The following is a 122179-nucleotide window of genomic DNA, read 5'->3' as shown; positions in this document are numbered from 1 at the left end:
CGGCGGGAGGGCGGGGCGGGAGCCAGGGAGCGAGCGAGCGAGCGAGGCCAGCTCCGCCCGTGACTCACCCGCGCTCTCTGCCTTCATCCTCAGCCCTGCACTCCTTTTTCCCCGAGTCCGCGGCCCCGCCCACCTCACCTGCCGCCGCCTTTAACCCTTGCGGGCTCGGCCGGACGGGAGGCCCGCGCGGCGGGGCCGGCGGAGAGGGGGCGGGCTTGCTAACTAGGTCGCCTCCCGCCCCTCCCTCGCTCCTCCCCGGCCCCTCCGCTCCTCGGGCGGGGGTCCTGGGCGGAGCGTTTCCCAGGCTCCGCGACCCGCCCCTCGGGTGCAAAATTGCCCCGGAGCCGGCTGGGTCTGGCGGGGGACGCAGGACTCAGACCCTGGGGGCCTGGAGAAGGGGGCGGGTCCTCGGGGCGATTAGGAGCGTCCCTTGGGCGCCGCTGGCTTCCTCCCGGCTCGACCCACAAGCCCGGCCGGGCGGCGCTGCCCCGGGTACCGAGAGGAAAGGGAAACAGGACTGAGCGCCAAGGATGTGTCCGGTCTACCCCAGGCCTAGGCCGTGAGAACTTTGGGCTGCAGCCCTCCTTCACCATTCCCCCCGCCTCTTCTCTCCACCACCACCACCACCCTCCCCCGGCTTTTTCGCCCGGGCTTTCCGCCTCTCCCTCTGCGGCAACTCGCCTTTTTCGGGTGACCTCTTCTCCTCTGCCCGCTCCCCTGCTCTCCCACTTGCCCTTGTCTGCCTGCCCCTGTTCCTCTCCCGGGCCTCCTCAACTCTCACCCCCCATCTCCCCTTGGGTAGCAACCCCCGAGCATCTTAAGTCCGTCTCTCAAATGCGCGCCCCCCTCGGTCCGGGAGCTGCTCGGCCTCGGACGCCCTGCCACCTTTGCCCCCCTGCACACCCGGCTCTGAAAGCTGGGGCAGGCGCCTGAATGGCCCTGGGAAGGGACACTTCTGGAAAGAATTGCTCGACCCTTTGCCACGATTCTCACCTGAATGTCTAAACCCAAGGTTCTTATGTTTGGGAAAGAGTCTGGGATTCCTTTAAGGAAAACAAATGCACATACACAATGCAACATTCTGGCAAATTTTCAGGGCGCTCACGGCGCCCACAGAAAAACCTCTCTCAAGGTCCCACTTGGTCGAGATATCGAGCGCGGGTGGCTAGAGGAGTTCCTCCTCCTCCTCCTCCCCGGAGGCCTGTGCACCCCGTAGTCCGATGCTCCCTTCCCGATCCGTGCCTCCTCCACCCGCCGCCTTGACTTCCCGAAGTGACTTCTTTCTAGCAGGGGAATTCTGATCGATTTCCATATTTTTTTTTCTTTGCGCCGTTTGGCTTTCCCGTCGCGCTTTGCCATCGGCTTTTTAAATTTCGTTTTTTTTGTCTTGACAGTCTATTACGCACAGCAGGACCAGAGTTTAGGATGATTCAATCTCACCTCTACAGCCTCGATTCCACCACTCTTGCTTTACCTGGCTCGAATTTCCGTTGGGGACATACTCGAAGTGCCACTACAAAACGACTAAACTCAAACCACAAGCCCCTTGAAAATCAGCCTCTTTGCCTGCGTGGTTTTCCCCCCAAACACACATGGTCTTATATCCAGAGTCAATGTCTGATTCGTCAGTTCATCTCCCTCTTTTCTAAGACTCAATTTCCTCATCCCGGCCACCTGAGTTCAAGTTGGGAGACTTTCCTGGGGCTTAAAGGAATTGATGTACCTAAAATACTTAGCCCCTGGGTCTCCTGGTAAGCTCACAGTAAAGGGAAGATGTTGTTATAGTTATTAAATAAGTGGGGTTCCCAGCAAATGTTTGTTGGATTAAGGTATAGTCACAAGATCTTTGGAAAGAAGTTGGTGGACCTAAATTCTCGCCCCGGCCCTGGACTTGCTAAGCTGATCTCGTGGGTCAGTTTGCTCTGAGCCTCAGTTTCCCTCTGGGTTAAAATGCAATTAGAGCAGTTGCCCTGCAGGATAAAAGACAGGTGCTTGGGAAGCCTGGAGGAGCTTCCAGAATGTCAGGGATTGTGCTTTCTGATCAGTAGAATTTCCTTCTTCCAGACGCTCCCACCCCGGTGATGCCGCTCGGGATCTTTGTGGCCACTGCCACATCGACAGCTCTCTAGCGACATGGTTTTATCTCTGTTCACTCTGTTCACAGCCACGTCCAGAACGGAGCCTGTGACTCAGGCTCCTGTGTTAAGTCTGATGGGACCCGTAGGCGTTCTCTGCCTCCTTCTCCCCTGCAGCCCACTGGCCTTCTGGCTATTCCTGAAGCTACTGCTCTTACGGGATCTGAGCAAGGGTCTGAGTCCCCCCTCCCATTTTTTTTCTAGGCACCAGGTTATCTTATCTTCTTGGCTCCTTCCGTCTTTCCCTGAAAAGCAACAGGGAAAGGGGTCCAGCCCCTGGATGGTAGGCTTCCCACCCTACTTTCATCCCAGGCCCCCTTTAACCTCATCCCACCCTGACTGGCAGCCACCTAGGTTCCCAGGAGCAAAGACCCTCCATCTGCCTGTGGTTCCTAATATGGTTGTCTCAAAAAATTCAGCCATCCTCCTCTCCTGCCCTGCCTAGCTTTCTGCCTCTGACTCGGGGTACTATCTTCTTTCCAGGCCCCCCTCTACTTGCCTTCTTCTGATTCCAGTCCCTTCCAATTTCCACTTGCCAGATGGTTTCCTACTAAACAGTGCCCCTGGTCTGATGTTGACTAGACTGCCAACATCACCCCTGCCCAGTACTCTTAATGTCTTCTCGGAATTGAACAATGCTGCCCACCACATCTCCCACACAAGCAGATTTTGCTCAGGACTTGGGCCATTTCTGGTCTTTCTCCCTCATTCCCCCAACGGGGTAAATAGACAGATTTTGCCACAAGTGTCCAACCCTGCCACCCCTCTTCTCACACTTCATGTATACTCAGCAGTCATTCTGCACCTGGAGCAGGTTAGGCTCCATGGTCATCATGACCACCATTTATTTATTGAGCACCTACTATGTTCCAGGCGCTTTACACAAATATCTCTCAAATTCTATGGGCATGCAGCAAAGTTGTTATTTTTATTATTCCCATCATAACAGAGGAGGAATTCTGCCAAGGATCAAAGAAGTTCAATGACCTGCCCAAGATTACAGAGCTATTAAATGAGACAGAGAAGGAAACTGAGTCCAGATCTGTCAGGCTCCAAAGCCCTGTTCCGCCTGCCACTGCATCTGGTCTTGCTAGGGCAGCAGTGCTGGCCCCGGCTTTCCTAGTTGCTGAAGGTGAAGGGGATCGCATCCTTAACTGATCTCCAGATCAAAGCTATCCATGATCCTGCCTTTAATAGGACAAACTGGTCCCATCTTGGATTGCTGGGACAAGTCACAGCTCTATCTGTGGTCCCTTATAAAACTCATTGTCCTCTGGAGACTGCACTAGGAAAATATCAAAGCTGGTTTGCCTATAAAAATGGTCTAGTGCAAGTCCTCATTTTACTGGTAGGGAAACTGAACCCCAGAACAGAGAGGCAAGTAGCTCAAAGTCATCGGAAAGTTGGAAGCAGATCAGGGACCAGAACCCCAGTCCCCTAACTCCTGGTTGTTTACGATTCTTCTTCACTTCCCACCCCCACCTTCAGGCCACACTTGGAAACCTGCAAACTAATGATCCTGGACCCCAACACATTCCTCCTTTCCTTCCCCCTTCTCATTCTCCTCTCCCATGTTCCTAGGAAACTGGACAGAATCCAGAGCTGGGGCCAACATGGTTCTCTTTCATTCATCTGTATTCATTTAGCCGACACTCACTGAGGGTTTATCTAGGGCTGGGCACTACACTGGACATTCATCTATTATAAATCCAAATATCACTAGCTTCCACATCTGTTTTCAGTCCAAAAGATGAAGCCGGCTGAGGCTAGTGCATTTGTGTGCTGGGCTATGGGTGTGTGTGTCTACACTTGCGTGTGTGTACCCATCGTGCCTCTGTGTACCAGGGACTTGGAGGTGGGCTGTCTGTCCCCTCTCCTCCATCACAAAGGGAGTTCCCCACGGGATATGCACGGAGGCTTCTCCCTTATCACTTCTGCAGGTGTACTATCATGCACGAACGTCCCTGTGGCGAGTGTGTGCCCTGTATGTCTGTTAATACCTGCCCATCTTTTCTCTCAGAATGAAACCCCTGGTCATCGATTAATGACCACTGCACTTCTGCCCCAGATCTCAGCCCAGCCCAGTCCAAAGACTTCCAAAGGAATCCTCTTTGGTTCTCCATACAGAGCCCCCCAACCTCTCCCTCTTATCTCCTCCTCCCAGATTCAGAGAGCATTGAGTCTTCCAAACCCTTCTCGATGACCCCTCTAGAGTGGAGACTTGAGCCTCTTGCCCCCTGAACTGGACAGGGAATAGCCCCTCTTACCAGTCCATGGAGCCCAGAGCTGGCAGCGGCAGTGAGGGGCAAGTGGGGGTGATGGGAGAGCCAGGCTTTATAAAGGAGGCGACAGCCAGAGCCAGAGGGGGAGGTGAGAGTCTCGGGCAGGGCTGCTGCCAAGTCCTCACGGCCTCTCGGAAGCTTTTAGGATAATCCAGGAAACAGTGGCCCCCGGCTCTCCTGGGGGAGTGGTAGGGGGTGAGATCTGAGTCTCTGAGGTCTGCCAGGAAAGGAGGATTTTAGCTAGAGGAGGCAGCTGGGGATGGGGGGTGGAGGAACAGGACTTCCTTCCCTCCTTCACTCCTCAGAGGTCAGACAGGCAGTGGGAGAGGGACAAGGTGGTTCTCACAGGATCCAGCGACGGCTGGAACTCTCCACATTCCATCTCCCTCTTTCGGAGGTTTTCTCTGTGGATTTGGTGGGAAAGAAAGAAGTACCACTTTTAAGACTTGAAACACACACACCCCCTTCTAGCCGGTCCCTCCCTGCAGAGCTCCCCTTCAGAGAAGGCTGTTCAGACTGGTCTCTCCTGCCTTTGCTGGAGCCTCTCTTCTCCTTTCCCTCATCCCCTTTTCAGATACTTTCCAACTCGGGACCCCCAGGATCCAAGGTAATCCACTCTTTGGATCTGGGATCTCTCATTGTGAAATGGGGTGGAAAGACCATCTCCCCAACTTCAGATGGGGTGGGACAGCTTGGGTTGGACAAAAAGAGGTCACCTAAGACCAGAGGCGGAGCCCAGCCAAGAACTTTTACAGACCGTTCAGGAATCCTGGGACTCCAGGAGAGGGAAGAGGCTGGGAATACGGCCTGGAAAGGGAGATGGGGCCTGGCGAGGAATTTAGGGGGTGGCCCCACGTCCCCAACATTTAAATGAACTTAATTTTAGGGTGGTTGTAAGGTTAGGCATGTTGGCTAACAGGAGCATGTCCTGGAGCAGAGGGGACAACAGACCAGGAAGGAGAAAGGAGATGAAACAATAAGACCGGTTTCCTAGAGCTCTCTGAAGCTCGCAATTCTGACCCACATCGGAGAGTGGCCTGGAGACTTTTCAAGGGGTCACCTCTCACACTCAGCCCTAGCCCAGCACCTTTGGTGCTAGGACAGCCGCTGCTGTGCACCCCTCTGTGTGCACACAGAACCCAGTGACCCAAGCCTTGCATGCCACCTCCCCCACCCAATCTAGTGCAGGGTGAGTCAGGGAGCCTTCATCCTGAACTTTTGTCCTGCCCCTCCCCCTACACCCCCAGAAAACTCTAGACTGGGGATTCCCAGTCCCTTCATTAGCTTTTCAGTAATTACCCTGTAAAGGCCCTGACAGGTCCTTCCTCTCCCCATTTCAGAGATGAGAATGCTGAAGCCTGTAAGAGCACTAAAAAGCTCAGCAGAGAGCTACCCATGAGGCAGGAGAGAGTAGAGTGGCAGGGGACTTCGGAGGCAGAGCTGCACCCCTTCCTTCAATCCTAGGCCAAGTTGGGAGGCCAGGGCCAGCACAGCTCCCTGGGAGAACCCAGGCGTCAGGACTGTGGCAGGCTCCAGGGATGGGCTTCCCTGTTCCTCCCCACCTTCCAGCCCAGAAAATCAGAGTGAGGGGGGGAAACAAGCTGGGGAGACCACACAGGTGGAGTAAATAATGTTAATACGGGAGCATTATCACTAGGGCATTTCCTCATGGATAAATGTCTCAAATACCAAAGGATGCCTCCAAATTATAGTTAATTACAGAGTTGATTTGCATAAATTATAAGGTGAGCATACAAATTCTTTCAATCGGTTCCATATGCTTAGGTAGCAGGTCCAGTCCAAAAGATGGGAGAATCTTGGGGTGGGGGGAAGTTGGGGGGAAAGAAAAAGACTCAGTCCTTGACCTGAACCTGCTGGCCTGCACCCCTTCCCCCAGCCTCTGGATCAGTAAAGGGTGTATGGAGACCCTGACTGGTTTGCGGAGACAGGAGCTAGCAACAAGACCCAGACCCTCTTTGGCAGGGGACCCCCTTTCCTCTTCTGTTCGCACCTCCGGAACAACCAAACAACGTGCTTTCCCACCACCGATGAGGGGTGGGAGGGAGAGATGAGGTAGGCCTGCCAGTGGTGGGCACAGCGGGGCCCAGAGCTCTGTGCCCGGGGGTGGGGCTCCGAAGTCGCTTTTGGGCTGCGGAGGGAAGGGGAGGAGTGCTGGAGGACGCGGAAGGCCAGCGGGCTTAATGGAGCATCCAGGCCCCTCTCTTGCTCTCAGCTCTCCCCCCCACCGGAGCCACCCCCTCCCCCAACTGCAGTTGTTCCCAGAGCCAACCTTGGATCCCAAGTTTGATGTTGCCGCTGCCTGCACCTTCCAGGTGGCTCCTCAGAGGCTCAGACTCCCAGACTTTTGTCTCCAGCGCCTGGGCCCATTTCCTCTGCCCTCGCCTCCCAGCCCCCACCTCCTCCCTCACCCACCTCTAGTGACTAAGACTCTACTTCCTCCTCCAACTCTCCAGTTTGTCCCTTCCTCCTTCCCTCCCTCCCTCCCGGGCCCCCATCCTCTCCCAGAGGCCTGCCTCCTTCTGGTCCGCGTCTTTCTCCTCCTTGCCCAGCCTCCCTCCCCCAGGCACCCCGTCTCCATCTCCACCACACTCCGTGGTCAACTTTGCTCTTCCCGATCGCCAACAAGCTTTCTGCCGCCCCAGCTGCTCACCCCCCTGCCCTCCAACTTTCCTACCTCACGCCACCCCACAAACCCTCCCTGGATGCGCTTCCCTCCTTTTCCCCCCATATACTGCTCCAAAGACCTAAGCGACTGGATTAGTTTGAGCAGAGATGAGGAGGCCGGGCTGAAGTCCCCCAGGGGCCGTGGGTGAAAGTTTACCTTTGACTTCTCATCCAAAAGTCAGCAAGATGGAGGAAGGAATGAAGAAAGGGCCTAAAATGGCTCCTGGGACTTAGTAAATGCTTAATAAGTATGTGTCGAGTGGAGGAAGGGCAGCATTGGAAGTGGGCGCTGGTCTGTGAAAATTCTAGGGACGTGTCCGCTTGGTGACAGGAATGCCTTCTCTTCTGGAATAGTTTTCAGGTCTCTTCTGGGGTTTCTGCCACTTTTTACCCAACCAGCTAAGTTGTCCTTTAAACCAGTAACATGAATCATGCTGAAATGCCACTCCGGCCTGGCCCTCTCCATCTCAAACACCTCCAGTAGCTCCCCAGTGCTACCTGGGACCTTCAACATGCCCCCCCATTGGGCCTCCATCCCCTTTGCCATCTCCACTTGCACTGATCCTTGGACAAACCCAGCCCAGCATGTCCAGCCACCAAATAAGTCCGGCCTTCCTACTTTTGCTTACTCTTTTCACCCCTGCTGCCCTATCTCTGCCCCAGGAAAGCGTGTCAGCCTTCCCGATCCTGGCTCCAAGCCTGCTTTCTCTAGTGAGGTCTTCCCTTATTAGCACATCACGGGCTCTGCTCCTCAGAACTTCCCAAGTACTAATTGCCACATGCCCCGTTTCCATGGAGTTGTGTTCTTATCTTTCCCACCGGTCAGTAGGCTCCTGGAGGGCAGGGGCAGTCTTTTTCATGCCATGGCACTCCACCTGGCACCTTTTTCTGACAAAGGTGGATAAGCCACGGCTGAGTGAATTAGAAAAATGTTTCCCTGGAATCAAGGCTTCCGGAAGCTCCTCAGTTAGAGAGGGTAGCAGTGAGGGTGGAAGCCTAGGTCAGGTGGGAAGACACAACAGAGGCCGGGAAACCCAAAGATTCATGGAGGAAGTGAGCCCGGCTTTCCAGCTAGTCACACACGCGCACGCTTGCACACACACACACACACACACACACACACACCCTGCCGTCCTCCCTGACCCTGGCCCCTGCTTGTGTGATGGACGTGGGAGGACCCAGCAGGATGTCTGGGACCTGCAGAGCTTGGGTGAGAGCTGAGGGATGGTGAAGGCCTCTGCCCTGTCCTGTCAGCCTGCTTGGAGCAATGAGTTGGAGGTTTGGAGCAAAGAGAGCGGCAGCCAGGAGAAAGAACTGGCAGGCCGGCAGCCATGGAGAAGAGCAGAGGCAAAAGCAGCAGCGTCCCCTTTGTCCCTCTGTGGGCACTTAAAATCCTCACCAGGGTGAGGATTATGTCATGCCTCAGCTCAAAAACATTCAATAGCTTCCCATGACCTACAGGAGAAAGTCCATACCCTTCCGCCTGGAAGGCAAGCCCCATTCCCCACCTGATCTCAGCCCCCTTCCGCCTCACCCCTCTCCCTCCCCAGGTCCCCGCCACAGGGGGCTTCTACTCTATCCTTGTTGTCCACAGGTTTTTCTTTTTTTTGAGATTTATTTATTTACTTTAGACGGGGAGGAAGGGCAGGGGGGAGAGAGAATCCCAGCAGACTCCCCACTGAGTGCGGAGCCTGACTCAGGGCTTAATCTCAGGATCATGACCAAGATCATGACCTGAGCTGAAATCAAGAGTTGGTCACTTAACCGACTGAGTCACCCAGGTGCCCCTGTCCACACATTCTTATGACACATTCTGCTCCTTGTCTGAAATGCTCTTCCTCATTTCTCTGCCTGGGAGCTGCTATTGATCCTTTGAAGCTCCCTCATATGTCCCCCTCCTCCAGGAAGTCTTCTGCTGCTCTCCAAGTTACCCTTTTCTGTGTCCCAGAGTCCTAAAATACAGAGGGCTTAACACTGGTGGGTGATAGAATTAGTTGTGTGTGTGTCAGATTGTGGGCCCCTTGGGAGGTTGGAATTTTTTCTGGTCATTCTCTGGTCACCTTTGTACGTCCCCCGCCCAGCATCTCATACAGTGACTAGTACGGAGGGTACAGTAAATATATGGATTTATTTGCATCCTTTGCGGAGGATAAGGGTTGCCAGGCAGGAGGTTGGTGGGTTCTCTATCATTTGCCTTATGGACATCCAGTCGCTGCCCGAAAAGCATGCCTTGACCTTTCCTCTTTCACCCCCCCCCACTGTGCCCAGTGTCCTTTCAGGAATCCAAGATCAGGCTTGCAGACAAGGCACTGAGAGGCCCCGAATCCCATGCCCTGGCCAGTTGGGCACTGCCACCAACCCAAAACCAGGGTCTCCCAGGGAACCTCCAGCAGGATCCCTTGAGAAGGGGAATTAGAGGGGAGGGCTTGGTATCAGGACCTGGCAGGCAAAATCAGGCGGGTAGTGGGGAGGGCGGGCAGTGCCCTGGAAAGGGGGCCGGTCTCATTGTTGTGGTCTGTCTGGGAGATTCCTCCCCTTTTTAATTTGCTTCCTGATTGAGGGGTTGGCTCTGCCTGCCCAGCTCCCCCATCATTATCTGCTGCCGGTGGCTCAGGTGCTGGCGAGCCTGGCGTGGCCCCTGGGTTATTACCTGGAGCTCTGGGGGTGGCAGAGGCTGCCCCTCTGGCCGGGGTGGGGGCCTGTCTGGAATTTGCCCCGATCCTACCACCCACAGGACAGCCATCCCGATGCCTGGCATAGTGGACATACTCAGGGTGAGGGGCTGTTTCTAGGAGAGACAGCTCGTTCCAGGGAGACTCCGAAATCTGGAAAAAGGTTCATCTGTAAAGCGCCTACAATATTGATTCACCCCGAATCAGAGCTATTCCCCAAAGGCTAGTGAAAGTTACTTAGGTTAGACATCAAGAAGAACTTCCCAGGCATGTTGGCAATGAGGTAGAGAGGGCAGGGAAGCTTGGTGATTTCCACCACGAATTCTCCCTCTACGGCAGGGTTCAGGAAGTCAAGAGTCCTAGGGGAACAGGGGTGTCATTGACCCAAGAACCCAGGATGACTAGAACCCAGGATCTAGGAACTTGCTGTAGTGTGGGCGCTCCTCCTGGAATGCCCAGGAGCATTAGTTAGACCTCAGACCTCTGGCCGGTTGCCCTCAGGCACAGCCTAGAAACCTCCAGGGGAGAAGCCTTGCCTCTCCCCCCCCCCCAAACCTCCTGCCCTTTGCCCTGTCTCTGATTGGGCCTGTGGGCTTCAAGGCCCTGAGATAATATCAAGCAAACAGGAAGTGCCAAATTAGAGACATGAAGTGTGTTGTTTTAGAGGGCGCCCAGCGCCAAGCAGCGGTGCCAGGTTGGCAGCCCCAGAACCCGGCGCCCGCCTGCTCCCCGCGCAGGCAGCTGCCCCTTCACACCCTCACTTGGGACCCTGGCAGGAGGGCTCCCAGGAGAGGCAGGGAGCGGGGAGGCAGGGCATGGCAGCGGAGGGGTTAACCAAGGGATTCTGCTTTCTCCTCACCAGCTGAACTGTTGTGTGTCGCCTCTGATTCACCCCGGGCATTTAGTCACTCATTCAGCAAATATCTGTGAGCGCTTACTCTGTTCCAGGCACGTGCTGGCCGCAGTCCCTTCCCTCTGTCTCTGACACACTCCTGACTCAAATGGAAGCTGCAGGGAGACACGGGCTTCTGTCCGTTCCATCCCCGGGGCTCGGAATGGGGCCCGGCACTCCATAAGGGCGTTGGGAGTTGAGTGGATGAGTGGAAGTAAGGATGGATGGTGGAAGGAGGGGCAGGCAGGCAGGAAGGAACCCTTAGCATGGGTCTAGCAGGGTCCCGGGAGGTTTCGGTCCATCGATGGTCCACAGACGCTCTTCTCCCCATCCTGGCTGCCCCCACACAGACCAGAAGGGAGCCATGGTCTGTTCTCTTGCTCTGATGCCACGGGGAGTTCTGCCTCCAGACGGCAGTCAGAGGATGAGGAAGGCAGAAGGCAGGCAGGTGGGGCAACAGGGGTGTAGGAAAGCCCACCAGGCCCCTCCCTGGGGAATCGAGGTGCCCGAGGTCACCCAAGGCCTGAGAGCTGACTGCTCTCCCAGGTCCTGGCGAGCCGCCCTCTGCCCCAGCCTCCCCCGCCCTCAGTGATGGTGCCAGGCGAGGCTTGGGGCATGGCAGAGGCTGAACTGAGAGCCACCCCACCTTGTTCCTGCGGCTCCATCCCCCCCATCCACACCCAAGAGGTGAGATCCTGGGGCAGTTGGCATCTGACAGCCTGGCTTCGACTCATGCCAACAGCTTGGAAGCTGCAGTAATTAGAAGGGAAGAGGGAGAGAGGGGGAGCGGAGAGCGAAGACAAGCTCGAAGAGAAACCTTCCCCTGCCTGCCGCAGGGCAAACTACTTCAAACGAATTCGTTTCGCTCTTGTGAAACTGAAGACAATTTCCTTTTCTGTCATAAAACAAATTATTGCTCATCAGGAGAGCTGGGCTAGTGTCTCTCCCCAGGGTTTGCTCCTGCTCCCATGTGAGGCCCCCAGGTGGGCAGGAAGATGGGGAGTGTCAGCGGAGGGGGCCCGAGTACAGGACAGGATTCAGTGGGGGGCACTCTGGGGGGGGTAGAGAAGAAGGTGTGGAGAGATGAATGTTCCTGGCAGGAGTGAAACAGCCCCGTATCCCCCTCATCAGCCTCCTCCGCTGACCAGGGAAGGAGCCCAGGACCATCCCGCTGGCCCTAACCCCCAAGGCTGGAAGGGACCCCGGAGGTCATCCCATCCATCCCCCCTGCCTTGGCACCAGCCTGGAGGAGGCTCACCTCCTCCCTCAGGCACCTGTTCGTGGGGTAGAGGGGCGGGGACAGGAAAGGGAAGCCCAGAGAAGCTGAGGAACTTGCCAGAGATCACTCAGCAAATTAATTAATGGCAGATCCAGGATTAGAACCCAGTGGGTTTTCTTCCAGGCCAAGATTGGAGGATGCCTGGGGACTTTTGTGAGCACTTTTGATGATTCTGGACTGCTCCGGTCAGTCCACGGCATCTGAATCCTGCTGCTAGGGGAGTGGGAAGAGGGGACGGGCGGATGGAGCAGGTTTCCTCCACCCTCCACAATGGGCTCCCACAGCGAGCCTTTGCTTTGGAAAACTCTTCCAGCGAAAATCTGGTCAGACCCCCCCAGAGGAGCCATCGGACTTTCTCTCTTCCTGCCCCACCCCTCCCCACTAGGCTTTCATAACCCTCCCTTTCTCTTCACTGCCCTGCAACCTGGGCCTGGGCTCAGGGGAGACACTCTTCTTATTCCTGCGTGTCAGTTCTTCCCCTGATAATCGCCCTCATTCAAGCCCCCTCCCTTCAAGCCCCACTGTCATGGACTTTTCTGGGGTGTTTCTAATCGGGGTGGGGCGAGATCCAAGCCCTATCCTCTGAGAACTGCTGGCTTATCTCAGCAAGAGCCACCACACATGCCAGGAGAGACCCTGGCAGACTCTGGCTGAAAGAGTGGGGGGTGGGCATCAGGACTGGGGAGATGGGCCAAGGCAGAAAGGGGGAAGCAAGGCCCCGGGACGGCTTCCTGGAGAAAGACAGAAGGAAGATGTAAGGAGGCTTTTGGAGTAGAAAATCCAAGCTGCAGAATTCTTGGAGATGAGGAGGAAGATGCGCCCAGGTTGGGGAGGCATCATGGTGCCTGGGAAGGGACGGGGAGCCAGGACGGGCAGGCACCTGGGAGGGTCCGACAACAGCAGCCATTTCCAGTGATGTGGAAACCGAGTTTTAAGCCAGGGTCGATGGAGAAATGTTGGGGACTGGCTGCCAGACCGGAGCAGCCAGACGTCTGTGGGTAGCAAAGCGTTGAGGACGGCGTCTGAGGGCGGAAGGGAGACTGGAGAAGTCACCCGGCCCACCTCTCTGCCCCCGGGCACACTGTTCCTTTCCCTCCCAACCCTCTGGCCAGCACTCTGTTGCTTCCAGGGAAAGTGGGGCCTACCACCTGCCCCAGCTCTCCGCTTGATAACACCCCTAGAAGTTTCTCCTTGGGTCCAACCACAATTCCCCTGGTGGCCAGTGGGGGCTTGGCAAGGAGAGGGGTAGGAGGGAGACTGCAAGCAACTGCTCCCCCACCCCCGCCACTCCCCCAGTGGTTTCCCCTTGGCCGGGAGAGAGACAGGGAGGAGGTGAGCAGAGGGCAGGGCTGGGAGAGGATCGTGTCAGGGCGAAGACTTTGGCTCATCGGACACGCCACGCTGGGAATCCGAGAATCCGCGGTGGGAATGGGCCGGGCTGGCAGGAACAAAGGATGAAAGGGAGGTTGTGCGGCCAGCTGGGACAGCCACACCCACTGCTGACGTACATCAGCGCCGGTGACCTCAGCCAGCCGTCAGACCCCATCTCATTGCACTGTTCCAGTGGGGTCCCCCTGCACCCAGCCCCTTAACGGGGCCTGAGAACATCAGGGAAGTCGGTCAGACTCCCAGAAGGACCTGCTGTCAGGATGAACTTGGGGAATGACTCTCCTGAGATGGACAGGGTCAGAGGAGGGGGTGCAGGAGGTGAAGAGAAATGAAAAACCTTAGAAGGAAGAGGGGGGAAGCGTGATGGCAGGGCCCCTTGGCCTGAGGATCAGAGTACCCATGATCAAAGATTCATGTCTAGGTAAGGATTCTGATGATGGGAGGGCAGGGCCCAGGTTGGCCTGGAATATGGAGGATTTGGGGTAGACACTAAGAAGAACTTCCTTGCTTTTGGGTAATAGGACCACCAAAAGCCTGAGTGCAGAACTCCACAGACAACACGGGAAGTGTGCAATCATGGGCCCCATGCAAGAGCAGATGGCCACGTGCCCATCAAGCCAGTCAGGGAGCTCTGACTCTCCCACCCTGGCTCCCTGGACCCACCCAGCTTCCTGGGCTTCCCAGAGAACCCCATCACGAGCACCTCAGCTGGTCGCTTGGACCAGGAGGGATGTGGACGACTGTGATGTTACAGGGGTGGCTGCCTCCCGCTTACCCCACTCTGGGGAAGGGATGGGCTCTTACCCTTTTTCTCTCCCAGCCTTGATGCCAGGGGCCTGGGAGGGGAGAAGCCCTCCGATGGGGGACCTCATCTGCTTCTAAAAAGCTCAGCACCCCTGGAAGCCCTAATCAGACCCTCAGGTACAACCACACCTGATGTTCCTCCCCCAGCCCCTCACACCTGCAGACCCAGATGGACATGGCTCCTCCCATCCAGAGTTCTGCATGGAATCACACAGGTGGTCCCCTGCTGTCACACACACGCACACACACACACATGCACGTGAGCGCACACCTCACACACCCACACACCCTCCTAGGTCATCACTCCCTGAAAGGCTCATTCAGACCCCAGGGCAGGCAGGTGCTGCCGAATCCCTCCACTCACACACCCGCGGCAACCACTAGTGCACGCGCTTGTGCCCGCGCCCATACCCCCCCTCACTGTGTTGCTGGGACACACGGTGGTCACACACACTCTCATGCTGACATGAGACCTTCCCCCATTCCAGAGGAGCCCTTCACTCACATGTTTCTATCACACTCTCTACTCCCACACTGCAGCCCCCTCAGTGAGCACCTGCTACCTTCCAGGCCCAGGGCTGAGGACACATGCAATACGGTGCTTCAAGGGATTTGCTCCAATGGTGAAGGGAGACTGGGACTAATTTATTTTTAAAGATTTATTAATTTTTTAAAGATTTTATTTATTTGGGAGAGAGAGAGAGAGCACAAGCAGGAGGAGTGGTAGGCAGAGACCGAGGGAGAAGCAGGCTCCCCACTGAGCAGGGAGCCTGATGCGGGACTCGATCCCAGGACTCTGGGATCATGACCAAAGCTGAAGGCAGATGCTTAACCGACTGAGCCACCCAGGCACCCCAAGATTTATTTATTTTAGGAAGAGGGAGAGATAGTAGCAGCGGGTTTGGTGTAGAGAGAGAGGGAGAGAGAGTCCCAAGCAGCCCATCTAGGGGCTGGATCTCACGACCCCAAGATCATGACCCTCATATCACGACCTGAGCTGAAACCAAGAGTCAGATGCTGAACTGACTGCGCCCCCCAGCACCCCGAGAGACCCGGACTAATTAAACAGACTGTTGCAAAGCAGAGCATGAGGTGCTGGAAGAGGCAGGAGCATAGAGCACTGGGGAGACCAGCTCAGTCTTGGGGGTCCAAAGAGCCTATCCTCACAAAGTAACAACTGTCCCACGCTCAAATAACCCCCCGCAAGAGGCTAAGTGTTTTACGTGCATCATCTTATCAATTCTTCACAACCGCCCCATGAAGTAGGCATGCATACCCCATTTTACAGGGGAGAAAACTGAGGCTTCACTAAGTGAGAAGCAAAGTCACGCAGCTAATGAAGCCGTGTGACACGGATTCCAACCCAGAGCTGCCTTGTTAGGGCCATGTGCTCACGGCCACCATTAAATCACCGCCGTCATAGATTCAAACTTTCACACTTGTGAGGCCCTCACCTGCTCCCTGGTGCTTCTCAGCAACCCTGCCTGCCGATGCTACCCAGACCCTCCAACTCCCAGCCCTCAGGGGCACACCCAGGCCCAGCTTCCAGCCTCAGCTCTCAGGTACCCTCCCTCCCAGAAGACAGGGCCACTTGTCCCTAGAGGAGCCATAATTGGCAGGTGCCGAGGCTGCCGCCAGAGCTTTCCAACAGGCAGAAGGGAGGGAGGAGAAGGGTTCCTGAGGCAGGGGGCTTGGGAGCTGGGATGGGGGAAGGGGGGGGCTGGCTCCAGTGCCCTCTCCTCTGCTCTGCAGGTGTAATTAGCCCTGGCAGATGAAAGGGCGTCTTTGAAAGCGGGTGAGATCCTTGTCTGTCAGCAGGGCGCTCTGGGTGGCATCGGCAGCTTATCCTGAAACCACACACGGCACCAGAGCCGGGCTGTCTGGGTGCTGCCCGGGAGGCGGAGAGGCGGACCCCAGGGGTGTGGGCCCTGGACTCCCCACTCCCCAATATCTCAGCCCTGAGCACCCCGTCTCTTGGGGCAGGAGCTTCTCAGGACAGAGAATCCTTCAGAGCCTGGCAATGCCAGCCTCATAGGCTGCGGCCCCATCTCTGGGGCCTGAGGGGACAGGGTAGTCCCTCCCCTCCCCCACCAAGGTGGACAAGAGGCCAAGGACAATGGCTCTAGGCAGTCCTTTCATCCTGAGATCTCAAAGCGCCATCTAATTAACCCCGCCTTGGTCGGGGACTTCCTCTGGAGTCCCTTTGGAGGGGTGTGGTCTGGGACCAACAGTTCCCAGATCCCAGCTTGGATAGGAGACCCAGGAGGACAAGGTCTCCCAGAATGTTCATCCTGTTTGGGACCTGGGAGTCTAGAGGACCGGCAAAGTGGGGGTGCTCACACCAAATTCTGAAAGGGGGTTGGCTACAGAGGATCTCAAGGGAGCCTAAGTTTGAGACCCAAAGGGGACGGTCTCTGATACTTCCCATCTCTCCCCCCACAGACGGGTTCAAACTCAAGCAAAGGGTGAATCTCACACCATGTGGAGTGAAAGAGGCCGGACACAAGAGTGCACAGTACACGTCTCCATTCATAGGAAGGCCAAAAACAGGCAAAAAACCCCCAATCTATGTTCTTTGAAGTCAGAGATTCCATTACCTTTGAGGGGTTTAGTTCAGAAGGGGGCACAGTAAAGGCTTTGGGACAGTGGTAATCTTCTGTCCTTGAGCTGAGTGCTCGTCACCCAGGTGTGTTCATCTGGTGGAAGTTCACCCCCTATCTTACTTATTATTTATTTAGATCGTATGCTCATGACACTTGTCTATTTGCATGTCATAGTTCAATAAAGGTTCACATTAAAAAAAGTTTTTTTTACACATCAAACCAAAACTTTGCTTTATGATTCCTTGAAGGGGTTCTCACAGCTGCCTCCTTCCTCAGCTGGAAGATCACAGGGTCACTCCAGAATAGAGACCTGCTGAGGCCGGATTCCTGGCGAATTTCTTGACTATGCGTGTGCGGGTAAGAAGGGGGGGATGCAGGGGCGCCTGGGTAGCGCAGTCGTCTGCCTTCAGCTCAGGGCGTGATCCCGGCGTTATGGGATCGAGCCCTGCATCAGGCTCCTCCGCTGGGAGCCTGCTTCTTCCTCTCCCACTCCCCCTGCTTGTTCCCTCTCTCGCTGGCTGTCTCTATCTCTGTCAAATAAATAAATAAAATCTTAAAAAAAAAAAAAGAAGGAGGGGATGTGGAGCTGTGGAGAGTCAACACATTGCTATGGGATCCTGCACCCCTTTCCCTACCACCCCTCCCCAACATCCAGGCAAACACACTAATCAGTTCTACTTTGCTGAAAGCCAATGGATGCTTTGATGCCAAGGGAGCCAATGAGATGACCAGAATCCCTGCTTGCCTCTGCCCCACCCCCTCTATCTGCTCCTGAAATCCGTTCCCAGTCCCCAGTCGGGTCCCACCCCCACCCCCCCACATGGTCAGCTCTGTCCCTTTCATCTCCCTCCTCTGCTTCAGGGCCTAAAAGAGGCAGCTGGGGAGAGGTGGAGGGGTGTTTGTGAAGGAGCCTTTGGTCCCCACCTCATCAAATGACATCCTTGCTTTGCTTTGTCCTTCTACCCTGGAAAAGGGCAGGAAGCATCGCATTCTGCCACTGCCATTGAGGGAGAGGGCTTTGAGCTGGACCTTCAGGGACAGTTTCCTGATAACAGGGACATTAAGAAATCCTTGGAGAGACGGAGGATAGAAGCAGGAGAAAGATGAAGGTTGCTTGGAATACTGACCTGCCTAGAGACGAGATCTCCTGACAGCGTCCTAGGCTTGCTGGCATTCTACTGCAACGGACGCCCCAACCAAGCATGAACGCAGCGAAGGGGCTTCCTCCTGGCATCACATCTCTGGCTGGAAGGGACCCTATATGTCAGGGTTTCCTAGCTGGTACCCCGGAACCCACAGCCATACCAGATACTGAAACTCTGCCTGTGGGTTATGTGACCTTAGGAGGGGCCCACCCTTTCCTGTTCTGAGCTCAGTGGGTGTTCCACGGGTGACCTGGTCTCCATTGGTTTGCCTGGCTCCCTGATGGAGCCTAGAGCTTACCTTCTCTAATTTGCTGGCAGATCCCAGCACTCCCAGAACTCACCTTCTCTATGTAGCTCCCCTCCAACCTGCTGAGAAGAGGGATTTGTTCTCTTCTGACCTTCCTTCCAGGGGGCAGAAACCATAACTCCTCAACTATTCCCAAGGATCTGTGTTTGTTTTGTTCACTAACTGTATCAGAAGCACCCACAACAGTTTCCGGCACACAGCAGGAGCTCTAAGAACATGTATTGTTTGATGAATGGTTCTTATGCTCGGAAAGTCCCTCTGCCAGAAGTCCATCCTACATACATCCCTATTGCTGCCACTTATTTATTTATTTATTTATTTATTTTACTTTATTTATTTAAGTTATCTCCACCAACGTGGAGCTTGAAGTCACCACCACTGGGAGATCAAGGGTTGCATGCCCTTCCAACTGAGCCAGCCAGGCGGCCCCCCCACCATTGCTGCCTTTAAATTTTCAATTGTCCTGGCCTCAGGAGAGAGGGGTCCCCTGTCATCAGTGATGATTGAGCGCCTACTGTGTACAAACCTTTGTGATATGTGACTCTCTTCATAATTTGTCTTGGCTCATCCCGATGCTTCCTACTGTCTGTCCTCCCGCCTCCCCTCCAAGCCCAGCCTTTATGCAACGTCAGTGGTCTATTCTCCAAGAGTTACCCAAGATTTAATGAAATACAACAAGAAACCAGAGGTTTGCTATATTTGTTTGTCCATTCTATTTCTTTTTTGTCTCCATTTAAGAGAAATGGAAACCTCTCCATTCCTCCGTCCTTCTGTGCGCCTCCGGCTCCCTGCGCAGGCTTCTCTGTGGCCCAGGTCTCTGCTTCTTCGCTGGAGTTTCCCCCTTTATCTTGGGGAGTGTCTCACTGTTTCTTCCTTGGTGCGTGGGTGCATCTCGGGCTCCCGTACAGGCTCGCAGGCTCGCTCTCTCTTCTCCGGTTCCCTTACAACACATAGGTAAACAGGTGACTGCGGAGTAGGCATAGGGAAAAAAAAAAAAAAGAAGAAGAAGCAGCAGCAGCTAGCGCGGAGTGTTTTCTCCCAGGTATCAGGGTCGCAGGTAGCTCCAACCCTAACTGGGAACAAGTCCCGACAGGTGCAACTCCTGTCCAGATGTTGCGCAACGCGAGGCGCGTGCCCGGAGCCCAATCCTGGGTCTGGTTCCGGGCTGAGGACGGGGGTGTGTGGGGGGGCATATTCAGACCAGAAAGATTCTTTCAGGTCCCCGTCCAGGAGCCAGACGCCCGCCGGCTCCGCTCCTGCCCACCCCGGCTTGCTCGCGGGGCCGCAGGGGGAGGCCGAGCGGTGGCTTGCCGGAAGAGGACAGTTTGGGACCCGGGAGGGGAGTTCCCTGCGTCTGGGCCGTGGGGGGAGCTGCGGGCCGGCGGGGTGAGTAAGGCCCAGCGGACGCAGGAGGCTCAGTGGCGGCGGCGGCGGCGATGGGGAGGAGGGTAATTACGCAGGGAGGCTCTCGCCACAGCACGTCCCCACAAATGAGAGGCCCCGGGCCCCAGACACCACACAACAAAGCAGGAGGCAATTATTTGGCTCCAGTGGGAGGGGACAGCCCTTCGCCGGCCCACTGCCGCTGAGCACCCGGCCTCCGCTGAGGGCGCAGGGGTGGGGGTGAAGGGGCCGCTCTCGCCAGCCCCCTGTGAGCAGGGGAGGGCCCGAGGGACTCCCGCTGGGTCGCCCTCAGAGGGGGTCCACGTTTAGGAAGGCAGAGCGGCAGGAGGCCCTGGGCACGATTAGAGCCAGCCCTCAGCCAGCCAGGAGCCTCCCACAAGGCCTCAGGGGAGGCCTCCCAGGCACCCCACACGAGTGAGGCCAGGAGGGCTCGGGGCACCGGGTGGAGCGCGGAAGGTGCTCTGTGGGTCCGCGGGAAGCCAGTGGCCAACATTTGAACCCCCCCTTCCCCAGCTGTGGCCACACAACTGGCAACCCGGAGGCTCTCAGGCAGGTGGGGAAACCACAGAGGAGGGAGCGGGAGCCAGGGAGATTCCAGAGCACGTGGCCAGTCCTGGAATTCACACAACTGATATGCAAATAAAATGCAAATTGGTCCTCCCCCGCCCCCAATCAACAGATCAGGCCCCTGTGGCAGCAGAGCATGACTGATCAGCTGGGGGTACCCCAGCCTCTGCTGGCCTCCCTCTCCCTCCCCAGTCACCCATGTTTGCTTCAGGAAAACTGTTAGCAAGTCCTACCAATACCTTGGATTCCTGTGGAAACTTCCTGCAAAGGACTTCCCCCTCCTTGAGGAGAGAGCCCAAAGTACAGATGGAGAAAAAGAGGCCTTAAGAGATTCAGGTATTTCCCCTGTTCTAACAAAACACCTGGCAGATGGCAGGGCTCCTGGAACCTTCTGACAACAGCCCTAGATTATCAGCATGCCAGCTGGGGGAGGAGAAAGAGCCCGAGTCCTGGACTCTCTGGTCTCAGCTCTGCCCCTACCTTGCTGGGTCACCGCAATCCTGTCCTTCTCTTCTCTGAACCTCAGTTTCCTTGAATGTCAAATGACCATCTCTGGAAAAAAAGGCTCTTCCAGACATGGAGTCCTCTTTTTGGACCACTGCCATCCAGGGCTGCTGCCCTGAGCCAACTGTCCCCCTTTGTCCTCACCAGCTCTACCCTCGCTGCCTCAGGCCAACCAAGGATGAATCCCTAACCCCTGTCTTTCTCCATCTTCAGAATCGCACTCAAAATCCACTTGTGGGAGCCTCCTCTGATTAATTCTGCTAAACTAATAGCTCCTTTATGTTGGGGTCCCCTCCATCTATGAAAGGCTCAGCATTCACAACTGTCCCGTTTGCCCTGGCTGCTGTGTTGCAGAAAGAGCTTTTAAGTCATTTTGAAAATATGTATAGTGTCCCATTGTGCCCCCCCCACCCCAGGACGGAGGCAAGGACTGTTTCTCCTCCATGAGACTAAAGGCTTCCCAAGGACCTGGGTTGTGTCATTGGGACAGAGAGCCCCCATCGGGGTGGGACTGTGTCTCTGCCATCAGATCAGGGCTTTTCTCTAGGGCGGAGCGCTCTGTCTCCTCTATCTACCCCAGCCTGGATTTGGCGGGAGCCATTCGATAGGGGGGACGGACCCAGACAGCCTGCCTTTCTCAGGTCTCCACTGACCGATTCCTCATTTCTTAGCTTCTGGCTCAACCCCGGACTACAGCCGGGGTGGCCACTGCTGCCCTCACCCTCTGCTGCCCAGGAGTGATTCTGCCTCTTCCTTCCTCAGGAGACTCAGCTCCCGGGCTCTGCCTCATCCCCTTCCTCCTCCTTCTTCCTCTCGCAGCCTCCTGCCTCCCTCGGCCCTCTCTAGGGCCTCAGGGCAAGTATTTGCCATCTCCCTCCCAGGCTGGTGCATTCCTGGGGCTGGCTCCGGGCTCCCTGGGAGGCCCAAGAGCCCTGCTCAGCTGCCCTTCACCCTCAGGGCTGCCTCACTACCCCCCCCCCCAATGCCTGGGTCCCTTGCTCGCTCCCCTCCCAGACGTCCTGGCGTCTGTGACGCTGGGGCTCCTGAAGTCCTGGACCGCCCTGGACCGCCCTCTCCAGTCGAGCTGGGAAGGCTATCAGATCAGCCTGATGGGCCCATGCTAGCTGCAGGTGGCCTCCGGTGCTTCCCTCCTCCACATCTCTGTCACCACCCCAGGGAGCCTCCTCGCCTACAACCTTACCGCCTTATATTCATCTGTGGACCACATTTTTTTTTTTTGATCCGGCCCAAGCAAATGACAGCAAATGCAGTGCAAGCCAGTTGCAAAGAGGCGGGAGCACGGAGTGGCCCTGACCCAAGGGAGAGGACTCCGCATCTGGAAAAGCCTCGCCTTTTTTCCCCAGAGATGGTCATTTGACGCTCAGGGAAACTGAGGCTCAGAGAGGAGAAGTGACTTATTCAGGCATTCCAGGCTGGGATGCCTTGGCCTTTGGAAAATTCCAGGAGCCACTGGCCTGAGTTGGGCAACAGGGGTGCTCTCCTCTTCCCCCAGACCTCATTTAGCTGTGGCCCTTCTTTCACACAGTTTCGGTACTTTCCCTTCTCTACGATTTTCCTCTTCCCGGACTCCTGCCACTTTTTGCTCCCCGAGGACAGGAGATGCTGGAGGTCGTGGCTCCTGTGGACTCCGAGGTGAGCTGAGAGGCCTCACCTGCCCTACTGAGAGCTCCCCACTGGCCTCAGATCCCTACGACCAGAGTGCTTGTGTGTGTGCCAGTGATGTATACAGACTTGTTGGGCTGAAGACTGGTGACACGGGGTTGGGGGCGGGTCTGGCTGACATATTCCGGCATCACCACCTCCTCCGAGAGCAGGAACTTGGGGCCCCACTCCCACTCCAGCAGAGAGATTTGGGGTTGTTGGAGAGGCCAGGGAAGAAGGCCCCGCGGGAAAGGTGGGGGTAGTCACCACCTAGAAATGCATTCCATCGGTGGATGTTTATTGAACACTTGCTATGTTCCAGGCACCGAGCTGGGTACTGGGGATGTGGTGGAGGACAGGACAGCCTGCCCTCAGGCAGCACGAGGGGGCAGTGCTCAAGTTGGGCTGTACCAGCATTACCTGGATGCTCATTAAAATGAAAGGCCCGGGGCGCCTGGGTGGCTTGTTGGTTGGTCGGTTGGTGAAGCGTCTGCCTTTGGCTCAGGGCATGATCTTGGGGGTCCTGGGATGGAGCCCTGCAGGCATCAGGCTCTCTGCTCAGTGGGGAGCCTCCTTCTCCCTCTCCCTCTGCCTGCTGCTCCCCCTGCTTGTGCGCCCACACTCCCTGTGTGTGTCAAATAAATAAATAAATAAAATCTTTAAACTAAATAAAAGGAAAGGTCCCTCTTCATTCAGCAAGTCTATGGGGCCCAGGAACGTGCATTTAGACAAGCATCTCCCCTTCTCTTTCCCTGTGACGTTGATGCAGGTGGTCTGGGGACCCACACCGAAAAGCCCTGGTGGCATGTCCTGGGTTGTAAGAACAGCCTGGAGCTCTCACAGAGCCCCGGGGAGGCAGGGTCTCCCCTCATCGCTAAGCAGCAGGCCTGCCTCCCTCTTCAGATGCCGCCCCATCCCGGACTAAGAGTTCACACACTCAGCGCCCCCCCACCCCACCCCGCACCCTGTTGATTCCTACCCCTCACCTCCCTGGGGGCCCCAGGGCACCTTCTACACAGTCCATAAAGGGTGAGCACCAGCGGGGAGGGATGGCAGGTCTCTGACTGAGACCCCTCCGACCTCCCCCTTCCTGCCCAGTCTCAGAGGGACTCCTGGACTCAGGGTCCGGGCTGCAGAGAGAGGAGCCAAGAGGAAGACATTTGAGAAAGAGAAAGAGGGGGTGAGAGCAAGGCGAAGGGAAAGAGGCTGCCCCTCCCCCCCCAGCGCCTGGCGTTTGATGCTGGGGGTGCTGAGCCATCTCCTCTCCCGGAAACCCGAGGCCAGACAGATAAACACAGATGGAGGGAGAGACTCAGCTGCTTTATTTATGGGCCTGGTGACAGGCCCTCTCCTGTCTCAGAGTCCCTAATCTACCGGGCGGAAGAGGCATCCCACCCCCTCACTACCCTCTTCCCTCCCTCCTGAGACTGGGGCTCAGCCAGGCTCCAAGCCTTCCCCAGCCAGTCAGGCACAGGCCTGTGTGCCAGCTCCCGTGGGCTGGGAGAGAGTGTCCGGGTGCTCTCCCCCAACAAGATGGGGAACCCACGGACGGGGAAACCCACCCTATCTTCATGGGCCATCAGGGGCCATTGGTTCTGCAGGGAGACCCACCCCCACGAAGGTGCCCAGGGACTGGAGGATGGGCTAGGTGCCACCTCAGAGGGGCCTTCCCACCAAGAGTTTGGACGGTTCAAGTGTCTTGACTTGGGAAGTGCCTGAGGAGACCGTCTGGGCCGGCCCCACCTGGGTCTATCCGGAGCAGGGGCTGATGGGGGATTCCCTGAGGCCCCTAGAGGCTCAGACCCAGAGCGGAAGCCTCCAGGGCCCCTGCAGTGCTTCCCTCTAATGGCAATTAGCACCCACACAGAGGGGGCTCTGGGGACCCACAACAGTTCCTCCTTCTCCCCACCCCCCGCCCCCCCGCACACACGCTGGCATCCTCTTATGAAGGGTTCATTCCACTGTGGCTTTCAGAGTGGGGTCCAGCTGTGGCCAGGCCTCCCATCAGCTGAGAAACACGGATTTCTCCAGCAGGCCCTGTGCCCGGCTACACAGCCCCTTCGTTCTGTCCCTTTTATCCAGGTCTACCCCAAATCTGGGTAGGGGGAGAAGTAACTCAGCCTTCCAGGGAGGCCCCAAGGTCGGAGGTCAGAGAGCAGTAAAAGGGCAGGAAAAGAGGGAGGTCAGGGAGGGGGCAGATCCCTACCTGGCGGTGGCTTTGACGCTGGACCCAAGGAGCCTTGAAAGCCCCAGAGATCCGAGGATTTGGCTCAGAGGATCAGAGGGCCGGCTCCCCTGACTCACAGTGGCCAGACAGGGACCTGTTCAACACGCCTCTTTTTCATTTAAGTGACTTTGGTTCATCCATAGGGTCAGGGAGGAACTTCACCAAAATGACACGCTTCCCCTCCCCCTCCCATTTCAGCTGGTCCCCAGCCTGTCTTCCAGCCCTCCCCACCTCCCACCTTCTCCTAGCGCCCTCCTCCCCCCTGGGGAAAAGGGGCAATTGGGAATCCTGGCTCAGATGTACTGATTTACTGTGAAGTCCCAGGCAGTTTCTTTTTTGGATAAATGGGCCTGGCTTAAGGATAAATGGCATTCGCTGGCCTCTCCCCCTAAATCTACTTCACGTTCTCTTCTAGGAGCCTCTCCCCACTGATGCACTCAGCCCACTCCCTAGGGCGTCTTCCCAGTCTCTGAGCACCACCTCAAGAATTCCATCCGTTTGCTGTCTGTCCTTGTTTCTGGACTCTTGTTGAGTCAGGGACAGGCTCTATCTCCCCCGTCAGTCTGGGGAACCTTTGTGGTCAAGAACCATGTCTCCCCTATCTGACCAACAGCTCCCTGAAGGGGTAGCCTTCTGGACATCCTTCTAGCACTGGGCACAGGCCCCCCTGCCTACTGGCGGGGGAAGAGGGAGGAAGGGAGGCATATTCAGTTCTCCACCCAGTGAACAGGTCACTGCAAAGGTAAGCCCAGGGAGCAAAGGGGAAAAGCTTCCCACTTTGACAACTTTTAAGTTGAAACTGAAAAGAAGAAAGGAAGAAGAGAGAGCGTTTTCCCCCCAAGATTCTCCCAAGAGCCTCAGAGCCTTCTTCCAGCCCCGCCTACCTACTCTATTTGTTTCCCCCTCGAGGCCCAAGACCAAAGACAGTAGGGTCTGTCCCATCTCTTCTGTAGTGGCATGTGCTCCCTCCTCCTCCCACTTGCCTGCCCTGCCTGCCTGAGGGCCCTGGCTCCTTGCCAGCGGGTCACCCTGCTCAGCCCCACCCCGGGTCCTTCCTCAGGGCAGAACCAGCTGCCAAACCCGAGACCCCCTTCTCCCCAAGGACAGGCAGTCTGGATATGTAAAGCAGCTTGTGGACCACTCTGAACTCAGGGGTCTATCTCTACTGGTGACAGGGAAGATGAATGTGTGCTCAGCTTGGGTATGTTTTCACCTCCTTCTGTCTCCTCCCCTCCTTCAGGTGATTTTGGGACCTATGGTCTGGGAGAGGTCACTGTGTCCATCCATGCCCAACGCTCCACCACGCTGGATAAGCATCTTGTTGGCTTTGAGACCCCTAGGTCTTCTGAAGCAACGAAGCACACGGACCCTTCTCTCCACTTGACAGGAGGGCCCTAACATGACATCCCCCTTCATCGCTGCCCTCTCTGTGCCAGGTCCCTAAGGAGGCCCATGCTGATCACAGCTCTCCCTGCTCTCTCCTGGAGAGAACGGACCTGACCCGTCCACCTGGGTCTCAGCCAGAGAGCCCCACAGAGCTGCTGGGCTGGCTGGCTTCCGGCCTTCCTGTTCTAAGCCTGGGCTGCTGGACTTCCATCCCAATTTCTGATGGACGGAAAGTGGCTGTCTTCCTTGTGCCAGCTGCCCCCAAAGCTAACAAGAGCTCTCATTTACTGAGCCCCTAGTATGGGCCAAGCACACAAATGGTCTTCGTAATCTTCACAACGACCGCTGAAGTGGGTCCTATGATTACCCCCATTTTACAGATGGGGAAATGAAGGCTGTGACAGACAATGGTTGCACTTCCTGCCCAGAAGGCAGCCCACGTTGGGCCAGAGCCACGGTCATTGTTGCATGGACAGCAGGAGTGGCCTACTGTGGACAGAGCTCTGCTCTGGGCAGCTGAGGGAAAGGGCGGCACGCCCACGAGACTTTCTCTTGCCAAGACGGCTTCTGGAGCAGTGTTCAATCTGATGGGAGAGAGGAGCTCCTCTGGGAACTGCCAGGCTGAGAGAGGAGTCTGATGGTACTAAGGAAAAATCAGCATCCCCTGCCCGCCCCCCTCCCCCAATGCCCACATCCCGGGGGGGGCACCCACCAGAGGCCTCCACGACCGCATCTCTGTCCTACATAGGAGCCTAGCTCCTGCTGCCCCTGTCCTGGGAACACACAGGGATGGGATTCCTCTTCCCCGAGTTGCTGGAGCCAAGGACAAGAGTACACCCCTCTTTGAGGCTGAAAGAGACTCTTGCTGGACCCAAAGGCCTGCTGACTTCCTGGGCTGAGGGCCTCATGTGGAGGGAAATTCCCCGACGGCGTGGGGGCCCCCCTACCTAGAAGCAAGGGGATGGCTGGCATGAACTCTGCAGGCATCTTGGAATTCCTTACCATCCCATTTCCTCTTCACCCTGGCCAAGCCCAGAGGATTATGACAGTGCGGGCAATAAAAAGTGCCTAACCGGTTGTTGACCAGCCGAGGCTGCTCCCCGTTTCCCTCCGCGGGGGCGGAACTGGCCAAGTCAGTTTCACTTTTGCTAGTGCCCACTTTCCTGATGGTGGCGGGTGCTAGCGGAAGCGGGGCACCCGGGGGTTGCCAGTCACTGGTCCCCGATGCTGCTTCCAAGGTGGGTGTGCCCCAGGAGGCAGATGGCCCCCAGAGAGGGGCAGAACTGCTCTTTCCCTGAGCAGAGAGGACAACACGCCTGCTGGCCTGTGTGGGAGTTGGGAGGCGGTGCAGAGGATACCCTCTGCCCTGGGTGACAGGGCCTTCCGTCTGCTTCTGCATTGGAGGCAGAAACGGAGAGCGCCGGCTCTGGAGCCAGACTGCCTGGGTTGGCATCCTGACCGCGCCATTAGCCAGCCGGATGATCCAGGGCACATTCCTTAAACTTGCTATGCCTCAGCTTTCTCATCTGTAAAGTGGGGCTAAGTGTGCATGAAGTACTTAGAGGAGGGCGGCTCTTCCCTTCCCTTCCCCAGCTCTGATTCCAGCAAAGGCAGAGCCAGGTGTGGGCTCCTCACCTTCCCGGCAAAACTGCTCTGTCCCTGGTATCGTCTCCCCCGGGGAACCTTCCAACAGACTGTCCCCTCCACTGGAACTGGCCGCCCTGCTTCCTCTGCAGCTCTCCCCTCGTCCTCTTCCCCCAGCCACCAATTCCCAGGCCCAGGCCCCTCCCTTCCCAGCCTGCCCCAGCCCTGAGATACCCCAGGCCCTGCCACCCGAGGCCCTCCGCTCTGCCCCGTCCAGCTGAGTGTCCAGTGTCCCCCATCAGAGTGGTGTTTTACTACCGAATCTACTGGACCGTGCAAGTCATGTGTGGCCTTCCACGTCTCGGGCAGTACTACCCCCTTGCCCATGCCTCAAGCTCCCCATTTTGATCCAGAAAAGTGGCACAGTCACTGGGCTGCCTGCCACCTCCGACGGCACCCGGGGGCTTGGCAGACAGACAGCCACCTGTCTCAGGAGGCTCAGGTGGATGCCAAAAGGCGGTGGAGGCCAAGAGGCCTCCCCACCAGAGCCCCGTGGAAGCCCCTCCGGCCCTGATGCTGTCAAAACAGACATTCGGTTACAAGGTCCAAACCGGCCAGGTAGTGGCTAATGCCGAGGAGCCAAGCAGGACTCCCCAGAAAAACCCCTCACGCAACTGCTGCCCTCAGAACTCCTTCAGCCTCTTTTTCCTGCCCCTGCTCTGCCGTCTGCCATCTCGGGGTGGGGGGGGTGCTTACGGGTGGGGGGTGGAGTGGGAGGCTGCTTGGCCCCCAGGGGGGCAGCTGAGATTTATGGGACTGGATTTTTACAGGCTGGGGAGAGGCCCCGGGCAGGAGCTGAGGAGCCCAACCGAGGAGCAAACGCATACAAACCTCCCGACTTGAAAGCTGAGCAACGGGCAGCCCCAGGCCTGTGGGTGGTGAGAGATTTACGGCTCTTGCACAAGGCCTGGAGGGGGCCTGGGGAGCTGCAAGGACACTTCAGAGCCAGAATAACTCCCCACCAAGGCCTTCACCTTTCTCCTCTAGGAAAAAAAAAATTACTCACCAATAGAACAGGTTGGAGCTGCCAGAAAGATGGTTATCGCTGTAGGGACCCCGCCCCACCTGGAGACTAGGTGACTCCCAACTTCCTCCCCCACCCCGGACTCTCCCCTCCGCCCCCAGGTCAGGCAGAGGTGCCTGGGGCCAGGTGGGGGAAGGGGGGTGACTTCCAGAAGGGGCCTCCTTCTGGAGGTAGGGACGCTCATGTTCCCATGAAGCCTTTTCCCAGGAAGTGGGGGCAGGAGGGGAGGGTGGGTTCTGGCCAATTCTGGATGAGTCTCAAGGTTTAAGGAACTTTGAGAGTATGTTCGTGGGGTAGGAGTCTTCCCTGAAGGGAGACAGGAATGGCTCAATAAGGACACAAAAACACAGAGAGCCCGGTGACTCTGTGCTTGGTGGCCACCTTTCCTTTAAGCCGATGAGCCAGAGGCTGAGCTGGAAACCTCGAGAGCAGATGGTGCCCGGCCCAGCCCCTACCCTCAGCTCTTGCCCACCAAACTCTGCTGTCAAGCTTCCCTTGGGCCTGACTCCAGGCTCTTCTCCCCGTCCATGAAAGAATTATCTAGTAGTCAATGGCCCTGTGTCTAGGGCTTGACATCACTGGGGGCAGCTCAACTAGTTTAAGGGTGTGTTTCTGCTTCCTTCCAGACTCTGGACTCTGCACCCCATCACCCTGAGTCCCCTCCTGCACCTTCATGGAGCAGCCCTGAACCTCAGCTGGGTGAAGGAGGGGTGCACTGCTAACCACTTAAAAGGGCCCCAGGGAAGCATCCTGGGACAGGTGAGGAGCTAGAGCCTTTGAACTGGGCGGGAGGGTGGGGGTTGCCGGAAGATGGAAATCCTGGGCCAGCACTTGCAGGACTCCAGGCAGAGGGATGGGGATGAAGCTCCATAAAAGGCTGACCCACCCTCTCTCCAGTCTGGCCTTCCCCTCCCCACTCCTTAGTCCAGCCTCCAAAGACCAGAGCTGGTGCTGAGACAGCCAACTGAGTCATGTCTCGGGTGCCCAGCCAGGTGGGCACAGACTTGCCCATGGCCAGGCCCCACCCTGAGTGGTCGGTCAGCACTCCCCGGGAAGAGGCCAGGGGCACAAGCAGGGAGAGGACAGAGGCACTGCCCTTCTAAGCAGGGCACTGTTCTAATCCAGCCCAACGGGGAAGAGGCTGGGGTGGGGAGGGAGCCCAGTGCTGGGCAGAAGGTGGGTAGGAGAGCAACTATGCTCTCCTTTCGTCCTTTCTTCTGCTGATTGGCAAGCAGGGAAGGAAAGGAAGACTCACTTGAGGTCAGTGTTCTAGCAGGGAGGGAGCGGAAGTCAGAGAGGAAAATGGCTTTGCTCCCTTGGTCCCCAACCCCACCCCACCCCCTCCTGCCACCAGCTTCAGACTACAGGCTCAAGGCTCGAGGAGGAGTGGGCCGGGCTGGTCAGGACCTGCCTGCAGCCTGCCTTCCTCCCCGGCAGGCCGGGGGAAAATTACTCTCCTGGTACTGCTTTTTATTTTTTGAAGCCAGATCAAAGGTGGGACCCAGCTGAGAGCCCTAGTAAACTCTCAGCCATGTAGAGCCTTCAAGTTTCAGCCGGGGAAGCAGGAGCTGTGGGAGGGAGCAGCCCAGGCCCTGGTGGCCAGGGTCAGGGGCAGACAGGAGACAGGAGTGGAGCTGGGAGGTGGGGACCAGTCAAGGATCAGGGACTTGAAGAATCCAGGCAAGGCCGTGGCTGTGGTCAGCTTGGTTTCCACGGCTGCTCTCTCCGAGCAGGGACCCACCCACAGAGGCATGACTTCCTATCCCAGCGTCCAAGCCAACTGGAACGGTGTTGAGATTAGTCAAATGTCATCCCACTTTTACTTCACTGCCCTCTTCCGCCACCTGCTCGGGGGCACTATTTTGTGTAGCCAGGAAGTGTTTAGATTAGATAGCTGTGCTCCCTCCTGCTGCTGCTGCTGCTGCTGCGAAAAAAGCACATTCCCCCTTTCCATGCCTGCGTTCAAACTAGAAAGAAAGCATCTCCTTATTTCTTTTATACTTTCTCGGTGAGAACTTGAAACTGAGAGCCAGTCCCGAGCCCAGCACCATCTCTCCCCGCCTCTCCTTTGTCCTGTCCACGGTGTCCTCTTGCATAGGCCAAAAGACTGCCATTCCTGTCTGGGGGGGGCCTCCCTCTTCTCTACGGCAACCGCGTCTCTCCTCCTTTCTGGAACCGCACTGCCATCCCCAATATCGTGGCTGAAAGGGGCGAATGGGGTTCCTCATCCACACTGGTTCGTTCCCAGGGTGAACGCGAGTCTGGCACTATCCCTGGGGACATGTGTGGGCATCCAGACACCCCCCATTTCTTCCCTCATGTGTTCTGAAGTCTGGAGAGGCTGGATCCTGACTGGCACCTTGGCAGAGCCGAGGTGTAACCAATAGAACAGAGACAGAGCTCCCCGGAGCCTCGGCGGGCCCCACGAAGCCCTCTTTCATGGCTCCCTGGATTCCCTCCTTGTCACCCCAGGAAGCAATCCTTTGCCCCAGTTCCAGCTTCTCCTGAGGCGGAGGGATGGACAGCGAGCGTGTGCACACGCGTGTGTGAGTGTGTACACGGACACACACACCTAGGCAGGTTTGGATATAGAGGGAAAGCAAGGAGAGAGTGGCACTTAACAAATTCTGTTCCCACTGACGCACTATGTGACCTCAGCCAACTCCACCACCTTCTTAGAGCCTCGGTTTCCCCTGGCCATAAAATAGGGGGTTAATTGTCCCTCCCAAGGAAGCTAGGAGGGTCATTGGGCAATGGCTCTGAAGTGTCTAGGAAGGGAAGGAGATCTATAAATACAAGTGATCATTAGAGGGTACTTTGCAGCCATTTTGTGGGCCCCAATGTATTATTACTATTATCATTGTTACTGTCATCGCCACCATCACCCACTTCCCGAGTCTCTGCTGGCTGGGTCGGCGCTTCCCGGTGAAGCACCGATGCTCCCCAGCCGGCATCCCAGCCGATGGCCTGACTGAACCCACAGCCTCCGTACTCAGGGTGTCTGCGGGACTCTCAGGGGGCCAGTGATGGCCACCAAGACGGGGCTTTGACAGGAGGGGGTCAGGGACCCAGAAGAGAGACGGAGACAGCGCCCACCTGGGGAACTCACTTTGTCCCTAGGAGCGTCTCCAGTCGGCCACGGGAAGCCTGGACTCAGAGATGCAGACACGGAGCTGTGGTCATCGGATCAGGAGGGGTGGAGAGAGCGAGAGGCTGAGGCAGAGATAGGAGAGTGTTACCAGACATGGTAAGTTGAGCTGGTGGTAGGAACTGATTCCTTGAAGAGGCAAATGGCTCTTCAAGGAGTCTTTGTAGCGGCTAGAACATACCCTCTTTCCAGGTGAAGCAGGGCATGGGCCTGGCAAACAGTAGGCACTCAATGCATGCTTGCTAAACTCCATTTCTATGCACGCCTTTCCCTTCCAGTAAGGTTAAAAAAACACAAACAGCATCTGCTTTTAAAAATGCCTTGGGTGCCCTCTAGTGGCGACAAATGAAGGCTGAGGGCACAGGTGCCTTCTACCCAAAAGGGCTGCTCCCTGGGAAGGGAGCCGGAAGGGCGGGGGGAAGAGGGAGGAAGGAGGGTCTGCCCTTTCTTCCTGAGGCTCCACAGACCTCATCCCAAAGGGACTAGGGGGTAGAAAGAACCAGGAAAGGAGGAAGAACTCTGTGGGGAAGGATGGGTGGAATGTTCTTGCTGGAACATTCTGCAGTTGGTGGACAGCCATCGGGTCTGGCAGGGGAACCAGGGGACAGAGGGAGTAGACAAGTCAGGGCATGGGTCAGGAGTGGCATCCCTGGGCAGTGGAGAAAGGGGTGGCTGTATGTGTGCCCCTGGGGTGCGGGGTCAATGTTTCGTGCTCAAAGAAGAGTAAGGAGGGGCGCCTGGGTGGCACAGCGGTTAAGCATCTGCCTTCGGCTCAGGGCGTGATCCCGGCGTTATGGGATCGAGCCCCACATCAGGCTCTTCAGCTATGAGCCTGCTTCTTCCTCTCCCACTCTCCCTGCTTGTGTTCCCTCTCTCAGTGGCTGTCTCTCTCTGTCAAATAAATAAATAAAATATTTAAAAAAAAAAGAAGAAGAGTAAGGAAACTTAGATCATTGAAATCCTGGATGGGCCAGGGAGAAAAAAAGTAATGAGATTCACTTAAACTAGTTGTTTGTCCCACATTTCTCTGGGCACGTAGGAGTGGCAGGGATGGTTCGACAAGTCTGCAACCTTGATTTCTCTGTAGGTGGAAAGAGAAGGGATGAGAATGTGGAAAACCAGCAACAGGGATATGGGAGAAGCAGACGCTACTGGCAAAATCCTTAAGGGAGCATGAGCCAGCTTTCAAGGCTGAATTGGCTGTAACTCTTCAAAAATAAACAATAAAGCTTGGGTTGTAGCAATGAGTAAGGACCAACAAATAGTCAAGGCTGGGACGCTGACATTCTTCTGGCTTCTGAACATCCAGGACCTGCTGCACCATTCTTTTCACAGAAGGCCCCGGAAGAATCTGGAGCTTCCTAAGGGCAGAAACTGCACTTCTGCCTCCGCCCTCCTTCTGGTGCTCTTGCCCATCCTTGGGGATGGATGGAGGCAACTACATGCAAAAGACAAGGCCAAGGAGGGTGTCAGGAAGCAGGAGAAGCACGGGAGAATCAAGAGGGAAGGAGGTGAAGAGGGAGACAGGGAAGGAGAAGTGAAATGGAGGTGGAGGGAGCTGGGCCTGGCAGAGAAGGGAAGTCCACAAAAAAGTATTAAAAGGATGCAGTCATTTAGTCAGTCAACAAACATTTACTGTGCACCTACCCTATAGCAAGCAGTGTGCTGCAGGGGGTGCGGGGGGAGGAGGTGCAGGGGTGAACAAGACAAAAGTGGGGCTTTAAGGGGTGGCAAAAATGAGAAAGGGAGAGAAATCGACCACATAAAACAAAAAGAGGCTGAGAGTAGTTGGAAACAAGAATGGAAATATCACCGAGAGAGAAAGAGAGAGAGAGAGAGAGAGAGAGGGAACCTGCCCCCAGGCCCATCGTGAATGAGACACAGCCGGAACCACCTGTCAGCCCTGGCTCCCTGAAGACCAAGGCAAGTAGAGAGGGGCAGGGGAGAAACTCAGGAAGGGGAGGGACAGAGGTGGGGGAGGACAGAGGGTGAGACTGTTCATAGTTTGTCACTTGGGCACCCACAGTGGAAAGTTGTGCAGGCTACCGAGACATTTGGTTGCCTACTGGAGTCACACGAGGAATTACTCAATACCATCGCCAGGGTCCCCCCCACCGGAGATTCCGATTTTCTCCACCTGGGATGGGACCTGGACTTCAGAATTTATGAATAGCTCTCCAGTGAATGTGAAGTGTGGCCAGGGAGAAAGTGGACATTAGAGGCTGCCCGCCTGGCCTCCTTCCTCTTATGAGGATGGGGGCCATCTTGAAAGCAGCGACCTGTGGGAAGAGAAGTTGTATGGTGGTTTTAGGGGGTTGTAAACGAGGCTCAAAGACTCCAACTGTCCTGACAAAGTATAAGGCACTTCTGTCCTTAGAAAGTGCAGCCTTCTCTGGCTGTGCCTTTGGTAAGAAAGGAGCAAGAGAGCCTAGAAAGAAGGAACAAAACAAGGCAATGGCGGTCTTTAAAAGGGAAGAACAATTCAAGTAACTCAAAACGGCTGCCAAGTTCTCTGTTTTTGCACCCTGTTCGCTACCCACACACATGCATCCCCCCCCCCACTTCTGCTGTCTTCATGATGGGGCCTCCGGAGTGAGAGAAGCACAGCTGTCCCAGCTTTCGTCCCACAACAGGTTTGGCAGTGGCCCAGCAGGCTATTCAACCTCACCTCCCCCCCAAAAAAACTCCCTGCACCCTAATATAGCTGAGTCACTGAACTGGGGTGGAGTCCTTGGCCTGACAGTGAAGCAATCTTAACTTGAAAAATGGCATGGGAACAGAATGTATGGTCTACATAAACAAGTCCTATGTAGATGTAATTGTATGCAAATATTCATTCTTTAACTCCGCATACATTTCCTGCCAGTCCTCCTGGACAGGCCTCAAACCTTCCACTGCAGCTCACAGCTCAGCGCAGGAGTCAGAAGCGAAAATAAAAAGTGTGTTAGCGAGTGAAGCCCTCTGCTATGGCTCAGCGAGAGTTAGCTGTTCAGACTTTGAGCAGGGTCTTGAAGGATGTACAGGAGTTTACCAGGAGAAAGGAAGGATAAAGTAGGAAGGGAAAGAGAAGAGGAAGTGCTTAGGAAATGTGGAATCTTTCCTTGAGGCAAAAGGGTAGGGTTTGTAGAAAGGGAATAGGGTGGGGGAGGAAAGATCCACAAATACCTGTAAAGGATATGGTCTGCCTCCTAGCCCGGAGTTTGGGCTTTTTATCCAGGAAGGCATAGGGAGCCAATAAAGCATCTTAGGTAGAGAAGTGATAGCTCCTAGAGTCTGGTTTTTCAAAGGCTAAGTCTGGGAGGGGTAGACTGGAAGAGAATATTTACATTTATTCATCAATTCCTATGTACTGGGCATTGGCTCTGTGTTTTATTTTATCACTCCAACCCTTTATGATAGCGTTTTTCAAACTGCCAGTCATGATCAAGAAAAGGCAGGCAGGCAGAAAGGAAGGGAGGGAGGAAGGAAGAATAACAGGATAGAAAATATCAGCATATCACGGGTAGGAAGGTTTAGTATTGCTTGCGGAAACTTTGTTGTACATTCTCGCAGGAGTGTAAGTGTACGGTATCAGGATTCAAATGTATTTCTCACTGTGGTTTACGTTTAAAAAAAGAGAAAGAGAAGCCGCTGCTCTGAGGTGTAGGTGTGAAGAGCCTCATTGTACAGATGAGTACAGAAGGCGGGGGGAGTTTCAGTACCCTGCCCTCGGTAAGTGGGATGTGTAAATTTCGAACCCAGGCTGGTCTGAAGCCAGAGTAGATTCCTTGTCGATAATGCCAAGGCAGCGCCCTCCAATCCAAGCGCTGTGTGTACTCACACAGCACCTCATTCAAGGAGGTAAGTGGGGCAGGACCAATTCTGTCCACCGGAGGCGCTGGTCAGAGCGCATAGTCCAGGGTGCCCCAGGCGCACAGAACCCGATTATCAGAGGCAGCCCCGGGAATCTCCCTTTAGAGAGCTTCAGGTGATTTGGGCGGACCTCCCGTTGCGGGGGGGGGGCGTTCGCTGCAATAACCAGGTGAGGATGAACAGGGACCTGAACCGAGACGGCGAAATAATCTCTTTTCTCAGAAGTGTCACGTAGCCCCAACTCCCGCTATTGTTGGACTCCGATGCCCGGCAGCACAAAGTCGCCTGGGGGTTCATTTCCCTCCCCCGAGGCGCTGAAAGGCGAGGGACTAAATAAAAGGCTGGTGGTTTTCCACTCACCAGGCACGGAACTTGAGTGGCCGAAGAGCAGGAGGCCCGTGCCACACCAAGGCGACACTGGATTGAAGTGTAATGTATGTACTATTTTTAGGGCATTTCTGGGCATCACCCTAAGGACTTCTGATTGGCTTTAGGGGAGATCTATCACTCATCTTTTGGGTTCGAGGTGGGTGGAAGGTCAACCACGACCAATACAAAACCACTCCTCGGCTAAGCCCCTCCTCATCTAGCTTCCTGTTGCTGTCCATCAACCACCTCGTGGGCGGGACTTTGCCTCCCGCCAATTGGCTGGCGAACATGTCGTTCACTCTTCAGTAGGTTTCCGGTTGGTGCCCTCTACCGTCCATCAGTGACATTTCACAGGTCTATTGGCTAAACCAACGTCGCTCTAGACGCCTCTCTTTGATTGGTTATTAGTGCTGTCGGTCCCCAATGTACTGAACTCTTATTGGTGAAAGCTGCCGTCGCTCGGGCGGTGGCGGGCTCCGGGATTGGCGGGTGCTGGGCGGGCGGTGTCAGGCTCTCGGTGGCGGCGGAGGCGGCGGAGGCCAGGGAGGAAGATGTCGTAATGAGCGGTGGGTCCTGGCCGCTGCCGGCGGGGTCTTCCCGGCCCCCAAGGGCCGGGAAGATGGGCAGAGGCCGCAGGGACGGGGAGCCGGGGCTGGGGTTTCCCCCCTGGGGCCGGGCCTGGCGCCGGGGCCCGGCTCCGGGAGGGGCGGGGGAGGGAGGATTCCCGCCCGGAGGAGGAGCGGGGCTGGCCAGCCGGGCGGAGGCACCCGGAAGGGGGCGTTCGACTCCCCGCCCCCTCGGAGCCCTCTGGGCGGGAGGGTGGCGCTTCCGGGGGCTGGCGAGAGGTGCGGGCACCCGGGCGGGCCTGGCACCCCCTCCGCCCGGTTGCCGACCCGCCTTAGTGCTGCCCGGCCCGTGGCCATATCCTGGGTCCGCTCCGAGGAGGCGGCCGACGCTCCTCGCGCTTGCCCTGTGTTCAGGGGACCCTCTGCACTCTGACTCTAGGTGCCCGCCAGCGATTCAGGGCCCACCCGAGTGCAGAGAGGGGCAAGGGAATGCTTGAAATGCAGACCGCGCGAACCACATGGCACTGCTGGGCGTAGAACCCGACCTGGTTCCCGATATATCCCAACGGAGAGATGGTGTCAGGACACTAGGGCACCCCCTAGGACAGATGACTTCTCGCTTTAGACTGCGGAATGGGCAGAAACCCTCCGTTTAATGTTTTTACTTGGGTCTTTGAGCACCAGCTAGATACATGCAAGCTCTTAGCACAATTGTGAGCCGTTTAAGAGCTTGTTGACAGGAGTTCCCAGCGTGTTAGCTGATGCTCTGTCGGGGGGACTGTTGATTCCCAAAAGCCAGGTGCAAACCTAAGGAATGACCGGAGAAATAAAACAAAATGGATACTTACTTTCTTCCTCCACCCCACCTCAACCCCATTGCTGACTTGAGGTTTTCAACCTCCTACCTGTGCTTCTTGGCTTATGTTCCCAGTGGCTTTCTAATTTTAGTTGAAAAGAAACTGTGTCTTCTCCTCTGGGCAATCGAGAAACCTGTCTTCACTGCGTTCCTTGGTTTCAATTCCAACATACCCTCATGTTTGTTTCTTAATTAACTTGATCCAGAGGGACTCCCTCTGGCTTTTTTCAGTGCACATTCTCCCAAAGTTTGTTTTTCTTGAGGTTACTTCTTGCTCACTTACTAGTTGATTCCTAGAGAAAGGGAGGGAGGAGCTAGGGATCTGCTTTAAGCAATGAATTGGCTCATGGTCCCCCATTACACTGTTTTTAGGAGATGATTTACAGGTGATGACTGTTTCAGGGTGCACTAGCATGCACTATCTAAAACTTGCATGTTCTAACCCAGAAGGCATTAAGTATCATAATGAAGGGCTAGGTGTTGAGTTGGTGTTTTGGGTAAGATTTTTAGAGGTAGAAAGTTTAGGGTGTTAGCCAGTTCACAGAGAGGCTGTTAAAGGAACAGTGGTGGAATCCATACCATAGAAGTCATTTTGATTAATAACAGAAACATGTTGTCTGCAATAAGGAATGTAACTGCAGTGTCTTGTTTTAAATTCTTGTGTGCGATGAAGGGGGCGAATCTGTCAGACAACCTAGCAGTTGGGCTGATGATGTCAATGTTCCAGTGGCTTCTAACAGGCATTAATACCTGTTGGAAATGGATTCTCATTGGCTAGGGTGATTGGTAAGTTTTCAAATTCTGGTTCTTCCACTTGGTTGTAGAGAGGTTTAACGTCTTCATTTGAAAGCAGCAGCAACAAGAACAAAAAAAAAAGCTGGTCTGACATAATTATGAACCCCCTGACCTAAAGACACAGTGTCTTTGCCAAGGAGACCCAAGTGGAGTTAGCTTATAATCAGATCGTCACCTGACTGCCCCGTAGGGAGAACTGGCTCCAGGAAGAAGAGTTTGGCATCAGTGTTGACAGCACATAGACTGGCCAGTTTTGTTTTTGTTTTTTGTTTTGTTTTCCCTCAGATCCTATTAGTTTGGGCCTCTGGAGCCCTGTCAGAGGAGAGAAGAAGCTGTAAGAAGATTTTAGCAAATTATCTAGGTAAAGGGCTGCAGGGCATAACCGCAGATAGGGTAGTTCATTTGGGTATCTTGGCCTGGAACTTCCTCCTTCTGCTGATTAATAGTAGCCCTTGGAGAAGCTGCAAGATCCGTGCAGCCTGAACTGTCCTTTGCCATAGGCATGTGATAATTCGAGTCTGCTTTAAGCAGGTATTGCCCATCCAGGGCCCTTATGAAGACTTTCTAAACTTGCTGCCAACCAGTAGACCCCTGGTATTGGCTTGAGTCCAGCAGTCTTCTAGACCTTTGTCACCCCATTTCTATGATGGAAATGTAGTATGTTCTTTTATGACTTCTCTATGCCCCCTCCGTTCTCTGTTTACACAGAAATTGGAAGCCTTGCTTCCAGAGATTGAAAAATGTAATTATTTTGGAGGGGGTGGGCAATGGCCGCAGAGTGAAAGATGCGGAGAGACACTGCTTTAAAGTGTGTGTAGAGTATGAGAAAGTGTAGAGATGTGAACACTTCTGAGTTTAAATGATTACGTGCCACAGTTGAAACCTTGTGGGCTGAAGACTTGAAGTAAAATCTATTTGGAGAAACTCCAATACTTTCTTATGAGTTTACTGGGTGATACATCTGGTTCCTTTGGGTAGCTTAACTGGATTAGGGAACTTCTTCTAGTAAGTTCTAAACTGAGAAAACTTGGCCTACGTGCTGGACCAAATCAATACAAGCTGGACTGAGAAATGGACGTCAGGATGGAATGCATTTGTTGATGTTTTTGCTTATTTGGTTTTTTGCTGTGAATTGAGAGGGTAAAAGCATGGGACATTACCAACTCAAGGGCATTGTCAGCCTAAGTAGGGAAGGGATTAAAGATCGCCCTAGAAGAGATGCTCCTAGGTGGTACTGGTAGATTTGTTCTAGTTGACAGGATTCCAGAATGGAAAACTGATGTCTCTGCTGCCTCACGGGATGCTGGGAAGACAACCCAGGAGCAAGCTCGGTCAGCACTCGCTGCCTGGGGGAAGCCACGGCCTCTACCACATGTCTAGGAAGTGCTCTTTCTGAGTGCTCCACGGCCGCCCCTGACATGGGGGATTCCCGCGCTTCTCATCAGGGCGGGCTCCCGGCTGGCGGGCTCTTGGGAGATGAGCTCTGCTCAGGGGCCATGGACAGTGAAAGGGCTGAGTGCCTAGTTTAGATGCTGCTCAGTCTGTCCCCGTGAGCGGCTCCGAGCAGCATGGAGCTGTCAAGGCTGTTTGTGTCACAGGAAGAGCATGTGTGTAGGCCCAGCTGTTTGAATGCTTCCTCTGGACATCTCATTCCCTTAGCTGCAGTTTCAGCGTCAGAATCGCATGCTGTACCTGGCCAGAAGCCTCACCACGTCGCAGTGCCAAGGTTTAGCTTGGGTGACTGTTGTGTTGGTTCTAAGGGCTCTGAGATGCCAGTTTGTCCTTACGCCATGATTTAGGCCGTTAGGTGGCCTCTTTGATTTCAGCCGTGGGGTTGAAGCGGCCCAGGAGCCAGCAGCAGGCACTGGCCTGCACCCTGCCACATGTCCCCTTTCTAGAGCTTCCTCTTTGGGGTGTTTGTTACATCTCCTCTGGGGCTCAGTGGAATCACAAAGCGGTTTCTCAGAGAGTGTGACTAGGGAATAAGAGACAGCAGGGTGGTGTGATTGGAGGTGGACTATTTCTGCCCCTGGTCAGTGTCTAACGAAGTCTTCTCAGATTGGCCTCAACACAGACGGAAACATTTCCCAGCCTTCAGAACACTAAATGGTAAGGCAGCCCTCTCTTCCCCCGGGGGAAATGAAGTCAGCAGTCATCTCAGAACCAGTCCGCGCCCGGGATGAATGCGGGAGTGACTCAAATAAATGTGCCAAAGCAGAGAAAACGTGTTTGTACAGAATGCTCTTCCAGGGGGGAAATGTATATCTTGCTTTCTTTTTTTCTCCCGATCTCCAAGACAGTTCTGAGGTCAGTATTCTTTGTACCATTTCCTGGGGCTACTCTGTCAGAGTGCAGAGTTTCCACCGCCCCCTGCTGCCCTGGGTCCCCACTCACTTCTCCAGAGTCCCTTCTAGGACCACTGGGTGTGACCCAGGCAGGATACAATCTAGCCAGTGATGGTCACATTTTGAGGAGAGGTATTCATATACCCTCCAGGTGCTCTCATTATCTGAACTCATTCAGAAAAGAATTTCCCCCACCCAATGTATGTTAATCAAAAGCAGCATTGAAATGGGGTGCCTGCTGTGTGGTGATGAGGTGTGGGCTTGGAGCTCTTTGTCCAGGAGCAGGATTGGACCGTGCTGGTGTGCACACAGGCACTTGTGCCCTCATGAGGTGACTGGCAGGCTTGAGAGCTCCATCTGGGCCTTCATCAGCTGAGCAACCTGGCAAGTGGATCCCAGCCTCGGGCCAGGACACGCTCATCTGCGGGTTTTCTCCTGTGGTTCTTAAAACTCCATTTAGGCTCTCCCGCTCTGCAGCCTCCAGGATTCATTCATTCATCCATTCAGAAAGAATATACTAAGCACCTACTGTGTGCCAGATAGGAGGGCTACGTCAGTGGATAAAGCAAGGGGATATCCCTGGCTTTAGCAAGCCTACATCTTTTTTTTTTTTTTTAAAGATTTTATTTATTTATTTGACAGAGATAGAGACAGCCAGCGAGAGAGGGTACACAAGCAGGGGGAGTGGGAGAGGAAGAAGCAGGCTCACAGCAGAGGAGCCCGATGTGGGGCTCGATCCTGTAACGCCGGGATCACGCCCTGAGCCGAAGGCAGAAGCTTAACCGCTTTGCCACCCAGGCGCCCCTAGCAAGCCTACATCTTAGTGGGTGACGATAAATAAGTAACTACTCGGTATGAGATGATGGATGAGAAGTGCTAAGGAGGAACACAGAACAGAGGACAGAAGAGTGTGAAAGGGTGCAATTTATATAGGGTGGTTAGGAAAGTTTCAGTGAGAAGGTGACGTGTATGTGAAACCAGACAGAAGGGAGAGAGTTAGGCAGGCTCAGTCTGGGGTCAGGGGTGGAGGGTGAAGGAGAACAGCAAATGCAAAGGCCCTGAGAAGGAGCCAAACCCGGCATGTTGGGAAACCGAAGGGAGGCCAGTGTGGCTGAAGCATAAAGGGGAGTGAAGGGATAGGTCAGAGGGGTCACAAGAGACAGGTCACATAGGGTCCTTATGTGTTGTGGTGGGGACTTTGGTTCTTACTTTAAATGGGAGAGGGGATGCGGTTGGGGGCACTCTGAGCAGAGGAGTACCATGAAGTGTGATGCGGCTCATTCTGGATGCATGTGAAGAATAGGCTGATGGGAGCAAGGTCAGAAGCCCAGCCAGGAGGTTTTTGTACTTAACGAGGGGAGAGGTAATGCAGAACAATGTGGGTGATGACGAGAGGTGGTGGTGAAAGCAGTCAGATTCTGATGTATTCTGACGGTAGAACCAAAAGTGTCTGCTGTCTGTCAGGTGTAGAGTGTGGGGGAAAAGAAGGGGCAAGGATGACTTGCAGGGTTTTTAGGACCAAGCTGCTGGAAGGACGGAATTCCAGCCACTGCGTGGGGAAATTTGAAGGAGACACAGAATGAGGACGACATCAGGGCCTAGTCAGATTTGAGTTGCTTGTTAACATACCCACGTGGAGACGTCAGTAGGCAGTTGGATATACAAGTCTGCAGATACAAATTTGGAAGTCATCATTATATAGAACCTGTGTATTGTTGGTTTTTAAAGCTGTGAGGCTGGATGAAATCACTCAGGAAGCAGGTGTAGACAGAAGAAAGGTAAATGCTGAGACAGCACCCTGGGGCCGCCCAACCAATTAGGATTTGAGGAGAGGAGGACCCAGCAAAGGAATCTTTGAAGAAGTAGCTAGAGAGGTGGGTCAGCCTGGCAAGTGTGTCCTAGAAGCCAAGTGAAGAAAGTTGCAAGAAGAAAGGGATCCGCTGTCAGATCAACACATAGAATGAAGCCTAAGAATTAATTAACTGTTAGACTTAGCAACACGAGGTCACTGGTGACACGAGCAGTTTCTGTGTCATGGGCAAAACCTGGAGCAGTTCCAGGAGTGGCAGGAGAGGAATTAGGGGCAGCAATTATGGGTAACTTGCAAGGGGTTTTGCTTGAAAAGGAGAAAAATAATGGAACTTAGCCGTTGTAGGGAATTTTAACTTCTTAAAATGAAATAGTGGGCCCACATAAGGGTCCTGGGCTGAGGCTGGGGTCAGAGTTGGGCACAGGGAAGACAGGATGGCTCCTTAGGTGTCTGGGTAGAGACAAGGTCTTCATTTCCACCCTCCTCCTCTGGCCTGAGGCATGAGCAAGCCGCCACCCACAGCTGTCCTCCTGAATTGGAAGTCCGTGAAGTTCCTTTTACCCTATTGAGCTCTTCTGTATGGTTATTACGGTGCCGGAGACGTGCTTCTCAGCGGTTTGGAGTCTTTAACTACCAGTGTTGCTGCTTCCTCCGTGCAGGCCAGTTCTCTTAGCTCATTTATGAACGCCCTTTGAGGTCCAACTTTGTTCTCTTAAACCAGCCATGGCTTGCTTTTCCCTTACCAGCTCTGAATTCTTCCAGGCCAGGCAACTGGGAGAGACTGGGCTTAGAAACTGTTTTGTTGGCTTCTGGCCCAGCCGAGCTGACCAAAATAGCCCGCAGAAGGACTGTTTGTGCAGAGTGAAATTCCTCCAGGGGAAATACCGTAGCGCCTGGCCAAGAAAGCCATGGTAGGAACCCATGAGGCAAAGAAAAAAAAGCCAAGTACCCCAAGGTCTGGCTATGGAGTTTGACCCAAGTTCTCTCCAGAGGGAAAAGAGCTTCCTAAAGCCTATTGTGTTATTTCTTAGGACCCCTTCTCTGCTTCCTTGTGTCTCAGGAGTCGTGTTCTCAAGTGAAAGACCATTGGAATGGCCCCCAGTCTGATGGCCAGGGCTTCAGGGTCCTGTCTGAGGCCTCTTCCTGGTGCTCCCAGAGCCAGCCCATGGAAAGACTTCTAGGACAGATACCACTCCCTGCTTTGTGATGGGTGTGAGTGCTATGAAGGGGGCAGTGGGGCATTATACACTGGCATATAGCAGGGGCACTTGATCCATGGGAGGGAAGAGGTCAGGAAAGGTTTTTACCTGAGTGAGTTATAAACCAAGCTCTGAGGACCGCAGTTGGCCAGATAAAAGAGAGAGAGCACGCACGTGTGTGCAAACTGGCTCCAAGTGAGAGAGTAGTTCCAGAAATGGAAGACACTGTCATGCCTGTGGGGAGAGTTGGAAGAGCAAGAGAGGAAGATAAAGGAGTGGTAGAGGGGGAAGGGCAGATGGTTTTGGCTTTTACAAGCTTATCATAAGATCATCTGGAAGGTATTGAAGGGTATAATCCGGGGAGTGGCTGGATGGGATTTGCATTTTAAAGATTCTTCTCTCACTGATTGGAGGCTGGATTAGAGCAGGCAAGGCCAGAGGCTGGGGATCCATTTTGAAGGCCTTGGGCGGTAGTCCAGGTTGAGCAGAAGGTGCTTAGTGCCAGGGTCGTGGTGAAGGGGATAGAGAGCAGTGCGTGGATTGGAAAGAGGTTTATATTTAGGAGGTAGAATCATGAGGACTTAATGAGTCACTGGCGATGAGGATGACGTTCAGGTTTCCTTGTGATTAGAAATACCAGAGAGAGGCTGGTTGAACCAAAGCCTCATCCAGCCTGCAGGCGCCGAAGGGCCTCTGGGTTGTGTGCTGGGCGTGGTGTGGCAGTGCGGTGAGAGCTGGCCTGGCCTACCCTGGAACCCTCCTGTGAAGATCGACAGAGGCATTAAGCCCATGATTATTTGAAGGGTGGCGAGGGTTACCAGAGGGGTTCACCTCCTCTCAGGGGTCTAAGTAAATGACATACTAGATCCGGAGTGGGCTCTCAGTACATTTTTGCTGGAAAAAAACAGGCTGAGACCTGAAGGGTGAGTAGGAATTAGCTAGTGAAGTGAGAAGAAAGAGCTCCGAGCAAGGAAAGGGCAGCAGCAGAAACGAAGACTGCAAGGGGGCCTGTGGAGGCTGGGGATGAGAAAGCTGGGGAGAGAATGGCCAAAGGTGGCAGCTCAGTGTGGCCAGTCCTGTGGCCCGCCCAAGCAGAAGGCCCACGAAGGGCTGGTGGGTGTACCTGTCTGCCACTCAGGAGACCGGGGCCACACGCAGACCTGGGAGTCGTCAGTCTGTGGACCGTACCTGCAGCCTTGTCTGTGGGCGTGGTCACTTGTGGACCGGGTATTGGGTGAGAAGGAGGGGTGCTGAGGGGCAGTAGTACTGAAGGGTGGCAAAAGGAAGAGGAGCCCACAAGGGGAAGAGGAGGCCAGAGAGGTAGGAGAAGATCCGTGGGAATTTTGAGGAGGAGGAGATAGGCAAAGGGTCAAGAATTGCTAAAGACGGAGGTCCTCGGTGACCTGGGCAGGAGCAGTGTCAGCAGAGAGCTGCTGCTCAAGGAAAGTGAGAAAGGAGGGAAACAGGAAAGTGCTGGCGGTTTTTCCACCAAGTTTGGCCAGGGAGGGAGGAGGAAAAGGCTGTAGTTGGAGGGGATAGTGGTAGAGACCGACGATCTGTCCGTAAAACGGAGGCTCGGGATGCCTTTTCTGCAGGTGTTGGAACTAAACTGGCTTCCAGTATGAGGAAGGGAAAGTCAGAGGTGGTGCCGTCAGGCCCTAGACCCCAACCCCCAACCCCCCAGTCTGGAAGCCTTGCTTGATGCCATCGGAAGTTTTCCTTGGAGCCTAAGAGAGCTACTGTTGCTTGTGTAATAAATCATGGTACATCTTCACCAGCCAAGGGACTGTTGGGAAAGTTTTAGCCAACCTGAATTAATGAAAAGTCTGAATGACTGAACTCCGAAAGGAATGCTGCTTTTCTTTCAAGAATACTCAGTAAATCCCACTTACCGTGCTGCTAAATGTAGGTTTCAGTGACCGGATGTAAACTGTTAAAAGCAAATGGTACGATTAAAATGGTAGAAGTGAGATTATCCCTAAGAGTCCCTTTGCAGTCTTCATACACTAGCCAGCCTCACTCTGAATAGTATGAAGACAAATTTTAGGCACAATTTATGTCCAAATTACATGTTTAAATAGAAGGTTCCAAATTAATGAGGTTCAGAGTACCTTTGATCATAGTCCTGCAGTTACGTATCTACGCTACTTCTGAACCACTTTTCATTTTCTTTTTTTCTTTTTCAAGATTTTATTTATTTATTTGACAGAGATAGAGACAGCCAGCGAGAGAGGGAACACAAACAGAGGGAGTGGGAGAGGAAGAAGCAGGCTCATAGCGGAGGAGCCTCATATGGGGCTCGATCCCATAACGCCGGGATCATGCCCTGAGCCGAAGGCAGACGCTTAACCGCTGTGCCACCCAGTCGCCCCCACACTTTTCATTTTCAAACACCCAACTGGAAATACTTCTCTTTTCCCTTTCATGGTTAATCCCAGGATACCATTCTGCAATGGCAGGAAAATCAATCTCTGTTTTGGCTGCCCAAGCCTGCAGCCCAGGGGCCGCAAAGCTCAGAGCGACTCTAGGAGAGATACACAAACATTGGTTTGAAACCTAGAGGGTTATTTCAGGAGCCAGCTGGGGAGGAAAATGAAACCAAACTGAAATGGTACATCGGGCCCAGCAGTTCTGCAGCTTGCTTCAGTAAATGCTGCTGCTATAACTTCCCAACTGAAGAATCGCTCTGAGCCCAGCCCAAGCTCCAAACAGTTCTAGTCCACGGTAACGACGACCGCAGAGGGAGAGAGAAAGACAGGAAAGGGAGAGGAGTAAGAAGCATGAGGCCCGTTTTCATATCATTTGCACCCTGTCCTGTTCTAGTTCCGTTTCCTTAGCAGAAGATGTCTGCAGGAGAGTCATTCACCAATTTTAGTTAAGGGAACAGAGTCCAGGGGAGCCTCCTGGGAGGGCCCCTGCCTTCCCTTCCCAGCCTTGGCCGCCAGTAACTCAGCTTGTACTTTTAACAGCAACATGGTCTGAGAATTTAGAAAATCTTCAAGATCATTTAGTCCAGCTTTCCACCCCATCTAGACATCCCATCTCCAACAGAGACACACATCCTGCCTCTAAACGATTCCAGGAAAGGGAGAACATCACCTCAAAAGGCAGCTAATTCCATTTTTTGAAAAGTTCTCCCTTCTATTAAGCTGAAATCTGCCCTTTTAAAGTAAACTCTACATCTAACATGGGGCTCAAACTCACAGCCCTGAGATCAGAAGTCACACGCTCTAGCTACTGAGCCAGCCAGGCACCTTAAAATCTGCCTTCTTGATGTTTCCAGCCTGAAGTCTTTGAACCACGTATGGGATAAAAGCATTGATGGATATCAGTGGCCACACCATTGCTGCTGTGCTCTGAGCAAGCTCCAATGGAAAATGCCCCTTTCAAAATATCCCTCAGAACGAAACCTGACACTCCAGATACGGCCCAAATGTGCCGAACACACCAGGACGACTTTTATTCCTCTATGATTGAACTTCTGGAAATGCAGCCAAGATTGCAATAGAGTTTTGGCCACCATATCTAGATTCTATTGCCTCCTGTTTAGCTTTGAGTCAAACCCACTGGGGCTTTTTCACAGAAGAACCACTATTAAGCTCTGTTGTTCCATCCTATATGCATGTGCATTTTTTTTTTAACCCAAGTGCAGGATGTACTCAACGTCAAAGTTTAAACCACTGTTTATTGATTACCCACTGTGTGCTTGCTGCTCTCCACAGTAATTACTGACGCCTCCCAGGATCCCAGGAGGGTGCTGTTCTCTGTCCTGTAGGTGGCACAGTGAGCCTGAGAGGGATGCCCCAGCCACCCCACTGATGACGGCGCAACCCCAACTCTCATTTAGGTCTGGAGCCTCGTGCTCTAAAGCACTGCACATACTAGTTTTTAGAGATCTCTTTGAACCCTAATACCAACACCCAGTGTATTTATAATCCTCGGTTTGGGACATCTGCAAGTTGAACTTGTCTGCTTGGCCTTTGCATGGTTTTCCAAACTTGGGTGGTGGATCAACCACTCTAAAGCCGCCTTTTCCATTCTCTGGGGCACAGAACCAATTTACTGAGTCACAGCCAGCATGTAAAAAGATGAAATAGAGTAGAATACCCAAGTCCATCACACATAGGAAGGGCAGACTCTGTTTCAGGAAACGCACTGGATGAGCACAGGACAGGGAAGCGTGTGGGTACGCACATACTGGGTCTTGACGTAAACTGTTTTTAACTGTGGTTCATGGTCTAAATAGTTTGAACACCACTGCTCTAAAGGAAAAATGTTTTTGAGTCAACTTAGAGTGTTTTCATTATAATGCTGCAACTTTACTTAATTAGGCACAGAAATCTGTTTATAGCTCATTGATCTGGCTCCTGTAAAATTAATTAAATAATTACCAAAAAGCCAGTAAAAGTCACATCAAGAGCCTCATTCTGGGAGGATGACATTTGATTGAACCCAGATCACTGCTGTCAGCATAAGCACGGCCAACTTGACACTTTGGGCTCCTTGAGTTTCACACGCCTACCCTGCAGTGTCTCGTGCCAAGCAACACACTCCTCCCACGCTTCTGAGGAGCCGTCATACCTCACTTTGCACAAATGTAGCATGAATTAAATGTGCAGAATTAAGTTGTCTTAATTAGCCCACGCAGTCAGAGTGGTGCCACCTGGCACCAGTACAGTTAGAAACGCACACACACATACACACCAGCCCTGAAGCAGGCAGCTTGGTAAAGCAGCAGTCACCCAGTGGATGCTCATTTTTAAAAGATGACTGTCACAGTGATAACACAAGAAGAAAACATTCTGGCAGAAAAAGCATGTGCCTCCAAGGGGACGCTGCAGACCCTCGTCCTGGGACCCACCCATAGTTTGAGACACCCTGGTTGCCCTTGCAGCAGCAAACCCCTCAGGATGGGAGGATCTCAGCACTTAAGGGGGAGGCACATCTGGCTTAGTCCCCAAACTAGGCTGTCCTGCCTGCAGTATCTTCCCTTCTTGTTCATAAGAATATTATGAAGATGTCAGATACCTTGTTGAAATAAAAAGCACAGTATATACCCTTCTCTTGATGTATCCATGCAAAACCCCATGAGACAGCATGGCTCTGTTTTTGCAACCCTGTGCTTACTCCTTACAATCATTGTTTCCTTCAGTAATTGTACTGTGCTGTTTGGTCATGTGTTCATGGATTTTGCCAAGGATCAGTGTCTGCAGTATTTCAGGATCTCCCCGTACAATTTTGTCCAGAGCTGCCCTTTGACTTCTCACACGGTTTATTTCTCCGAAATAATAACCTTGTTTCTGTATTTCCCGAAAGCCAGTTTTCAGAAGCTCAGGATGCAAGTCTCACTGCCTGGGGTCCTTTTCCTTAGTGATTTCTGAACTACAAGATGGCATAGATTCTCCCCCCCCAGTTCTTATGATTTCCACTTTACTTCTATTTCTCTTATATCAGATTTAAGTTCAGAGTAGAGATTCCCTTCATTACTTCCTCAACATTCTTTATTTTTCTTTATATATATATAAAAAAAAAAGCAGAATAGAGTATACTGACTGAGGAAAAATGAAAAAAAATCCACAAAAACCAGGAGAAAAATTCTTTAAGTCAAGCAAAATTCTACCACCAAGAGATCATGAGTTTTAACATTTCATCATTTTCAAAGACTTTTCCTGCTGTATTCACATACAGAAATACGTACACGTTCAACAAAAACAGAATTTACTCTATTTTCATTCTTCTCATTATATTCAGTCATTAGTTCTAGTCTTGGTGAAGCCTTTGGGGCCATACCTGTTATCCTACGTAAATTCACTTAAAGCGGTGACCCATATGCTGCAGATCGTTACCTGGGCCGTGGCGCTTTTGCAGTGAAGGCTGAGCGTAAAGCACTTCTGACTTCCTCATGGGGCAGGTGTGTCTTTGTCAGGGATCCCGGCTGAGAGACGCTTCTCTCCCAGGCTGGCTTGGCATCTGGCTATAGCAAGAGTGAGCGAGAAGCTTGGGTTAGCACTAGAGGATTAACCGGAGTTGCGGGGGACCCCCCTGCTCACCAGATGGGGATTCCGACCTAGGTAGAGGGAGTCGGCAGTGCCCTGTGGAGACAGTTCCATTAGGTCACTGAAGCCGGTCTTGACAAAAGCTCGTATCTTGGTGTTGTCCCAGGCTTTATGATGCCCGGAGACAGGACCAGCTGCCCTCACAGCCCCGGATGGAGAAGGCAGAGGAGATACGGGGTGGCTAACCTTGAGTGGGGAGGTGTGAGGTGTTTCCTCTCAGAAACAGCAAAAAAGAGAGGCAAGAAGAGTATCTGAGGCCAGTGGGCCTGGGTTCCGTTTGGAACTATCTTGTGCATTATTCCATCTCTTTCCCCCAACAGATCCACAGACCAGCATGGCTGCCACTGCCGCTGTCAGTCCCAGTGACTACCTGCAGCCCGCCGCCTCCACCACCCAGGTGAGCGGGCAGCGGGTTCTCAGGGCTGGGGGCTGCATCAGCCTGGAAGCACACTCAGAAGCTGACATCAAACCACCACGGAAAACTCTGTACTGGCTCGCTATAAACACCCTGGGATATGAGCCCCGGGAAGGTTCGGTTGTCTGCTTTTTCTGAACGGAGAAGCCAGGCCACTTACCTGAGGTGGCATCGTTGAGTTGGGGAAAAGCAGGATTAAACTCAGTGCCCCTTCCACCAGACCCACTGACCATACACTCCAGAGGCTCTGTCCTTGTTGCCTTGAAAGAGCATCCCTCCCCGCTTTACCAAAGTGTTTACTCTTCCTGTGGCCCATCCCTTCCTCTTTCCCTCCCTCCCTCAGTCCTTCCTCACCTGAGGAATCAGTGGCCACTTAACCCCTATGGGCCAGTGGACTTCTGCCTGAGAGCTGAGGATGATTCCGTGACCCCCTGAGAAACAAGGCTGGTGGGAAATAAGGGTATTCGCACTGTCATGGGGGCTTCTGAGGAGTTCCTTCCTGAGAAAGATATTGCCTATTCTTTCTCCCTCAGAGGAGGAGGAGCCAGCAGGGAAGGGGAAGATGTCGGCACCGTGCCGACCACAGAGGCGGCGAAGAGCCTGCCAAGAAGAGAGGACCACGAAGGGCAGAGGGTGGCCGGGCAGCAGGTTCACGTCTCACCTTTCCTCTGCTTGTTCTCTCGCAGGATTCCCAGCCATCTCCTCTAGCCCTGCTTGCCGCAACATGTAGCAAAATTGGTCCTCCAGCTGTGGAAGCTGCCGTGACGCCTCCGGCCCCCCCCCAGCCCACACCACGGAAGCTCGTCCCCATCAAGCCTGCCCCTCTCCCTCTCAGTCCTGGCAAGAATAGCTTTGGAATCTTGTCCTCCAAAGGAAACATCCTTCAGATCCAGGGGTCACAGCTGAGTGCCTCCTATCCTGGGGGGCAGCTGGTGTTTGCTATCCAGAACCCCACTGTGATCAACAAAGGGACCCGATCAAATGCCAATATCCAGTACCAGGCGGTCCCTCAGATACAGGCTAGCAATTCGCAGACCATCCAGGTACAGCCCAGTCTCACCAACCAGATCCAGATCATCCCCGGCACTGGCCAAGCCATCATCACCCCGTCACCATCCAGTCACAAGCCTGTCCCCATCAAACCAGCCCCCGTCCAGAAGTCGAGTACGACCACCGCCCCTGTGCAGAGCGGGGCCAATGTGGTGAAGCTGACAGGTGGGGGCGGCAACGTGACGCTCACTCTGCCCGTCAACAACCTTGTGAACACCAGCGACTCCGGGGCCACCACCCAGCTCCTCACGGAGAGCCCCCCCACCCCACTGTCTAAGACTAACAAGAAAGCCAGGAAGAAGAGTCTCCCTGCCTCCCAGCCCCCCGTGGCTGTGGCTGAGCAGGTGGAGACGGTGCTGATCGAGACCACTGCAGACAACATCATCCAGGCGGGCAACAACCTGCTCATTGTTCAGAGCCCCGGTGGGGGCCAGCCCGCCGTGGTCCAGCAGGTCCAGGTGGTGCCCCCCAAGGCCGAGCAGCAGCAGGTGGTGCAGATCCCTCAGCAGGCCCTGCGGGTGGTGCAGGCGGCATCTGCCACCCTCCCCACCGTCCCCCAGAAGCCCTCCCAGAACTTTCAGATCCAGGCGGCTGAGCCGACGCCTACTCAGGTACCACACGCACCCTCTGCTCCCGCCTCCCTCTCCTTCGCACTGAAGGGCTGGCACTCTGTTCGCCCTCGGCTTGCTTTGCAAAATGACGCTGATGCATCTCCCAGCTTGACCTGAGTGCTAGGAGTCCGTGTTGTCTGCGGTGGGCAGTGAGTGGCCATTTCTGCCGACACGTGGGGTCTCTTCAGTTCAGAGGGTTACGTACAGCTCATCCTTAGAAATCAGATGAGACATCCCTATACACCTATATTGTGGTCCACTTTTTCTTTTTTGGGAGTCTTTTTTGGAGGGTGGGTGGGGGACAGATCTATACTTTTTAATAATAAAATTTGCTTTTTTTATGTAGAAAACGATATACTCAGAACGGTAGCGAGAATGAAATGAATTTCAGTCAGAACCATAGAATTTTATGTAAAGCAAGAAAACGAGAAGAATTCTGGTCATTGCTAATGGCAAGAAAAAAAATAGGAAGACACAGCCAAGCTTGATGGCAGGAACACTTAGGCTAGATCCATCTGGGATGTTAATAATTCAATAAGAATATTCTTATTGGGGGCTTCTATGAAGTTGCTGTATTACTGTGGAATCTATTTGGCTCTGTGAGGCGGTTTTATTCTCTGTGCATGTCTAGTAAATGCCAGAGATTATGCCCATGTTGCAGATGGAGAACCTAGAACTCAGGAAGTATCCAAGAGCTCATAGATGACAAGAGCCAGGATTCAACTCAAATTTCTGACTTTAAACTCCACACTCTTTCCCACTTTTCACCTTGACTTGCTGCTTCTCGGTGTGGCAGGTGGTACAGTTAAAATTGAGGACAAAGTAGTTGTTGTTTTAAGGATCTTTTTAAATATAAGAACAGAGCTCCTGCCTTTGAGGAATTTATAATCCAGTTGTCTGGAGAGAGAACTGAGGCATCACAGCAAGTGACAGTAGGGAGTTGTGTCCTCTCCTGGGTGGAAAAGGAGTGCCCCTAAGATCAAGCTATGGACGTGGAAGTCACACAGGAGGAAATCTGAGGCCTGCCCTGGAATGCCTGCGCACTCCTGGCATATTATGTGTCGCCAAGTGATTTTCCTTAAATCGTTTAATTTGCTTACTAGAATTCCTGAGGTTCCATTACTAGACCTACCTTACAGATGAGGAACTGAGATGATGGCCGCTCAGGGGCACACATCCTTGGCGGTTCGTCCCCTCCCGTCCCTGAGGTCCCATATCTTGAGATTGATGGATGCAAGGCTTAAACCCAGGTCTTCCTAAGGAAATAATCATACATATGGAGAAAGTTTTAGCTACAACATTATTTCTTAAAGATGACATAGTTTTCCAATATCCTGAGGTGCTGTACATAATACAACTAATATTCTGTTAACTGTAGCTGTAGGCAGTTTACAATCTTATAGCTAACTAAATTCCTGAAGGTAGGGCAAAGCATATGCACGTTTTTTCAAGGGGTATTATATTCTGTATCAGAAATGGGCAGTCCACAGCCTGAGGTCAAATCTGGCCCGCCCTTCTGTTTTTATAAATAAAGTTGAATTGGAATGCAGACATTGGGATGCCCCGTGTGCGGCATTTGCACTACAAGGCAAAGACCTCATCATGACCTGCAGAGTTTAAAATAGTTACTATCTGCCTTTTACAGAAAAAGTCTGCTGACCCCTGCTCTATATTATGAACAAAAAATGTTCTAGCAACAGAAACTTCAGATACACAGAAAATAGCAATGATACGTAAAAAAGCACGATGAGATTTGTGTATTCGTTAAGAGATGACATGAGGTTTGTTTCTTTGCTTTTAACTGAGAAACACAGTCCCAAATAACCCAGGACTTAAAATAGCCCTAGTCAAAATCACAGCGAATTTTTTTTTTTTTAAACAATTAACTTTTTGCTTCCGGATCATTTGAGTGTAAGTTGCCACCATAATCCCCGTCACTTCCAAATGTTTTATGGAAAGTGTCTCATTATTACATGCAAGGACATTCTGCATGACAACAATACAACCATCAAACCTAGGAAATGAGCAAGGAAACATGCTAATGTCTTTTGTTCCCGGTTCTTTACTTGATGTTCATACTGTGATACTTTTGAAGGCTACAGGCCAGTTATTTGGAGTATGTTCCTCAATTTAGGTTTGTGTGATGTTTCCCCATGGCGTGTGGATTGTGTGTTTTTTGTGGGGGTTTTTTGTTGTTTTTTTGTTTTTAGAACTATCACAGACGTGATGGTGTGTTCTCACTGTACCCTAAAAGTGCGTGTTTTCGCTTTGTCTCAGTACCGGTGACGGGTAAAGAGATGCTTGCCAGATTTCTGCACCTTTTTTTCTTTGTAATGAATTAGTATTTTGTAGGGAGATACTTTGAGATTATGTAAATATCCCATTCCTTATCAGACTTTTTCTTACTTTAGTATCTTTTATTATGATGGAGATTTTCTTATAATTAAGGTTTCATTCTAGAAGAACTTTCTAACAGAAAGGTTGCAAAGGTGGTACAGTGTCTGTTTCCTTCTCGCTTGGTTTCCCCCATTGTTAAACATCATTAAGTTACCAGGTACCTTTGTCAAAACGAAGACACCGATGTTGGCACATGACTGTTGGCTAACTCCACACTTGATTTGGATGTCACCAGCTTTTCCGTTTATGGCCTCTTTCTGTTCCAGGATCCAGTCCACATACCACGTTGCCCTTAGTAGGCATGTCTCCCCAGGCCCCTCAGGTGATAGCTATTCGTCCTTGTTTTCCATGATCTTGACAAGTTGTGAGGTGTATTGGTCAAGTATCCTACAGAATGTCCCCCACTCTGGGGTTATGGACTCTTAGAAAGAATGCTACAGAGGTGAAATGGCCCTGTCACATTATATGAGGAGCGTGTGATATCCACATGATGTCCTGGTGATGCCCTGTCCCTGATGTTAACCTTTATTGCTGCTTAATGCAGTGTTTGCCAGGTCTCTTCATTGGAAGTTGCTACTTTTCCCTTTCTTTGTTCTTTGGAAGGGAGTTGCTAAATCTCCCATCTTCGGGGGTGGGAATTAAGCTCTCCATCCTGGAAGAGAAATTATCTACATAATATTATTTGGAATTCTTCTATAAGGAAAAGTTTTTTCTTCTTTGTGCAGTTTACTTTTTTAATCATTTATTTCTAGCAGTAGAGGCTCATGTATATTTATTTTGTACTTTGGGGTATAATCCAGGACCATGTTATTTATTTTGTCGCTCACATTGTTCCAGCTTCGGCCATTTGGAGAGCCTTGAGGTTGGCCCCAGCATCCCCTGGCATACTCCCACCTTTTCTTTTTTTTTTTTAATCAGCTTTGAGTTACTCACATACTATGAAATTACCCTTTTAAAGTGTACAACTCAGTGGGTTTTAGTATATTCACAGAGTTGTACACCCATCCCCGCTGTAATTTGAGAATATTTTCATCATCCCCAAAAGAGACCCTGTACCTTTAGTAGTCACTCCTCATTTCCGCTTTCCTCCACCCCCCTGGCAACCACGAATCCATTTTCTGTTTCTACGCATTTGCCTATTCTGACGTTTCGTTTAAATGGAATCTGATAGTAGGTGATCTTTTGCAGCTGACTTCTTTCACTTGGTAATAATGTTGTCAAGCTTCATCCCTGTTGTGGCAGGTTGTCAGGGCTTTGTTTCTTGTATTTCTTAGCCCCAGCCCGGGGATTGACCGTTCTTCTTGGACAGTGTGGTAACAGTTGTTTAAGTCTGGCATTCTCTTCTCCATTTGTTTATTTATGTCTATAGGGACTATTAGGTTCTCATTTTATTTAGTGGGTTGTAATCCATTAGTATTACGATTTTGATGTTCAAGTTATCCCGTTTGGCCAGTGGGAGCCCACTCGAGTTGGCTCCTGTGTCCTTTTCCCATGTTACCCCCATTCCTTGAGGACCTTCTTACTTGCTGGTACCACAGGTGTTCCAAGCTCTTGTACTGTCCCTGCCCCCAAACCTGGAATCAGCTCTTTTCTCCAAGGAGCCCTGGTCCCTTTTACTGGAGCATGATATTTAGAAGCTAAGACCCGGGTGTTGGGTGAGCGCATTGCCCCTGGAGTGTTGCTGCTCCCAGCCCTTCTCAGTGGACACAGCCAAGAACTATATATAAATACACATACGTATATATGTACACGCATGTAATGCCTGGATAGATAGATAGATACAGGTGTAGACACACACGTACGCCTACATATATACACACATTTATATCTGTATTTCTCTCTCTATATCGAAACCCAAGAGTTTCCTCTGATTCATATCTAGTGTCACACATTTCACTCTAGTTTCCCCCTTTCCATATTTGTAAACTTCTCTGACAGTGAGAAACCTCGTTTCCTTTAGCCTTATTATATTCCTCTCTGGATCTCAGCTCTCCCACGTGGACACACTCCTCAGCCTGCTGGGGCAGCGACACCTGTGCCCGGCCACTGTCATCACTGCCCCACAAAAGCCCTCCTCGTCCCATTCAGGCTCTAATGTGCATATCTTGATGACTTTTGAGACACATTCCCAAATTTCCCTCCAGCGAGCCCAGACCACCTCACACTCCCACTCCTGATGTAAGAGGGAGTGTTTGTTTCCCTGCTGTCTCACCAACAATGAGCATTACATTTTATTTTTCCATCTTTGCCAATCTGAGATGGAGGACAACTGTTTCTCATTGATCGTGCCTTCTAAGAGCTATTTTCCTTTGTTTGGTGGCCATTCACAGTGTATCTTTGGTGATGTTACCATTTAGCTGCCTTCTGATTCTCTAATTCTGAGGGCTGGCGTTGTATTTTTCCATGCTAAGGAAATTCAGTGTTTGGTTTCCAATCAACAATTAGCATTTGCTACCTTAATACGGGGACACCATCGGCAATGTGTGAATGTAGGTCTGGGCCAGTTGGAGAAGACTTGGATGGACCAAGAGACACCCCCACTTCTCACTTGGGCGGTGGGGAGCGGTGACAAAGGCAGGGGCCCAGTCTCTCCTGGGGCACTGACCCTTTTCTCCGGCCCTTCCAGGTCTACATCCGTACGCCTTCTGGTGAGGTGCAGACGGTCCTCGTCCAGGACAGCCCCCCAACAACAGCTGCAGCCAGCTCCACCACCACCTGTAGCAGCCCTGCATCCCGTGCTCCCCATCTGAGCGGGACCAGCAAAAAGCACTCGGCCGCAATTCTCCGGAAAGAGCGCCCCCTGCCAAAGATCGCCCCCGCCGGGAGCATCATCAGCCTGAACGCAGCCCAGCTGGCAGCCGCGGCCCAGGCCATGCAGACCATCAACATCAACGGTGTCCAGGTCCAGGGCGTGCCTGTCACCATCACCAACACCGGCGGTGAGGGAGGGCCCCTGAGCCAGGGTGTGGGCAGCGGGCCTGTTTGCGCCGCCCGTGAGAACTGTGGGCCAGCCCGGGGTTCCCAGTCACCACAGCGAGGATACTGCCCATCATTTGCCTGCCCCTTCTAGCTTAAGAGTATGTCCACTTGGTCCTTAAAGTCACCCAGTGAGATCGTTTGAGACACATGTTGGCCCCACCTGACAGCTGAAGATCTTGAATACGTTGGAGAAGTAAGATGTACTCAGGAAAACCCTCCAACTAACCTACACATGCAAATTAGTTTGGTACAGACCCGAGAGAGATGTGCAAGGGAGGTCCCAGGTAAAGGGACTTGAAAGGAGGCTTCTAGAAGGAGACAGCCTTGAGTTAAGGTGGTAAGGAGAGGATGGAGCCTTTGGCAGTGGGAATGGTTGTCGTGCACTTCGGTTCGGTAGTAATTTGGTAGTATTTCCAGTGTGAAAGTGCCTTACACATAATCAAAGGAACATCGTAGCTGTTAAGGGCATGGGATGCCTCCACCCTGAGAGACACCAGTGTGAGGTTAGTGACACTCCCCCTGCTTTGAAATGGCTTTATGCATGTCAGAGAGGACTTGATTTTGTCCTGGTTTCTCACTCTTAGTACCAAAAATCCCTGGGGACCTTCCTGAGAGCAGAGTTGGTACCTCACGAGGGCCTGAGCTTGGAGGAGTTTCCAAAGAAACACTCCAAGACAAGCCAAGACAGGAGCCTTCCCCACTGCAGTCATGTGGGCTGTGTAGTGACTCAGGACACCGACCGTGATCTCAACTGCCTGGGTTCGGATCCGGGTCCTACCAATGATAAGCTATGACCTTGATGTGTTATTGAGCTTCAGGTCCCTCAACTATAAAAGAGGAATCATAGCGTCTGGTTTATGGAGTTAAGAAGGTGAAGCAAGTTAATACATTTGAAGCCTCGAAAACGGTATCTGGCCCGTAAAAGCGTCACAGAAATAGCTGCTGCCATGACCACCTCTATCATGGGCAGAAGGGCGTCCGGCTTCTGCACCCTCAACTGTGCCCCCCCCCCCACCGCCCCACAGGGCAGCAGCAGCTGACGGTGCAGAATGTGTCCGGGAACAACCTGACCATCAGTGGGCTGAGCCCCACGCAGATCCAGCTGCAGATGGAGCAGGCGCTGGCTGGGGAGGCCCAGCCCGGGGAGAAGCGGCGCCGCATGGCCTGCACGTGTCCCAACTGCAAGGATGGGGACAAGAGGTAACGTAGGGGTAGGGGTGGGCCAGACCACCAGACTGCCACGTGCCCTGTGTCCCCCAGCCCTTCTCTGGGACACAGATGGAGAGGGGATGTCCTCCTCACCCTTCCTGTGCCCTCGGACTTGACCTCGCATCCTCTCTCCATCCTGTCCTGCCTCCATCTTCTGCCTCCTCCCTTTCTTGGCTTCCCGTTCCCTCCGTCCCCGCCCCTCCACCCAATTCCCAGGTCTGGAGAGCAGGGCAAGAAGAAGCACGTGTGCCATATCCCCGACTGTGGCAAGACTTTCCGGAAGACGTCCTTGCTGCGGGCCCACGTGCGCCTGCACACCGGCGAGCGGCCCTTTGTCTGCAACTGGTTCTTCTGTGGGAAGAGGTTCACGCGGAGTGACGAGCTGCAGCGGCACGCCCGCACGCACACAGGTCTGCCGGCCGCCCCGCGGCACCCTCCAGCCTGCACCCCCTCCACTGCCCTCGGCAGCGTCCCGACTTCTGGCCCTGCCGAGGAGCTGCCACGCTGAGCGAGAGCTACAGACTGTTCTCAGGGGGGGTCAGGACGACCCAGGAAGTTCTTTCAAGCCTGACCTTTATTGCAGTGTTTCCCAAAGGGAGGTCATTTACCTGACCCAGCCGCCACGACTTCCGCCAGAGCCTGTAGTCACTTCTTTCACAAGTCTTGACGTAGAGGGCCAGGCACCCTACAGGGCTTTTTACCCAGGAACTGATTTAATCCTGGGAGCGACTCTGTGGGGAGGGCTCTTTGACTGTGCCCATTTTACTGAGGCCTGGAGAGGTGGCTGGGTCACCCGGGTAGTGACTGGTGGAGCTGGGTTCAAGCCAGGCCCTCTGGTTCCCAGGTCCATACTCCTAATCACTTTCCCACACTGCGTTTCCTTCTATTTACCAAATGATTTCCCTCACATCGTTTCACTCTTTTTACTCATTTGTGTCCAGTGCCATCTGTTTGACCCTTCAGGCTTGATATCATAGTTACATGTTTTAATGCACTGGCAAATAAATACAGAACTATATAAAATAGAAAAACGTCCGTCCATCTATTACCAAATGCAGCTGCGGGTATCTCCAGCGGCCCCCAGCACACACTTTGAGAACCGCTGCTAGAGCGAGGGCCTCCGTGAGCTGACCCCTGTCCTGGGACTGCTGTCTTGGGACTGGCGATGGGGCACAGGACCCAAAGCTGAAGCCTCTGGCCGTTGGGGGGCGGGGAGGGGAGAACAGATCCTGCCCCCCCCCCCCCCCCCCCCCCCCCCCCCCCCCGCTCAGGGGCTACAGAGTCAATACTGAGAGCAGCAGCTGGCAGGTCAGCGAGGAGGGGGCCTTTCCTAGGAGGGGGAAGACGCAAAGCCAGGGTTAGTCACAGGGACGGAGATCAGAAGGAAGCAGGTGACAGCCCTACACAGGAAGAGCCCTAGGTGCAGGTACAGGGGCCCAGGTATGGGCGCTTCAGGTTAGGGAGGAGGGATGGGATCAAAGGAGCCGGCGGAAGTGACGTCACACGGGGCGGAAAGAAATGAGAACTGCCAGAGGGTTTAGGTGAGTAGACCATAGGGAGCGGGTGTGGAAGCAGGACGTGGGTAGAGCAGGATGACAAGGCGGTGCCAGCTTTACAGGGTGCCCCTCACACCTCACACGCGCTCCCTTGTCCCCGCTCCGAGTGACGTGCATCTTGTCTTCCCAGGGGACAAACGCTTCGAGTGTGCCCAGTGTCAGAAGCGCTTCATGAGGAGTGACCATCTCACCAAGCATTACAAGACCCACCTGGTCACGAAGAACTTGTAAGGCCAACTGAGGCGAGAGGCCCCGAAGATACAGTCCCTCATCTGTGTCCTGCCTGGGCCCCTGGTGGGAAGGAGGTCCCTGGGCTACCCTGGGCTGCCCTGGGCCCCTCCCTTCTGTTCTGCGACTGTCCCTACAGGAAGGGGCTCTGCTGCCCTGTCCTCGCCTCCTTCTCAAGCCCCTTGGCTCCGCCCCGGCCCTCCCCTCTCACCTCGAGCTCCCGGCCTGCCCAGACCGTGGACGTTGGCCGTGCCCAATGAGACGTTCTAAACCAGGACGAGTGGGAACCCTTATTTCCAAAGGAAAAACATGCATTTCACTCCGTCGAGGAGCAAAGTGAGCCCCCCCAGTCCCCTCCCCCCAACACTGCCGGAGTCGCATTGTGCCATGTCTCTCTCCCCCTCCCTCCCCAGCCCTGCCAGCCACCTCTGATGCCCCGGGACCCCGTGCCCAGGGCACCACTGGCATCCCCCCCACCCCCGGAGAGGCTCACGGGGCTGCCTCTACTCCACATGCCCAGCCCTGCCACAGCTCTCCTCCAGCACATTCCAACTTTCTATTTAAAAAGTCAAGCTACCCACTGATGCCCTCTTTTTCTATGGAGACGTTGCCTTATACTCTACTTCAGATGATGAACACTGTGTATTGTGTGTGCTTTAAAGTTTTATTTAATTGCTCCCTTCTTCCTGTCCTCTTTACTCACCTCCCCCACGCCTGCTTCAGTTTAGGGTTTGGGGGGCATTGAAGAGCATATGGATTTTTTTCTCACTCTAGCAATTCTCTTTTCTAAATGACACAGCATTTCAACTCAGATCTGGATTCAGATAAAAACACCTTCACCTCCTAACCCTCTCTCCCCTCCCCTCATCCCGCCCCAGCCCTACTCGTGTACAGTGTATATTGTATAATGGACAATTGTGTCTACTACATGTTTAAAAACATATTGCTTGTTATTTTTGAGGCTTTTAAATTAAACAAAAATCCAACTTTATTTTTAGTTGTAACTGCTTGAGGTATGTTTTATGAATTAAGTGACAGATTTGTTATCCTTTATTAACGATGTACTTTGTTGGTCAGCACTGGGCTGACAAAAATTTTTTCTTGCTAATAAATTTAGTTGCCTGAGGCAAAATCTGCAACCGGGCAGTGCAGCTTCTTTTATCTTTCCCCTCAGAGAGCTTGGAGAGGGGGACTCCAGAAGAGGGAGCCCTGGCCTCTCCTACCCATCCGCAGGGCGACCAAGGCAGGACCTGGCCCTCCTTACTTCAGCAAATACAGGCCACAGTCCAAAGAGGGCAGCGGCCACACGGACCTCCTGGCCTTGGCACGAGCCCCCAGAGCACCTGCCTGGCACTGCGGGGCAGGGCCTAGCGCAGGCGTTCTGCTTCTGTGAGCCAGTGTTCGGGGCACCAAAGCTGCCGCACGCTCTGCCTGCAGACTCAAGCCATGGCAACGCCTTCCTTATGAGCGGGAGAGTTCCTCTGCTCAACTCCCCAGCCCCGGGAGGGAGGCTTCGGCCTCAGAACCTGTTAGCAAGAACCGTGGGGGAGAGAGAGCCAGAGGGACCTTGGCGTAGTCACTTCCCGGAGGCTATAGAGTCTGGGGAAAAGGCAGTTCCCTAAGGCCAAGATCCCTTCCCAGGGTGGAGGGCTGGAAGCCCAGCTTTACTCAGGAGAGGACCCCGGCCACGGATTGTGTTTTTCGTCCGTCCCGCACCCCAGAGAGGGCAGCACAAGTGCTGCAGCTCTGAAATTTTGGCGGGGCTCTTGGGGGGGTGGGGACTGAGTTCTGAGGAGGACGTCGGTGCACGTGTGCAACGCTAGCGGGGCCAGAAGAGCATCCGGGCTGAAGGGAGAGGTGAGTCACACACAGAACGGTATGTGCTTTCTCCTTGTAACACCGGGCCTCTTCCCCTCGAAGGGACAGGGACACGGCGAGGGTCGCTGCTCTGCGCAGGAGCGGCCAGGCTTGGTGTTGAGCTATCCACGCCCTCACTGTGTCCTGTCACTGGCGGCCTGCCTTGGCAAGCAAACGGCTTTTCCTCAGAGCCAGTCCACCCTCACATCTAAAGAAAGAAAAAGGTTATGATCTCAGAGAGATCACAGGTTCTCTGCCCTCGATCACTACACAGAAGCCCTTCGGGTGAAACCAGACCGACAGCTGCGTCTACCTGGCACCGAAGCCTCGGCCAGCTTCCATCAGTCCTCTAACTCATCGCCGCACAGGCAGGGGGAAGATGTGAGGAGTGTTTCTCCCTCCCTCGCGTGTGGGTTACGAGACTGGAAAAGTGTCTTGCTGTGTCCTGAACTGGGATTGGTGGAAAGAAGGGGAATATTAACACATTGCCCACTTTTTGCCACATTTCCCCCCTTAGCTTTGCTCTGTGGCACAAAGAATGATCCTTTCCTGAGAGCGGATTCCAAGCCATGTGTTTTTATGCTTCACGTGTGGAAACTGACCCAACTCTTGGGCAACCTTTGGTGATGAGGTGCCAGCCCCCAACAAGCAGAACTGCCTGTCAGCACTCGGGATTTCCCTTCTCCAGTGAGACGCTCAAGTTCAGAAGTTAGGTCTGTCTCTGCCTCCCATGGGGTGCCTGAGGCAGACAGGGAGTGGGAGAGTGCATTCTGCCCAGTGTGGGTGATGGCATGAGCAAAGAACAGGGAGACTGGTGGCAAGTGAGCCCTCCGCTGCCTTAATCCAGCCCCTATTTACTGGAGATTGCTGGCGGGGGCGGGGGGTGTCTGTTGATGGCGTCATGTGGCCCCAGCTCACCCCAGGCCAGAGGCGTCCCCAGGACACCTGGTAGGCCCTGGTTGAAAATCTGGGAGCAGGCCACCCCCAGTAGCTCAAGAGTGGGGGTCATCCTGCCCAAGTTCCCTCCTCTGCCTCCTTTCCTCCTCAGGGTCATCTGCCCCAAGGCCACCCCCTCATCACACCCTCCTGTCTGCTCAGTGATTCTCAACACTGCGGCTCTTTGACCCCAGATACTAGGATTACACGCCCAGAGGGAAAGGGAGCTGGGTCCCTCCTTTCTGAGATCCTCCCTCCTGAAGGCAATTCCAGACAAAATACCTTCAAAAAACAACTAAGCCAGCAAATAGAGCTCAGTCCATCTTTACAATCACCTTCTGAGGGCCCTTTGAGGCCCCACACTTGAGACTGACCGAGAGCCACAGGCAGCCTTTCAGGTCCTGGACCCATCAGGGACTCATGGCTGACGGAACGTGGCTGAGATCTACACGGTAGCGGATTCCAGGGACCCTCACTCGGTGATTTACTGCCTTGGAAGGCCTCTTGTGACCTGACCAAGGTCTTTGGGGCTGCGATGAAGTCACTAAAGGGACTGCAGTCATGTTGGGACAGGTGGCAGCTGGGTTTCCTAGTGAACGAGTGGAAGAGGGAGAGGAAGGGGCAGGAAGTGAGCCTGGGAAGATGGGACTACAAAAGAAAGCAAACCACGGCGGGATAGGGCAGAGAACCAGGGCTTGAGGGGGGGAGTCAAACACTGGCTCATCGCAGTCCTGGATGAGAGGAAATGAGAAGTGACCAGGGGTCAGGCCAAAAGCCAGGACCGACCAGGATTTCTCAAAGGAAACTAAGAAGTAGTCAGGTCATATTCCTTGGGTCCTGCCTGGGAACACAGCATCAGGCCCCCTTCCTCTGCCAGTGGCCCCAATTACCAAGGCAGCCAGGGCTGGGACTGAGACTGATGGCCTAATACCTCACTCAGCCTTGGAAAGCCTAACATCCCTCCAGCCCATGGAAACCCTCAGCCCCAGCCCCCACCAGGCCCCAAGGCCCACTCACCATGCCTGGCACCCAGCTACGGAGAAGCTTAACGAAGGTACTTTATGCATAAACATTACAGAAGAACGTTTCCTGGCCGGGATTTTGAGAAGGAGCCCCAGACAGTAAGGGATGTGGTCTCTTCCAGGAAGGCACTTCTAATGAAGGCTGGGGCCAAAAACGAAAGGATGCAAATGGAAAGTGATCCATGAGCACACACAAGGCTTGTGAGAGGGGCTAACCACACAACCATAGGCAGGCCACTCAGGGAAGGGTCAGCCTTCTCCAGATCCCACTGCAAGCCTCTGAGGACCCGGCTCCCATCTGGGCCCCCCAACACCCATACGACTCGGGGTCAGGTAGCTGCTGGCAGAGCACCAAGTACCCCCTCTTCTGTGTGTCCTGAGTGCACCCCAAGGCTGGGCTCAAGAGTGCCCAAGCTTCAGGCCCCCAGCACACCCCTCCGGAAGGCTGCATTTCACCGGCATCATTACCACCTTCCTGGGCCTCTCCCCCACCCCCCATCTGCCCTCTTCTCAGACATTCTCATCCTCCCCCATGGCTTCAGGTGCCACCTCGGGGGCTCATGACACCCAACCCAGTCTCATGAGCCTAGACCTCTCCCCTAAGCTCCAGACCTCATTATCAAACCTGGCCAAACATGCGTGTCCCATAAATCCTCACACTCAACAGGTCTGAGCGTGACATGCCCCACGGTGTCTCAGGTTATCCTGGTGAGCGGATTCTCTCGCCTCTGGCCCGTTCCAAACTCTAGCACCAGGCACCCGGCCCCAGCTTCTGCTGTGTCTTTCAACGTCTCCCTGCCCCTGTCTTGCCCTCCCTGACCCACCAGCCACTCGGTCACCAGTGCCAGATCCCCAAACACAACCACAAAGATCCAGGTGAAAAACAGAATTCAACCAAACAATTAGACGAAAAGGTGATTTAAGAACATAAAGGCAAACACATGGGAAGAAGACAGTCAGGGCACAGTCCCCAACCCCCCCCCACACAGCCCTTTTGTTTCATACTGAGAAACCAGGGTGCCCCTTCTGTATGATAAAGCATTATCACACATTTCTATTCACTTAAGACTCTCTCGAGAAAAGATTAATAATTTTACAAAGTTGGGGGAGAGGGGAGGGTGGCAAACTGTTTAAGAAAAAGCAGGAACAATACAACATTCATTTCTCCCAGGCAGACAAAACCCCCGCTGGGGTTTCAGCAGTAGCAGCAAGGCTGGCCCCTCTCTCATTTGCGCTGTGGGGCTGCTTTGTGATCCAGACACCAAACCCCACTAGGCAGAAAAGCACAACACAAGCCTACTTATTATTTTCAAGGCAGAAGGGAAAATCTAAAAAGGCAACAAATTGCAAACTTCCTTGCTCATCGCCAAGGATGGGAGAGGCTGTCGGAATCTAGTACGTTTTCTCTCCATCTGGTCTTAAAAAAAACAGAAATTAGGGGTGCCTGGGTGGCACAATCGTTAAGCGTCTGCCTTCAGCTCAGGGTGTGATCCCAGCATTCTGGGATCGAGACCCACATCAGGCTCCTCTGCCAGGGGCCTGCTTCTTCCTCTCCCACTCTCCCTGCTTGTGTTCTCTCTCTTGCTGGCTATCTGTCTCTGTCAAATAAGTAAATAAAATCTTTAAAAAAATAAAAATAAAAAAACAGAAATTAGATACTCTGGTTTGACAACAGCAAGAAGGATAAATAAAATAAAATAAAATAAAATAAACCACAATTGTTGTCTAAAAGCCTGGCTCTTTCCACCATCGGATCATCAGCCCTCCCTACTCATCCAGCCGGCTGCCCAACTCACCATCTTCCTCTAGGAGAACCACGCTGTCCATTCCACAGCTCCCTAACACATCGTGCCTAAACCACATCGTTCCCTCTTCCTGGCATGCCCGTTCCATTGTCCGTCTGGCAAACACTTACTCAATATGACAAATCAAATGTCTCCTCCCTTTACGAAGGCTTTCTGACTGTCGGACCCCTGGGGACCACTTTTTCCTTTCTGCTCCCCTTTTCCTCACAGAAGTATCTGTTAAAGAACCTGTAACCCATCAGCCTTCAGGTCTGCCTTTCCTGTACACTACAAACTCCTTGTGGGCAGGAAGCACGTCACCTTCTTCATCTTAGTATTCTCAGACCTAGCTCAGTGCCTGGGCCAAAAGAAGTCTTTAACAGGGGCACCTGGGTGGCTCAGTCGGTTAAGCGTCTACCTTCAGCTCAGGTCATGATCCCAGGGTCCTGGGATCAAGTCCCACATCTCTGATCAGCGGGGAGCCTGCTTCTCCCTCTGCCTGCTGCTCCCCCTGCTTGTGCTCTCTCTCTCTCTGACAAATAAATAAAATCTTAAAAAAAAAAAGTCTTTAACAAATGTCTACAGAATGAATAAATATCTAAGCTCTTAGCGCTCTTAAACTCTTAGAGCTATCTGAGCTCTCAGCTTTTAAGCAAACTATTAAGTGATCCTAGTCTTGGTGCCCTAGCATCCCAGGTCCAGGGGATCAGAGCCCAGGAGTGCTAAGAGTGTGGCCCCATGAGCAAATCATCTGTTGTTGAAGGGCACTAATTATGCTTACACAGGTCCAAGCGCAGGGGCTTGGGAGGAGCCGAGAACAGCAATGTTCTCGTGTGGAAAGACAACCTCAACAAGAATTATGTCCAGTCAACTCTCTCAGTCATGTTGATAGAGGAAAACACTGCAGCAAAAAAATTCCAACCAGTGGAGAATCCACAGATCCACATCATTAAGCCTTGAGACATGTATTATTTCATTGCAGCAAATTGGTCTTCCAGATTCCATTTGGATCAAGCTACATCCATATAAGAAAAGATGATAGGGGCGCCTGGGTGGCACAGCGGTTGAGCGTCTGCCTTCGGCTCAGGGCGTGATCCCGGCGTTATGGGATCGAGCCCCACATCAGGCTCCTCTGCTATGAGCCTGCTTCTTCCTCTCCCACTCCCCCTGCTTGTTGTTCCCTCTCTTGCTGGCTGTCTCTATCTCTGTCAAATAAATAAATAAAATCTTTAAAAAAAAAAAAAAAAAAGAAAAGATGATAGGTATCTAACGTGGGGCTTTATGAAGCTTAACACCTGGTAATGCAGAAAGCTGGGTAGGGCAGGAAGTTCCCCTTACCTGGCACAGTCCTGGGGTGCCTGCCTAGTGGCTCTTGGAGCTCCCCTTCCTGTTGGTGGTGGAAACCAGGACTACAGAGAGAACTTGACCCAAGGCTTCCCCAGCCAGGCCAAAGCCAGGATGGGCACTGGTAGGTGTTCCATGTCTCAGCCCTTTGTCCACAGTCTGGACGTGGCTCTGCACAGCCACCTGTTCCCCCGGCTTCCCCTCCCTGAGTCCCCCTCATAGCTGAGTTCCCCTCTGCTATGGCTGGCATTACACAGGAACTAGACTCCTACTACCTAGGAAGGGCAAAACGTGAAGAAGGGAGAAACCCGGCTAAGATGAGGGAGGCCAGGGAGAGGTGGGGCAGTGGCAACCTTTCCACCTACCATTACACTGGCTGGTGTGAACTCCGCTGCACCACGGAAGGAGAAACTATAAGCAAAGGGCGCAGCATGCTCTGACCCAGAGTTAAATAAATGAGGCAGAAAGAGGGAGCTCAGAGCTGCACAAGGAAGAGGGCTCTGGTCTGGGATGGCTTGATCCCAAATTTCCCTTTCCCCCTTTCCATTCAGCAGTCTTCTCTCCCACCCCACAGTCTCTTCCTGACCCTGCTGCATCTCCTGCCTCCCCACTCCAGAGAACCCCCGCCCATACACTCACGCACAATACACAGCACCTATCCTGTGTGATCCACAACTCACTTCAACCTCTCCCGCTCTCCAGCCCCAATTTCTTCCCCCAACCGGACTGCCCCTCCTTCTGTGTCTCCCCATCACCTTGCCTCAGAGTCTGGCCCCTAATTCCGTTTCCATTTGTCCTTTCCCAGCCCACCGGCTTCCCCCCCAGGGGATACTTCCTGCACTAGGCTCGCCTCCAGGCACCTGCTAGGGGCCAGCCACTTAACACTGACCGCTCCCCTCAAGCCCCCAGCGACTCATTCCCCGCCCCCCGCCTGGGCGGCTGCAGTCCCTATACCTTTAACAAACCTCCACGTGCGCGTTAACGGCGGTGACAGCATTTCCTTGTCTCTCTGCTCCCGCCCCCGGAGGCGCCGCCCATTGGCTGCTGGGTGCCTCTGTTCTCGCTCTAATTGGCCTCGCTCCCGGAAAACTCCAACCAATGGCCTTTCCGCGCCTCTCTCCCTCCTCCAACCCTGAGCTCCCATTGGCTCCGAGGACTTAGGACCCGTCAGCAGGGCCTGGCGACTGGCGAATTCTTCCGTCCCCCGGCTAAACTCCCGGGCTGAGAAACTGGTTCCGAACCCAACGGAACCCAGCGCTGGGCGACGCCGGGTCACGTGGCTGGCGGCCTCATGACGTGCGGGCTGCGAGGCGTCACCGTGACGTTCGGGCGACCTGGCGAGTGGCCCCGGTACCTCCACCACCTGTGCGGTGGCGGTGTCGTCATGGACCTGGGCCCGATGCGCAAGAGTTACCGCGGGGACCGAGAGGTGCGGCCACCCGGGCAGGGCCTCCCTCAGGGAGGGGTCCCGTAGTCATCCCGCGAGGGGAGGAATCCCACGGGGTGGGTTTGGGGTCACCCCCCCTAGGAGAAGGGGTTCAAAGACAACCAACGAGGGGAGGAGGAGCTTTGGGGAAACAAGGATGAAGAGAAGCTGCGGGTTGCGGTGGGCGAGAGCGCGAGCGCTGGAGGCGGCCCGGGCTGGGATCCTGCCGTTCACGGGGTGCATCACTTCGGGCAGTAACAACCTCTCTGGGCCTCAGTTTTCTCACCTGGGAAGTGAGTACCTAACTCGCAGGGATATTGTGGACTTTGATATTTGCAAAGTGCTTAGACCAGTGATAATCAGTGTCTAAATATTTGATAAGTAACATAAGGGGGAGGGGTACTGACTCACGGAGGGAGGGGAAGAGAAAGCTCCCAGATCTCACTGCCGTCAGCCCCTTCCCTTCCCTTTTGGAGAAGTTCTTTTCCTTTTCCCTCCTCAGAGGGGAAACCAACAGAACTGTTTTGGAATAGAGGCCTGGAGCTGCAGTTTCTAAGTCTAGTTGTGTGTGAGCATTTCCAGAAATACTTGTTAAACATGCAGTTTTTCATTGAACCTCGGAACTACTGAGGTTTTGTGGGGGTGGAGCCCAGGAGTGGCTTTTTTTTTTTTTTTAATGCTCCCCAGGTGATAGGTTTGACACTCATGACGTGAAACCCTGATTCATCCACTACTGTGGGACCTGGCAGCTTATGCCACGGTTTTATGCCTCTGTCCTCACCTGTAAAATAGAGCTAGCAGAACCTACTTCCTGGGTACTGTTTTTGTTACGAAAAGTGCCTGGAGGGGCGCCTGGGTGGCTCAGTCGGTTAATCGGCTGCCTTCCGCTCAGGTCATGATCCCAGCGTGCTGGGATTGAGCTCCGAGTTGGGCTCCGTGCTCAGTGGGGAAGTCTGCCTCTCCCTCTCCATCTGCCTCTCCCCCCTGCTCATGCTCTCTCTCGCTCTCTCTCAAATAAATAAAATCTTTAATTAAAAAAAAATGCCTGGCACAGTACCACATACACAGTAAGAATTATATGTGTTTATTTAATAAAACCCTCCTTTCCCAGGCATTTGAGGAGACTCATCTGACCTCCCTGGACCCCGTGAAGCAGTTTGCTGCCTGGTTTGAGGAGGCTGTTCAGTGTCCTGACATAGGAGAGGCCAATGCCATGTGTCTGGCTACCTGCACCAGGTGGGCGTAGCTGGAGGCCCGTCTGTGGGTGGGTACAGGTGAAGTAGGAAACTTAGGAAGCTCTCAACTTGATGGAATGCAAAGTTATGGTTATCGCTGGGTTACTAGTATGCTTTGTGGCCTCAGGCAAGTTACTTGTCCTCTCTGGGCCTCAGTGTCCTTACCTGTAAACCAAAGATCAGACTTCACTTAATTCCATTTCAGTAATAAAATGTAGTCCCTCATTCATCTCTGCCCCTGAGGCACTCACCCCCAACACCCTTGTCTCCCTCATCGCCCCATTTACCCAATTCCCATCTGTCCTTTAAGAGCTACGTCTCCTGGAACCTCTCCAGAAAGCTCTCTCCCTCTCCTGAAATCTAGCACAATGCTTGGTTGTATTATTTATTTGACAATCAATCATATACCCCTGAGACACCTCTTACATTAGCCTGTTATTCAGCTCTTGTTCCCCCTCATTAAAGTGAGTGTCTCAGTCGGTTTAAGCATCTGACTCTTGGTTTCGGCTCAGGTCATGATCTCAGGGTCCTGGGATCGAGCCCCGTGTCAGGCTCCCCGCTTAGCGGAGCGTCTGCTTCTCCCTCTCCCTCTGCCCCTCCCTGCCAAGCTCTTTGTGTGCGCACGCGCTCTCTGTCTCTCTCAAATAAATAAATGAAATCTTTAAAAAAAGGTGTGAGGCCTTGAAGGCAGGGCTCTGGTACTGTGCCCCTGGATATCCCCCAGAGCTCCGAGTGGAGGACCTGATGGAGCCACCCTTTCTGTGATGCTAAGCATTGACTGATTGCATTATTGTTGGTCACCGCCCTGAGAGCCTTGTTGGCCTGCTAGGGCTGCCGTAATGAAATACCACAGACTGGTAGGTGTAACCAACAGAGATTTATTTGTTCACAGTTCTGAAAGTAGGAGTCCAAGATCAAGGTGCTGTGAGAATTGGTTCCTAGTGAGGCCTCTCTTTCTGGCTTATAGATGGCCACCTTTTTGCTGTGTTCTCACATGGCCCTTCCATGGTGCGTGCGGTGGGAGCAGAGGTTGGGAGAGGGAGGGAGAAGGAGAGAGAGAGGTATCTTTCTGGATACCAGGCCTATTGGATTAGAGTCTCACCTTTATGACCTCATTTCATCTTAATTACCTCCCTAAAAGCTCTCTCCCCAAATACAGCCATATTGGGGGTTAGGGCTTCAACCTAGAATTTTAGGGAGACACAGCTCAGTCCATCATAGGTCCCAGGCAGTGATGTCATACCTGCACCTCTAGGACAAATCCCCAGGCGGGGGTGGGGTGGGGAATGGGTAGCCTGCATGCCCAGACAGCGCAGAATAAGGGGGCGCAGGTGTGGGGAGCGCCTGGGGAGAGGGGTGGCAGCAAGGACAGTGAAATGGGCTCTGACCACGCGCTCTGGTCTTCGCCCCAGAGACGGAAAGCCGTCTGCGCGCATGGTGCTGCTGAAGGGCTTCGGCAAGGATGGCTTCCGCTTCTTCACCAACTTCGAGAGTCGGAAGGGAAAAGAGCTGGTGAGGGGTCTGCAGGGGCCAGCCCTGGCTTCCTTCATCGCCCTCTGGTGCCACCCCCGCCCCGACCCACCTGCTGGCTGTGCCCAGGCACCGTCCTGCCTGCGGGCCTTGGCACTTGCCCTCTCTTGGCCGTGAATGAGTGCTCTCTGTGACCGCCCCACCTCTGTCATCTGCTTCCCTAAGTAGCTCCTGTCCCTTTGGCTCTCAGCCCCCGTGTTACCTCCTCGATCTCTATGCCACATCAGCCGCTCTTCACCTTCGTGGTAACTTGTAACTTTACTTTCTGCCTTTTTTTCAGTTTGTAACTGTGCATGTTTCCGTGATTGTGTGATTGATACTTGTCTCCTCTGCTAAACACCCAGTACGCTCTGTGGGGGCAGAGGCTGCATCCCTTGTGCCCCTGCTGTGGCCCCAGCACCTCTCCTGGTGTCAAGCCCAGAGCTGATACTTTGTGTGCATTCGATCCATGAATCCAGAGGACTGCCCAAGTCCACGCCGGCCACAGATGCATTTCTGAGGACTTGCAAATCTGTGGATGCGAGAAATGGCAAGCCTCCCTTTGGAGTCCACCCGGCTTAGGTTTTCAGCATGGCTCTCACACTTCCTGTGTGAACTTGGGCAGGTTCCTTAACCTCTCTGAGTCTGTCTCCACACCTGTAAAAGCAGGCATACCTTGGAGGGTTTAAATGAGATGTTACAGTGAATGCATCCCTGTGGGCCTTCACGCTTCAGCCTTCCTGCCTCTCTCTGCATGGTAGAGGTGTTCTCCCTGCCGTTGGGGTGGCCAACTGTGAATTCGCTCTCATTTCCAGGACTCCAATCCCTTTGCTTCCCTTGTCTTCTACTGGGAGCCCCTCAACCGGCAGGTGAGTGAGCATCCCCAGGACGGCCTGGGGCTCATCATGGATGAGCCTGGAGGTCCCCGGGCTCGGCAAACATCCTGCCTCTCAATTAGCTCTTAATGAGCAGGTCCAGCTGGAGCCGGCAGTGGTGGGGCAGTGGGGGAGGGGAGAAAGAGAGGAACGGGGCCTTTGTTGGTGGGGAGGGCAGATGGCGTTGAATGCCACCCAGCCAGGGCCCTCCGTGAGCAGGTGCGTGTGGAGGGCTCCGTCAAGAAGCTGCCCGAAGAGGAGGCTGAGTGCTACTTCCACTCCCGCCCCAAAAGCAGCCAAATCGGGGCTGTGGTCAGTCGCCAGAGTTCTGTGATCCCCGATCGGGAGGTGAGCTGGGGTCCTTCTTAGTTCTCTGGGTGGCAGGGGCCTTAGCTCGTCCCCAACAGCTGTCCCCAGAGGGTACCAGGGGCCCTCTGTCTCCAGCAGAATGAAAGGATGGTCTTCTGGGGAAGTAAGGATGGGGAGTGGGGAAATGGGCTTCCTTTGCCGGCCCCTCTGGTTGGACTGTGCTCCCAGAGGAGAGAGGCCAGCATCCCTTGCTCACCTGCGTCCCCAGTGCCCGGCACACAGCACATGCTTAGTCAGTGAATCACTGACTCGGTCCAGGCCTTCCTCTATTTCCTTCCCCTGGACAGTATCTGAGAAAGAAAAACGAGGAACTGGAGCAGCTCTACCGAGAACAAGAGGTGCCAAAGCCAGAGTACTGGTGAGTGATACCTCGTGGTTGTCCAGACAGGGGCACCAGAACTCTCATGTTTACTCAAAACCACTCTACCTGTGGGATTACAGATCTGCTCCTCCCACCCCCCACCAGGAATCCTTATTGGATTCATCCCTGCAACTTCCTTCAAGGGGCCCTAGGATGGGTTGGGATGGGGACCAGGGGGTGATGGGCTGGAAGAATGCAGAGTACCAAACCCACTGCTTCTCCTTGAAGGGGTGGCTATATCCTGTACCCGCGAGTGATGGAGTTCTGGCAAGGCCAAACCAACCGTCTGCATGACCGGATCATCTTTCGGCGGGGCCTTCCAGCGGGAGATTCCCCTTTGGGGCCCATGACCCACCGTGGGGAGGAAGACTGGCTGTATGAGAGACTTGCCCCCTGACTCCCCCTGACTCCCAATCCGCTGGTGTCAACTGGAGCTGGGGCCGGGTGCTAAGAGAAGGTGTGGGGTCGCCAGCGGGACCCTTCTGAACTCAGCCCGATTCCCTCCCCACCCCTTACATTTAAGGCGCTTCAGAGCTCAGGCTCCGAATTGTGTATTTTCAGTCGGCTCTCAGGTAGATATTCTAGTGGAGCGTAAACAGTGACGTCGAGAATCACAAATGGAAAAGAAAAATCCCATAATTATTTTCTTGACCTTGAATGTGATTTATTGGAATGGCTCCCTCTAGAGGTAGTAGCTGGTGTGATTCCCTTTTCTGGTGACACTGGGTGGGCCCCCCTGCGGCCTTGTCTGTTAGGGTGTGACTGAGTCATACTGCCCGAAGCTGACTGGTTCCAGCATTAGCACCTGAGCCAATCTAGCCGATCCTTTTTTCTTGTCAACAATTTGAAATTTGAAATGGAGAGACCCAGAGTATGACAGGCGTTGTAGCTAAGTCCTTAATGGCAGCCAAGAAGCAACAGCCCGCAGCTGCTACTCTTGTAGTTCCCTGAGTGACCTTGGATCCCTCCGTGCCACGTCTGGGCTGTGTAACTCCTCCTGCCTCAAAACACCCATTCTCCCTGTTTAAAAAAAAAAAAAAAGTTTTTGGCTTAAACTAGCCAGAATCAATTTCTATTGCTTGCAACTAAAGGAAACTTCATGAACTTACTAATAGGATATTTTTATAGCCCTGTACCCTACTGATATCTGCCTCCCGGTATCTGAGGCACAGCAGTGTGGAAAAGAGATTAAATGTGTTCTCTGCAGCTCCAAAGGACCCAGAGGTGGGAGTTGCATGGACGTGGGTTGCCTCTCTCAGTTTGGGGAGAGACTTCAGACAACTAGGACTGCCTAAGAGGGAGTGGGCTGTTAGGTAGCAAGTGTCTCTAGAAGCACTCGATCCTGTGTAGTCAGGAGTTTTATAGAAGGGAATCCTGTGCTGGTTACCTGTGAGCCAGGCAGATTTCAATAAAGCTTTACTTTCCATGTTTGTTTCTGAGACCTACATATGTGTGTATATACACATATATATTTCATTTTCCAGGTATAAAACTGTTACAGAGATAACCTTTCTGACTCCTCACGCATCCCCTTCACCTACTTCCCCACCTCTGTGGACGATGACTGCTAGACACTGGTTTTCATCCATGCTGGAATTACCCAGGGAACTTTAATCACACGTGATTTCACTGGTCTGAGTGAGGTCTGAATTTTGGGCAACTTAAAAGCTCCCCCGGGGAATTCTGTGCAACCAAAAGTTGAGACCCCCTGGTTTAGATCCTTGCTACTCGTTGTGGGCCACAGACCAGCAGCAGCACCACCTGGGAGCCCCCCTCAGACCCATGAATCCCATTCTGCATTTAATAAGCCCCCCACCCCCCCAGTGACCGGATGTGGTGTCCCCAACTCCACCAACGAACGACCTGCCACCCTCACCGTTGGATTCTTCATCAAGCCTGGGCTGAGGCCTATGCTGAGCTGTATTGGCACACTTCTCGAGCACAAGTCTGGTGACCAAGGACAACTTGAATGAATGGCCTACAGGCTGTGGAGGGGAGCCAGGCTGGGTAAATGTTTGCTGTGACTAAGCCAGAATCCGAGAACTATTATTTGTACGTGTTGGCGTGGAACTTGCCAACTCTGTAAACTGTTTCATTCCACCGTGTGGGCGTGTGCAGTGCTTCAGTCTGCCATGTACAGGCTCCTCCAAGGGCGGCCAGCTCGGGCTTGATTCCTCTCTTAAGCCCGAGCGCAGGAGAACATGATGCTGACCCTGTGGCCACCAAAGGAGAGGGTGCTGGGGTGCCCTTCTCTACCTTGTCCTGTTACTGGGACTCTGTATCCCCCACCCCCTAGCTCTTGAGCCTGGGTTCAGCTGTTCTTTCCTGTTCTTTCACAATCACTGTGCCAAGTCTGTAATAAAAATTCGTCAGCCATGTGTGATATTAATGTTCAACCTGGCCTGATCGCATCCTCCCATCCCCCACCAGCCCAGGAAGGAGGGAAGTTGGGGGTTTAAGGGACCCCTCCCACCCCTCTCCCTTGAGGTTGGGTGGCCAGCAGGGGGAGCCCGCCGCCCAGGGTTGGCCCCTCCTGGGCAGTGCAGGCCAGTTGGAGCCGGCCCCTCCTGCCTCCCCCTTACCCCGGTTGGGTCGTGTCCCAGTGAAACTGTGGTTGATAACCCGTAGCCTCAGCTCCTGCCCATATTTGCACTCTCGGTACCCCCTCCTCTGGCCTCGTGAAAGCTTGCAGCTGCCTCCCTCTGACTCCCTGGCCAGCCGGAGTTCCCTTTGGCTTTTAGCGCACAGCCACCCCCTGCCCCAGCTTAGGGATACACGTGGGGTTTCCTTGGAGGATTCCTGCGGACATCACTTAGAGGGTGGAGCAGGATCTCACGCACCAGGCAGAGGGGCTGTGGACCCTCTCACCTGGGGGGGTAATGGTGGCCATGCGGTGCCAGTGTTGGGTAGAAGCAGGGCTTAGTGGCCCAGGGCCCAGCCTCATGCCCAGCCCCCACCTCCCTGAAGCAATTTCAGGATGGGCTGAAGTGGCAGACCCCTCTGGTCTGGTGTCTCAGAGGACACTCGGCCTCTGAGCTGGGTAGCTTTCCCCCATCGGTGCCAGAATCAGGATTCCAAGCCCCGGGCATTACCCTCTGCCACCCTACCTCACCTTCCGCAGAAGGTGACTGGACTCCCTTCTTTGCCCTGAGTCTCAGTTTCCCATCCCCCAAGCAGAGGCAAATCAAGAGTGGAGAGGGCTGTGGGCAGCAGTCAGGTGCACAGGCCAGCTCTGGCTTCAGTCCCAGCTCCACCATGGCAAGCAAGTGGCTTCACTTCTCAGCCTCAACTAACTCAGATGGAAAATGGGGATAAGGACAGCTCCTGCCTCAGGTGACGAAGGGATTGACCAAGGAACCTCATGGAGTACTTGCCACAGGGCCTGGTCCATTGTAAGCTCTCTGTAAATACTAGCTATTCACGGTGGACAGGCCTAGAGTATGGGGGAAGTCAGCTCCTCCATGAGGCACTTCACAGATTGGGTAATCAGACGGACCCTAGAAAGTTCTATGTAGTGGGAGGAATAGGGGAAGAGACCTTGGGGAAGGCAGCACACCCAAACCAGCCTGCCTTCCCTCCCACTAGCTCCTGGTGTCCCTCACTCATCCTCAGAGTTCCCCCTGGCCTGGGTGAGGCCACCCAACAAAGGACCCCTTGTATGGATCTGTTTGTTTTGGTAATAAATTTCCTGAGCAACACTCCCTGGGGTGGAGTGGCCCAACAGTCTGCAAGGAACTGACCTGGAGGCTGCAGGACCACATTGTTCAGTGGCCACCTCAGTCTCTCCCTGTTCCCACCAAGAGCTCCACGGATGGGTCCAATTTTTTCTAGCTCCCAGCTCCTGGGGCTTGAGAAAGATCTGGATCTAACAGCACAGGGAGCACACTCTTTCCTCTTCCTTAAACAGAAGCTGTGGGTTATGGTGGAGCTCCTTAATGAAGGAAGGGGGAGGAAACCAATACTGAGCACCTACTATAGGACTACTTAAGGGGCACTGAATACTGACCATTCCCATGAAATAGATATTATTACAGAAGAGGAACCCGAGGTTCAGAGAACATTTTTAAAAAGTATTCCCCCAGGGGGCGCCTGGGTGGCACAGCGGTTAAGCGTCTGCCTTCGGCTCAGGGCGTGATCCCGGCGTTATGGGATCGAGCCCCATATCGGGCTCCTCTGCTATGAGCCTGCTTCTTCCTCTCCCACTCCCCCTGCTTGTGTTCCCTCTCTTGCTGGATGTCTCTGTCTCTGTTGAATAAATAAATAAAATCTTTAAAAAAAAAAAAAGTATTCCCCCAGATCACTCAGTTACTAAGCGGTGGAATGAGAATTTGAGTCCTGATCCTAAACCAAACCCCCACCACTGTGGGGTCAGTCACCAAAGGTCTCCTCCACTCTCTTAGAGCCCCTGATGGTTTCTCTGTTGACCACTGAGCTGAAACTAGCCTTTTCCTTTGCTATATTTTCATACTGATGACCCCTTTTCTTTTTTAATAAAAAAGATCTTATTTTTAAGTCGTCTATAGACCCAACGTGGGGCTCGAACTTAAAGCCCCCAGATCAAGAGTTACATGGTCTGGGGCGCCTGGGTGGCACAGCGGTTAAGCGTCTGCCTTCGGCTCAGGGCGTGATCCCGGCGTTCCGGGCGAGCCCCACATCAGGCTCCTCTGCTATGAGCCTGCTTCTTCCTCTCCCACTCCCCCTGCTTGTGTTCCCTTTCTCGCTGGCTGTCTCTCTGTCGAATAAATAAATAAAATCTTTAAAAAAAAAAAAAAAAAGAGTCACATGGTCTACCGACTGAGCCAGCCAGGCGCCCCCTGATGCTTGAAAGGAACCCTGAGCACTTCACTTCCATGCAGGGAGTAAAGGCATGAGAAACAGTCCTCAGGAAATGTGAGACGGAAGCATACATAGGTTCTCTGCTTTTACAGCATTGTTTATTACAAAGAGAGAAACCTACAATTATTTTTTTAAACAAAATTCAAGGCTCCAGGACTCATCTCTGGGGCTTGTCCTTCTTAAATACCAGTAGGAGGGGAGAAGAGAGCTGGCTGCTTTTAGCTCCTACCAGAGCTTCCCTACCCGCTCCCCGAATTTGGACCCATGAGCCAGTGCATTGTCGCTTTGAGGATGTGTGCAGCAACCCGTGGGGTCCCTCACCTGGCCTTCTGCAGCACACCCTCCCCACCCCCCAATGCCCCCACCCCCAGAGTACCAGCGTCCTCCCCTCCCTGCACACCTGGGGGCAAAGTTCCAGGAAGTTTCTCTCTTGTGGTAGGAGGTGAGCTCAAATTCAGGGTCTCCGCCTCCTCCGGCTCCAGGAAACCACCCCGTCACGTGGCTTCTGGAAAAGTCACGCTCAGAATTGGTCCAGGCAACAGTTGCGGGTAGAGAAAGTAGAGGGAGCAGCAATCGAAACTCACCCTCGACCCTGTACCCCTGGAGGAGGTGAAGTCTGTCCCCTCCTCTCTCTGATCCTCGCCCATGTCCTAGGCCGGATCTGCTACTGCTTTGAGGAGGGCCGTCCTTCCTGGGTGGGATTTCTCATCCTTGGACTGGAGTGCCTTTGTCTGTGCTGGGGAAGGAGGGAGGACCCCGGGAGAACCCAAACCTTCCAGAAAGCTGGGACACATAAATACAACCCTAAAACCAGACATTTCCTGCCAGCAGGCGTCAGCTGCCCCCACGGCGTCCGTGGTGGCCGAGGAGGCGGGCGTGGCAAGCTCCTGTCTCAGATCCGGCTGACGGCAGGAGCAGGGAGGTGCTAGCATCCTCCTTGGCCCCCTTCACTGTCCTTTGCCCTCCCTGTCGTCAAAGAGGTTGGGGTTCTCTGCCAACGTGGCCCGGACTTTCTTCTTCTCCTTGAAGCGGCCTGAATTGGAGACTTTGACGTGCTTGCCCTTTGTGTTCTTGTCCACAATCTTCTCCAGGCGGGTGTTAAAGTTGTCGTTGGGGCCCCCGCCCTCGGGCCGAGAGGGCTCCGTGCTGCCCTCCGTTTGAGCATAGGTGTCGGGGATCTCATATAGCACCTTGGGGGTGGATTTCTTTTTCCGGAGGAAGGTCAGCTTCCACCAGCCGACTTCGGTCATGGTGGTCCCCGGAGCCGAGGGTGGGGCGTTCTGCAGGAGCAGGGTGGGACAGTGAAAGGGGTCAGTGGGGACAAGGGGGGTGCCTTGGAGCAGCCCTCTCTAAACTCCTAATCATAGGCTATTTTAAGAGTCCAGGCCTGGGAGGATTGAAGGTGGGGCCGAATGAACCCAGGGTTCGGGTAAGCACCACAATACAAGAAGAGAGGGGTCTGGGGAACGGGTGGCTGCCTTCGGATGGACAGAAACACCCTGTGCATTTTGTTTAGAATTCACTACCAAGTAAATAGGATTTATGATTTGGAGAGTAATTTGGACTTCCCAGTGGGGACCAACAGGGGTGAAGGAGCTGTTGTGTGTGTGTGTTTCTAGGTTGGAGGAGCCTCAGGCTGGGCCTGGGAAAGTCCTGGGGACTGTCGCAGCCTCGTGACCTCTAGCAAGTTACTCCTCTGGACCTCAGTGGCCTCACCTGTCCCTTCCAGCCCTAACATTTAGCACTAACATTAACCCCCAGCCTCAGAGGGAGGCATGCTTTGCAAAGTAACACACGAGAACGGCAATAATTACTGAGGGATGGCTCCTTCCCCACCCCCGACCCCGGCTTCCATGAGGACAGGAGTTTGCAGAGGAGCTGAAAACCTGGAAGGAGGTTTGGTGGGGTCACAAGGTCCCCGTGAGATAAGGTGATCCCAGACCACACTCTCCACAAGGTACCCAACGGATGTGGGGCTTGGGAGCTGACATCCAGGCTTCTCCGCTGACAAGAGACGAGCCCTGGCGTGATGTGTCCCGATGCAGAGGTGGCCTCATCTTTTACTCGTTTCCAGAAAGGTGCTGTCTGAGCTAGTGGGAGCTCTAGGAGATGAGGTTGCCTGGACATGGTTGCCAGGTGGGACTTGTAAGAAGGAAGAAGGAGACAGCAGACGGGAGGAGTTCCAAGCAGCAGAAGGGCAGGCAGAGGGATGAGGAATCAACACATCTCTGGGCCTGGAGAGAGCGGTGGTCTGGTTCTCAGGACCCTGCATGTGGCTGGGAAGGGTCCTGGGGAGGGGGGAGTAGCCACCATACATCAGAAAGCTAGATGGTCAGGTGGCCCGAGCACAGGGGAATAGATCACCTCCTTTTAAAAACTGATGGTCTTAGCTATATTTTCTAAAAAGACAGAAGGAAATACGACAAATGATGAATAGTGGTTTTCTTTATGGAGAAGGAATGTTTTCTCCCGGTATTTCTGATTTCTAGATATTCCATATCTAGATGGATTTTTTTTTTTTTTAAGAGAGGGAGCATATCAAATTTGGGGGAAATGAAAGCAGGATGCTGACCTAGGCTTGGAATGGATGAGTGCCCGCCTCCGTGGGCCCCTTGCTGCTGTTGTCCCCTGTCCCTCCATATACTCGGCCCCATGCCCAGAGCGCAGGCCTGATGGATTCCTTCCTGCCTCTTTGTCTAGGAAGCAGACCCTACATTGCCAGCTCTGTCCCTCTAGCTGAGTTCAAGCAGCAGGAGAAGCCCAGGGGAGATCTTGTGCAGCTCCCACTTAGAAAATGAAGGAGGGGGTGAGAGCAGCCGGGTAAATACTTTCAGGGCATCCCGGAGAGGCGAGCGCACGATGGGGACAGCCTGAGAGGTTTGCTTTGGCAGCTTGCCCCAGCTGGGCTTAGCACAACCTTGCACAGAACTTGGTGTTCCAGAATGGGTTTCTGGAAGGAGTTGTGGGGAGGGCACTGGCTTGGCCCGTGGGTGCCCCACTCGCCACCTGGTCTGGGGCAAGGCCCATGACCCCACCACCGCCCATCCGGGGTTGCCAAGGAACTCGGGAGTACAGGATCCAGCATCTGAGCTGACAGTAACCATCTGACTGCCCACCTCCTTGAGCTCAGTCCTTCTGCCCGTGCGGTGGCCACACACGGGCTTTCGTGGGTGCCGCAAATCGGCATCCACAGGGCTTAACTCTCCTTGGAATGAAGGAAGTGACGGATCACAAGGAACTTATCAGTAAACCACAGAGAAACGGAAATAGCCCTCGGACCCTGCCCGGAGGGCCTCCACCAAGGCATGAAGGCATCTGTTGGCCTTGAACTCTGGTCTAAGCTGCCGTTTGCTGTCCCTTCTGTCCCAGAGGACCTACGAGCTTTGGTAAGAAGTGTTTGCCCCTTTTCGGCAAGACTATGAAAGACATATGGAAGTCTGAACAGAACAGATGAGTTAGAGGACTATTCTAAGAACCATAAGATTCTTTCAAGTAGTGAGCCACCCCAACGTACTATAAAATCTGATTTGCTTTACATCGAAAAAGTGCTGTGATATCAAAGCTATCGAAAGTTGAAAAGAGTGGTATACCTACAGCCGCACCCCAAGCCGAATCACAGAGCGCGGGAGGGAGCTGGGGGCAGAGGCGCACTTGGGATTTCAAGCAGACCCAGCATTTAGTGACATGTGGTGGGCCACACAGTCAGCCGTGCAGGGCTCTTAGCTGGCCAAGCTGAGGGCTGAGCCCTTGCCCTGGGGCCCTGCAATCCGCCAGGAGTATAGAAATCAGCCCTGAGGGTGTTAACTACACCTCTGCTGTTTACACAGCTTGGAGCCCACAAAGGGCCTCGTGGGACAGCCTGCCGCCCTGGCTGAGTTCTGTGAACTGCTCTAAGGGCCTTGTCCAGACTGGGCCGGGACCCTTCAGAGCTGGAATGAGTCAACCATTGACTCTGTTGGAAGTGGAAGGGTGGAGGGGAGTTGAGGAAGCAAGTCAGCTCTGGGCTTTAAGACGACACCCGGAACCCCCCAGCCCATAGCCCTCTGCAGGGCCCCTGATGGCACTTCTCCATTCTGGATAAGACTGGGGTACCCTGCAGAGGAACAGGGAGACGTTCCTACCAGATAGCCAGAAACATCCTCCAGGCTGGGGGCTAGACTCCAGCTTAGCAAGCGTTAATGGAGAACTGCTCCGGACTGAAACTTTCCCAGAAAGAGCTCTGCTGGAGGCCTGGATGGACTCCAAGAGCCAGTGGGATGAGTCTGCCTTTTGCCTGCCCACCTAGGGAGAGATGGGAGCCGGCCTGCCTGGGTTCCCCTTCCCAGTTAGGCTTGTTAGCCACGGAGGCAGAACTGGGTGCCCTGACTGGGTTCCGTGCCTTGGTTTCCCCACCCGCTCACCCTCTGCCTGTACCTGCAATCCTGACTGCTCCGGGCTGGAGGCGAGACCTTCCTTAGAGAAGGAGCTGAGCGTGGCAGCTGCCCAGGTGGGAGACTGGGAGAGGTAGGGGTGCCTCCAGGGTGCCACGCCAGGCAAGGGTCAGGCCAGAAGAGCTGGGTGGGAGCAGTGCACGGCAGGTGCAAGAGAAACAGGTGCAAGAGCGGTACCTGCCCCACTGCGGCTCCAGGAGTCAAGGTGAACCTGAAACCTAGCCCCTCCCGGCTAAGTAAACAGAAGCAGAGGCCGGATCGGGCTGATGAATATTCATTACCCCAGAAATCCAATCCCAGGGCCCCTGCACCCACCCAGAAGCTAGGGTCCTCTAGGGATCGCCTCTGCAGGAAGAGGAAACCCCAAGGGAAGTCTGGGGCAGGAGAAACAAGGGAGCCTCTCTCCTGTTTCCCCACTCCATGGGCCTGGTTGCACCCCCTAGCCGTAGTCAAGGTCACTCTCACCCATTTCATGCCCCGAAGAGGCTCAGACCCTCTCCAGCACAGTACGTGCCCGGACGTTGCCCCAGGCACAACCGGGAAAGGGTTAAGCGCCGCTGCTCCCGTTGCCCAGGCGGGACAGGGTGCACCCCAGCTCCTTTGAACTCCTGAGTCGAAACCAGTCCCTGGTTAAACTGGTTGGCAGACCGGTTCCCAGACTGTCCGCTCCACCCCAAAAGCTCAGGCGGGCACAGGGTGGGGGACTGTGGTTCCCTCCTGACCTCTAAGGCCCCTCCTCAAGATGGGGAGGTGGGGTAGTCACTGGCCCTGTCTTGGGCCAGCCTTTCTAGACCCAACCACACCAGTACAAGGGCAGAGGGGCAGGGGGGCAGTTGTATTTGTGAGGTGGGAAGAGGAGGGAAGGCAGAGTGTGTGTGAACAGGGGGTGACGTCACTGACCGCCCCTCCTGCAAACCTGTGAGGCGTCCAGCCTGGGCTGCCCTTACCTCCGTGCCTCCGAGCCTCAGAGGAGAAGATGATTCTGCAGCTACCCTAGGTGGCCTGTTCATGTTGGCATTCTCTCTCCCCCAGGACAGGCATTTGCTGCTCCGTCAGGGTCCCCGCAGCTGCCTGTCCCAGGGCTGCCCAGCTTCACTGCTCCGTCTGCCCACCCAGCTACCTTCCTCCAAGGACTGAGTGGGGATGTGCCAGGCTCTGAGCGAGGCACTGGGTGAAAAGGCAGACGAGACGATTCCCCGTTTCCTTGGGCTCCTCCTCCCCTCAGCCAACTCCCAGACTAACCAACTCTCAAACCTGCCCTACCATTTCCAGCCCTGCTTCTACTCGGTTCGGTTTCTCATGGCCTTGTGAGTTCGTATTCCCCTCCTTCCTAAATAGCTCCCCTTACCCCTAGGCCTCGAGTGGATAGTCCTTCAAAACCCCCCCATGGCCCACAGTGGAACCCAGTGGGCCTGGCCCTCTTAGGATGGGCCTCTCCCAACCCTCCATGAATACTCTCACTAGTCCCTTTCTCTGCCTACCTTCCTGGGCGCAGAAGCTGTCTGGGAGGGTGAGATTAGGAGTGCATGCTGCGCTCTTGGTCAGGAATGGCCTCCTGGGTAAACCAAGACAAACTCCTATTCATCCCTCAAGACCCGAATTCATTATTATGCCTCCTATGCCACCAGAAATTGTTTTGGTCCACCCTGGAGAAGATGTCCCAGTGAGTTGACTCATATGCTTCTATTTAAATGATATATACCAGAATTGATTATATATGTGCATGTGCACACACATATATACATACATAGTATTGTAATGATCTAGTCATATATTTGGCTCCCTTAGAGAATTTTAGTTCTTTGATTTTAGCCAAGAATTATCTACCACTGGGGCACCTGGGTGGCTCAGTCGTTGAGCGTCTGCCTTCGGCTCAGGGCGTGATCCCGGCATTCTGGGATTGAGCCCCACATCGGGCTCCTCCATTGGGAGCCTGCTTCTTCCCCTCCCACTCCCCCTGCTTGTGTTCCCTCTCTCGCTGGCTGTCTCTCTCTGTGTGTCAAATAAATAAATAAAATCTTTAAAAAAAAAAAAAGAATTATCTACCACTGATACAGACCTGACATAACAGGGTCTTAAGACAAGCTTTACAACACTACACAAATGAGAAATAGAAATCCTGTCTTTACCCTAAGAAATTCTTTTTTTTTTTTTTAAAGATTTATTTATTTATTCAACAGAGATAGAGACAGCCAGCGAGAGAGGGAACACAAGCAGGGGGAGTGGGAGAGGAAGAAGCAGGCTCACAGTCCAAGAGCCTGATGTGGGGCTCGATCTCATAACGCCGAGATCACGCCCTGAGCCGAAGGCAGACGCTTAACCGCTGTGCCACCCAGGCGCCCCTACCCTAAGAAATTCTTAATCTAGCTTGTTGCTCATGTCCCACTCTTCCTGGGTCAGGTAAATGCGAGAGAAAATCCATTTATTTTACTTGTTGTGATCTCAGCTACAGCAGGCTTGCTGTTAATCATCATTTTTTCCAGGGGTTTATGTGAATTAAGGATAGCTTGAGTCCTACATTTGGTGTGAAGATTATTTAAAAATAATATCTTAAAAAAAAAAAAAAAAGACTTATACATGGTTGTCCCAGGACAGTGCCCACAGATTTCTAGATCTGTTACTTTCTCTGAAAGCCCCATCTTTTTGAGAGCGGATGCCCAGTCTAGAAGATACCAGAAGAGGCTAAACATTCATCCCAGCCCAGGTGTTAGGAAGAGACTGGAGAGATAGTGGGACGGGCCCCAGCCTGGGGTAGAGTAACAAAGAGTCAGACAATTCCATGTGCATTAGAAGGACTCCTACTGGAGGCACTCATTCCCCCTCCCAGACTCCAAAATCTAGGCCTTTCTGCTGCCTGGGACTCGAGGGGCCAGAATCCTGTTCTCTGACCCCCACCCTGGAGAAGGCACCCCAGTAAGAACTGCAGTGGGCCGGATTCGGTGGATACCCACCTGTGGCCGGCCACTGGAGAAGGCCACCAGAACCACGTGCAGGGTGTGGAGGCTCTGGCCTACCCTCCTGAGAGGGACCAGCCTGGGAAGTCAGGCCCAACCCTTGGCCTTCAGGAGATTTATTTCTGGGAAGAGCAGTGCTGGGAGGGGAGTTTGAGATAAGGCTATAAACTGTGAATATCTTTTAAACAGCTTGCTTTATTGCTTTATATATTTTTTTAACCTTTAAATGCCCCTCCTTAGGGACGCCTGGGTGTCTCAGTCCGTTGAGCTGCTGACTTTTGATTCCGGCTCAGGTCGCGGTCTCGGGGCTGTGGGATCGGGCCCCGTATTGGGCTCCACGCTCAGTGCAGGGTCTGCTTGAAAGTCTCTCTCTCTCCCTCTTCCCCTGCCCTCCCTTTCCCCCGCTTGCTCTCACATGCTTTCTCGCTAAAATAAATAGATAAAAACTTTCAAAATAAATAATACATAAAATGCACCTTCAAGGTGCATTTTAGGTTCATGTATGATATTCCATATACAAACATGCAACGGGCGTATCTTCGGAAATTTGTCCTTGTTGAGTGAAGCAAGTAAAATACACCTAGGGAGCCCCTAGGGCCTTGATGCCCTATTGTGACACAAAGACACATGGCCCCATTGGATTACAGGTGCAAGCAGTTCAGGGGGACTGGTTCTAAGTCCTGAGCTGTAGAAGGAGGGATGCAGAAAAGAGCTGGGGAAGATATAGCCCTCCTCCTAGACCAAGTGACCCCGGTCCCCACTCATTACTAAATACCTGCCTGCACACACCACACCTCTTATTCCCATTAAAGCACCATTAAAGCACCTGGCATTCCGTGTCAGGTGTCATACAGGTGCTGCGGGTGCCGGGTTGAGTGCCCTGTCCTCCCTGCCTGCAAGGTGCTCACAGACTAGCTATGGAGACAGACTGAAGAAAAACCACCCAGAAACTACACTACACACACCAAGAGGCCCAGCCGAGGCTGCTGAGTTTCCAGGGCTTTCAGCCCAGCAGGCAGATACACCATACACACACACACGCACGTGTGCACACACACACACCCCCTCAGTCAGTATGGCTGTGAGCGAAAACACAGACCATAAAGTAATAAACCTATGGAGGATAAAATAAATGGATTCTTTGAATGTCAAGGGTAAGTAAGCCTTTTTATGGCTATTGTAGAAAGATAAGTAATGGGTGTTCTTGCCCAGAATGAGGGGTGGTAAGAAAGAACTTTGGAACGGGACATGGACTGCAAGGGGTGGGGGAGGGTTCTAAGTATCTGGCACAAGAACAGGGGAGAAAGTGGGAATCAGGCTGAAGAGGAGGGAGGACGAGACCCGAGACCCAAGACTCAGGGCTGAGGTGGCTGGGTGGAGTGAACCGGGTAGGCAGGGCTGCGGGAGAAGCCACATCCCCTAGAGAACAAGAATGCAGGCTGGGGAGCCGGACAGGCCTGGGTTTGAATCCCACCCCCCCCAACTACCAGCTGTATGGTCTTCGACAAGTTACTGAACTTAGCTTTGGCTCCCTTACCTTTTAAACTCTGGCTCAGTACTCACATTATACGATTGTTGCAAGGATCAAATTAGATAAGGCTTGTAAAACGTTTAGGTCTACACGGCACGTGGCACACGGTTATCAGGGCGCAAGGAAGCTAACAACAACAACAGAGGGATAGTCAGGCAGCCTGCACATACAACACCCTGGGGCTCTGCGCTTTCCTGTCCAAAACTGCCACCGGCCTGCTGTGTCCTTCTCCACTTCCCTCAACGTGCTGCCCTTACCCCAGTGTCCCGTCTGCTAAATCAGCAGAGAATTGTGAGAATCAGTCAGAAGCATCCCACACTTGTCACCTTCCAACAGCTGGCAGCCCCAAGCACCTGATGCCCTGGAGACCAGACCACTGATGTGCTTCCCTGCCCATAGGCCCCCTGAGGTTCCCTCTCGCCTTGGAAAAGGACAAACAATTGCAGAGTGCTGCCCGGAGCCCACACTCGCATGCTCTCTGGGGCAGCCACCCTAAGCTGAGGCCAGCAGCGAGGCACAACTATTCTCAAACATCCTTCTGTTACACATGAGTCACCCTGGGGCCCTGTGGGTGGGGTGACGTGCTGGTGGTCTCTGCCTCCACCAACTCACCCTGCCCTGCTCTGCCCCACCTGTTGGTTCAAGGAGGAGGGATGCACCTTGAGGGTGGGGCAGGGCCTGCTTCTTGGGATGTCCCAGGGAGCCAGGAACACATAGTTGGAGCCCAGTGAAGTGTTTGTTTAATCACAGGGGAGCCCCAGCAATTCTTCCAGCCTGAGTCAAGACTCTGAGATGGGAGCCAAATTCCCATGAGAGAGCTCTGAAGAGGCCCCTACTTCTACCCTATGAGCCATTTCCAGGGAAGTCTTTCAACCCACTTTATAATAATGACGATTAATGTCTCTCTCTCTCTCTCTCTCTCTCTCTCTCTCACACACACACACACACACACGAGTCTACAAAGCATGACAGATACATTAAAGCATGTTGTAAACTGTAAAGAGTTATATACATCCAGTTTGTTTATTTATTTAAGCCTATGAACAGAAATACCAAGATAATCAGGATAGGTGCTATCTCTACGTTGAGGAAACTGGCTGGCAGAGAGGTTATGGTAACAGTCCAAGATCTCACTGGGCAGAAATCTAGGTCTTCTCACTCTGTACCACACCACCCAGATCAATAACAAATTTACTGGGTCCCAAGTGCTGTGCTGGGGCAGAGGTGGGGGGGTCCTTTAGAAAGAACCAGGAGGAGCCTCTGGGAGGAGCTAACACCCTGGAAGGGGAAGGGCCCCAAATGGCATATTTGGCCCTGTGAGATCCCTGGTGATCTATCCTTGGCCCACCCAGTCTCCTCACTCCTGCCATTTCTTGCCCAGTCTCATGCCCTCCCTCAGCTTCAGCTACTGCGTGGACAGATCAATCAGTCGGCCTGTGGCTCTCCAAAGCTGCATGCCTAGCCACAGGGCTCCCCTGAACTCCAAAGCTATAGACCCAAGTGCCTCCTGCATACTTTTCATGCGGGGGCCTCCCAGCACCACTATTCAGGTAAGTTCAAAGCCAAGAACCCCTCCTCCCCAATACCTGCTCAGCATCCTGTATCCCTGTCACAGGTGGTGACACTCCCCACCCCACACACCTAGGTTTCATCCTTGCTGTCTATCTCCCCCATCCACACGGCCATTTGATGGCCAAGTTCTGTCCATTTCCCTCTAAAACATCTCTCAAATGCAGCCCTTCCCCTCCTCCTCATGTCTTGTCCCAGCTCAGGCCCTAATCTCTGCATAATAACCTCCTGACAGTCTCCCCGTCTCCAGTCTTATCTCCCATGAATCAGTGCTCCTTGCAGTCAATCTGAATCGGTCCCTCCCTGCTTCAGCCCATCAAACCCTCCATTGGTCCCTCTCTGTCTGCAAAGGTTAAGTCCAAGTTCCTTAAGGAGGCTCCTCCGTGTGATATGACCTTTCCACCTTTATAGTCTCCTCACTGGCCACTCCTTGCCTCCAACCTTTTACTGCACAGGGACTGGCCAGCCTTCGTGGCCCCCGGCATCACCAGTGTAAGACCTGCCCAAGTGCCTTCTTGAAATTCTTCCTTCTTTTTTTTTTTTTTTTCTTTAACAAGGGGCCCTGCATTTTCATTTTGCCCCACCAGTTATGTTTCCGGTCCTGCCTGCCTGTTGTTCCTTGCACCCCTCTTGCGGTTTGTGGCCTCCAAAGCTTTGTCTATGCGGTCTCCTCCACCTGGGACACCCCTCCCCACATACCACTCTTTCTGCAGCTCTTCCTTTAAGACTCAGTTTAGGTGTAATCTTTGGGATGCCTCCTTCCCCTTCCCTAATCACCCAGCACGTAGCAGGTGCTCAACACGCGTCTATCAGATAAACTGAATGGGAAGGCAAAGTGTGACAAGAGCCACAAGAGACCTACAAACTACAACAGACGGTAAAGCGAGGCAAGGCGGGAAGGAGGCATTTCTAACGGCCTCCGGGTCGCCAGAGTCGGCGCTAGGACCCTCTCGGCTGGACCGGTAATCCCTGCCCCGAAGGCTCCTCGCCCACCTGTCAGGAAGCGGCGGGAACAAGCTCTCGGGCGCCGCCTGCCGCGACCTCGCCGCCCCTGCAGCTTTTTCTCGGAGCCCCCCCCCCTCTTCAGCCCTGAGCCCGCCTCGCGTCTCCCATTGGCTGTCTCCCGTTCTCCCGCCCCTCCCGGGCTCAGCCATTCGGAGCCCCGAGGTGGGTGGGGCTTGTGGCCAGGGGTGGAGCGCGCAGCCCGATTGGCTCGGAGGAAGGTGGCGACGTGGCTGGAGGAGGCCCGTTCGTGCCTAAACTGAGGCTCAACCAGACCAGCGCAGTATTGGTTGTAGGTGGGGCGGGCCTGGGTAGCCGGCCGGAAGCGGAAGTGGAGGAAAGATGCAGGTGTGGGCACAGGAGGTGGGAGGAATGGGGCACTTGTCCGGGGTCTTTGGACTGAATTCAGCCCGTTGGTCCTTGGCCCGCTTCCCCGGCCTCCCTCCCGGGCGCGGCCATCGTCCCGGCCCATCGTTCTGGCCCTGCAGGGTGGCGGTTGGGCCCATGAAATGAGCGCGCGGGTGGCACGCCCCCTCCCCGCGCTCACGCCGTGTTCCCCGCCGTGTTTCCCGCCAGGACCATCAGCACGTGCCCATCGACATCCAGACCAGCAAGCTGCTCGGTAGGAGGGGACGCCCCGCACAACCGGCCGTCAGGGGGAGGCCTTGCCCTTTGCCCCTTGTCGCCAACAGCTGGGAGCCCTGACGCCCCAAGGCCCCTGTTGAGGCGCTGACCACTCGCCGCCATCTATGCTCCCACCTGCCACCCTTGAAGGAGCGGGAAGGAACCGTACATAGAGTCTGTACTTGACCTGCGTCTTCTACTTTATACCACTCATGACACGTGCTGTCAGATCATCCTGGCACAGAGTAATGGCTTACTTTAAAGACGGTCAGCTACTAAGTGGCAGATATGAAATTGGAGCTTGAGTCTGTCAGGTTCCAATGTCTACACTTTTTTATGAAGAAAACTTCTTCTCCTTTCTTTTTTTGTTTTAAATATTTTATTTATTTATTCGACAGAGATAGAGACAGCCTGTGAGAGAGGGAACACAAGCAGGGTGAGTGGGAGAGGAAGAAGCAGGCTCATAGCGGAGGAGCCTGATGTGGGGCTCGATCCCATAACGCCGGGATCACGCCCTGAGCCGAAGGCAGACGCTTAACCGCTGTGCCACCCAGGCGCCCCTTCTTTCTTTTTAAAAGCTTCCATCTTCTCTTGATTTTAGGAGAAAGAGGGACAGAGACCCAATTGGGAATAAAGACCTTTTAGTGGCCAGGCCATCTCCCTGCTGTCTGTGTCTGATCTAAATCCCTCTCAGTTCAGAGCCAGGCTAGGACCTCTTCATTATGACCCTTCCAGGGCAAGTGCACAGCTCCTGTATTCTAAAATGCTCATTGCACTAATGGATTTGATGCTAGTTTCATCATTGAGATACATCTGCTTGACTACCTTATCCCCTTCTAGTTTTGTGACATCTACAGAATTTTTTCTTTCTGTAGATTTTAGAGGAATACAACAGAGGGAGTATAACTGGTAACTAGTGTGGGTTGGCAGTTGGCAGGTGTATTAACAAGGACAAGGTTCTGGATTCACCACTGTGGACCATGTAGTCAGTTCTGTGCAGTGGCCACTTAATGGAGCTTCTGTAGTGTCATTTCAGATTTGTCCCAGTTCTTCAGCACAGGTGCACTCTTGGTGTATGAGCTTGTCATTGGTCATGAAAAGGACCAAGAAAATAACAGTCGTTCGTCGAATCCTCTACCAGGTGCTGTTTTAGGCACTTAACGTTGTGAAAATGAAGATTTTTACTAGGATTTATTGAGTCCTTGCCGTGTGCCAGGCACAGTCCTCTGTGTTTTACCTTCATTCCCTCTTGTATTCAGTATCTTATTATCCCCATTTTATTTGTGGGTAAACTGATGCACAGAATGGCTGAAGGACTTGCTTAAGAAAGTTGATAACTGGGGATGCCTGGGTGACTCAGTCGTTGAAACATCCGACTCTTGATATCAGCAGGGGTTTCTCTCTCCTCTGCCCCTCACCCCCACGCTCACGTGCACTCTCCCTCTCTCTCTCTCTCAAATAAATCTTTTTTAAAAAGTTGATAAGTAGAAGCCCGGACCATCTGAACACAAAGCCTAGCTCTTAGCTCTCTCCTACTGAGGAAACGTGTGTGGCTCTCATCACCCACACCCTCTGCTAAAAACACAGATCTGGGCGCAGAGTCCGGGAGGTCAGTCACGTTGGTATTCCCATGGTGCCAGGTGGTACTTCGCTGTTGAGAGCAGACCAGAGGTATCTAGTCCTTAGGGCGCTGTGGGTATTAGGGGCTTTGCAGTTGTTCATTCATCCGGTACTTGGCATAATCATCTTGTATTTTCCATTGTCATGGTTAATCCCAGCCCTGAGGAAGTGGAAGCTGAAAAGCACCCTCTTGTCAGTAAGAAAGATATAATTACCCATGGAAGCAAAAATATTATGGAGAATTTAGAGTGGTCAAAAGTGGCACTTTGATGTCAGGACCAATTTAAAGGTTTTCTTTATCCCTCTGTGGCGGCAGTTGCTCTATCAAAGTCACTCTGCGATGGAGTCCGTTTAACCCCAGGGGTCCCTTTGAGCCCCCCTTTATTCCTACGGTCCCCACACCTTAACCAATATGCATACAACTTTCAGCCGGTGTCTTAGCCTATTCCTCTTGAATTAGTGATGGGCTTTTGGCTGCGTGAATGGGAACATGTGATTTGGGTGTTTCTCACGTAGACTGGCTGGTGGACAGAAGGCACTGCAGTCTGAAATGGCAGAGTCTGGTGTTGACCATCCGAGAGAAGATCAATGCTGCCATCCAGGACATGCCAGAGAGCGAGGAGATCGCCCAGCTGCTCTCTGGATCCTGTGAGTGCCTCTGGGTTACATTACTGGAGCCCCCTCTTCCCTGGAGAACTGTATATCAGCTGAGCTGCTCCCTTATTGTTTAACTGTGGGGCTGACCCCTAGAGAGAGATTTATTTGGGGGGTACAGATGCTGGTTTTTTCCAGCACAACACGCTGAAGGGGAGAGCTGTGCATGCTAAAATTCTCAGCACATTCACCCGTCAGCCACGTGCCCAGAGTAGGTGGGGAAGACACTATAATTCCCAAAGTCTTTGCTGTTCCTTGCTTTGCAGACATTCACTACTTCCACTGCCTAAGGATTGTGGACCTTCTCAAAGGCACTGAAGCCTCCACAAAAAATATTTTTGGCCGGTACTCTTCACAGCGAATGAAGGCAAGTGTGGGCCAAGCTGGTAATGTGCAGCTGGAAACGTCCCGTCTCCAGGATCGGAGCCTCTGGTCTCACTAAGGGTCCAGTGCAGATGCCTACGCAGACTATTTCCTGAGCTTTCTCTCCATCCCCAAAGTTTATACCAAAAGCAGACCCTACCCCTGGGTTTACATTTTCAGGCCTGTTGCTTTGGGGAGCTCTCATTGGCGCCACATTCTGAAAATGAAGTGGGTGGTCCAGCCAGCGTTATGAAGGAGGACAAAGGCTCTGTGTCTGATGAGATGTGAAGGCTGGGGGAGCTTCCCCTGTTTGGGGCTTGCGCTGAGATGTGGCTGCTGAGTGCTATTCCAGCTCACTTCTATTTCTGTCCTTACCCAGGATTGGCAGGAGATTGTAGCCCTGTATGAGAAGGACAACACCTACTTAGGTAAAGTTGCCCAGCCTGGGAGGCCCAGCGTCTGTGGGGCAACCCACTCCCCGAGTTCTGAGACACTAGGCTTCCAGGAACCACAGTCCGTGTGGGGGAAGAGGCTGGGGTATAGATGTTTGCCAGGTGGGCAAAGAAATTCCCCCAAAGAGTGTTGGGAGGAGGAGGAAGACTAGGCAGGTAGTCGGCATTAGCTGGGCCTGGCCAGGCAGGTGTGTTTTGGTCCTTCGCCGCTGACCTCTTGGTGACTGACTCTCTCTGCACCCCTATTCTCCACCGGGCAGAAGAGGCGTGGGTCATCCGGGGGTCACATCGGGTGCCTGAGAGAGTAATGACAGGGCACATTGTACTTCGGGTATGTTTCCTAAAAGTCCTAATAATAATAGTTCATACTTAGCTGAGCATCTACTAAATGCAAGGAATTATACTCATGTCTTGTGTGCATCCTGTCTCTTAAACCTCATGGTAAATATTCTTGCCCCAGTGTTGGAGAGGAGGATTGGATCAGAGAGGTTGAATGGCTGTGTGAGGTTTCATGTCTGGGAGGGGAGGAGCTGGGAGGCCAAGCCTGTCCCAGGGGCATGCTTGCCTCGTGGCGTGGACATCTGGGGTGAATTTCTCGGGCCCTCTTCAGTGGAACTCTCTAGCCTCCTGGTTCGGAATGTCAACTATGAGATCCCCTCGCTGAAGAAGCAGATCGCCAAGTGCCAGCAGCTGCAGCAAGAATACAGTCGCAAGGAGGAGGAGGGGCAGGCGGGGGCAGCCGAGATGCGGGAGCAGTTCTACCACTCGTGCAAGCAGTACGGCGTCACGGTGAGCCTCTGGGGGCCTGAGCCCAGCTCCTCCGTTTCAGGGCCTCCGCTTCGCACCGCTCCTGTCTCAGGCCTCCTCTTCCATCCTCTGTAGGGAGACAACGTCCGAAGAGAGCTGCTGGCCCTGGTGAAGGACCTGCCGAGTCAGCTGGCTGAGATCGGGGCAGGGGCTCAGGCCCTGGGCGAAGCCATCGACCTGTACCAGGCCTGTGTGGGCTTCGTGTGTGAAAGGTAAAGGACCGCCGTGTCCCTCCAGCAGGGGGACGGTTGGCCTGTGTTCCTCGGCTGTTCTGTCTTCCCCGCCTGTGTTTTTCCCACATCCCATTTGAGTTTTAGTTTCCACGCGTGAGCCTGTGGCAGCCTCGGCGGTGTGCGCGGAGGCGCGGGCTCCACGCGGGGGCGTCGCGAGGGTCAGCCGGGCGCTCTGTTGCAGCCCCGAAGAGCAGGTGCTGCCGATGCTGCGGTACGTGCAGAGGCGGGGCAACTCCACGGTGTACGAGTGGAGGACGGGCACGGAGCCGTCCGTGGTGGAGCGGCCGCGCCTCGAGGAGCCGCCTGAGCAGTTGGAAGAAGACGCGGTAAGACAGCCTGGCGAGAGCCGCTTCGTCGTCCCCACACACCGCTCCCCCTCTGCCCGAGTTCAGAGCCCCAGAAGGAAGAAGGAGGGATTCGGGTGAGAGAGACTAGAGCAGGAAGGGCCCAGAAGGCCCTCCTCCTTTTTTCCAGCCTTCTTGAGGCCAGAGTATAGAGGAGCCTTGAAGAGACTCGGCAGAGCTGGCTGGCTTGGAACTGGGAATCCTTCAGTCCCATGAACTCTCTGGAGATGGGCTGTCCTTTGGGGTGCCCGGGGGCCGTTGTACTTAAACGGTGTGTTCGTGCCCCCTAGAGGGTGGGCTGAGGCCTCTGGGGAGGCACACCCCTTTTCTTTGACCCACTTTCTGTGCACTAACACCTCCTTCCCCTTCTAGATTGACTGGGGTGACTTCGGAGTGGAGGTGGCTTCTGAAGGGACTGACTCTGGCCTCTCTGCCCAGGCTGCTGGAATTGACTGGGGCATCTCCCTGGAATCGGACTCAAAGGTTAGGAAGCCCTCACGGCCCGTCACTCTGAGGACTTTCTGTGATCTCTGCTTTAGGGTTAAGTGTTGTCTGTCTTTAAAGACGTTGCTCGAAGTCCATAGCCCTCAGACCAGGTGTGGTCCAGGGGGAGGCAGAGCTTCCACAGGGACACAGCAGAGGTTTAAGCCCTTTTCTCACGGTATCCGGGGGCAGGGTGTGGGGGGATAGGCAGGTGGTAACTCTCCAAGCAGGGATGAGGGTAGCGGGGTATGTGGCCCCCGCCGCCATCTTTGCTGCCGACGTCAGGGCTGCACGTCCCTCATGCCGTTGAAATGTGCAGGCATTGAACTGACCGAGGGCTTTGGCTTATGCCGGCTCCCTTTGCTGGGGAGCATTCTTGCAACCCAGCTGGGGTTCTTTGCTTTCCACCCAGGAAGCTGGGGGTGATGGGATAGACTGGGGAGACGATGCCGCTTTGCAGATCACGGTGCTGGAAGCCGGAACCCAGGGTAAGTGCTCCCTCCCCGGAGCCCTGGCAGAAGTGGGTGCTCAGAGGTGTCCGTATATCTAGAAACAAACAGTGCACTGCCAAGATCGGGCTGCTCACACATCTGGATGTCAGAGTAGGGGGACGGAGAGAAGTTCTTAAAGTTAAGTTTAGAAGCTCTCAACTTTTGAGATAGCGAATATGGGTCATCTTTTCTGGTGGGAGATTCCAGGAGGGCTGGTGGGCTTGGAGGTCTGACCTGACCCCCCGCCCAGCAGCGGAGAGGATGTAGCAGCAATGTGAGCCGCTAGAGGGCGGTGCAGGATGAAACTTGGTGGCCCGCCAGAGCTGAAGGAACCTTTGCAGGCCCTGAAGCCAGCTCTGTGCTAGTGTCTGATTCCGGCTGAGATGTGTGGAAGAGGGTAACCCTCCCCCCACCCGGGGGTGAGACAGCAAGTAGCTTTAGTGCAATGGGTGTGTCCAGATCAACCCACCAGAACCATCTCAAACTTGAGGGTCTTTTTTTCTGGTCCCCAGCAGCTTTTTCACCCCTCCGTCTCTCTTCCTGGCAGCTCCGGAAGGTGTTGCTAGGGGCCCAGATGCCCTGACACTTCTTGAATACACTGAGACCCGGAATCAGTTCATCGATGAGCTCATGGAGGTACCTCTATCCTCTGGGAGGACCCTTCCCATTTGTGTTCATCTCCATCTGTTCCCTTCCCAGTGGCCTGCTGCCTGGCGAGGGCCTTGTGGAGGGGAATTCATAGTCCTTACCTGTTCCTTTCTCTTTCTGCCCAGAGAGGCCCCTCTTAGCCTCCAGGGCAGAGGAGGACCAAGGGATCACGTTTCTCTGGTAGAATAAGAGTGACAAGATATGTGACTGGTTCCCAGATGCTTGTAGCCCTTTCTTAGTCCAAGGCTTCTCAAACATGGATTCCTGTTCCCTGAATCTCATTCCTCTCACAGAGAGAAAATACCTTCACTGGGGCTGAGAGAACCCATCGAATCTCTGTGTTCTTAGTTTTCTGAGCCGCGTGCACGGAGGAAGGAGACATATCCAGGGCTGGGGGTGGGGGCCTGGGACAGCAGGAGGGGACGGAAGAGTGGCCGTGAAGGCTGCCTCAGGCTCTCACATTGTAGTTGGTAAGTTTCTAGCAAGAAATGTGTTCAGAGGAAATAATCCCTCGTCACCTGGAGTCCAGCCTTCACATCTCATTCTTGCATTTTGAGCAGTCTGAGGGCTTAGCCTAACCAGATCCTCTTGTGCCCTCAGCTCGAGATCTTCTTGTCCCAGAGAGCCGTGGAGATGAGTGAGGAGGCGGACATCTTGTCCATGAGCCAGTTCCAGCTGGCTCCAGCCATCCTGCAGGGCCAGACCAAAGAGAAGATGGTTACCATGGTGTCGGCGCTGCAGGATCTGATCGGCCAGCTCACCAGTGTTCGGATGCAACACCTGTTTATGATCCTGGCCTCACCAAGGTCTGGCTTTCCCCCTGACGTGGGGCCGCCATCTTGAGCAGCCCCGACTCCTTGTGTTCCCCTTCTCCACGACCCCGCAGCGCTCTTCTGTGCCTCCCATAGCAGCTCTGTCACAGCTGGGGTCACGGGTTCTCTTGGGGCCGGACAAGGTGGTTTGAGGTGTGCAGGCAGGCTCTGCTTCCCAAGTAGGACAGGGGAACCAGGAGCCACGCGCCTCGCAGAGAGGGGGTGCAGGGTGTGGGGGCCGAGAGGCCGGCTCGGGATTTGGTTGCCTGAGCCTCCCCTTTCCCGGCAGGTGCGTGGGGCTGCACGGGTTCCTCCGCCGCACCCCGCACTTACCCGAGTGCCCCGCACAGGTATGTGGACCGCGTGACCGAGCTCCTCCAGCAGAAGCTGAAGCAGTCCCAGCTGCTGGCCCTGAAGAAAGAGCTGATGGTGCAGAAGCAGCAGGAAGCACTTCGGGAGCAGGCGGCCCTGGAGCCCAAGCTGGACCTGCTGCTGGAGAAGACCAGGGAGCTGCAGAAGCTGGTGAGACGGGGAATGCAAGCCTGCGTGGGGGAGGACCCCCCACGCCGTCCCTCCAGAAAGAGGCACCTCTGCGTCTCTGCTTCCCGCCCACTGGGTGTCACTGTCTTTCAGATTGAAGCTGACATTTCCAAGAGGTACAATGGGCGCCCCGTGAACCTGATGGGAACCTCTCTGTGACAGTCTCCGTGTTTCTACCTGCCCGTCTTCACAGCCTTCGGGAAGGAGGGTGGGAAGCCAGGGCTGAAGGGCCAGAGACCAGGCGACTGGAGGATGGAAAGCCACATGAGGGAGCCATCCCTAGACGTGACCTTGACACTCGCTGTGCTCTCTGGCAAGGGCCTGTCTTGATTGGCCCTGTGGCCTGTCAGCCTAGAACCTCAGTTTTGGCCCTTCTCATCATCTAGTTGGACTTAATAAAAAAAGGAAGAGACTCTTGCTTCACTACTGACAGTTTCTGCTTCTCCGGGCCTTGAGTCAAGGCTGTGCACCTGTTTGCCTGGGGTTCTTGATCCCGTGTGCTCCCAAGGCCATTGGCCGTTCCAGTTAAGCTCCACAGTAGGGCCATCCCCCCTTTGCTTCTGGTCACACGGAGGGCCCCAGGTGAGTATCTACAAGTGGTTCTGCAAGGGGTTCTGGGGTAGCTGAGTAGGCTGGGCCCCTTTCTCTCCATGACCAGGCTAGACAGCCCCACTCAGCCCAGAAGCCCAAGGGGACCAGTCAAGTGGCAGCCTTGTTGGAGCCAGCAAAGCTGTATTTTCCTTTTAATCACAGCTTACCTCCAGGCAGAGGGAGAAAGCGGTCTGGGGAGCCAGGGGTCTGATAAACAAAGTGGAGACAGGAGTTGTCGCCCTCACTAGCTGCCTGTCCACTTCCTACCCATAACTGCCTGCGTTGTGATTGGGCAGAGCCCACCCCAGGATAGCACCCCTCTCTCAAGCCACCCACCCATCCCCATTTCCCAGGAAGGGTAGGGGTTGGGGGTGGCCGGCAATTCGATTTTAATTTCATAGCAGAGCAGTTGATTCATGGCTCTTTGTCGCTGGCGTTGACTCCCGTAATGACTTTCCATCAAAATGAAAAGTGGAGTGACACCACTCATTATTCCTGCTGCTTGTTATCTCAGTTCTGGGGAGGGCCACCCCCTCCCTGCTGCCTTTCAGCCGTCCTGGACAGTGAGTGATGGCCCCTATTAATCACCGACCCCGCGGACTCCGGCGGACACACGCTATCCAAAGGAGAGAGAGATAAGGCAGCATGAACTGCTTGAAGCCGCTCCTATCAATTAATGTCAGCCCATCGCTTCCCCCCAATCTTTGCCTGTTCACCTCCTTTTGGAGGTTTTGGGGGCTGAAATTCGTCTAGGAATTGGAAAAGGAAAAATGTTGGTGTAGAACATCGAGGTAAAACAGTCCTTAGCGCCCATGGATGTAAAGGGGACCGGGTGGGCTGCAGCCTGCCCTCCGTCGCCGTGAAGACGCTCGGCCATCGTGAGCTGTCCAAGTCTCTTAGTCCCTTTCCCTCTGAGACAGTGGCTGCTACCTCCTGCCGCACCTGTTCAGCTGCGGGCTCCGCTGGTCTTCTGGCCTGCCTCTCGCGGCAGCCATCGGCTCACCGAGGCATGCTACCCTCGCCCGTTCCGTGTCCCTGTCCAATCACCAGCTGCTACACAGGCGGACGCCCCCGCTTCCAGGCACCGAGCTGGGGGGGAAGCCCTGTGGGCCATGTGACCATGGCGGGCTGGGCTCAGGCCTCCAAAGTTCCTGCTCCTGCCCTTCCAGAAGAGCGTCTTGCCCGGCTGCTCTGCTCTGCCTGCGCTGATGGCAGGAAGCCCTACAGGCTGAGGTTTGGCCATCTTTGCAGGAGGGGAAGTGGATTTAGATAGGGTTTTCTCAGCAGATTTGGGGCACCTTGCTAAGCGGTGTGATTAGGGGACTGTTCTTTCTCCGAGGGTTTAGGCCTGGTCCACTGCTTATCTGGCAAAATGAAGGCCTACCCTCCACTGATGTCAGTTGTTTCTTAAAAGCCTTGAACCCTCTAACATTAGGCCCATTGTCCAGAACCTTGAGCTCCAGTTGCCTCTGGCCTGGGCTTCACTTCCTGGGGCCCACGTTTCCTCCCACGCCGAGATGCTGAAGATCCCTGGACCCGGGCGCTTTGACACTGCGGGAGAGCAGCTCTGCGTCTCCAGATGTGCTCCCAGATTTCCCCTCACGTCGCTCTGATTGCAGTTGGGTTCCTGCTTGCTTTTCTCTGGATAGCCTGACAGAATCTGTGGTGAGGATCGCATGAGTCACCATGCGCAGAAGTCTGAGAACAGTGCCCGGCCCGGAGTCAGCGCTCCTGGACGAGCATGAGCTCTTAGCTTCGGTGTGTGAAGCAACGGTTAAGGGCCTTTCATCCCGGTCTGACTGGCCTTCCCGGAAGGGCATGGCGAGAGGCTCTTTGTGGAGCTTGAAGACCAAGTTCGAGCAGTCAGGTTTCCGGGGCTGCAGAAAAGTGTTCTGGGAGAGGGGGAGGAGGTGGGCCAAGATTTACCCTTAGTTTGATGTGAATTGTATTGCCAAGAGTAACCCTACTCTCGTGTTCACTTTTATGCCACATTTTTCCAGAGAAGATTCAGGCTCTCACCACTCAGCTGACTGGTCACCCTGCTTTGGACAAAGAGGCAGAGTCCGTTTCCCTAGATCCGCCCCCGCGGCTAAATCCCGCTGCCCAAGCCCCATCACCATCTCTCTGCCCACATGAAGCCTTTCTTCCCACACAGGCTCCCACGCCCGCTCAAAGCGCGGCTCTTGTTAGAGTCCACAGAAGTAGGGTCCCTTGCTCCCCAGCCCCTGACGGCTGGCCATGACCATGAGCTTTGTGGAGTGCTGACAACTGTCCCTCTGGCTTCTGGCTGCCCACTAAGGGCTTGCCAAGGAGCTGTGGGTCCTACGCTTCTAGAACTAGCTCCCCGTGGCCGGCGTGGGCAGGGATTATCTGTCATCCACACGGGAAATCTCACCTGCTGAAAGAACGTTCTGCTTCGGAGAACTGGCCTGGAACTGAGGACCAAAGGAGAGCAGGGCCCAGGCCTCCGGGAGCAGGAGCGAACTGTGGCGGGGCCGTGGGGTCCTGCTCGCTCACTCGCATGTCCCTCCCCGCTCTCCGTTCTCTTTCCCTCCTTTATTCCCAGATGTTGCTTCGGTTTCCCCCCTAGAAACACAGGTCCTGTGGCTCTTCCCTGCCGCCTCATCTGCACCCCCTTGTGCTGTCACTGATTTTTACTTCTGCCACCCAGTCTCCACTCCTGTACACACACATACAAAATCTGATCAGGGTAGTCGCTTAGGAAGGAACCAGGCAAAGATCCAGGATGCCTGGGTCCCATCATGACTCTGTTCTTGCCACCATGTGATCTTGGGCAAGTCCCTGGACCTCTCTGTGCCTCATTTCCTTTACCTGTAAAACAAGGACAGAGACACTACCGGCCTCAGGGCAGGGAGCCACGGCCAGTGTGTGCAGCGCCCGGATGGACCCTGGCCCAGTCCGACTCCAGTGCCACTGTTATGAGAGGGGATGGACCGGAAGTCCCCTGGACTGAGGTCAGAAACTTGTGTTTGGGTCCTGGCTCTGTGTGTCCCAGATATCCCAACATGTCCTGAACCAAACCCATTGTCTTCTCCATGCCACTCTCCATCCTTCTCTGATATTTCCTCTCCGTCCCTCAGCAGGCGCCCAGCCCCTGCTTTGTCACCCCCATCATTCCTGTGTTTAGAAACTCCGACGCCCCCTTAGCTCCCTTAGCCCCTAGAGTAGCAGACCAGCCCTTGGTAATCAGATCTCTATCCTTCCCAGCCTGGGCATCCGCCCGAGACATCAAACCCACATGGGTCCCCAGTCCCCAGCCCTCTTCTCGGCACCCTCATAGCCTTCCTGCCCCCACTCAGATAAGGCCCAAATACATCTCTGTGGGCATTTCCAGGCCCTGACAGGAGGAGCCCCTCGTGCTCACCCGCAGCCCCGAAGCCGTGTGGAGATGCCCTTCCCTGGTCACGGCGTCACAGTGCGGTCCTGCTTCTGCCCTCCACACTGAGCTGCCTGAGGATCGGGACTGGGTCTTGCTCACTTTTGTGTCCCCTTTGGAATCTCAAAATCAACTTCTCCGAACTTCAGTTGCCTTCATGATCTCGAAAGTGACTTTGACCTTTAAAATATTACAGCCCTGGGGCTCACAAGTTAGCCAAAAGGAAGAGTTCCACAGAGCCCTAGAAGCTGGGAAGAAAACCGGGTTTAAGTAGGGCTTTTAAAATGGACTAAAATCCCGTCTACACGCTTTCCAGGGAGAGCGCCTGCCTTCAGCTTCTCCTGGGCTCCCTCTCCCCTCTCTCCCTGTTCAGTCGAGGGCTCTCCTGGAGAGCAGAGGAGAGGGCTGTTGTCCCATGCTCCTGGAGACACCATTGCTTCATAGACCCGGGTCTGCTGTGAGGCCAAGGTCAGCCCCCACTACTGAAAGCCGCTCAGACACGGCTCTCAGCAAGCTGCTCTCCCCGCTGCTGCGGGATCAGGCCCCAGGTTGCCGTCCTGCCGCAGATCCCGGGGCCCAGCAGGAGGGTGTCAGGCCTGCTCCAGGGCTCTGGAGGCCGAGGTGACAGCTGACCGCACACCCGCCTGTCCTCCGGGTGCCCTTCCTCTCGGCTGATGTGCGCCCCCCCCCTTGGGTAAACTGGCCCTGAGTAAACTCTTACTTACCCGGCCCGCCACCCTCCTCTTATTCCCCAGGCTTCAAAGAAAACCAGTTTGAATATTTAAACTTCTCCTGTGTGTCTAATAAAAAGTTCTGCACTATTTAACGGCCCAGCTATCCATTACTGTCGGGAGCTGCCCTCTCCCTCCCAGCCTGCCCCTCCCTCCCTCTCACCCAAACCACGTGCAGCAAGGCCATTTGTCAAAGCGCTCCCGCAGCGGGCTGCGCTTGGCTGTGTCGAAAAGGACAAGGCGCCCACAGGGGAAGGTGGGAATGAATAAAGGGGCTATGCAAATTGCTGCTTAATCTGCAGAGAAACACCCAGGCTTTGGGGAGACGCTCATTACTTCTTTTAACTGTGATTAACGGGCAAATTAAACCCAAGCCCTTAACTCTCTCCTGGCAGAGGACTCGAACGCAGAGCCCAGGGCCTGCGAGGGTGGAGGGAGGCTCTGGTCCATAGCTGTGGCCCTAGGGACTGGGAGGGAGGAACATGAGTGCTGCCCCTTAGCCATCAGCATGGTCGGCATTGTCAGTGGGGTCGGAAGGAGGAAGCCCCAATGGGGTGGGGAGATAAACTGCATGTGTGGGGAAGGAGGACTGCGTGGTCTCTTTCAGGGGTGTTTTCAGTCACTCCAGAAAGAACAGGTGATGATATGTTGGGATATACAGCCCTTCTCCCACCCCCCCCCGCCCCGCCACCCCGCCGCAAAAAAAAGGGAAGAGAATCCCTTAGGCCTCACTTGCCACGACATACAGATGGGACCAAAGAGGCTTTAGCCACCAACAGTCCTGGTCAGGCCAGTCCCAGAAAAGCATGTGTAAGTAAACTCTGGGTGTTCAACTCCAAAACTGACCTTGAGGCTGATTAGCCAGGGAAGGGGGGAAGAGGTAAGGAAGCGGGAGGTGGGGGCAGGGTGTTGTCATGGGCATAGAGACCTGGGAAGAGTCTGACAACCAGTTATACAGGTTATAGGTACACACGGCGCGACACCCAAGCTAGAAGGGATCAGAGATCCAAAGTGCCTCTCCCTTTGTTTCCTACTCCATCCATCCGTGGTTAGATAATGTGACCCAGCTCATAACACACAGTGGACCACTTTAACCCTTTTCGAGCGTACAATTCATTGGCACTAAATACTTCCACATCGGGTTTTTTTTTAAGATTTTATTTATTTGTCAGAGAGAGAGAGCACAAGCAGGAGAGCAGCAGGAAGAGGGAGAGGGAGAAGCAGGCTCCCCACTGAGCAAGGAGTCCGATGCGGGACTCGATCCCAGGACCCTGGGATCATGACCTGAGCCAAAGGCAGGCAGGCATTTAACTGACTGAGCCACCCAGGCGTCCCCACACTTCCACACTGTGGTGCAACCATCCCACCACCCAGCCCATCTGTTTCCACGAGCGATGATCGAGCCATTCCGTAAGACCTAGAACCACCTCTCACAAAAGGCAACAAGTGAGGCGGAACTCCGTACATAGGAAAGTTGAGCTTGAAATCGAGAACATTGGAGAACGCCAGCCGGAACTCGGGGCAGTTGAAGCAGAGGCCTGATGCTGCTCCGGAGGCAGGCGGGGTGGAAATCCTGTAGGGACTCCCCGTTAAATGCAGGTCCCCCAAGCCTGAGCGATTAGGAGGTGAAAGATGACAGACAAAGGTGACAGCCTGTCTGTCAGCCTGACGGGGCCGAGGAGGGACGCGGCCCTATATTTTATTTTGTCAGAGAGTGGATCAGTGGGTCTGTCATAGAAACCAGGCCTGACAGCTCGCTCAGCGACTCCGCTCCTTTTCCTTAACTCCTGTGGCCCAGCTCTGCCATCTATTAAAACATCCCGGGCTGTCAGGGATATTAAAAGGCTCTGTCACTCCTTCTTAAAACAGTCATAAATACAATCTGGACGTGAGCATTTGGGCAGGAGCCCCGGTGCTGAATGGGAAGAGGCAACGGCAGGTACGCCCGCCTTGCCTGACAGCTGAGGCTTTGGCGAGGCTCAAATCGGGAGCCTCGGACTAAGCTCCTTGTTCCCTTGCGCCCGAGAAGCAAGGCCGTCTTCCACATCTGCTGAGGCCCGGCATTTTGAAACAACTCCTCTTGAGCATAGGATGTGGCCTTTGTGAGCGTGACCACAAGCCTCAGCTTCTCTCTGGTGCCTGGGGCGCTCCCCCGGCCCCTGTTCAAAGGGGCCCGCTGCCCCAGGCCCGCTGCCCCAGGCCTCCGCAGGCAGTGTGGTCGGGGGGAGGAACGAAAAGATAACAAGAGAGCCCCAAGTTCTCCCTCCATGGTGGAGTTCGCCTCCTGTCCCTCTTTTACCTTCCTTGTCCCGTGAAGCCTCAGGGCCGACCCACCTTGGTAAGAAGAGCCTTGCTGGGGGGCCAGGTGGGCTCCCCAGAGTCAGGCTGGAATTTGTAAGCTTGCTAATTGGAGGACCCAGGTCAGCCCTGAATCCTTGAATCTCTCCAAACTCTGGGACCACGACTCTTTCTGCCTGGGGGCTGCTGGCCTCAAACAAGGAGGCCTCTTCCTTTCTATATATTTAATAAGCACACATGACCTCTCCCAGCTCGCTAGGAACCGACCCCTCTTCTCAAGAGGGTCCTGTTGGATGGAGGGGGTTTCTCTAGTTCGGAGCAGAGCCAAACAGCCGAAGAGACCAGGCATAATCCGCCTGTCGAATTCTGCCTCTGCCTCCATCTCTTCCCGTTGGACCGGGTAGTCACCGAATGCCTAGTTTGCTGAAACGCGCCGAAGGCCCTGTCCATAACCTTGTGTGTTGGCATCAGGGCGGCACCCAGGACCCTGTCATCTCGAGCTGCCCCATCTGCTGCCCACCCAGTGTGCAATGGCTGGATTCGCTTCCCTGCCAGTAGTTCCACTCAGCTTTGGATAGTTTTTAAACTATGGAGTGTGTTTCCAACAAAATTACCTTCTCAGCAGCTTTTCCCAAATATGTCAAGTCAAGAAGTGTCCGATTGTTGTCTTTTCTTTCCGTGGTATTTACCGAGAGCCTGCCTGCTTTGTGGCACACCCCAGAGAGCACACCTAGGCCTGCATGTGGAGCTAAGAGGAAGACAGGTTTCTTCCTAACGTGAGGACACCCTTTCTGACAACCAGCGGTGCCCCCAGGGCCCAGGTGAGAAAGTCACCGTCACCGAGGACCTTGGGGCGGACGCTGGCTGGGTATCTGGTGGGGCCGCTGTAGTCACTGGGAGATGGGGTCCATGACTCTGAGATTCACTGGTTTGGGGCACTCGGTGTGTCCCGAAGCAGGACAAGGCCTAGCAGCTGTTCACCAGCTGCCTTCCATGTGGCCATGTTGCAGTTTACTCCCAGATGGTCAGACCCCTCACCCTCCAGGGTCATAGGGCCAGCTGCCGGGGTGTGGGCCAGGCCTTCTTTGCTCTTGTAGCCCTCCCCCCCCCCCCCCGGTGAGGAAGGCACAGAGCTCTCCCTGCTGGCTCTGGCTTTTGCTTGCTTCCACGGACGCCTCCTCCTGCCCACTCCTCCCCCCAGCTTCACCTGCCTTGCATTTTCCCTTCTTCTTTTGCTCTCTTAACCCCCCCATCTCCATGGCGATAAAAGGGGAGGTGGGGGGGGCTGTGCCCTATATTTTGAGTTGCTCCACAATAGCCCCTTTCTCTGGAGACACAGGGGCTGCCTGTGGAACTAATCTCCCCCTGCCCATCAGCTCACAAAGGACCAGGGAAGCCCCTCCCTCAGCCCCGCCGCCCTCGGTGACCCCGAGCCCGTTTCCGGGTGCGCTTCCAGCCCTCCGGGGCCTGCAGCTGGGCCTCTCTCACGGGATCCTGCACACAGGCAGGGTCACCTCGGCTGACCTCCCCCGAGGACAGAGGTCAGGCCCCTTCTCCGGTCTCTGATGTGATTGGAAGGTTGCTGAGGCAGGGGGGAGGGGAGGGGAGGGGAGCCTTCTCTTTTAATGTAAAATTGAAAGACTCCCTGTGCCTTCCTGTCTGTGCCTGTCTCTGCCTGGGTCGCCTGGCCTAGGACCCCCCTGGAAACCTGGGCATCTTGGAAAGGGGCTAAACTCCTGGCAACGGGGCTTGCCCAAACCTGATCCCAGAGTATTAGAATCCTAGAAATCCTGGCGTGGGAAGTGGGAGAAACCGCTCTAGGGCAGCTGGGCAAGCGGAGTCAGCCCTGGTTGTGAGACTCGGGTCCTTGCTTGCTGCGGTCGGCTTCTAGACACCCCTGGGCCTTGCTATGTTCATCCACAGAGTGGGAATGATAGATAACACCACCAGCCTCACCGGTGGGGAGCGTAGGAAGTGAGGTCATGCACGGAACAGGGTTGTGAGCGTAGAGCCTGTCTCCTGGCAAGTACTCAGGATACCGTCGCTGTGACTGTCTCAGGCAGGGGGGGTTTCCCAAGCTTCAGGAAACATCTCCTTAGCTCAGGCCAGGGCATCCCCATCTCCCCATCTCAAAGTTAAAGACGGGAAGGCACTACCCCCAGTGAAGAATATTCGAGGCAGTGTAGCCGGTGGGAACACAGACTGGAAAGTCGGAATGGCTGGAACTCAATCCCAGCTTCACCGCCCCCCGGCAAGGACACCTCCCTTTCCTCCTGCCTACGATGGACACGATGATAGTATCCGGTGCCCTGGGTTCTTATGAAGATCCAGTATGTTCACACACGTAAAGCGCTCAGAAGGGAACCTGGCTCGTTGTCCATGCAACATAAAAGTTAGCTGTGATTATTATCGATATTGTGATCGTGGGGTCTCTGTGGGCCTGATTTCCTGAACAGTGCTTATTTCAAATATTCAAAGCTTTTGTCCCTACAAGTCCCCTCTCTTTTCCATGTCGCACAGCACGTTCTGATTTCTGGCAAGGAATAATATACGATCACTCTTACTTGCTTGGCTGATGAAAAACCGCACATTTAGCCCATATAGACAGCAGCTCTAAACAAGGGACACGGCTAACCCAGAAGGGAGTAATTGGCCTCTTATAAAACAAGGCCAAGTGAAAGATAGGAGTTCAGAAAGGTCGAGGGAGGTCTGGCGGGAGCTGCCGACAGCTCTCCTAACCTGCCCGGCTTATTACCGGAATCATTTCAAGAGATAATTTAATGTTCTCCCTCTGTGGCCCTGTTTGCTCCTGAAGGGAGAAATAAATAAATAAATAAACCCAACGACCCCAAACAGCACATGCTTTATGAGAACATCACTTACTAGTTTTTAATGGCACAGTTCTTAATATAAACTGTCCCAGCACCTCCCCTACGTCTGATCACTGGTGAATTATGAACTTTGAATTCTGATCAATTCTGATTGCCGTTCCCATTACTGCAAACATCTCCACCCGGTCCCGACAGTTCAAGAGAACCCGCCTTCTGCGTGCACGGAGATCTCAGAGGCTGGAGCCTCGGCTGATACCCCAGCTCTGGGGGCCAAGGCTGGGGGATGAGGCAGGAGAGTGAGAAGGAACCAGTAGAGGTGGGGCGGGGGGCCGGGTAGGGGGCTATGCCTGTCGGGTGTCGTGGTGGAGAAAGTGCTGGAACGTGCCTCTAGTTCCATAACCCAGCTCAACCTCCTACCTTCCGAGACCTCCTTTTCTTCTCCTACAAAATAGAGATTTTTAAGAATTCTTTTCCCCTTTGCCATTTTTAAGCAGTTATGATGTGCCAGGCATTGCGCTCAATGCTTTTCTCCTTTAACAAATTCTCCTCACCAATGTATATGGTAATATTAGTTTAATCCCCATTTTGTAGATAGGGAAACTCAGGCTCCCAGAAACGCAGAAGCTTGCCCCAGTCACACAGCTGGTAAGCAGGGATGTTGGTTGACAACGTGGTCTTGACTGACTCCAGGGCCCAAGCCCACAACTGTTCGGCTACACTGCCTTCCAGGGGCAGTAAAACCTGTCCTCCTACCTGGCCCGGTGCGGGTGGGTGGGGGGCAGTCAGATGTGCCCACAGTAGTGCAAGGGCTCTGTCAACCACACAGTGCTCTCACACACATGGTGGTAAAAGGGCTTTCCCAACAGAAGGCAAAAGAAAAGGTTGGGCTGGGGTGAACTGAGATTAGAGCTGCCAAAAACAGGACAACCGTCTCGGGTCCCCTCCCTCTTCGGGAGCTAAGTACTATCATTCAATAAGCTTTGCAAAAAAAAAAAAAAAAAAAAACAGCTGCCAAAGACAGCAACATCCCAAATGGGACTGAATTTAACAACGAGCATGGCCACATCATAGCAATACTCACTTTGGAAGACTGCATTATGGTTGATTTCATTTGACAGTTGTGGATAGACAATGAAAGGGAGAACATTCTTATGTTCTGAGTCTTCCCACCCCCATCAAGGGCGTTTTTTCTTTGGGTCTGGCTAGGTGGTCCTCAGACACTCTGAGCCGAGCAGGACTCTAGTCTGGTTGGGTGGGTCAGATGCTGCTTTCTCCTGCCACCCAGGACCCTGGCACCACACAGGGCTGATGGCCTTGGGGAGGTGAGATCTTCCAAAGACAAGCTGTGGGAGTTCAGCCACAGTAGGGAGTTGGTGGAGTTGGCAAGAGGGCACAGAGGGGGCCACAGGTAGTGGAGGGTGGGGCCGGGCCCCCCATGTCTTTCCCGGCCCAGCCCAGGTTTGCTGGCCACAAGGGACAGCCTCAGGCCTAGGCTGGCTGCTTGGTATTCTGCTCAGGCCCCTGCATCCTGCCTCCCAGCGCCCTGCCGGTGGGGCCTTCCTCCCCGAGCCCAGCCTGGGCCATGCATTATCCTCGCAAGATTGAGGACCTAATGGAGGCGATCAGCGCCCGGGGGAGCCACTCCATCCAGGCTCTGGAAGGAAGGCAGAACAGTGCTCGTTGGCTCCTTTCCCCACCCTGAGACTGGGGTGCACTTTGGGGGGTGGTCCTTGGCACTGAGGAGGGGCTCCCTGCAACCCCTCTGGGAGGGCTCTGGACAACTTCAGTCCAGGAGGTGACATCGCAGCAATCCCTCTCTTCCTCTCCAGAGGATACCCTCAATATCCAGGGCCCCCCCCCGGGGGAGACCCCAGCCACTGTCAGCTCTCTTGAAGGACTTTCTGCTAGCTTTGGGGTGGGCACGCTCCCACCTCTACCCCACCCCCTCGCCTGACTGCCAGCTGGCCAGCGTTGGAGCCAGCCCTCCACTGCCCATTGTTCCTGGCTCTCCTCCCACGGTGGGAGGTGGGGGGCTGAGCCTGGTCCCCCCACCCAGGTCAGGAGCACAGGGCAGCCCCTCCCCTTTGCAGGCTTCAAAGGCCCAGAGGGGCTAACCCTTGCCACTGCGGGGCCTCCTCTCTGGGAGCCGTGAGGGGGGCGGCTGCCCCCAAGGCAGCATTCAGTGGCTTTCTGGGAGTGAGTAGAGCAGGCGTGGGGGGGGGATGTGATCGTGAGCATATTGGAGGTCAGATGAGGGGAGGTCCTGAGGCAGAAGGCCTGGGAAAAGCCTGGGGCTGGATGGGAAGCAGCAAAGGTGATGTAAGAGTGCAACAATGCTGCCCCTCCCAGGAGCACCCGGCCTTGACTTCACGCGCACAGCGGACCACCTGCTGTGTCCACGCATCGTGTAATTGCATCCTCCTGGGAGCCAGTGCTTCTAGAGCTTTATCGCACAGAGGGAGAAAATCAGGCTCAGAGAGGTTAAGTAACTTACCTGGGCTCACACAGGGAGGATCTGAACAAGATTTGGACCCACATTGTTTGACTCTGGAACCTTGCTCCTAACCACAGTGCCAGGCCACTGTAACAGGATACTAGGAGGGAAAGCAAAATGAACGACGGGCCCCAGCTCCAAAACACTCACCTGGCTTCATACACATCAGCAAGATATGTGTTTCTTGCCAAAGAGCATCCAGGGATCCCAGAGGTAATTGTCCTCGCTGATCCCACATACATAGTGGCTTTTTATATACTATCTACTTAATACTATAGGGATTTTTTCCCCTTCTCTTTCCAGCCCTGTCCCCCCGACCCCCCACCCCAGGCTTCTTCACTCCTCTTCTTCCCAGGCTAACATTCTCTCCTCCTACCATCTGCTCCCAAGATGACCGACACTGCCCACCTTGCTTCCCTGGGGATGGATGGGTCTGGGACTCATCCCTCCCCCAGGTGCTGTAATTTGAGGGGCTGCCCAGCTGGAATGGACCCAGGGCCTCCCCAGGCTGCCCTCCCGCCACTGTGAGTTGGCTGGCCTCTGCCCTCTGCCCTCTTCTGCCATTAACCCTGTCACCTGCCGGACATCAGCCCCCGGGCCCAGTCTGTCATCCGTGGCCAAAGATGGATGGGGGGCGGCTGGGAAGCATAAGTGGCGACCCCTTAATGAGATCTGGCGGGGGAGGGCTGGGCTCTATCAGGCAGCAGCAGGGCCAGGTTGGCAATACGGCCCTTGCTGAGCATGACCCATTTTCCTTCCGTAGAGGGGAAGACAGTGGAGTGAGAAGCTGCGGGACAAGCTTGGGGGTCAGAGGATTATGTTGCCACCTCCCCGGAGAGAGCCTGGAGCAGGGAGACATGGGCAGAAGCTAGGGAAAAAAGATGACCCCCCCACCTCTCATTCCGTCTCCTTGGCACTGTGACCCCAGGTCCTTGGGAAGAAACACAGACACAAAGAATCGCTAGGAAACAGGAGACCAGCTGCCTGGCCGGGGGCAGCCCCAAGGCAGTTCTGGGAGACTTCGTGTCTCCTGTCCATGTGCAGAGAAATCAGAGGGAGGGAGGCTCTGTGGGGTGTTGTCTATAGATTGCGGAGCATCTTCAGAAGGGCAAGGAAAGGGTCCTTTGAAGCAGGAAAAAGAGTGGGATGCAAGAGTGGGGGAAAAAACGTTATCGGATGGTCACCTACACATTTCCCCCTTAGTGATCCATGGACTTTTAAAAGGAAGAGATGCTGGAAAGCCTCAGTTCTCACCTTCCATTGTACAGATGGGGAAACTGATGCCTAGGGAGGGGAAGAGGCCCACCCACTTAGTGGCAGAGCCAGAGCCAGGATCCAGGGTTTTAGAAGATCAAGCTCGTTTACTTGGCACCTGCCTCACTCTCTCCTCGCTTCTTACCCAGGAAGAAAATACAACAACTGCTGAAATCATCATTCTTGGACTCGTCTGAAAGGGCTTGTTCCTTCCCAGCTCCATCCTGCCCCCCGCCCCCCCCCAGAGGGAGAGTACATCACCCCAGGGCTTCCGGCAGGTCTGGGAGATAGACTGCGGGGGCGGGGGAGGGTGCCTCCTGAGATCCTAGCCAGGAATGGGGAGCCATCACTCCCTGCGGATGTGAATGCGGTTGGTTGAGAATAGGGCTCTTTGAGTTTGAGTTTGAAGTTTTATGATTTGGGTTGTTGTTGTTTTCTCCCATTAAGAGTAAGGAGAAGCACCAAGCCAAGGTTGGCTGCAAGACCCTTTGACCCTTCATTTGGACGTTATCCATCGCCAGCGCCGTGCCCTGGGCTCTCTCTGTGATGATCTCTTGGATCCCCCCTGCCCAAGCTGCCGAGCGCAGGCTGAGCAGGAGTCCTAGTGTGGCATCTAGACGTGGGGGGATCAGGAGGATTCTGGTCCTGGTTCGCTGTGTGACCCTTGGCCATTCTTTTAACCTTTCTGAGCCTCAGTTGCCTTATATTTAATTTTATTTACTTATTTATTTATTTATTTTAGAGAAAGAGAGAATGCACTGCAGAGGCAGAGGGGGAGGGAGAGGGACAAGCAGACTCCGCACTGGGCGCCCCGGGGGTTCCACACAGGGCTCGATCCCATGACCCCAAGATCATGACTGGAGCCAAAATCATGAGTCCCCTGCTCAACCCGTCTGAGCCACCCAGGCGCCCACAGTTGCCTTGTATTTGTTTAAAAGGCGGTGCTGGATAACGGTCTCCGCACTTTTCTTTTTTCTAAAGTAAACTTTATGCCCAACATGGGGCTCAAACTCACAGAGCCGAGATCAAGAGTTGCGAGTTCTACTGACTGAGCCAGCCAGGCGCCCCTCCCCACCCTTCTTCTAAAAAGAAGGACCAGAACGCGGGCCCCTGAGGACGCCTTATGTGCATTTTTCAACTCTGCCTTGGCTGACATCCAGTTGGTAGTCTGGAATGGGCTTTCTGGGAGTATTTACACCCTGGAAATCGGAAAATGCGGCAAATCGGGACTTCTCCACGGTGACCCCAGTGAAAGGCCGCTGTTCACCTGTCACCAGCACACCGTGGACCACCGCTCTAGCCTGTGGTATCGAAACAAAAAGGCAGGGGTGCCTGGTGGTGCAGTGAGTTAAGCGTCCCACAATGGGTTTCCGCTCAGGTCGTGATCTCAGGGTCATGAGACGAGCCCCACGTGGGGCTCTGCACGCGACGTGTAGTCTGCTTAAGACTCTGTCTCCTCTCTCTCTGCCCCCCCACCCCACCCGCTCTCAAATAAATAAATCAATTTTTAAAAAAAGACACACACAGGAAAAAGCAGAACCACTTGGGTTGAAGCAGGAGCGCCCCCCACCCCATCAAGCTTTGCCCAAATCCAGGATTGCAAACTGTCATACCAGAAGAGGGCTGCGGTTTGTTCCAGCTCTAAAATCTGTGGCTCTCGGTAACAGGTCGCAAGAGGAGACAGAAGGGAAATGCAGAACCATCACGAGGCTTGGGTTTTACCACTGTATCCGGCCTCGTCTAGCAGCAAGTCAGCTTTGAGGAGCCAGGAGAGTTGCTTAACTTCCCCCACCACCACCTCCTGGGTGAAGGAAGGTGACCTAGGCACAGAGAGAGCTGCAGCCATCTGGGGGAAGCCCAGTGGCCTTCATCCATCTGTATTGGGGAGATATCAAACAGGAGAGGCAGACTAGAGACATCAAATGCAGGGCTCAGCGCTCAGCTCCAGCGGTCCCTGAACTTGACGATTTTTTTTTTTAAGATTTTATTTATTTACTTGAGACAGAGAGTGAGAGAGAGCACAAGCAGAGGGAGTGGCAGGCAGAGGGAGAAGCAGGCTCCCCGCTGAGCAGGGAGCCCCAATGCGGGGCTCGATTCCAGGACCCTGAGATCATAACTGGAACCAAAGGCAGATGCTTAACCAACTGAGCCACCCAGGCACCCCAGACCTTGACAAGTTTTGTTTTGTTTTAAATTTTTTTTTTCAGATTGACTTATTTATTTTAGAGACGGGGGGGGGCAGCTGTAGAGGGAGAGAGAGAATCCTCAAGCCAACTCCCTTGCCTAGTACGGAGGCCGACATTGGGCTTGATTCTACGACTCCCAATATCACGACCCCCAGATCATAACCCGAACTGAGATCAAGAGTCGGACACCCAGCCGACCGAAGCACCCAAGCGCCCTGACAGATTGCTTGATTGATTGATTGATTGATTGATTTATCAAGTAATCTCTACACCCAATGTGGGGCTTGAACTCACAACCCCGAGATCAAGAGTCGCATGCTCCTCGGACTGAGCCGGCCAGGCGCCCCCTGACCTTGACAATTTTTGTATTTCAGTAACGTTTGGTGGGATGGGGCTGCTAAACCCAGGGTTAAAATCACATTCATTTCCAATTAGGTCTCTTCAACAGGGAAAGTAGAGGGTGGTCACCAGGGATCATAGCCTCATTCAGCTTGGGCTGAAAGGACCCCCTCAGCAAAGCAGGTTTCACTCCTACAGTTGCCCAGGTTCTGTGACAAATACAGAAGTCAATATTCCCAAAGCTTGCTTGCTTTCAGGGTTATTAGAATCAACCAGGCTGATTCATTCTTGCAGGGGTGGGGGAGGGGAGAGCAGCAAGCAAAAGGAAAGAAAAACAAACGTTTGTAGCTGAGAGAAGCCTGACATTTAATCTAGTGGTTTCTAAATCTGCCAATCGTAAGAATTACTCGGAAGATTTTTAAAATACAATTTCTTGCCCCTGCCCCTAAATTTACTGTTTAAATATCTCCACTGGGGCTGGGATTCTGGTGCTTGGGAGCCATGAAATTCACCCTCCTGGCCGCCCGCAGTAGAGACGGAGGCCACAAATTCAACTCTGTCTTCTTTCTTTAAAAAAAATTTTTTTAAATTTATTTTACTATTTTTTGAGTAATCTCCATGCCCAACATGGGGCCCCAACCCCAACACCAAGATCAAGAGTCGCGTGCTCCGCCCCCCCGAGCCAGCCTGGCGCCCCTGAGTTTGTCTTCTTTCTCTTTCTAAAAGAGATTTCCTCATTCTCCCTTAGCAAATATAGAAAAGATTTTTTTTTTCTAAGTTCTTCCCTGCAGCTAACCTCAGTCCCTGCTGCATTTGTCACCAGCTCATCTGCGTAACTCTACTGATGGCTTCGAGTTTGCCTCCATGCCGAGTGTTCTGGGTTTCTTCCTTCAGGCCACAAAAACGAACTGGGCATCTCCTAATGGCCAGGTCCGACATTCAGTGTTGGGGAGACGGTGGTGAGGGAAGGGGACGTGCTACTTGGCCTGTGCGCTTTCAGCCTTGGGAGGGAATCAGCACTGAACTAGCTATGTGGGGTTGCTGGGACAGGTCACATGGGGTGAGGGCTACCATCCAGGCTGTGTCCTCAGGGCAGTCTGGGGAAGGAGGATGGCAGGCCAGGGATCATAGTTCCTGGCAGAGACAACAGCATCGGTGGGGCTGAAATAAAACAGCCGAGCGGACCTGTAAGAACCCAGTGAAAATCCCTGCAGCTGGGCATCGTGCCTCCTGAATCTTTCTGCCATTCCTCCTGCCCTTCCCCGAAGCCTCTCCAAGCTCCTCCATGACTCTCTGGGCCCCATGGAGCCCACAGCAAGACAAAGAACTTTTGTCTGATCAGCTGAGCTATAATGAGAGACGGATCCCCAGGACCCCCATTTAGGCATCAGGCGTGTGCGCTGTTCTAGGACCAGCCCCGGATTACTGACTCACGGGCAGCCATGCATTTTACAGTAACTCCGCGATGTCTGCCTTGGATTTGATTTCTGCCTAACTTCCCTTTCAGCTCTCTTTGTAAAAGCCTGGCCTCTTGGCTGTCTTGGTACTTATCTCTTTCTAAAGTGGAACAAGTTGAGAATAGGCAGGTTTCGGGGAAATCGGCTGTCCCCAGGGTCCTTCTCCAACAAAATGCAGGTCAAACTGAGCTTTGGAGTTGGAAGCCGATTAGTGTAAATGCTCCCATCTTAGAGAGTCTCACTAATCTGCCCATCAAGGCTGCTGAGCCCATCCTGTCTCATTTGCTGCTGGGGGGGCGGGGAGAGAGAGGCGAGGACGGTGCCTAGTCAGCGCTAGACACTGATGTGCCAGGCAGAATGGCATCTCCACGCAATGGCTCCTGGAAGGGAGGGCAGTGGGGAAGGGGGGGGCAGATGCTGAGAGGCTCACGGGAGCCATGCCAACAGATGGGTCTGCCTGGGTCCCCGACTGAACCAGCTAACCCTTCCCAAGGCGACCCGCGTGCACGGTGGGGCGGGGGGGGGGGTTGGCAGAGCCCATTATTCTTCCCTGGGATCCCAAGTGACGCACTAAGGGCCACGAAGGAATTCACTGGTCAATGCTAGCCGGGTGGGTGGGAGCGGGGAGGTCAGGAAGGGGCAGGCATGGGGGTGGGTTTGCTTGGATTAGCCCCTGGGAGCTGAGCCAGCCAGGGCGGGGAGGAAGGGCTGCTTTGGCATTCTCCTGCAGTGACGACGGGGGCCTCCCCGCCTGCCAGGCTGCTGGTGTGCAGAGCCCAGCCCCCTCCCCAAAGAGCCCCTGAGAGGGGCCAAGAGAGGGGGGAAGGCCACCCGTGGCCTTGTGAGGCTGAAGCACAAGCGCCTTCCTCAGCTGCCAGGGAAGAATTTAATTACCAATTAAAGCCCCCTCCATCTGTTTCGGGCCTGCCAGAGAGCTCTCTCTACCCTTTAATTACATCTCTGACAACAATTTAACTCAATTAGCTGGTAAACACAGCAGAATGCAGGCAACCCAGGGCACCCTCTTGTCCCTGCCATCTGTCTGTCCGTCTTATGCTCTCCCCACTCGCCCTCGGTCTGTCTGTCCTGCCCGTTTCCCCCTCTCCTTGTGACCATCCCCCCTCCTCAGTTTGCTCTTTTCCTTCTGTCTATCTTCTCCAGCACCTCTTGTCTGTCTCACACCAGCTGGGGATCCCCCCCATCTTTGTCATTCTACCTTCCTTTCCCATCTGCTGTCTGTCTGTCCCTTTCCCCCTGCTCTGTCTTGTTCCATCCGTCCGTTCCAACTTTCTGTCCTTCTCTGCATGCCAGTCTCCAGAGAGCCCACCTGTTCCCTTTCTACTTCCAGTCTTCTTTCTCCTTCTATTTTTATTTATTTATTTATTTATTTATTTATTTATTTATTTATTTTAGAGAGGGAGAGAAAGGGGGAGGGGCAGAGGGAGAGAGAGAGAGTCTTAAGCAGGCTTCACGCCCAGTGCCGAGCCCGGGCGGGGCTCAATCTCACAACCCGGAGATCTTGACCTGAGCCAAGATCAAGAGCCCGACGCTCAGCTGACTGAGCCCCCCAGGCACCGCCTGCGTCCCTCCTGCATTTAACCAGACCCATCCCTTCAACGTGTCTTCTCTGAGACTCCTCCCTGGTTTGTCTCCCTAACCTTTATCAGCTCTTTGCCCACAAAGTACAGACGAATGGGAGCCCGAGGTATCACCGCGGCCGTGTTTCAAGCCTGTCTTTTGCCAGTCACCAGCTAGCACTTTCCGTACTCTATTTTGTTGAACCTTAGAAAAATTCTGTGAAGTAGGTGTAATTTTCCCCATTTTACGAGTGGACTCACTGACGTGTTGAGAGATTTTGCAGCTCGGCGTGAGATTGCGGGCAAGGGAGCAGCCTCGGAGATACTTCGAGAGGCCCAGCGTACTTGGGGAAAGGCTCTGTGTTGCCAAGATGAAGGGCAAAGCAATAGGTCCCCAGCTAACAGGGGATGGAAATTAGGGATGATTTTTGAGAATCTAACCTCCCTATTTCGGCTGGAGGGAAACTTCCAGATTCTTGTTTGCCACGGTGTGGGAGAAGTTCCTCAGTCCCCTGAGAAAGTTAAAAAAAAAAAAAATTAGGACCCCAAGGAGTAGGAGAGAAACAAGTAGGCTATAATTATCCTAGCCCCCCTCCCCTGGAATGAGGGGGGAGGGCTGGAGAGAGGGGCAACCTGATCCGTCTTGTGGACAGGCAGGGACATGATGGAAACCCTGGGTCAGCCAGGTAGCCACATGGCTGTGGCTCCGGCAGACCCCAGCCAGATAAAACTCATCTGCTTTCTTTCCCTGTCCGTCCTCGGCTGACTAATCATTCTTCCTGTGATTAAAACAGAAAAGAATTGGGGGGAACCTACAGCAGAGAAGGGGAGCCTATTTCTTATCTCTGTTTTCTACCTTCCTTTGGTTTTAAGATGTGTAGTCCTTCCTCAAAGGTTGGTTTCACTTGGGGTTTAGAACCCACACACCTCCACCCTGCTTTCCGACACCTTCAACAGGAGTGCCAGGATCCCAACGAAATTCTGCAGATGCAGGAACCGTGCTCCGAAAGAAATGCCAAATATGGGCTCGAGTCATTCTGAGTACAGGGACTGGTACATCACCTAGAATTTTCATCATCAGAAATCTCTCAAGGACACTCCCATTCTGCAGGTAGATATGGAAAGTTCTGGGCAGAGGCAACCAAGAGGCAGATGGGAGATTGGAATAGAGGAGGGGCAGAGAAGCAGAGAGCACTTGAACGGAGGTTTCTCATTCAGGCTTCCCAAGCCTTATGAAAGCAGTGGGTTTGTGGGCAATTGCTATAATCACGACATAGTAAGGACCACAGAGTAATGAAGCTGGTGGGTTGGTTTTTTTTTTCCCAAGTAGACACATGATTGCCTAGAATTTCAGAGTTCAAGGGACCAGAGAGATCTTCTCAACCCGGGTCCTTCCTGCTGCAAGAGTTCTTATTACAGTAGCCTTGCAAATATCCTTCTTTGTATAGTTCCAGTGACAGGGAACTCACTATCGCACTAGGTATCCCCTTTCTATTTTCAGATTCGTTTAATATTTAGAAAATTATTTCTCGGGGCTCCTGGGTGGCTCAGTCGTTAAGTGTCTGCCTTCGGCTCAGGGCATGATCCCAGTGTTCTGGGATCGAGCCCCACATCGGACTCCTCCCCTGGGAGCCTGCTTCTTCCTCTCCCACTCCCCCTGCTTGTGTTTCCTCTTTCTCTGGCTGTCTCTCTCTGTGTCAAATAAATAAATAAAATCTTAAAAAAAAAAGAAGAAGAAAGAAAATTATTTCTCATATCATCTCCCTGTAATTCCCAACCTTCTGTCCTATTTTCACCATGCGAAGTGATGGAGAACGTGTAACCCTTCTCCCCAGTTTCAGATGTGAATCCAGTGTCTAGAAAGGAGCCAGTAAGAATCCTGGAGAGTTGAACCATCCCTTGTTCCTTCCCTTATTCCTCAAATGCTGTCCTTTCAAAATCTCATTATTCTCCTTCTTTGTGCTTTTCACTAACAATGTCTTTCTTTGTAAATACTGCCCTAGGCCTACAATGAACGCTTTAGATGAAGTCCAGCGGGGAGAAGACAGAGAAAGACTATCACCTCCCCTGTATCTGTATTAATGCCGCTCAGAATCTGTCATTTTTCTATGGCAACCACACATCACAGCAGCGCCTCTATCATGTTGGCATATTGAGGCTTCCGTCAACCAAACTTACATGTTTGGGAATATGCCTCCTTTAGGCCGTGTGTTCCTTATCCCTACTGAGTTAATGCTTTTAGTGCTAAGTACCAAACTGTCATTTAACCCTTTTAAATTTCATGTCACTCAACGCAAGTAAACTAACACGGATGGAACATTAGCAGGTTTCACTGGGTTCGGTTTGGGCCAATGTTCCCATCCTACCAAGGTCTTAGATCCTGAGCCCGTCACCCAAGTGTTAACCAGCCATCATCCCCAGTTCTGACGTCCTCATCCAGCCATCCCTAAAGTGCTGAAGAGTTCTGTGTCTCCTGAGAGGGCAATTTTGAAAGAACTGAGGTCTAAATGAGTCTCTCTCCTTCAAATGGAGGCCATAGTTGGGATTTTGGTTTTTCAAGAACTTTAAATTTTGGTAAATTTCTAACACAGAAGATCAGAAGATGGTATGGAGAACTCCCATATGCCCTTTACCCAGATTCATCCACTCTTTACATTTAGCTCCATTTGCTTGATCTTCTCTGTCCATGTGTTTACATATGTATTTTCCCCCCAAACCTTTTGAAAGTTGGAGACATAGTGTCCCTTCAGCATTTCGTTCCTAAACACCCACCTATGAAAAACAGTGAAACCATCCCACCTTCCAAGGATGAAGATCTGGTACTTCTGAGGACAGCGAAACAAAATGTTTTGAGCCATGGAAACTTCTGGAACAAGTGCCGCCACCTGATGAGATCACTGTGGAGGGAATATCCTCAAAGGGAGCTAGGACTCCTAGGGCATTTGCTTATAAAGTTGCCTCATTCCATGATAGTCAAACTGCACACCATCTTAGAGTTTCAGCTTCTGGAGAACAGGGCCTGTAGGAGAGGCGCCTCCTTCTCGGTTCATCTGTTGAGGTATTGGGCTGCTGGAGTTAAGCCCCAGGTTTTGCCCCCCAAAGGGGCTATTTTTACTCGCCAGAGAGTGAACCCTTCCCCTCTAAGATCAGTCATGAGGGAGTGAGGTGGGCAAACGAAGATATGCAGGGCAATCAATTCCCAAAAGCTCACAACCCATGTCGGGCTGAGGGAAGATGGGTAACAGTTGACTTCCCGCCATACTCCATAATGGACGCCCAGCCAACACAAAAGCCCATCAACAAGCACGTGGCAGCAGGTGGCACAGTGACCTGCTCAACGCAGGCTCCCACCAGAACTCAGCTTAGTGATGACCAAACATTTCTGTAGATCTCGTCCCTCTCACCAGGTTCCAAGCCTTAGATTAGAGCTCAGTGCTTAATTGCTCCCCTCTCTCCCTCTCTTCCTGACATCTGTGAGTCACCAAACCTTTTCACGCTTCTCACACTTACTCTTTCCTCTCCATTCTGGTCCAGGTCCTACTTTACTTTCTCCCTGGACTCTGGTCTCTCTTTTGTCAATTCGATCTATGTACTACCACTAGATTAAGTTCCCCTTAAAAAATATCTCTATCTATCTATCTATCTATCTATCTATCTATCTATCTATCATCTATCTATCATCATCTATCTATCTATCTATCCTCTCCATGTCTGCGTTCAATATTCAAATTCAATATTAAGTTTCCATTTTAGATCCAGCCAAACTCACTCATCCAAAAGCCTTTGCTTTTGCTCTAACCCTTACCCCATCCACCCCACTCCATCTCTTACTTCTTTAGAGATCTGGTCCCTGTGGCTTCTTTTGGGGCAAGGCCTAGCTCCAAGTCCTGCAACCCTTCCCTTCCAGCTGAGTGTTAAAAGTGTCTCTACTACGTATTTGGCACTTGACACGTGACTCCTTCAATCATTTGTAATGTCAGTGTAGCTAGTTTTTCTCGTAAGAAAGACTATAAACCCTTCAAGAACAGATATCATGTTCATATCTCTTCCCATCTTATATTTAATGTAATGCCATTTCTATAGTTGGAGCACGATGCATGTTCAGGGCTGGTGACCATAGGATTTGTTTGAAAAGGGTATATACCCGAGAAATAATAACAGATCACGTGTACTGAGCACATAATCATTAGACACAATACCATACACTTTATGTGGACTATCTCTATTTGTTCCTTCCAGGGATCTAGGGACAATTATAATCCCCATTTTACTGATAAGGAAACTGAGGCTCGGGGAGGCTAAGGAATCTGTCCGTGATCATCCAGCTAGTGAGTGAAAAAACCAGGATTCAGCCCGAATGGTCTGATTCCAGAGCCCCTGCTCTTAACCACCATGTGATGGCCATTAAGAAGACAATCCTCCCACCCCGAAGACTTGAAATAATAATTGTGATGCTGATGATAATACATAAACATTTTCCAGGGAAAGTAGGGCTCTGATTTGTTCAAGCAGCTTTTCCAGTGTTTAATGACTTCAGTCTCGCAAAGCTCTTTGGAAGTATGAATTCAATCCTTTTTTGTTAGAGAATATAAAATCAGCTGCAGAATGAAGCATGAGAGACTATGGACTCTGAGAAACAAACTGAGGGCTTCAGAGGGGAGAAGGGGCATGGGGGAATGGGATAGACTGGTGATGGGTAGTAAGGAGGGCACGTATTGCATGGTGCACTGGGTGTTATACGCAACTAATGAATCATCGAACTTTACATCAGAAACCAGGGATGTACTGTACGGTGACTAGCATAATATAATAAAAAAACATTTTAAAAAAATCAGCTGCAAAGTCACATTAGAATTGTACCTGGTCTTTAAAGGACTACTTTCTTCTTTTTACTTTGTTTTGGCAAGGGTTAGTAATGAGGAAGACTAACCTCAGAGAAGTGTAAGTTTACAGACCCTCTCCTTGTTTCTGAATCCCAGGCCTGTCCAAAAATCCGTAATTTTCAGCCTCCACCACCTCTCCCAATTCCTAATGAGCTGGGGCTTACGGAAATTTGGTGAGGATGGCAGAAGTGGGGTAGAGTTGTGTTTTCTCGGAATCGAGGTCAAGTTTGGGGTTCCAATGGGGCCCTCAGTTCCCCATGACTCCAGAAAAGTAGACAAAGAAAACGGGAAGCATTCTCTGTGTTCAGCCTGTGTTCACGGAAGACATCTCAGCAATGCAGACCCCAGCACAGCCAGCTGATGTCACCAAGAGAGGAGGGGAAGATGGAGGAAAGAAACAATGGAAGAAGAGACAAAGAGAAGGGAGGGAAAAGGAGCAAAAAGTGAAGATGGGAAATATGAAAGAAGGGATGACAGCAAAAGGGAATAGTGGAGGACAGAAAGAGGGACAATTGGGAGCCATCGTCCTTTGCCCACCTCCCTTGCCCCATCCCTAACCCCACGGGTGAAGGCCTCTAGCCCCTCTCTGTCATCCAGAGCGGACCCAGACCCTCACCCTCTCCGACTTCCGGTGCTGTCTCCCCGGCCCAGAGGTTGCAAACAGGGGAGCCTTGTAAACGGTTTGTGCAATTTTCCTTCGGTTTCCCTGGGAGTTGCCGGTTTCCCGGGGCCATTCCTTTCCCCGCAGCCCTCGGGGAGCTCCCTCCCCGCGGACCCCAGCCCGCGCTCCAACCACCCCCTCTCCTCCATTCCCCCAGCTCTCTGGAGGGACTCGCGTCTCCCCGATGCGCTCCGGTCTCTGTCTGAGCCATCCATCAAGGGTGGCAGGCTGAGGGAAACATGAAAAAGAGCCTATTTGGCTATTAACATCCCCTCCCGCTTTGTTGTCTCTCTCCTCCCCACTCCCCTTCCAGCCCC

The 122179-nt window shown here is 53.6% G+C and overlaps 4 protein-coding genes and 2 long non-coding RNA genes across 14 annotated transcripts; 3 read left to right on the top strand and 3 right to left on the bottom strand.

The window, feature by feature from the left end:
* Positions 1–18818: 18818 nt before the first annotated feature.
* LOC109489234 lies at positions 18819–36091 on the bottom strand. Of its 2 annotated transcripts, none has more exons than XR_002142185.2 (3): positions 35972–36091; positions 31708–31824; positions 18819–19133 (listed from the first exon to the last, which is right to left on the bottom strand). It is a non-coding gene; the product is annotated as an uncharacterized LOC109489234 (long non-coding RNA). The 2 variants fall into 2 exon arrangements; XR_002142184.2 differs by having other exon boundaries at positions 18821–19133; positions 31721–31824.
* A 356-nt stretch (positions 36092–36447) lies between these two features.
* On the top strand, positions 36448–61043 carry SP2 (Sp2 transcription factor). Its single transcript, XM_011221807.3, has 7 exons — positions 36448–36546; positions 49928–50004; positions 50709–51683; positions 56707–57019; positions 58085–58259; positions 58485–58678; positions 59955–61043. The coding sequence occupies exons 1-7, from the start codon at positions 36540–36542 to the stop codon at positions 60053–60055; spliced, it is 1842 nt and encodes a 613-aa protein (XP_011220109.1). The 5' UTR covers positions 36448–36539; the 3' UTR covers positions 60056–61043.
* LOC105236516 lies at positions 42734–68027 on the bottom strand. 3 transcript variants are annotated; one of them, XR_004619455.1, is made up of 5 exons: positions 67950–68027; positions 52816–52939; positions 49398–49525; positions 45444–45481; positions 42734–43245 (listed from the first exon to the last, which is right to left on the bottom strand). It is a non-coding gene; the product is annotated as an uncharacterized LOC105236516 (long non-coding RNA). The 3 variants fall into 3 exon arrangements; XR_854966.3 differs by lacking the exons at positions 42734–43245; positions 45444–45481 and having other exon boundaries at positions 46706–49525; XR_004619454.1 differs by lacking the exons at positions 42734–43245; positions 45444–45481 and having other exon boundaries at positions 46706–49525; positions 66990–68005.
* Positions 68028–68144: 117 nt separating this feature from the next.
* Positions 68145–75153, top strand: PNPO (pyridoxamine 5'-phosphate oxidase). Of its 3 annotated transcripts, none has more exons than XM_034640614.1 (7): positions 68145–68424; positions 69533–69657; positions 71069–71168; positions 71981–72034; positions 72260–72388; positions 72697–72767; positions 74595–75153. In XM_034640614.1, the coding sequence occupies exons 1-7, from the start codon at positions 68287–68289 to the stop codon at positions 74722–74724; spliced, it is 747 nt and encodes a 248-aa protein (XP_034496505.1). In that variant the 5' UTR covers positions 68145–68286; the 3' UTR covers positions 74725–75153. The 3 variants fall into 3 exon arrangements, with proteins under 3 accessions (XP_034496505.1, XP_019652657.1, XP_002916860.1); XM_019797098.2 differs by having other exon boundaries at positions 74255–75153; XM_002916814.4 differs by lacking the exon at positions 74595–75153 and adding an exon at positions 72999–74198 and having other exon boundaries at positions 68146–68424.
* Positions 75154–77685: 2532 nt separating this feature from the next.
* Positions 77686–83469, bottom strand: PRR15L (proline rich 15 like). 2 transcript variants are annotated; one of them, XM_002916815.4, is made up of 2 exons: positions 82984–83469; positions 77686–78886 (listed from the first exon to the last, which is right to left on the bottom strand). In XM_002916815.4, exons 1-2 carry the CDS (start codon positions 83044–83046, stop codon positions 78554–78556), a joined length of 396 nt encoding a protein of 131 aa, XP_002916861.2. In that variant the 5' UTR covers positions 83047–83469; the 3' UTR covers positions 77686–78553. The 2 variants fall into 2 exon arrangements, with proteins under 2 accessions (XP_002916861.2, XP_019652611.1); XM_019797052.2 differs by lacking the exon at positions 82984–83469 and adding an exon at positions 82502–82667.
* Positions 83470–89297: 5828 nt separating this feature from the next.
* CDK5RAP3 (CDK5 regulatory subunit associated protein 3) lies at positions 89298–97580 on the top strand. Of its 3 annotated transcripts, none has more exons than XM_011221808.3 (14): positions 89298–89440; positions 89669–89714; positions 91853–91984; positions 92257–92357; positions 92733–92781; positions 93416–93594; positions 93688–93824; positions 94027–94171; positions 94562–94672; positions 95085–95160; positions 95711–95799; positions 96412–96617; positions 96974–97145; positions 97257–97322. In XM_011221808.3, the coding sequence occupies exons 1-14, from the start codon at positions 89435–89437 to the stop codon at positions 97320–97322; spliced, it is 1515 nt and encodes a 504-aa protein (XP_011220110.1). In that variant the 5' UTR covers positions 89298–89434. The 3 variants fall into 3 exon arrangements, with proteins under 3 accessions (XP_011220110.1, XP_019652658.1, XP_034496590.1); XM_019797099.2 differs by having other exon boundaries at positions 89342–89455; positions 97257–97580; XM_034640699.1 differs by lacking the exons at positions 89298–89440; positions 89669–89714 and adding an exon at positions 89740–89961.
* The last annotated feature ends 24599 nt before the right edge of the window (positions 97581–122179 follow it).

Source organism: Ailuropoda melanoleuca, chromosome 13 (genome assembly GCF_002007445.2).
Source record: "Ailuropoda melanoleuca isolate Jingjing chromosome 13, ASM200744v2, whole genome shotgun sequence".
NCBI classification, from domain to species: Eukaryota; Metazoa; Chordata; class Mammalia; order Carnivora; family Ursidae; genus Ailuropoda; species Ailuropoda melanoleuca.
Note: the sequence above shows the minus strand (reverse complement) of the source record. Positions and strands in the feature narration are given on the sequence as shown.

Excerpts from the sequence above, each read along its gene's own strand:
- PRR15L (XM_002916815.4), bottom strand. The coding sequence starts at position 83,046 with ATGAACAGGCCACCTAGGGTAGCTGCAGAATCATCTTCTCCTCTGAGG. Across the intron at positions 78,887-82,983 it reads TGAGGCTCGGAGGCACGGAG|AACGCCCCACCCTCGGCTCC; the intron begins GTAAGGGCAGCC and ends CTGCTCCTGCAG.
- CDK5RAP3 (XM_019797099.2), top strand. The coding sequence starts at position 89,435 with ATGCAGGTGTGGGCACAGGAG. Across the intron at positions 93,825-94,026 it reads GTGGGCTTCGTGTGTGAAAG|CCCCGAAGAGCAGGTGCTGC; the intron begins GTAAAGGACCGC and ends GCTCTGTTGCAG. Across the intron at positions 94,673-95,084 it reads CCCTGGAATCGGACTCAAAG|GAAGCTGGGGGTGATGGGAT; the intron begins GTTAGGAAGCCC and ends CTTTCCACCCAG.
- PNPO (XM_002916814.4), top strand. The coding sequence starts at position 68,287 with ATGACGTGCGGGCTGCGAGGCGTCACCGTGACGTTCGGGCGACCTGGC. Across the intron at positions 71,169-71,980 it reads GTCGGAAGGGAAAAGAGCTG|GACTCCAATCCCTTTGCTTC; the intron begins GTGAGGGGTCTG and ends TCTCATTTCCAG. Across the intron at positions 72,768-72,998 it reads GTGCCAAAGCCAGAGTACTG|GGGTGGCTATATCCTGTACC; the intron begins GTGAGTGATACC and ends TTCTCCTTGAAG.
- SP2 (XM_011221807.3), top strand. Across the intron at positions 50,005-50,708 it reads CCGCCGCCTCCACCACCCAG|GATTCCCAGCCATCTCCTCT; the intron begins GTGAGCGGGCAG and ends GTTCTCTCGCAG. Across the intron at positions 57,020-58,084 it reads CACCATCACCAACACCGGCG|GGCAGCAGCAGCTGACGGTG; the intron begins GTGAGGGAGGGC and ends ACCGCCCCACAG.